The 144,179-nt window shown below is 40.3% G+C and overlaps 1 protein-coding gene across 1 annotated transcript; it reads left to right on the top strand.

The window, feature by feature from the left end:
• Positions 1-76,119: 76,119 nt before the first annotated feature.
• On the top strand, positions 76,120-143,339 carry m1ap (meiosis 1 associated protein). The gene is made up of 12 exons (XM_055156548.1): positions 76,120-76,235; positions 82,319-82,573; positions 84,333-84,539; positions 89,545-89,722; positions 128,358-128,507; positions 129,136-129,292; positions 129,894-130,035; positions 131,295-131,361; positions 132,227-132,369; positions 132,561-132,676; positions 133,912-133,981; positions 143,130-143,339. Exons 2-12 carry the CDS (start codon positions 82,319-82,321, stop codon positions 143,337-143,339), a joined length of 1,695 nt encoding a protein of 564 aa, XP_055012523.1. The 5' UTR covers positions 76,120-76,235.
• The last annotated feature ends 840 nt before the right edge of the window (positions 143,340-144,179 follow it).

The following is a 144,179-nucleotide window of genomic DNA, read 5'->3' as shown; positions in this document are numbered from 1 at the left end:
AGCATTTTGAGCTTTGGAGATGTAGACAGATGAATAATAAAGTGTTACTCAAACATGTGAATGAAACAAAAGGGCCCGGTCAAGCAGAAGTAAACAACAAGACCAAAAATTCAAGTGAATACATCTGATATAAAAATGTATTGAACAGATACATATGTACTCTAGTTTATGAAACTGTTGACCTTTTTTCTGTACCATTTTTGGTTCTAAAGTTCCATATGTTTTAAACAGACCATGTATGAAACATGGAACAAAAATTATTTCCCAAATTTCAAAGATCTGCAAATCATGTAAATAAATGGATGTATTTCATCATATTTTGTGTTATTCCATCTTTGAACTGTTGATGAAGGTACAGGATTTTTCAGAAAAAAGTATTTAAAATTAAAAAAATTTGCTTGGAAGGACTGATATATTTTATAGAAATAGTTTCCTTTCATTTTGAAGTAATATTAAAGTATTGGGAAGAAAAAAGTTGACAAATGATGTAAAATCCTGCACCTTCTACTTGTTTGCACTATTTTCCCTCCGTTACTTTTCCCTCTGTTACCATGACCTTTCTTAATAAAAAATCTCATGACTCAAAAAGTAAGAGGTTTTTCAACCTAATCTTGTACCATATGGTAGAAAACTATATGAAGCAAATATTCAAACCAGTTTGTTAAGGATATGGAAGTGAGAACCAAGAGTTATCACTGTTTGGATTTATTGCCCAAAAAGTGCTGCATATTTCATTCCCTCCGTTACCAACATGAGTTTTTTTTTTTTTTTTTTTTTTTGTCAGCATCTTGAAAGAATATCACAGGTTTAACTTTACCCTGTTGGAGTGTAACTCTTTCCTACATTCTGATACTTTACTTATTTCAATAGTTCCTCTAGTTTCTGAATAAGAGACATTTGAATGTCAAAAATCTGCCCCTGTTTCCCTCCGTTACCACTTGACCGAACCCAAAACACAACTCCAGGTCTATTTTTGAGGAGGTAAAAACATCCTAACACAATTTAAAGCTCACAAGAGTCCGTTTTGTGTAAAACAGGAGCTTTAAGTGTCGGTCGATGTGAGACGGAGGTGATTGAGGTCAGAGTTTGATGAGCGTCTGGTCACGTCTAATCTTCTCTCTTCTCCGCTTAATCCTTCTGATGAGAACACTGCAGAAAAAACAAAAAAGTGGTTTTAGGTGTCATCTGTGCCTGTTTGAGTAATCTAGTGATCTCTCTTGGGCCCTATTTGAACTCTTTGTCATTTAACTTCTCTACGCAATAAAATCTGATATCTCCAATATTTTCAGTCTTGTTTATCTTCTCTCCATTCTCTGCCCTGTTCTCTTTTACCCTCTGTCTCTCTCTTTCACTCTCCCTCCATCTGGGTCACTCTTTTTCTCACTCTCTCTCCCCATCACCCTTTCTCTCCTCCTATCTCTTTCTACCTCTCTCCCTGTCTGTCTTCCTACCCCCCTCTCTCTCTTTCTTTCTTTCTTTTTCTTTCTATATCTCCCTTTATCTCTCCCTGTCTCTTTTTTTCTTTCTCTCTCTCCCTCCCTCTCTCGCTTTGCATCGCTTTCTCCCTGTCTGTCTCCCTGTCTTTCTCTCTCTCTCCCTCTTCATATCTCTTTCCCCTCTCTCCCTGACTCTTTCTTTCTCTTTCCTTGTCTCTTTTTCTTTCTCTTCCTCCTTCTGTCACTTCGTATCCCTTTGTATCTCTTTCTCCCTCTCTCCCTGTCTGTCTCCGTGTCTCTCTCTCTCCCTCTCTCTCTTCATATCTCCTTCTCCCTCTCTCCCTGTCTTCTCTTGATCTTTCCTTGTCTCTCTCCCTCTCTCTCTCATTTTGTATCTCTTTCTCCCTGTTTGTCTCCCTGTCTCTCTCGCTTTCTTCATATTTCTTTCTCCCTCTCTCCCTGACTCTCGCTTTCTCTCTCCCTGTCTCTTTTTTCTTTCTCTTCCTCCCTCTCTCACTTCCTGTCTCTTTCTCCCTCCCTCTCGCTGTCTATCTCACTGTCTCTGTCTCTCTTTCTCTCTCCCTCTCTCTCTATTCCTCTCTCACTCTCTTTCTCACCTCCCTCCACCCTTTCTAGCCCTCTCTATACCTCTCTCCCTCCTTTCTCTCTCTCTTTTCCCCCTCCCCCCATCTCTACACCGCTCTCTCTCTCTCTCTCTCTCTCCTTCCCTCTCGCTTTGTATCTCTTTCTCCCTCTCTCTTGTCTCTTTTTTCTTTCTCTTCCTCACTTCACTCATTCTCCCCCCATCTCTATACTCCTTTCTCTCTCTATACCCCTCTGTCTCCCCTTTCTCTCTCTTTTCTCCTCTTTCCTCTTTACTCTCTATACCCCTTTCTCTCTCTCCCCCCTCTCTATAACCCTCTCTTCTCTTTCTCTCTCCCCCCATACCTCTTTCTCTCTATACCCTCATTTTATTCCCTCTCCTTCCCTTTCTTTCTCTATCTCTCCCTCACCTTGATTGCTCGCTCCTTCCCCCTCTCTCCCCTCACTCTCTTTCTTACCTCCCTCCCCCACTCTCTATACCCCTTTCTCTCTCTCCCCCCTCTCTATACCCCTCTCTCCCCCATACCCCTTTCTCTCTATACCCCCTCCTCACCTCTCTCTCTCTCTCTCTCTCTCTCTCTCCTCTCTCCCTCTCTCTCTCTCTCTCATCTCCCTCTCTCCTCCTCTCTCTGTCTCTCTCTTTACCCGTGCTGTTTGGCGGTGGAGCTCCGAGCTTTATGGACTCTCTCTATATTTGTCCTGGACTTTTTAATATCGGGCGTTTCATATCTGCGTGCCTGCGTGCCCTTGAGCAAACACCACACCGGGGGAGGGATGGGGGTGGGGGTTAAAGCTTCCTGTTATGAAAAGCAAACTGTGCTGTAATCGTGTTACTCAACTCTCTTCATGATCAAAACCACACACGGCTTTGTTGTGCCATTTACCACCTTCATGGAAGTGTACTGTACTTGACAGAGCACATGCTTCACTTCTTCCCTCTAAATGGAAAGGTTATTAGTTTAGAATGTTCCACAGTGCAAAATTAAAGGGCCCATCTCATGCAAAATCATGTTCTACCTTCTAAGAGTGATGTGTGGGCCTTGTATATGTCGCCCAAGTGGTTTTTAGATTGATTTTTTATTTTTTAAACAAATTCCAGTGTATTTCTGCCACCCTCCCATGTGACAATGAACTAAAGCTGCTACAACGATGAGGCGGCAGCTACACCTATGACGCGTTTGACGTAACAGAAAGCTCTTCGCACCCGCCACCTTCTCCGCTCCACCGCCTCCACCCACTCACACACGTAGAGGTCTGCAGTTCTGCGTTATTTTTATTTTTCACTTCAAACACACTTTTTGTAACCATGTCCTCGTGGAGAAAGTGCCTATTTGGCTGCGATGGCAAGTCAAAATTATTTGTCGTGCCGACAGAAGAAGCAAGGCGTGCTAAGTGGCTGGAGTTTATTTCTGGGAACACAGACAAAAAGATCCCCACGAATATTTTTGTTTGCGGGAGACACTTCACCGAAGACTGTTTCGAGAACTACGGGTGTTTTAAAACTGGACTTACAACGAAGCAGAAGCGACACTTTGGAAAAGGATGTTGTTCCCACTATACCAGGGTCCAGTGATGCCGATCCTAGAGCTGTAAGTTTACCGCTCGTAAACCGCTGAAGAGAACTAAAAGCAAACTGCAGCGTTTACTTTTGAAAATTATCCAACATATAATTTCAATCTGCATGTCCCTTGTTCTACCTGTTTTAGTTTGACAAACATCATGTTGTCCTACGATATTACATTGATACTAACTGACTTAGGGCATAATTTTATTTATTATTTATTTATTTATATATTTATTAGTGAGTTGTCTTCAGTGCTTCTGCACAAGAACAAAATGGTGATTACACCTCAGTCATTCAATCAAGTTAATTTACTAATGTTTATTAATACTTTACCAATCAGTAATGTTCAGTTGATGTGGACGCGGTGCTTGTTCTTTGTGCTCCTCAAAGTCCTCGTCTGGTCCAACACATGCGGCTGAACGCGTTGTATTTCCATGATGAATAAAGTTTATTCCTAACACAATCAGGGTCATGTCTGTCTCCCCCTCCCTCCCTGAGATGACGGAGGAAGGGCGGCTCACTCGTCGCCTACGTCACGTTTGGAGGGCGGAGCCTATGCTTTCTCAGGACGGGCGGGGGGAGGAGCAATAGTCGGTCTTTCATAGTTCCTGGTCTGTGACTGTCTCCAAGAAATCAGTAAGATTTCAGAACTATTGTGTAATGGATGTTCCAAAAGCCAAATTGTGCTTGAATATGTGCAGAAGATACAATGTGAAAAGAGTTATTTTGCATGAGATGGGCCCTTTAAACTTATTTATCTCCATGGAGACAAGCAGATGACACAACCAAGACAAGTTACAGGTCAGATCTGTGAAGAAGCACTAAAACAGCAATAACAAACCTGTAATTGAAAAATGCGGAATATTACGCAAAATGGAGCTTAAGTTAGGCTTGTCCACACAATGGCCCATGGGCGAAATGCGGCCCTCAGACACATTTTTCTTGGCTCTCAGGCTTCAAGGTGAATTGGCCCGAATTACCTTGCATCAATTAAAAATTTACTTTTTACTGCAAGTTTTTTAGAAAATCTACCTTGATAAAGCTCATTAATGTGTGGTTTTAAGAATCTTTGCATGAATAAAGTCTGATGGCTCATTCTAACATGTTAAACATGCACATATTTCAATTCTTCACTGTATTGAGCATCAGTCCACGGCCCTCGATCGGCCCTCTGCTTCATCTGTGTTTAGATATGTGGCCCTTGATGAAAAAGGTTTGGACACCCCTGGCTTAAGTCATGTTATAAATATTATTACCTCCTCAAAAACACATCTGGAGTTGTGTTTTGTTTCATTCACACATGTGTGAGTAACTCTTTATTATTCATCTGTCTACATCTCCAATGATCACAATGCTCTGTTCCACCTTGTGATGTCATTTAGAGAAGTTTTCAACTTAACAGCTTCTTTTACCTTATGACCTTGTGTACTTTGGAATACTTTAGTATGGTATGATCTCGTTGGTCTGCATTGGTCTGTTTTGGTCTGTGTTGGTCTGTTTTGATCGTTTTTGATCTGCTTTTCTCTGTTTTAGTCTGCTTTGGTCTGTTTTGATCTGTTTTGCTCTTTTTTATTTGTGTTGGTCTTTTTTCATTGGTCTTTTTTGGTCTGTTTTAGTCTGTTTTGATCTGCTTTGGTCTGTTTTAGTCTGTTTTGATCTGTTTTAGTCTGTTTTGATCTGCTTTGGTCTGTTTTAGTCTGTTTTGATCTGCTTTGGTCTGTTTTAATCTTTTTTGGTCTGCTTTGGTCTGTTTTAGTCTTTTTTGGTTTGCTTTAGGCTGTTTTAGTCTGTTTTGGTCTTTTTTTAGTCAGTTTTTTTTCTGTTTTAGTTTGTTTTGATCTGTTTTGGTCTTTTTTTTTGGTCTGTTTTAGTCTGTTTTTGTTTGTTTTGGTCTACATTGGTCTGTTTTGGTCTGTTTTAGTCCTTTTTTCCCTGTTTTAGTTTGTTTTGGTTTACTTTGGTCTGTTTTGGTCTTTTTTTAGTCTGTTTTGGTCTTTTTTTAGTCTGTTTTGGTCTGTTTTAGTTTGTTTTGGTTTACTTTGGTCTGTTTTGGTCTTTTTTTAGTCTGTTTTGGTCTTTTTTTAGTCTGTTTTGGTCTGTTTTAGTTTGTTTTGGTTTACTTTGGTCTGTTTTGGTCTTTTTTTAGTCTGTTTTGGTCTTTTTTTAGTCTGTTTTGGTCTGTTTTAGTTTGTTTTGGTTTACTTTGGTCTGTTTTGGTCTTTTTTTTGTCTGTTTTGCTCTTTTTTTAGTCTGTTTTGGTCTGTTTTAGTCTGTGTTCCCAGCCGACTCAGCAGTGACGTCGGCGCAGCGCTAAAAGCCGCCTCAGGAGATGCTCTGGTGTGTGGAATATTTCATGTGTGCTGAATAGTGGATGAGACGATCGAGCGCTTACATAAGTGAGGAACCCACTGTCACCCGCAGGACAGGGACACAACTCACAGAACCAGGGTTACGCTCAGGCACTCACCTCACATAAACTGTGCGAGGATGTGTCTCCTCTCTGGGGACAAAACCCTGAGGTGGACTGGTGGTTTTCAGGAGACAGCAGATCGAGAGGACTTTATGGAATGGAAAAATCCTAGTTGTACAGTGGAGCTGCTGGAGGTTCAGATTCCTCATTCAACAATGTCTGGTCACGTTTACATGATGTTTTTGTTTTAATTTGAATGAACTGTTTGGAATTTAATAATTTGGAATTAAAATATTTTCCTTCAAGTTCACATGGAAATAATAATTCCAAATTGAGATTTACATGGAAAACACATTAAATCGTCTTTATTTAATTCTGCTCAGAGTCTGGGATGGGGAAGGGTTCAAGAACGTATTTACATCGACCAGAAGAAAACACACACTTCAGCTGCTACCAGCTTTTTTGTCATCTCGGTTTGTCTTTACGCCACGGACACAAACATGATCCAAACTTTTTTTGCAGTTGTGCCGATGATAACGAAGCAGCAGCTGGAGAATTCTCTCATCATGCTTTACGTCTACTTTTATGCATCACAGGGTATACTGAGAAACAAATATTTCCCTCCCTCCATTTTCCAAAATAACATTGTGCACACAGCATCATTTTCCAAAAAGTTTTTGTTTACATCAACCTGCATAAATACTCCATCGACGGCCGTCATAAACACGCCAAGACTGTGGGCAGCACCTGGATTAGATTCAAACCTGTAGCATTTCTTTTATTAGTTGTAAGTATTACTCACAAATACCTTGAAAAAAGTGCATTACCGAGCGGGCTCGCCTCTCCACAGATCTGTTAAAGACTGGTAAAAAGCTCATTGGTCTCTGGTCATGGATCTGATCCTTCAGCTGTGTGTGCAAATGCAAACACATGAAAAGTGTTTTTACCAGAAGAAATGTGACTGCTGCTCTGATGCATCATCATCATCATCAACATCATCATCATCATCATCATCATCATCATCATCATCATCATCATCATCATCATCATCATCTTAACTAAAGTGAAACATTGGTCACACTTTCGGCGCTTCAGCTCCTATCACTCCATTTATCTCATTTTACATGCAAACACCAAACCGAAGTTTTCCAGAATCTCCACTCTTAGATTCGTTTTCAGAAGTGAATTTTCCATTTGCATGTTAAAGATGGGAACAAAAGAAGGGAAATGTCTCAGTTTTTAAAAATACCTGTGTATGTGTAAACAGGGCCAACGTCTGTCAGCTGAGGAGGAGAAGGGAAGAGTGTCGGAGAAGGGAGGAAGAAGATAAACTGAGTCTAAAGTGAGAACTGGTGAAGCCGGATCATCCAGATCTTGTCAATGAATAAACATTTGAATCAGGGGTCATCAAACTAAGGCCCGCAGGCCGTCTCTGGCCCTCCACGCCCCTTTGACCGGCCCCCAGCCCTTCTGCCCCCCACCACTTGAACTGGCCCTATGAGGCAATCCTCAAAAGTTGTCATGGCCTTTTTTTTCAGTTAGAAGTTGAAATTAAAGTTGACAGAGAGTGCAGAGCTTTCAAAGAACAGTGAACGATCGATTATTTTGTTGTTCAGTGTGAGGAGTGTGCAGTTAGTCTGATAAGTAAAGAAAGTGTGTCGGTTTTCAAAGAAAATATTCTGGATTGTCAGGGTCATACAATTCTGTTATACGACCGACCCCGGCCCCCATCACAGTCAGCAGTGATTTAAAATCAGAATAAACCATCCACTTACTTCGGAATTAAACTTAATTCTGAAGTAAGTGGGTAAACATTTTCACTAGGAATTAAGTGTTCACATTGTCTTTTTATGTCTCATGTAAACGTGGCAACTGAAGGATACAGGGAAAGTATCTCAAAGTATCTCTGAACAAAATAAGGACTTTAAACAGACCTTTCCAAAATAAATGAGTCAAGCAGTTGTTTATCCATTTAACAAACTTACAATAAATATGTGAAAAAAAAAAATATTATCCAGGCTTCAAAATGGACTTCAAACTTCACTTACTTTACTTTTTGTTCTAAATGTATCCTGTCTATTTTGTTACTATATCTATTAAGCTTGTGTCAATATATTCAGTATAAAGCCAGACTGAACCAAAATGTCTTTGCTTCGATTTGAATAATATTTAAAACCAGTGGTATTTAAACACACAGGTGCAAATGTTGCCAGTTCAAAGTATTTTAAAAGTGAAATGAACTCAGTGACCTCATGCACCAAACCTGCCCTTTTGTTCCTCCTATCCTCAGTTCCTCGTGGATTGTTCCGACAGTCACTGAAGACGGGGAGGTGGGGGGCGGGCATGGTGCGATTGGGAGCCCAGACAGGTAGCCGGTGATGGGGCACGCGAGCGGACAGGGCCTGGGCGCGCTGTTCTGTGCTGCGGTGTGGAGCTCTTGGGTTCAGACCACACCAGAGCGGGCAAACTCAAGCCGAGCGAAGGCATTCAGAAATCACCCACACGTCAGCTCCGATCCGTCAAAATGTCCGCTCCGAGACGCCCTAGTCCTCTGCAGACTCCCATATACGGGCAAATCTGGGTCAGGCGCAAATCTAAAGGTTACAGTCTTGCAATATCTTCAACGATTTGTGAAGGATGGGCAAAGCTGGGAGCAAAATTTAAAAGCAAAATTCAGAATTTTATGGTGGAATTTGCATTTTAAACCTTCGTGAGTTGCTATTTTGCTGTAGCATTTTTTTGGGAATGTTAAAGAGATGTGATTTCTGACCTATCCCCATGAAGACAAGCAGATGAAATCATTAGGTGAAGTTACAGGTTAGATCTATGGAGAGGTGAGAGGTGACCCCACTCACAATACACTTTTGAAGGCAAGTTAGATTTGTTTAATGTCATCAGTGTTGGGGAGTAACAGATTACATGTACCAGAGTTACGTAATCAGATTACAAATTATGAGTAACTGTATTCAGTTACAGTTACTGTTTCAGTGAGAGGTAATTGGATTACACTTACTTTGCTAAAATAAATTAATTACACTGGGGTATTTTCCTGTTTTCACATTTTGGGTTATATTCAATTTTTTTATGATTATATGATGATTTCAGTAATTCCACTCATTGCCGGAAACCCAAACAAAAAGCGTGCAATAAAAGCTGTGTAAAAGTCGTGTTAATGTTGGCGGTGTCAGTCACACAACGGATGAGGTCAAGGAGCCAGTAGAAGAGAGCCAGCAGTGCACGGGCAGAAACGCATTTGTGTCGTCGAAATATTTGTACTTTGTATTTAAAGAAGAGACGACCGCACTTCCTCCTGTGCACCTCTAAACCCCAAATAACACCAGGACTAAACTGAGACCAATCCAAGACTAAACTAGGACTAAAACCAGGTCTAAACCAGGACTAAAGCAGTCCAAGACTAAACTAGGACTAAAACCAGGTCTAAACCAGGACTAAAGCAGTCCAGGACTAAACTAGGACTAAACCAGGATTAAAACCAGGACTAAACCAGGACTAAAACCAGGTCTAAACCAGGACTAAACCAGGACTAAACCAGGACTAAAACCAGGTCTAAACCAGGACTAAAGCAGTCCAGGACTAAACTAGGACTAAAACCAGGTCTAAACCAAGACTAAAGCAGTCCAGGACTAAACGAGGACTAAACCAGGATTAAAACCAGGACTAAACCAGGACTAAACCAGGACTAAAACCAGGTCTAAACCAGGACTAAACCAGGACTAAACCAGGACTAAAACCAGGTCTAAACCAGGACTAAACCGGGACTAAACCAGGACTAAAACCAGGTCTAAACCAGGACTAAACCGGGACTAAACCAGGTCTAAACAGCATGACACTTAAAAGTAGGGTGGACATACTTTAAAGCAGCAGTGATCTCATATAAAAATAAATTCTCTATCAATATTTTGTGCTCAAGTAAAGACTGGGCTTTTTTAATTGTCTTTACGCAGAGAAAACATCTTATGTTACGATATTCTAGTCTTTGCTTCTCCACAGCAAACACATGCCTCTTCATGGAGACTTGGGCTCAACAGACAGTTTGAAGAAAACATCTATGTAGTTTTAAAAAGCATGACAATATCAAGTAATCCAAAGTATTCAGATTGCAGTACTCACTGTAAGTAACTTAATGGATTACGTTACAAACTAGATTTTGGGGTATGTAATCTGTAATCTGTAGGGGAAAACATTTTAAAAGTCACCTTCCCAGCACTGGATGTCATATCGTGTCTTTAGTTGAAACTGAGCTGTGGTGGAGTTCGCTGTGGAAGTGTCAGATTGCAGATGTGCTGACCTGGTTTATGGTTCATGTCTCTGTAATTACTGAGCCTAACCACATGAAACAAAAATTGGCACAATGTTCAAAGTTTTCAGTCAGTAGACATAAACAAAACTGAAATTATTTTTTCACTATGTCTTCAGAACTCAGAGTCGTTGTTGCACGTCTCAAGTCAAATACAGGCAAGTCCAAGTCGAGCCTCAGTCACTGGTCCATCAGTCCAAGTCAAGTCCAAGTCGTCTGCTTTGAGCTTCAAGTCATTTCACACTTCTGGGCTGAAGCTCGAGGTAAGCTGCCCTCTTACCTCGTAAACGACCTGCTCGTTGTGTACACTGTTCCTCCACATTATGCTGTAGGCCTGGTGGGAGTCCTTCTTCTATTAACTAACTCTGTTTTATCTCAGAGGTTAATTGAGTCCCTTTTTATATGTTTTTAGATGCTGTCGTTGACCAGCTGATGCCTGTGTGGACACCTTTATAACTCACGCCTTTTACCTTTTTGTTACATAATTTAAATTATTTTTGACTGTATTTTTCATTCTTTGTTTCTGTAAGCCGTTGGCCATTTGCCATTTTTATTTGGGTCTATTGTTTTGGTTATTTTGGGTCTAGGTTGTCCTCATATTGAGTTTACAGTTCTTTGCTTTGTAAATCTTTTGTGTCTTTTTGGTTATTTGGGGGTAATTTGTTTGTAATTTGTGCTAAATTAGTTTTTCTTGCTCCAGGGCCTGCACCAGCTCTGAAACAGGCAGGTATGCGGGCGGGTAGTGATTACACAAGGGCTGATCAGGAGAATCAGATGAATGATGAACGGGAGAAAATTACTTGACGTGTGTCCAGGGTGTCAGTTGTGCTGGAAACAAGTGCCATATCCCATCTTTTCCTGGAACGATGGACCAGGCTGAGAGAATCTTTAGTGCAGACATGTCAAACTCTGCACGGGGGCCAAGTTTGGCCCACGAGATCATATCAAACATGTATTAGAGCTGGCTCACCGGCTACAGTTAGGGTATAGAGACATTATTTATTTAAAATTGTGTTATTATTTTACATTCTGTTTGTTCTGGATTCAGTGTTTAAGCAAAACTATGATTAAATATTTATTTTAATAAGAAGAGGTTTTACATTACATATATGGGGTCCCCCCGGAGGAGCTGGAGGACGTGTCTGGGGTGAAGGAAGTCTGGGAGTCCCTGCTTAGGCTGCTGCCCCGCGACCCGCGACGCCTGTGCTCCTGGTTTAGTCCTGGCAATCGGCTCTGCAGTTGCCGTGTGTATATATTTATTATCCGTTAATGTCACGGCGTAGGTTCAGTCCTGGTTTAGTCCTGGTTTAGTTCTGGTTTAGTCCTGGACTATTGGACTGTATTGGCTGGCCTCGATGTATCACGGGCACAGATGGGTAACGGGTGGAATGTTAACGATTCCGGGCGGGTGCAGATTTAACTTTGATATAATCACGGGTGAACAGGTAGTGCGGGTGTGGTGTTGAACTGCATGGGTACAGGTCTCCAAATCTGGACCCGTGCAGGACTCTATCCAGGACTGGTCCAATGTGGTTGATGCCAAGGCCATGATGTTTAATAATGTGGACATAAAAAAATGATAAATATCCAGCGTGCCTTTTGGAATGTTGAGAGTAGTGTAACATTCTATTGAGGTTCCGGGCCTGCTGACAGCCAACTAGTAATGAAATCACAGATCCATTGATTTTGGTTGAATTTTTATAATTTTGTCCATGGAATGAATGTACAGTTTAGTGAAAAGAATGGCATACTGGCTGATGTCAAAACTTGGGGGAAATAGTTGATTGCCACTGAGGTAAAGATGAAAATATTGGAAAAAAGTGAAAAAAAAAAAAAAAAAAAGCCTTATTTTTTTTGCATTAAATTGAGCCAAAATCATGTAGAAATGTGTCTTAAGAATGATTTTTTTCACTGAATGTTGTCACCACATGTGTTCTTTGCATCTGGAATGCATTTATTGACAGCTTACCCAACCCACTCATTTCATTTTTTCAAAATTCAGAAAATGAAGGTTACATACACTAAAATGGCCACAATTTTTTTTGCGATATTTCTGGAAGAGCAGACCCTCCAATTACTGGTCATTAGGGTCACAGTTAACAAAAAAAAAAAAAAAAAAAAAAAAAAAACACAAATAAAAAGTATGGCAGGCGATGTCACGTTCAACCCATTTTTGAGACTTTGGCTCCCCGACTACCTCGTGTACAGTGATATTTTTGCACGTCCTTCACATATTTGTTTTAGTATTCCTAGTAATTTGAGTGCGTGTGTTGTACGGACAGGGGTGAGTGCTCTGTCCCATAAAAGTTTAGGCCTTTGTCACATGCACCAGAGTATTTTAACACTGTTAGTCCTAGCCCTCTTTTATAGAAAACTTTTGACCATTGCCCATTGCATTTTACCTGTGTAATTAAACCTAAAATTCACACCTCAGTTACAATAAAATTCTAGAATGTGAATGCAGCCTATTGATGCCCCATAGAATTATAACGGCCCCCGCTCTTTATGTAAAATAATAACATTAAATTCTAGCATATCTTTTTTTTTTTTTTCCTTACACTTGCTCTTGTCGCATGATCCCTGCTCCATCCTCCACCCTCCTCTGGCTGATCGTCTCCCCCTGCAGCCTCTCCTCCGCTGGGGGGTGGGGTAAGACGCCGCGCGCCCCTGCCCCCACAGACCTGCCGCGCCAGAGCCGGGGAAGACGTGTGCTGTACGACCACCTCCGCACATCTGCCCCGTAACTGCTCTAATTATATTTGCATAGCACCACCCGGCTGTCGTCAGGTTTTAATGGGGGGGTAATTGAATAACCGGGCACCCCCCCTTCCTGCCCTGGAGCATCTGTCTGGGTTTGTATCCATACGCCGGGAGATGAGGACCAATCAGGGAGGTGATGGTGCAGACGATTATGGCAATATAAATTCAAATTAAACAAGTCTGAAGTGGTGGTTGAAATGGAAGCTGACATTGTTATGGAGTATGCGTTTTTGTGAAGGAGAAATCGTATCATGAAGAGAGGAGTGAGAGCCTTATGGAGTCAGCTATGAATACTACAGGGGAAAGAACTGTGACTGGGGCAAACCTTGACATTGTTTTTAACGTGGTTATGAATCATTTGTTTATGTATTAAGGCAAAATGATCATATGAAGTGACGAGCATGTTAATAATAGACCAGGCATGTCCAAACTATGGCCCGTGAGTCAAATGCGGCCCTTATACACAATTTTCTTGGCCCCTCAGGCTTCCAGGTGAATTGACCCAAATTACCTTGCATCAATTAAAAATTTACTTTTTACACCAAGTTTTTTTTTTTTTTTATCTACCTTGATAAAGCTCATATTTAATATTTTGTGTGTGGTTTTTAAGATCTTAGCATGAATAAAGACTGATGGCTCATTCTAACGCGTTAACCCTTCTGAACCTGCTGTTCATTTCTTAAGCTTTCACAATATGGTCCAGGTCAAATTTGGCCCGGACCAAGAATTCCTTTACAGTAAGTGTCTATACCAAATAAATAAACTGTCCCACATGAATAAATATATGTAATATATAAATGGGTCCGGTCAAGCAGAAATATAAAGCAAGGCCAAAAATTCAAGTGAATACATCTGATATAAAAATGTATTGAACAGATACATATGTACTCTAGTTTATGAAACTGTTGACCTTTTTTCTGTACCATTTTTGGTTCTAAAGTTCCATATGTTTTAAACAGACCATGTATGAAACATGGAACAAAAATGATTTCACAAATTTCAAAGACCTGCAAATCATGTAAATAAATGGATGTATTTCATCATATCTGTGTTATTCCATCTTTGAACTGTTGATGAAGGTACATGATTTTATTTATTTTTTTATTATTATTTAAAATGATAAAAATTTGCTTGGAAGGACTGACATATTTTATAGAAATAGTTTCCTTTCATTTTGAAGTAATATTAAAGTATTCGGAAGAAAAAAGCGACAAATGATGCAAAATCCTGCACCTTCTACTTGTTTGCACAATTTTCCCTCTGTTACTTTTCCCTTTTACCATGACCTTTCTTAATAAAAAAATCTCATGACTCAAAAAGTAAGAGGTTTTTCAACCTAATCTTGTACCATATGGTAGAAAACTATATGAAGCAAATATTCAAACCAGTTTGTTAAGGATATGGAAGTGAGAACCAAGAGTTATCACTGTTTGGATTTATTGCCCAAAAAGTGCTGCATATTTCATTCCCTCCGTTACCGACATGAGTTTTTTACATTTTTTGTCAACAACTTGAAAGAATATCACAGGTTTAACTTGACCCTGTTGGAGTGTAACTCTTTCCTACATTCTGATACTTTACTTATTTCAATAGTTCCTCTAGTTTCTGAATAAGAGACATTTGAATGTCAAAAATCTGCCCCTGTTTCCCTCCGTTACCACTTGACCAGACCCATATATAATGTTTCGGAGAGCAGGAAGAGAATATTTTTGTAAGTTTTACAACACTCGTTTTTTGAGAAAAACATCTGCTATCACACAGTATCAAATAAAAACATAAAAGCCAATATGATGATGATATTTATTGCATTTGAAACTGACATGAATATTCTGGAACTGTTGGAATTTATAATATAACCATTTTTATCCACTGCAGCCATTCTGCTTATTTCAAACTAGTCAATGCATTCAAAGCAGTGGTATATAGAAGTATAATATTTTAAAATATTTTCATTTTTGTGTATTTTAGCAAAATTTAGGAAAAGTCATCAATTTTCAGGATCAAAGAATGATGTTGAGTGTATTTTTTACTACTGTTGAATGTCAAAACAGGTCAAAATTAACCTGAATAGTATGTAAGGGTTAAACATGCAAATATTTCAATTATTCACTGTATTGTGCACCAGTCTATGGCCCTCGATCAGCCCTCTGCTTCATCTGTGTTTAGATATGTGGCCCTCCATGAAAAAAGTTTGGACACTCCTGTAATAGACTATAGCGAAAGATTAAAGGTGCACTATGTAACTTTTCTGTTCTGGCACCTGCTTGTCTCCATGGGAATGTTATTACTTCTTGGAAAAAATCTGTATTATGGTATTAAACGTATCCGTCTTTGCATTTATTGAAGTACAGTTGAATATTAAACTTACATTTCCGCATTGAGGTTTACATGGAAAACATGTTACACTGGGCTGGAGCAAATATCATTGAGAGAGAGGCAAACAAACACCCCCACGGATTAAAGCGCAATTGAAATATGGAAACGTGCCCACGGGACTATAGACTGGGACGAGGGGGCTTTTTTTGAGCAGTCCAAACTGTCAGGTATGAAAATAAACTTTTGGTACGTTAAAAGAACCTAATAACATAAAATATCAGAAGACCAAATGAATCGCTTTGGACTAAACACGTTAAATCACATTTATTTATTTCATCTCAGCGTCTGGGGGTCGGGAAAGGTTCTGATTGGACAGGGATGCAAACTTATTTACGTCGACCGGAAGAAAACACACACTTCAGCTGCTATAGCTTTTTTTTTTTTTTTTTCATCTCGGTTTATTGTTACGCCACGGACACAAACATGATCCAAACTTTTTTCCACAGTTGTTCTGATGATAATGAAGCAGACGTAGGCGATGAGTGAGCCGCCCTTCCTCCGCCCATCTCAGGGAGGGAGGGGGAGACAGGCGTGCACCCTGATAGTGATAGGAATAAACTTTTATTCATCATGGAGATACAGCGACTTTGAGGTGCACGAAGCTCAAGCACCGTGTCGACATCAGCTGAACATTACTGATTGGTAAAGTATTAATAAACTTTTTTGTCTGTATTCCCAGAAATAAACTCCAGTCACTTAGAACGCCTTGCTTCTTCTGTCGGCATGCCAAATCATTTCGACTTGCCATCGCAGCCAAATACGCACTTTCTTCATGAGGATATAGTTACAAAAAGCGTGTTTGAAGTGAAAAATAAAGATAAATAAAGCAGAACAGCAGACCTGCACAATTCAGACGCAGGACGGTGTGTGAGTGGGTGGAGGTGGGGTGGAGTGGGGGAGGGGGACGAGTGTGAAGCGTTTTCTGCTTCGTCAAACGCGTCATAGGTGTAGCTGGCGCGTCATCGTCGCAGGTTTTACTTCGCTGTCACGTGGGAGAGTGGCAGAAATACGTTGCAATTTGTTAAAAAAACACAGAATCAATTTAAAAACCACTTGGGCGACATATACAAGACCACACATCACTCTGAGAAGGTAGAAAGCTCTGAAAAGTTGATTTTGCATGAGATGGGCCCTTTAAGTTTGTAATGTAAGTTTTATTCGAAATTAAATGTGGAAATTGTATCATGTAAAGAGGAGTGAGAGCCATATTGACTCAACTGTGAATGCTGTGTGGGGGTGGATCTGTAACTGGGGCAAGCCTTGACATTTTAATGTGGTTATAATTACGATAATTAGCATGAATTAGTTTACATTTTAAAGAGTGAATTATCATATGAAGTGGCTATAGTGAAGTGTTTATAATGGACAGGGGAAAGGTTAAAGGTACACTACGTAACATTTCTAATTTAGCATCTGCTTGCCCTGGAGCATCTGTCTGAGCTTGTATCCATACGCCGGGAGATCTAGGACCTATCGGGAATGTAACGGGGAAGATTATTATGGCAATATAAATTCTAATTAAATAAGTCTGAAGTGTGTTTTTATAATGTGGTCATAATGAATGTGAATTAATGAGAATTGTATTGTATATGAAGACGCGAACATGTTTATAATGGACTGTGGAAAGGTTAAAGGAGATGTTATTGCTTTCCTGAAATATATGCACATATGACATTATTCAGCTTGTGTTAATATTCTAAGCATATCCACAGATCTGAGTTACAGCTTTTACCAAATACAGATCCCATAACACTTCCAATGCAAATTTTTTCTTGATAACACAAACGTTTAACACTTTCTTTGTTATAATGGGTTCTATAGAAGCTTTACACCATCACGTGATCCCTATAGCAACGGTACCTACGCCGCCATGACGCCGGGCACACTATGTCATTGACTTCAGCAGCATCGGAGAAACATGGGCAGGTTTTATTGTGTATTTGGTTGTTCTAGACGTTCTGAATGGGATAAAATGATTTGTTTCTTCGCTGTTCCTCTGGAAATGACTCATCAGGATCAAACAAGGGAATTATTGAAAAAAAGATGGGAATTATGTCTAGAGAACATAAACCGCAAAGAGATTTCCTATGGTACCATCAAGACACACTCACGTCACTTTCATCAAGGTATTTGCTATTTAAATTGTTTCATAGTTTATTTAATGAGAGAAGCACATTTACTGAACTAAAATGTAAAAAAGAAAACATTTGCAGTGTGAGTGGCAGTAGAAACTGTATCTTCCAGCGCACATATAAACATGTCACTCGTCGTAGGACCATGTTTTCTTTATTGTCTTGCTTATCCACAACTATGTCTTCTAGAATTAATCACTTTTTGTGAGTGGATCTTTCTAACGTTCACGAGGACCTTTTTATGGCCGATTCTTTCAAGGTTCGACTCACAGACTCTTTGACTCGTGCGTCATGTTGATCACAGGAGCCCAGTGTGGGTTCATTGAATCGTAAACTAGTGCGGGTTTTCCTGGATAAATTAATGAAGTTTTAGTTCAGTAAATGTGCTTCTTTCATTAAATAAACTATGAAACCATTTAAATAGCAAATACCTTGATGAAACTTCAGGTGTCTTGATGGTACCATAGGAAATCTTTTCGTGGTTTATGTTCTCTAGCCATAATCCGTGTCTTTTTTTGATAATTCCCTTGTTTGATCCTGATGAGTCATTTCCAGAGGAACAGTGAAGAAACGATTCATTTTATCCCTTTCAGAGCGTCTAGAACAACCAAATACACAACAAAACCTGCCCATGTTTCTCCGATGTTACTGAAGTCAATGACATAGTGTGCCCGGTGTCATGGCGGCGTAGGTACTGTTGCTATAGGGATCACGTGACGGTGCAAAGCTTCTATTTATGCTTATGTCTCAAACCAGGAAGACGTTCGGTAACATGAGATGACTTGTGGCGGGCTCTGTTTGTGGTAGTAAGTCTGACAAAATTTGGTAAAAATGAGAAATTGTTCCACTTTTCTTCATCTCCACTGTAGTGTTCCATTATGTTCGGCTAATCAACAATTCCAGCAATACATCAGTTTTCATCATTTCCCCACTGACACACAACTCCGAGTGCACTGGATACATGTGATTAGAAGAGATGAGACGCCAAATTCCAGATGATTCCAAACACCACATACTTACACATTCTTCATTTTACCACTGATCACATTTACTTCAGTGGGTTTGATCACAGTCGATTGGAGAGCCCAGTGTCGAGAACTACACCGGGATGTTTCCTGGTTTGTGACGTTAGACCTTATTTGGTTTTGGTTCTAAAGACCATTATCCAATCAGAAAACAGGATGACACACTCTATGACTCTCTCATTTGGGTTGCTAGGTTCACTGTTGAAATCCAGCTGATTTAAAGTACCCATATTACACCATTTTCTATTATTTATGTTAAGGGTTCCCATGGTCATGGAAATCCTGGAAAGGTCATGGAAATTGAAAATATAATATTCCAGTCCTGCAAAAGCCATGAAATTGTGTAAATTCAATGAAAGTTTTGGAAAAGTCATGGAATTTTAGTATCTTTCAGGCAACTACAGCGTTCTGTTAAATTCTTTAATGATTATTTCTGAATGTATGTGCCTTTTGTTTAACCTTTTGTTTTGTTTCCACGCTGACAGTTTCATACAAGATACCCAGTGTTGTGAAGTTTACTTTTCAAATGTATTCCCCTACAGATTACAGATTACATACCCCAGAATGTAGTTTGTAACGTAATCCATTAAGTTACTTAAAGTGAGTAATGTAATCTGAATACTTTGGATTACTTGATTTGTTGTAGAGAAACAAAGACGAGGAAATCTTCACATAAGAAGTTTTATCTGCTAAAAGAAAATAAAAAGTCCAGACTTTACTGAACCAAATAAAAAATATTATTGATAGAAGAGGAGGAGACACGTCCATGCAGCAGGATTTAGTCCTGTTAAATCCTGGTTAAATCCTGGTTTAGTCCTGGTTTAGTCCTGGTTTAGATCTAGTTTAGATCTAGTTTAGACCTGGTTTTAGTCCTGGTTTTAGAACTGGTTTAGACCTGGTTTGGACCTGGCTTAATTTCCGGCAATAAGTGGAATTACCAAAAAAAAAAAAAAACAGGGGGGGGGGGGACATGGGGACAGGAAAATACCACTGTGTAATCCATTTATTTCAACAAAGTAACTGTAATCCAATTACCACTCACTGAAACAGTAACTGTAACTGAATACAGTTACTCATAATTTGTACTCTGATTACGTAACTCTGGTACATGTAATCTGTTACTCCCAACACTGAAGATACCTGGGAATATGTTTTATGTATCCGTGCATAACTTTCCAACCATAAAAGAAAGAAACTTACTCTTTTTGTCCTTGAAAAGCTGAGAGTTGCAGATTTCTGAGCACATTTACGACATTATCCTAAGTCACACTCACGCTGTGTGAAAACAAGTGTCCAATAGGAACTTTGTTTTCTGTTAAACTAATGCACTCCATCCATTTTGATTGGGCCAAACTTTACTAAAGAGTGTAATGAGTCCAAAAAATGGTCGATTCTCTGAGCATCTGTGTTTGTAACAATTGGAAAAGCCGCTCTAAGTGCACTTATTTCTCAAATAAATGGAAAATTACACATCTCGGACTGTGTAATTTGACATCCCTTGCTATTTCTATTTGAAAGGTTTATTTCAGTCCAAATGTACAAATCCAAATGTAATAAAACACCATAGAAATGCAGGAAGTGACGTGTCTCTGTGCCCTGGACCTGACACCAGCTGTTTCCATGACTGACACCAGGAAAGTCATGGGTCAATGCACTTTTTTGTTTTGTTTTGACGCAATAAGGATATTTCTTGTTTACTTACAGACTTGATATTTTGCACTTTTGTAGCTAAGGCCCTAAATTAAGCATTTTTTATGTCCAGAAAGTTGTTTATACATGTTTGCTGTGTGTTTTGTATGAAAAAGTGTGAATTTTTCATTTGTATTTCTGGTCCTATAGCTTTTATTACAGCCAGATGACACAATTACAGGAGCAGATTATGAAATAACAGGTTGTCGTGAAAAAAGGATGTATAACACTTTAACATTAACATTAAGGGGTAAAAGGGGGAGTTAACAAAAAAATCTAGGTGAGGACAAATGTACTAAAATTGTTTTTAGGTCTGGAAGGGTTAAAAGAGACGACAATAAATGCACTGACAGTATTTTGAATGTTAAAAAACTATAATCCCAAACTATAAAGTGAGTGGAAAGGGTTAACATTTCATGTTTAGCCCTGGAAGTCTAATCAATTCTACACATGTAGGTGCTGTAAAGTCATAAAAAAATCACTTATCTCATGAAAAAGTCATGGAAAAGTTTTAAAATTTGGCCAGAGAAAAAGAGTGGGAACCTTAGATGTAGTTTCCACATCACAAACAGACCTGGAGTTGGGTTTTGTTTCATTCACACACGTTTAACACACAAACTCTGCTTAGGCTGAGTTCTTTTCTCAAACAGAAAACACTTTGTTCTACTTTAATACAGGAAACTCCATACCATTCATTCATTCATTACAATCATTTGGATGATTTCAGCACTGGAATAGCCCGATCTCTGCTGAACTAAACATAAAAGGAGCTCTTAACTTGAAAACTACAGCTTCATGACATCCTAAGGTGGAACAGAGTGTTTTGAGCTTTGGAGATGTAGACAGACTCATAATAAAGGCTTACTCAAAATGTGTGAATGAAACAAACACAACTCCAGGTCTGTTTTTGATGAGGTAACAACATTATAACATGATTTAAAACTCACATGAGCCAATTTGGTGTAATACGGGATCTTTAAGGATTCCCTCTGATCTAAATCCTCAAAATCCTCCTTAAACCTCAGCACCTGCAGCACGTGTTGATCACAGACACAGTGTGAGCGACACTCCAACAGTCACAGCAGATCTTTGGTTGTGCAACAGTTCTAAGATGTATCATAGCTAGACCAAGATAATACCAATGGCTAGACAAAAGAGCAATAAAAATACCAATAATAATAATAATAATAATAATAATAATAATAATAATACCAATAGATAATATATAAGACCAGTACCAGTAGAAAAAAGTAGGGATGTAACGATACAGACAGGACAGTGGCTCCCTCATAGAGATATAGCCTCCTGTGTCGCTGGTTCATACGAACACTTGAAAACCAAAATGACGAGACTCACAGCAGCAGCCACAAAGAGACAAGACACAATATTCCAACGCAAGTCAGTGACTAAAATCACTTTTAAGGGCAATTTTGTTACAGAGACTTAGTAATCCATTTTATGTATTGCTTTGGTTGTGTTTGGTTCAGCAATGGTTTATTCAAGTGCATTTTTGTTCCTTACTATGAGCCAGACTACATTAGGTTATTCTTATGTTAACAAGTCTGTTTTAGTTCCGCTCATTGTTTTTGGTTGTCTTACACTTCCTGTGTTAAATGTTATTTAGAAAGTAAGGTTTATTGATCTTTGAAAGTATGTGTTTGCATTTTTATTCCATGGTCATTATATTAGTTGAAATTGGTCTCAAAATGTTAATATCATCGTTTATCGCAAGAAATTCTTGGTCAATTAATCGTCCAGCACAATCTGTTATCGTTACAGGCCTAAGTACGATATTTATTGCGATATTTTGAAAAGGCTGATATAATTGTAGTTGGAACATTTTTTTGCTCTTATAGCTTGACAAGATTTTGGTGTGAATTATTTCCATCATGATCCCAACAAATCAAGTCAAAAACATCATTCTTCATGTTGTCTGCACTGAAATGAATCATGGGATATGTAGTAGGAATATGTTTATAAGCTGTTTCTACTAGAGCCCTGCACATTTTGAAAGCTCATTGCGGCGTGGGTGGGATGATGTACTGCAGTCCTGCAAAATAAATATGAGTTTAAAGTAAAGTATACAAATGATGAATGTATGCCTGTCATACATCATTTGTGCTGGATATTTTATTTGGCATCAATGAAAACATTTTAAGCAGCCTAAACTTGCAGATGTTTTCTAATCTCACGTACATTTTAGACAATTCCTTTCCGCTTCTCCGTGTTTGACAGAGTTTAAGAAAGCGAACGTCCCCATCTTGCAGGACAAAAATATTGCAGATGCAGTTGGGAGCGGGACTGAAAATTACAGTACTTTGCAGGAGCGGGATTGTACAATGCTGGTGCAGGCAGGAGCGGGACAGAATTTTTAGTCCCGCTTCTGCCTGCAGACCTCTACTACACATCACAATTCAGAGCTACCACACCAACTGCTCATCTTCAGGTGGAAGAGCAGCAGCTCTACTCCGAGCTCCTCCTGTGTGACTGAGCTAGTCACCGTACCTCTAAGAGAGGGTCCATCTGTCCCTTAGTTTATTACCTCATGACTCAAAGATCATGACCATTGGTGAGAATAGGAAAGCAGAACTAAACCAGAATTAAACCAGGCCTAAACCAGAATTAAACCAGGATTAAACCAGGACTAAACCAGGATTCAACCAGGACTAAACCAGGACTAAACAGGACTAAACCAGGACTAAACCAGGACTAAACAGGACTAAACCAGCATTAAACCAGGACTAAACCAGGACTAAACAGGACTAAACCAGCATTAAACCAGGACTAAACCAGAATTAAACCACGACTAAACCAGGACTAAACCAGGATTAAACCAGGACTAAACCAGGATTAAACCAGGACTAAACCAGGACTAAACCAGGATTAAACCAGGACTAAACCAGGATTCAACTAGGACTAAACCAGGATTAAACCAGGACTAAACAGAACTAAACTAGGGACCAGAGAGTAGCACAGAGTCTGATGTAGATTGGCAAATGAAGAGCTTTGCCTCTGGACTCAGCCCCTTCCTCAGTCTGATGTATTTTGAAATAATCATTTCCGCCCGAAAACACGTCTAATTTATTCCAAATGATTCAAATCCAGATTATTACAGTGATTGAAGTCTCTCTCTCTTCGTTTCTGTGCCGCATCTGTCACCACACTGTGGAACATCTTTGAGAGCCCTCTACGGCACAAATGGACTCAAATTGCATCTTATTTCTTGATGAAACAGCTTTGAAAGATCAAAATGGCAGCCAATCATGTGCAATCTGCTCCCAGCGCAAACCCGGCGCCTGTACACGGATATGAGTATGTGTTTTAGATCTGCAGCCTCCCCTCCCCCTCCTCTCCTCTTCTCTCCATCCCTCTCTCGCTCTCACCTTCTCCACCTCCTCTCCCTCACTCCTACCAGACCCTTCGCCAAAATACAGAAAATCAAATGGGATTTTTCCACGCGTGTGTGTATGAGGGCTTTTGTTCGCGTAGCCTCTCCGCGTCGCCATGGAAACCAGCTGTACACATTCTGCTCCGGGAAGAGGAGGCCAGACAGGAAAAATGAAAAGATGGAATACGAGGAATTTTCAGTGCAGTGGTGTACAATGGGATTCAGAAGGTGTGAAGACGAGCGCTGTGTGGAGCCAGTCTTCACGTTTAGTCAACCAAGAATCATTTTCATTGAACTCATAAACCTGTCTCGCTTCATGGAGCTTCTCCAGCCAGACCTGTTGCACAATGGTTTCTATAGCCTACTATGGGGAGCTTAGATATTTCTTAAAATCATTTGCGTGTCTTTCTAAATTGAATCATGCTCGTTTATTTCCCCTGACAGAGAAGACATTGAACTTTGTGCTAGTTTTTGTTTCATTTGAATAGGCCCAGTAATTACAGAGACATGAACCATAGAATGAACTTGACTTTCTTGTTGCAAATGTGTCAGTGTTGTGTTTTCCTCAGATAGTATATTAGAAAAGCAGCACTCAATGACAAAATGACAAAATGAGACTGCTGCAAGTGCCTGAAGCAGCTGACTGTGTTGTGTTGTGATAGTGCTCTGAAGGGGGAGTGACTTATAAACAGTGTTGGGAAGGTGACTTTTAAAATGTATTCCCCTACAGATTACAGATTACATACCTCAAAATGTAATTTGTAACGTAATCCATTAAATTACTTAATGTGAGTAATGTAATCTGAATACTCTGAATTACTTGATATTGTCATGCTTTTTAAAACTACATGAATGTACCAACCACATCCTGAAAATTCATGTTTGTTCTCTTCAAATTGGCGATAGTTTAGACCTGATTTAGACCTGATTTAGACCTGGTTTAGACCTCGTTTTAGTGCTGGTTTAGTCTTAGTTTAGTCCTGGTTTAGACTTTGTTTTAGTCCTGGTTGTAGTCCTGGTTTAGTCCTGGTTTTAGTCCTGGTTTTAGTCCTGGTTTAGTCCTGGTTTAGTCCTGGTTTTAGTCCTGGTTTAGACTTTGTTTTAGTCCTGGTTTAGTCCTGGTTTTAGTCCTGGTTTTAGTCCTGGTTTTAGTCCTGGTTTAACCCAAAATGTGAAAACTAGAAAATCCCGCCGTGTAATCCATTTATTTCAACAAAGTAACTGTAATCCAATTACCACTCACTGAAACAGTAACTGTAACTGAATACAGTTACTCATAATTTGTACTCTGATTACGTAACTCTGGTACATGTAATCTGTTACTCCCCAACACTGCTTATAAAATATGTTAATACGTTATTTGCAGTGAATGTAGCATTTTCAAAACAATAAAAGGTAAAATGATCATCTAAATCTGTGAAGTTTTAACATGTTACCATAGAAATAATATACCTTCTTAAAAATCCTGGTCACAAAAAGGCCATAAACCTTTTGCTACAGAAGTTTTAGACCAAAAGACAGAAGATCTTTCTGAAGAAGTACACAGAGAGAAGAGCCCAGATTATCTTATTTTATGCATATGGGAAATCCATGCATGTCCGGCTGCAGTTAAGCATAAAATCAATATTCATAAATTCTCCAATGAGTCGTACATAAGATGTGCTGTGTGTTTTTTATCCACCAGAATACAAATTGAAAAGTTACGACATCAAGAATTACAATCATGAAATGAAAATGTACCATTACGCTTTCTTCAGTACAAATACGAATTCACAGACGCGACTCGACTGTCAAAAATACATCATCACCCCACAGGCAGAAGAAACATCCATCGAGATGCCCGACTTTTGCGCCACATATGGACTAAACCAGGACTGAACCAGGACTAAACCAGGACTAAACCAGGACTAAACCAGGACTAAACCAGGACTGAACCAGAACTGAACCAGGAATGAACCAGGATTGAACCAGGACTAAACCAGGACTAAACCAGGACTAAACCAGGACTGAACCAGGACTAAACCAGGACTAAACCAGGACTGGACCAGGACTGAACCAGGACTGGACCAGAACTGAACCAGGACTAAACCAGGACTGAACCAGGAACCAGGACTGAACCAGGAACCAGGACTAAACCAGGACTAAACCAGGACTAAACCAGGGACTAGGACTGAACCAGGACTGAACCAGGACTAAACCAGGACTTGAACCAGGACTGAACCAGAACTGAACCAGGACTAAACCAGGATTGAACCAGGACTAAACCAGGACTAAACCAGGACTGAACCAGGACTAAACCAGGACTAAACCAGGACTGGACCAGAACTGAACCAGGACTAAACCAGGATTAAACCAGGACTGGACCAGAACTGATTATCAGGACAGGCCCAGAGGTGTGTGGTACAGTGTCAGGTGACCACAGGCGAAAGCTCCAGCCATCGCCCAATTAAGCTTTGCGGACACCCTGCTCCGTGGACTCAGGGTTTTTCTCTCTCTCAAGTCCAAGAATAGTCCTGGTTTAGTCCTGGTTTAGTCCTGGTTTAGTCCTGGTTCAGTCCTGGTTCATTCCGTATGCAGCGCAAAAGTCGGGCATCTCGATGGATGTTTCTTCTGCCTGTGGGGTGATGATGTATTTTTGACAGTCGAGTCGCGTCTGTGAATTCGTATTTGTACTGAAGAAAGCATAATGGTACATTTTCATTTTGTGATTGTAATTCTTGAAGTCGTAACATTTCAATTCATATTCTGATGGATAAAATACACATAATACATTTTGTGTACGACTGGACTCATTGGAGAGTTTAAGTCTAAAATGTGATCAACATTTGTTGCTTGTGAAAAAGTATTGGGACACAAATATTCAAAATGAGTATTCTGAATACATATTTTTGAGCTTAGCTAGTTTCTAACTCTTGACTTGATTCAGATCTTTCAAGTCCACAAGTATCTGGCCATAGGAGCAGTAGAGCATCTCCAACTTGTCCCAGTGTCTCCACATTGCCTCATCAATCTTCTGTTTTTCTACTTTTAACTGTTTAAAGTCGGATTTTTACTGCCTTAAAAAAGTGGAAAACAGAACTAGTTCATTTTAAACAGTTTGTAATGGTCCAAAGTTCTTTCTCACAATTTATAATTAAATATAGACAAACTTATTTTGACCTCCAGAGCTGCTTATACAATCATCTGGAACAAGACACATTCTGCTGAGATACATGAGAACAATGAGGAACAGGACCTTTAAAGTGAAGTCTGGAGGACAGCAGCGTCTTGTGTCCTTGAAGCATCAGGTAAACAGTTTAGACATAATTTAATATAATATTTATGCGTCTTTAAGGTCACGACTCACCTTCTGTCAAACGTGCACAGACAAAGAGTGTTCAGGAGATACAAAACAGTCATGTCCAAACCTGGAGCGACAAGGATTAAAGATGCATTATGAAACTTTTCTGGAAGATGGGCCCCCATGTACTTGTCACTAGGGCTGGGGATCATTAAGAAGTTGCTGATACGATTAGGCCTTTAAAGATAATCAATAAATCGATTAATCGTACGATCACTTTTAACAAGCTCGATCACTTTTCCATCCACGATAAATTCTATTTGCAGCTTGTTTGTTTTCCTCTCTCTCTCTCTCTCTTTCCCGCTCTCAAAGAGGGTGAATGTTAGAAGGCTTCTATCGCTCTCTGACTCCTCTCGTTTTACAAGCATAATGATGCTTGAACCAACGTGCGCTGTGTTTATCAACACCGCGGATGCGCGCGGAGCCTGAGCGCAGAAACACAAGCTAGCGCCGCTGTCAGAGTGACAAACAGTTCATCTCCGTGTGCCAAAACAAGTCACGATCCCGAATCAACACGAGTGAGCGGGACACGTATCAGCATCCACGTGCGTCAAATGCAACGAGCGCACAAACGACGACAAGAAATGTCTCAAACCCCAACAGCCGATATAAACCCAAACCCGAGTGACAGAAGTAGCCGAGCGCCTGGGAGAACCCGAAATCCTGAAACCGAACCGACACGACACCAGACAAGACCGAAATGACGAGACTCACAGCAGCAGACAAATATGAGGAGACACAATATTCCAATGTAAGTCAGTGACTAAAATCACTTTTAAGGACAATTTTGTTACAGAGACTTAATAATCCATTTTATTTAATGCTTTGGTTGGATTTGGTTCAGCAGTGGTTTATTCAAGTGCATTTTTGTGAACAAGTCCTTGCTGTCAGTCAGACACATTAGGCTATTCCTATGTTAAGTCTGTTTTATTTCGGCCTGTTGTTTTTGTTTGTCTTACAGTTCCTGTGTTAAATGTTCTTTAGAAAGTAAGGTTTATTGATCATTGAGAGGATGTATTTGCATTTTTATTCCATGGTCATTATATTAGTTGAAATTGGTCTCAAAATGTCAATATTATCGTTTATCGCAATAAATTCTTGGTCAATTAATCGTCCTGCAAAATTTGTTATTGTTACAGGCCTAGATACGATACATACCTCGATACATAGGGCACGATACGATACACATCTCAATACAGTACACAAACTTTTTTCACAAATAAACCGCGTGGGACTTTAAAGGAAACACAACAGTGTGATGGGTGAGTGGTTTTGTTTGTTTGGTGCGTTCACGGTGACTCTGGGCTTTGTTCAGTTGTGGCGTGTAGGGAGGGTGCTGTCTGGGACCAACGGATTGTCGGCGTGTTCACAGTGACTCAGTTGTTCAGTTGTGTCTAGAAGTGGCACATTGCACTTGCTTTTTTGGTTCGTTCCTTCGTTCCGTTCCTCGTCGGTGTGGAGTGATGAGTGAGGCTGCGGGTGTGTTTCGCTGCGTGGTCGCTGTCTGCTCCGTGTGTGTTTGTAGTTTACTGAAGTTGTGCTGGGACACCCGAGTGGATTCGTGTATAGGGTGCCCTGGATTGTGGGGCGCACAGTCGTTTTTTGATGGAGTTGGAGGCTTAAGAGTGCGTCCTATAGTGCAGAAAATACAGTATTTCAAATCGATTCAATACAGTTCAATAAAAATAAAGGCTAAGTCTTGGCTGTGATACTAAAAGTCTTTTGTAAACCACTTCTTGTGCAAAGTTAATATGAAACACAAACATTTTAATCAGCAAACCAGTCAAAATGTCAAATGTGTCACATAAACGAGTTTCTTTCCACTGAATAAGCAACAAAACTGTAATGCTGTATCTAAATAATTTAACAAAATACTCTTTTCGATGTATTGATACAGCAGCCCCCGATATCGATACTGTATCATACGATATTTCAATATTTTTGCACACCCCTGCTTGCCACCATGGAGATGTTTTAGATTCACCTACATTCCACAGTATGACTTTAAAGGGCCCATGTTACAGTATTTTGTGGTCTATTTTCTTTAGTTTCCTCATCACAAACAAACCTAGAGTTTTTTTTTGTTTTTTCATTCACACATTTAACGCACAAACCCTGCGTATTTAGGTATTTAGTTCTTCTTAACTTAAACTCGGGATGATTTAGGCAGTCAAAGGTTTCCTTTTTCGTCGTTCCTGTTGATCAATACTGTCCATCACCTTCACCTTTCACTATTTTTTAATTCCGTTTTGAAGAGAAACAGTTTGAACAGAGGTTTGCAGTCACACACATCTGATTCCCTTTTGCAGTTATGGAGTTCACAAACAAATTTCTCAAGCCGTTTTCTGCTGTTAGGATCCAACAACCACACAATTACAATGTCCAAATCTCAAAACTAAAATATGACAATATCAGAACCAGAAACAAAAGTGATATGGTTCAAAAGACTAGAAATAGACACATCCCACTGGGAAAACAAACATGGCGGTTTGATGTTCACTTTTTCGGAAAATCCTTCCCAGTATGCACAGCGCAATGACCAGAAGTCTGAAATTCTTGATGCATCTATAGGCCCAGTGTTTACAGAGATATTAACGATAAAATGTAACTGTTTTCACCTGGTTCAACAGCTACAGCACATTCTACCATCGAAATCTGACCGATCCTCCTGCTCAAACATTGTGTACTTGACATTATTCTTGTAAATGAATGAATTTTCAGTTTTACCCCAAAACTGTATAATGTAAAAGCAGCTCTCTGTGACAAATGGAGACCAGTACAAGGACAAAAATCAGCGCTCTGATTGGCTCTGGTTAGAGAGATCCACCTCAGTTTCACTTTGCCATCTGAAAAAAGCTGTTCTAAACCCTTGAACAGGTCCACAAATGAATCCATGTGGATATTAATGACGTCCTAGAGTTTTTTTTAGTGGCTCAGTTGGTGTTTGGGTGTCTGAAGGTTGGAGGTTCAAATTCCGCTCTTAACATAAACATGATCGGTTGAGCGGTCACATCCACTGACCCACAGGTGAAAGAAAGTGTGAAACGCCAAAAACCTTTTTTCATCAACCTACAGTCTGTTAAAGGGACAGTCCAGAATTTTGGATATAGGACCTCATTTCCTAGTGAGCCAGAGTGTTGGAGACGTGTGGAGACACTTTTAAAAATATTCCATCCAGTCCTTGTACTTGCAGAGGTCGCTGGTGTTAGACTAGTGCATGTAAATGGTCATAGTTCTCCTGCCACTAAAAACAGTCTTACCTACTCCACAAAACTCCCGAAACAAATCTATTATTACACCAGACTGTCCATGGAAATGTTTTCTTTTACATTTCTTTTTTTCTCAACAGCAGCAGAATTATACTTTGCCGGTATATAGGTGCTAGGTGATACCAGTTCGCCGCTGCCAAGCTTTCTATTAGGAAGTACAACTCACTGCTGCTGCTCACACATAAATCTTTCAAATGCAAGATTGGTTTTACTTTAAATTATTCTATCACCACAGACGTTCACATCGACAGTCTGGTGTAATACAGTCGTCCCTCGATATATCGCGGTTCACCTTTTGCGGTCTCGCTGTTTCGCAGACTTTATGTGTGCAATTTTGCATGCTTTTTTTACAGTGTATGAATGCGTATGGGTACAGGTGGGTAGTAATTACACATTGGTGGGTCAGGATTAAAGCAGGTCTAAACCAGGACTAATCTTGCATGTAAGAGAGAGAACCCTGAGCAGGGTGTCCGCAAAGTGTGGATAGGGCAATTGCCACTCTTACCTTTGCGATGTGCGATGTGTTTCTCTTGCAGTCACCTATGAGCCCGTCCTGACAGTGAGTCCTGCTTCAGTTCTAATTTAGTCCTGGTTTACTCCTGGTTTAGTCCTAATTCAGTCCTGGATGAGTCATCCTCTTCAGTCCTGGAATCAGTTCTAGGTTAGTTCTAGGTTAGTCCTGTGTTAGTCTTGGTTCAGTCCGTGGTGTAGGCAGTGCAAAAGTTTGATATAATCTCGTGTTAACGTGTGGGTGCGGTGCTGTACTGCGCGGGTCAGAGTCTCCAGAAATGGAGTAGTGCAGGACTTTGCGCTGTAGGGCTTCATCATGGAATACATGAATCTTTGGTTCATTACATAAAGAAGGAGGAAAATAACAAAAGGACGACAGCAGCAATAAGTTTTAAGAAGGACGCAAAAAGGATTGTAACTGTCCTGTCTGAGAAAAGTGTATGAAGTGTGTGCTGAGGGGTTTTACAGACTTAAAACAGATCTAATAATTGTAAAATATAAAGTTGACTACTTCGCAGATTTCACCTATCACGGGTTATTTTTAGAACGTAACCCCCGCGATAAACGAGGGACCACTGTAATAAATTTGCTTCGGGTACTTTGTTGAGTGGGTGAGACACTGACATGCACTAGCCTAGCACCAGCGACCTCTGCAAGTACAAGGACTGGATGGAATATTTTAAAAAGTGTCTCCACACGTCTCCAACACTCTGGCACATAAGGAAATGAGGCCCTATGTCCAAAATTCCAAACTGTCCCTTTAAAGATAAAAAAAGGTCCAATAGATCCAATTGAAATTAAGGAGATTTAACATGACAGAAATGCAGTTTGAATTATTAAAGTACATTTTATTCTCTTCAGTTCAGCCGAGATTGTTGGCTTGTCTGGCTCAGTTGGTGTTTCGGTGTTTGTCAACTGATCAGAAGGTTGGCGGTTCAAATCCCACTCTGAACATAAACAGCATCGGTCGACTGGTCAGATCCACTGACCCACAGGTTGGCGATGCAATTCCAGCTCCCACAGATGAATGCTGTTACTGTGTCCTTGAGCAAGACACTTAACCCACTTTACCCTCAGTGTCTGCGTGCAATGATGTGAAGCACTTTGAGCGTGAAAGGTGGAAAATTATATTATAATATTATCTTATATTATATTATAATAAATAATAAAATGTGACCACTTACCTTGTTTTAAACCTTCATTGGATTCAAAATGGTGTAATGCAGGTTGTTTTGTGGGCAGTTTAGAATTGTGTGGTGTGATAGTGTTGATTACTGTAAATTCAGAGGTCAGGTCTTATTGTGAAAGGATGATCCATAATCTGCTCTTGTGACTGTTGTTGTGTTAATCCTGTGATTTAGGAAGGACTCACACACACGAGGAGCCAGGAATTAGAATACACTAGACGGTTCGCAAAAACCCTGGAAGTGCGAGTTCGTGCACCAGCCAACCAGCGAAGAGCCATATATTGTGTTGGCAACAGTTCCCGAGATTGAGGATTTAAAGCTGGAACAAAGAGACTGTTTGGTGAATTTTATCAAGGGGAAAGACGTTATTGCTCTTCTTCTTACGGGATTTGGGAAAAGCTTAATATACCAGTTAGCCCTCTTAGTGGTGCATTACGTACGTCATGACCAAATAACAGCGATTGGTTAAATTTAAAAAAGTACCTGCCTACCGTCGAGCAAACAAAACACAGAACTAAACTAGGACAAGAACATGCAGAAACAACCATCTCTGAGTGCAACAAGGTAAGTTAATAAATGAGGCCTGTTCTGGAAAATCAACTTCTCAGAACTTTTAACAATGTTATACTAATTTCCTTCTCAATGACCTGGAGTGATCTGAGCATGTTTGAGTACCGTATTTTTCGGACTATACACTTAAAGGGCCCATCTCATGCAAACTAACTCTTTTCACATTGTATCTTCTGCACATTTACAAGCACAATTTGGGTTTTGGAACATCCATTACACAATAGTTATGAAATCTTACTGATTTCTTGGAGACAGTCACAGACCAGGAATTATGAAAGGCCGAATATTGCTCATCCCCCCGCCCGTCCTGAGAAAGCACAGGCTCCGCCCTCCCAACGTGGCTCTAAGTGAGCCGCCCTTCCTCCGCCCATCTCAGGGAGGGAGGGGGAGACAGACGTGCACCCTGATAGTGGCAGGAATAAACTTTTATTCATCATGGAGATACAGTGCGTTCAGCCGCATGTGTTGGACCTGGAATCGGACGAGGACTTGGAGATGCACTTGAGGTACTTGGAGATTATATTGTGTACACTGCAGGGTAGAACAATGAGCTTATGCTGTTGCTTTTGTTTAGGTGTTCATGTGGGAATTGTCAGCCAATGCAGGGTGGAGGTGCAGGGGAGGTGGTGGGTGCATAGAGCTTTCTACTAGGTCAAACGCGTCATAGGTGTAGCTGCTGCGTCATCGTTGTAGCAGCTTTAGATCGTTGTCACGTGAGAGGGTGGCAGAAATATGCTTCAGCGACATATACAAGGCCCACACATCACTCTTAGAAGGTAGAAAGCTCTGAGAAGTTGATTGTGTTTTGTATTTTTTATCTTTTTTTTGAACCTCTGTCTGTTCAGTTCTTACCTTTGTACCATTTCATTCAAGCTCTTCATTGAACCTGCGTGACTTCAAATGCAATAAATAACTGGAAAAATTAGGGTGTTCTGAAACTTTTGACCAGTAGTGTATATTTGAGTCATCATTAAAGTCGACTTAAATGATCCACCCAAATTCACATTCATAATCCACTTTCACCAAGACAGGAAGCAACGCCGGGCGAATTACGCCTCGATCTGCCAATGGATCATGAATGCCTGTGCTAGAGGATCAGTCTCAAGTGCCGTTCGTTTGTTTCGCTTAATGCGTCTTATAATCCAGTGCGCCTTATGTATGAAAATAGACGAGAGAATTCAGCATTACTGACATTGCGTTTTATAATCCGGTGCGCCTTATAGTCTGAAAAATACAGTAATCTTTATTCTTTTGCATTCAAGATGCCATTATGTCAGTCAACCCCCTTTTCACCACCAAAATACATGCCCACTGCTCTATACTTACTTCATTCTCCAATTTTGTTTTGTTAAACTGTGATACAAGTAGGATTTGGCAGCGGCTCATATTCATTGGCTCGTGTTCATTTTGGTACTTTTTTTTTTAAAATCCTCTAGTCATTTAAGGCAACATCAGCTCCCATTGGGCACTGCAGTTTTTTTAACGCAGAAGACAATGATTTTTTTAAGTTAATATATAGCAGACATATCACAATAGGCCTTTTTAAAAATAAGTTTAATGAACACCAGAAAAGTTATATAATGCAAATAGAAAAGAAATTGAGTGAAAAACAGTGAAAAAAAAAAGGAATTTGCTACCAATGTTTAATTTCTAATCAATAAAAAGTGCATAAATACACAAATAAAGTGAATGAACGCGAGCTCTGAGCTGAACGCAGACAGCTTTGTGAGTGTGAGTGCTACAGTGTCACATGGAGCAGCCTGCAGCCTGTGCTCCAGAACCCTGCTACAGCCCACAGACCAGTCGCCACCTGCCATTCTGGCTCCTGTCCAGCACCCGCCAGAGCCAAGATGGCCGCCACGTGCACGCTCACACACACACACACACATATACACACACACACACACACACACACACACATATACACACACACAGAAGCTTTACTGCACAGAGGCCTGGTCCACTTGAGAGATTTACAGGGAGCAGAGGACAATAGAAGCAGAAAGTGGGGAGCTGATGAAACCAGACTGAGTTACAGTTCTGTGTCATGAGGAAAGAAGAACAGGTTTCATTTCACCAAAACTATAAATATTCACTCAGAGGTGCTTCTAGCAAGTTATTTTTATTTGTTTTAACTAGTTTTAAGTGGTTTCTTACAGCACAATTAGATCCAGAGAAGGCCCTGTAATTACAGAGATATTAAAGCTGACCCATGGTGCTTGTTTCTGCTCTGTACTTATAATCTATGACCCCCGTGGATCATTGTGTTATAATTTAGACAATCACAAAATGACTTATTAAAAGAAACAAGTTCACTGGCTTCTGTCTGAGAAAACTTCAATGTCCAACAGGAGATGACGTCGCAGTAAATGTCATGACAACAAAGCGCCGTCTGCTTTGGGCCCCTCGTATGGAGAGCTGCACGACACACTAGAGCAGAGTGTTTAAAAGACCGCTTTTTTTCCTACTGATTAGCTGTGTAAATTAGTCTAAAATTTAAATGTATACCTATCCCTGGCCTTATTTTGGCATTTTAGAGCATATTTGTTAAAAATCTGAGGCCCCAGTGTTTACATGTACACAGGTATTTTAAAAAACATTTCCCTTCATTTGTTCCCATCTTTTACATGCATACGGCAAATTCACCTCTGAAACAAATCTTTCTAAAAACTCCAGCTACAGTGGAGATTCTGGAAGACTATGGTTTGGCATTTGCATGTAAAGTGAGATAAACGGAGTTGTAGGAGCTGATGTGCCGAAAGTGCGACCAGTGTTTCCCTTTTGTTATGATGATTATAATGAAGCAAACACTTTTCATGTACTGAAGGATCATATCCATGACCATAGACCAAGGATGTCAAACTCATTTTGGTCTGGGGGCCGTATCCAACCGACTTTGATCCCAAAGGGGCCGGATCAGAAAACACATGTCATATAAACCCCAAAAATAACAATAAGTTCAAATATTTGTGGAGAGAAATACAAATCTATTACAGAAATCTTTTTTAATTGATGAACTCTTTCTTTTACAAAATATTATAATATAATGAACAACCTGAAACTTTAAGAAAAATGCAATTTCAACACAATGTTTTAACATGAACTTGTTTAACATTAACTTGTATAAATAGGAATAAGTAATTTTTTCTTGGAAAATCCTGCACTCGGCTCCACTTTTCTCATGTTGGACATTTTTCTGATGAGGGTGTCACGGTCAACAGTCAAAACGATCGTCCTTTAAGAGCATTTAGAAGGAGACAAGTCTTCATTTGTGCTGCTCTGGTGGGAGGGGCCACGTACAGAGACAGTGGAGACGCTGCTGTGATAAACACCACAGAAAATTAAAAATATTTTAATAAAAAATAGAATTAAAATATTTTAGTAGAAAATCAGCAGAGGGCCAGATTAAAGGTCTTGGAGGGCCGGATCTGGCCCCCGGGCCGCATGTTTGACACCTGCGCCATAGACCAGTGAACTCGGAGATCAGAAATTTTAGCACTTCTTTAACAGATCTGTGGAGAGGCGAGCCCGCTCAGTAATGCATGTTTTTCAAGGTCTTTTTGAGTAAAACTTACAACTGTAATGAAATAAATGCTACAGGTTTGAATCTAATCCAAGTGCTGTCCTTAGGCTTTGGTGTAGTTATGACAGTGATGTAAATGAAAACCTTTTTTAAAAATGATGCCATGTGCACAATGTTATTTTGGAAAATGTAGGGAGGGAAATACTCGTTTATCAACATACCCGGCTCTGTGTAGCCGTAGCCTCACTTTTGGGTCGAAGCCATGCCTGTAATGGCCTTTTTAGGATCAACTGCTGCCAGGAAATTTTTGGGTTGGACTAATGGATGCCAAGGACAACTGCAATGTTCCATCGTGTCTGGACAAAAGGGATCCGAGCACAAAATATCCGCTTTGTTTCAAAGTCCGGAAAGCACCGGTCTGCGTCGTATTGGATTGTTGCGGTTGTTAGTCAGCTATCAACCATCTTTTCAGAGTCTGCCCCACATTTTGCTTAGGGGCGGAGTAAAGCTTCAGGAGGGTATTTAATAAAAAATGTACCAAAATGACTATGTGGCACTGCTGAATCCTACGTGTGTCAAAAATTAAGAAAAAAAAGGCGAACTAGGTGCGTATGTCACAGTGGGCGTGTACCAGTGGAGGTGAAAACAGGTAGATTGGCAAAATGGTGTCTTGAAAATAAGTGAATGAAGATGACTCAAACATGCACGAATCACTCCAAATACAACATCAGAGGGTCAATGAAAAGAAGCTATTATAACATGGTTAAAAATTAGTCTAATTTAACATAAAATATTCCAGGAAAAGTTAAAAGTGCACTATGTAACTTTTTCAGTTGTTTGGGGGGTTGGCTGGATTTATCCACAGCCTGGTCTGGCATCGATTCAATGACAGGCAATTGCTTTGAAAATGATGCATACTTACTGTGAGTGGGGTTGCCTCTCCATAGCTCCGACCTGTAACTTGACCTTGAGGCCTTATTAACTAAATCCTTTTAAGAGTCGATTGTGGCTACATTTTTGTAACCCTGGTCTTGAGTACAAAACCTCACTGCCCATAAAACTTCTCCAAGGACAGAGCCGCCGGAGCACCTTTTCAGACACTCGCCCATAAAATACAAGTTGCTTTCACAGCCTTTGGCCACTTTAACGCTCTTATATTAAACAAAATGGACTCTTGTGAACTTTAAGTCATGTCCTAATGCTGTTACCTCCACAAAAACAGACCTAGAGTTGTGTTTTGTTTCATTCACACACTGAGTAATCCTTTATTATTAGTCTGTCTACATCTGTAAAGCTCAAAATGCTCTGTTCCAACTATCTTTTACCTTTAATTCAGCAGGGTCCAATGATCCAAATGATTCTAGTGAAGGTGTACGGAGTTTAAAACACAGTGGAGCACTTCCTGTATTACCAAATAATGAAATAATGCATGATCTAAATAAAACAATAATAATTTAAATCTACTCTGGTGGAGGGTCCGTCAAATGCTTTTCTCCATGGGTTTGTCTGGAAGCAGGTGACGGACCCAAAAAGTTACACAGTGAACCTTTAACAATATTATTCTGAAGCCAAATATGTATTTTGTGCACAAAGCTGTCTCTTTTGTTGGTTCAGCATTGCCATAAATCAATACCTTAAAATTATTGCACATTCCCTAACCTATGTGCTAATTATTGCACATTCCCTAAGCCTATGTGCATTTGAATTGCAAAGCCTATTGTGCTTTAGTTGCTTATTGCACATTAATTATTGCAGTTTTTTGATTGCACCTTGTTGCCTGTTTTAAGCCAGCTTGTCTTTGAACAGTTTGTTTTGAAAGCATGGAACCAAACTGAAACTGCTGGGTGCCCAGTACGTCGATCACAATCTACCCATCGATCGCCAAGACACTGAGAGTAGATCTTAGAGTCGTAGTACTTGAGACTGGTGTTGGGCTCGAGACGTTCTTTTTACAGTCTTGGTCTCGTCTCGGACTCGACCGTGTTTGGACTCGGTCTTGTCTCGGTCTTGACACTCATCGACTGCGTTCATATTTCATTACGGCTGCTGCTGTTGGGAATAAACTTTTCTGCAGCCTGTGCGCTCGTCTGAAGCCCGTGGACGCTGCATGATACAAAAGATGAAATGCAAAGCAAAAACTAATCTAAATTTAAGTTACAGTGTTGGCACAAAGCAGACCTACAGCACAGAACAGACCTACTGCGACATGTGGTTGAAGTTTGCCATTCTTTATAAAAAGCAGTAAATAGTGTTGTTTTGATGCGCTGGTCAGACTGATAAGACTGTATGTTATGAGTAAGTAATGAAAAAGTGAGGTTGAATCCATTCATCATTTATTCATTCGTTTTTCAAATAAAACCAAAAATAAGAAAAGGAAAAAGCAGCTATTTTCTTCATTATTTGTCTCCAAAACCAAAATGAAAAAAACGGATAATGATTCATTTCTTCAGTTTTCGATTTTGTGTTTAAATGAATAATGGAAAAAACGGATAACGTCCATTTCCTATTTCTATGACTTAAACTGTGCTGCACAAATGCATCTGTATTTGTCACAATGTGTGTTTGATAAATGTGCAGAGGCTTAATCCCACCAGTGACCAGTAAGAGAATGTAACTCCAGTTAGGAACTTCAAAAACAGTTTCCCACTTTCTTTACCTTTTTCAAAGAGAAGTGCCAGTGGAATTGGGAATAAAGAAGGGGTTCTCAAACTGTGGGTGAGTGTTCAAAAAAGGGGTGCAGAGTGTTTCAGTGCAGTTCAGTTTGCCTGGCTTTGTAGTAGGTAGATCATTTAGACTCATGGTTAACTAGTTGCCAACTAGTTAGTTTATTTTCTTCAGTCAATTGACATAATCAAACATCATATTACAATGATTTAACACAGAAAATTATGCAGTTAATGCAAATCACTAAGGTTATTCTAATGACCGAAAGGGGTTTAGGCTGAAGTTTACCACTTGTTTTGCCCAAACCCTATTAACATATAGAACAGGATATAAGATGGCAGAACTATTTACAGAAAACAACATAAAATTCATCTTTTATGAGAGCAGGAAGGAAAATGTCCCTCAGTCTTTTAGTATACACATACACAATACAGACACACAATCCAATATACACACACACACACACACACAGACCATGTACATGTTAACATTTATACCTATTGGTTTATAATATATACTTAAATATATAAACATAATTGGGGGTTACAGTTATTCTGTAGGTTCCAAGGGGTAAAATATGATTTATTGTATTTCTCTATATTTTTCAGCTTGGTAGTTCACATGCTGAGAAAGTGTGGGCACCCCTGACGTTAAGGAACCATTCAGAAGACCCGATTACGACACAGGGGTGAGACAGTGAGAGGTGCAGTGTGTCAGGGTGCTACAGGGTGGTAGGGTGAGCTTTGGGTGAGGTGGGGTCTGGTCCGGGGTGTGGCGGGTGCTGTGCGGGCTTTGGAGGAGAAGCGCTGGAGGGTGCAAAGGGTGAGGCGGGGTCATGCTGTTACAGGAGCAGATGGAGCAGATCAGGTGGAGAACAGAACAGTGTGGGGGTGCAGACTGAGCGTGTGCAGAAGGGTGCTGTCAGAGTGAGGCCTGGGGGACCGCCATCTGCACACGTCACACTCACAACCTGCTACAGCTCTGGTACAAGGTTAAATTACTCTAATCTAATGGAGTGCTTTTTGTTTTTATTATTTTATTTCAGTTTATGTCGAAAAGTGGGGTTGTTAGGCTTTTCACATGTAATGATCACCTCTAGGACAAGACAAATGTCACTTTAATACATAAAAATGTATACAGACCCTTTAATATCCATGCAATAAACTTTTTAAGAGGGGATATTTTACTTCTATAGGGTATTTACTGCTACTATATAATCATGCTAAGTCACTCCCCATTCAGAGCACTATCACAACACAATCAGTTTGCATCCTGCATCGCATCAGGGTTGTGAGGTCATAGTGTATTATTTTAAATCATGTTTTTATTTGGCCCATTTATTTATTTTATTAATCAACAGTTTGAACAGAGGTTTGCAGTCACACACGTCTGATTCCCTTTTGCATTTATGGAGTTCGCAAACAAATTTCTCGAGCTGTTTTCCGCTGTTAGGATCCAACAACCACACAATTACAATGTCCGAATCCTTTATCAATAGACACATCCCACTGGAAAACAAACATGGTGGTTTGATGCTCACTTTTTCGGAAAATCCTTCCCAGTATGCACAGCGCAATGGCTGCAAGTCCGAAATTCATGATGCATGTATAGGAACTTTGTTTTCCATCAGACTCATGCGCTTCATCCATTTTGATTGAGCCAAACTTTGCCAAAGAGTGTAGTGAGTCAAAATAATCGACTGCTCTGAGCATCTGTGTTCGTAACAATTGAAAAAGCTGCTCTAAGTGCAGTTATTTCTCAAATAAATGGAAAATTACACATCTTGGTCTGCGTAATTGTGCACCCCTTGCTGTTTTTATTTGAAAAGTTTATTTTAGTCAAAATATACAAATCCAAATTGAATAAACACCACGGAAATGCAGGAAGTGATGTGGCTTTGACATGAGCTGTTTCCATGACTGGCACCAGGAAAGTCATGGAGCCAATGCACTTTTTTTTTGTTTTTTGTTTTGAGGCAATAAGTATAGTTTTAGTTTACTTACTGACTTAATATTTTACATTTTTGTGGCTAAGGCCCTAAATAAAGCATTTTTTATGTCCAAAATTGTTGTTTATACATGTTTTCTGTGTGTTTTGTATGAGTGTGAATTTTATTTATTTTTTTATTTTATTTTATTACTACAGCATGCAGACTGTGAAATAACATGTCGTACTGAAAAAAAAAAAGGATATAACACTTCATTCAGAGGTAAAAGTTGGAGCTTTGATGGCAAAATTAAGAAGAAAAGAAAAGTACTAAATTGGCGTTAGGTCTGGAAGGGTTAACTCATTTCTGCATAATATGAATTGTAATTTCTTTATAAAAAGCAGTAAATATCATTGTTTTGACACGCTGGTCAGACCGGTAAGAGTTTATGTTATGACTAAGCAATGAAAAAGTGAAGTTGTCTTACAAAAATAGTCATTTAAAAACACACCTCTAAAATAAAAGCAATGCATTTTTAGTCCATGCATGAGGTGAAATTATAAAGTATGTTTATTTTGTAATTCCAAATGAGCTCAAAGGACCGTATGTGCGAGCTGTACAATGTCCAGCTCTGTTAAAGATGGTAAAAAGCTCCAAAAAGTCGATTTTTCGTAATACCCGCTCTTTAAGGATCAAATATATACAGTGTTGGGAAGGTGACTTTTAAAACATATTCCCCTACAGATTACAGATTACATACACCAAAATGTAGTTTGTAACGGAATCCATTAAATTACTTAATGTGAGTAATGTAATCTGAATACTTTGGATTACTTGATATTGTCATGTTTTTTAAAATGACATGAATGTACCAACCACATCCTGAAAATTCATGTTTGTTCTCTTCAAATTGTCTGTTGGGTTTAGTTCTAGTTTAGTCCTGGTTTAATCCTGGTTTAGTCCTGGTTTAGTCCTGGTTTTACTTCTGTTTTAGTCCTGGTTTAGTCCTGGTTTTACTTCTGGTTTAGTCCTGGTTTAGACCTGGTTTTACTTCTGGTTTAGTCCTGGTTTATACCTGGTTTTACTTCTGGTTTAGTCCTGGTTTAGTCCTGGTTTAAACCTGGTTTTACTCCTGATTTAGTTCTGGTTTAGTTCTGGTTTAGTCCTGGTTTTACTTCTGTTTTAGTCCTGGTTTAGTCCTGGTTTTACTTCTGGTTTAGTCCTGGTTTAGACCTGGTTTTACTTCTGGTTTAGTCCTGGTTTAGTCCTGGTTTAGACCTGGTTTTACTCCTGATTTAGTTCTGGTTTAGTTCTGGTTTAGTCCTGGTTTAGTCCTGGTTTTACTCCTGATTTAGTTCTGGTTTAGTTCTGGTTTAGTCCTGGTTTTACTTCTGGTTTAGTCCTGGTTTAGTGCTGGTTTAGTCCTGGTTAAGACCTAGTTTTACTCCTGATTTAGTTCTGGTTTAGTTCTGGTTTAGTCCTGGTTTAGACCTGGTTTTACTCCTGATTTAGTTCTGGTTTAGTTCTGGTTTAGTCCTGGTTTTACTTCTGGTTTAGTCCTGGTTTAGTGCTGGTTTAGTCCTGGTTAAGACCTAGTTTTACTCCTGATTTAGTTCTGGTTTAGTTCTGGTTTAGTCCTGGTTTTACTCCTGATTTAGTTCTGGTTTAGGGTTTAGTCCTGGTTTTACTCCTGATTTAGTTCTGGTTTAGTTCCGGTTTAGTCCTGGTTTTACTTCTGGTTTAGTCCTGGTTTAGTGCTGGTTTAGTCCTGGTTAAGACCTAGTTTTACTCCTGATTTAGTTCTGGTTTAGTCCTGGTTTAGCCCAAAATGTGAAAACAGGAAAATCCCTCTGTGGATTGACTGAAACAGTAACTGTAACTGTATACAGTTACTCATAATTTGTACTCTGATTACATAACTCTGGTACATGTAATCTGTTACTCCCCAACACTGAATATATAACACAGATAGACCTTTTCCGTATACGAGCCCCTACATTGTTGAGCCCCCTAACCTATTTCAGACACATTCTATAGGCACGTGCGAGTGTGTGTTTCTGTGTGTGTCCGTGCGTCTTTGTATATGTATGTGTGTGTAGTTATTATTAGACAGAGAGCAGTTTCAGTTCAGTGCTCTCAGGTCTAACAGTCTGACTCCTCTGACAGCTCAAACATTTGACATTCCATACATCCAATTTTATAACCCCAAAAAAAGTGCTCATGAGAATCCACCGGGAGCGGCTCCAGGAATACCTCATTTGCATAGTATCAGTCACGGGGATGAGCTGTCGGATTACTGTGGGAATTCTGGAGAGCGATGACAGTAATTTATCCGTCTATATTTGTCTATGATTTATGAATATTCACAGTTCTTCTAAAAGTAGCTCCGTGGTGATTGAATTTTAAAGAAATACCTGGAATTGTTGAACTGTGATGAGATTGGACGAGTTTCCATATTTCAGGCTAAAAATAAAATCAAAACCTCCTCATTGTCAGTGCTGTTACGTCAGTGGACAAAAGCAAAAGCTGTTATGTAACTCGTCCATAAGTGTCAGTGCTGTTTTACTATTGGTCCGTTTCTGTCATCGCTGTTACACCATTGGTCCATAAGTGTCATTACTGTTACACCATTGGTCCATAAGTGTCATTACTGTTACGCCATTGTTCCAAAAATGTCACTGCTGTTACACCATTGGTCCACAAGTGTCAGTGCTGTTACACCATTTTTGTTTGACATCTTTGACATGTTTTGAAACCAATGAGTAACCCAATCTTTTTTGTCACCTTTTAGACTGGACGACTGTTCTGAACTTTTCCAGAAAGCACAGATTGTCAGTCCGTCCCTGGAGATCAGGTTTTCACAGCGTGGTATAGCCGCTGGCACAAGTAGCATAAAGCCTATGGCTATATTCAAATGTCACAGTGCAATAACACCATAGTGTGCACCTCATTAGAGAGTTTTTATGGACACATTACACGAAGGTCAGTGGTGTTACACAAATGCTACAACCCTCGATGGGCCTTCAGTGCTTTCATTACACTCCTTTTCCAAAGCATTACAAAACACGATGAAGAGTTATGTTACTGAAGTGGAGCAAAGTGGAGCAAAAGATCATAGGGGTTCTTTGCTTTTAAAGCGTCCTGCTGAAACTAAACATGTATCCGCCGTATATTGTAACTGTAAACTTTGTGAACATCAGGACACCTCCGTAAAATAACTGTATGTAGCCTGTTAGTACATGGACAGGTCATGGGTCATCTGAAAGCTCAGAACCTCCAGAATTCACTCCCAGAGCTGCAGAGGCTGCACTAGCACTGATTCAGGATTGAGGTTGGGGTTTAGGTAGTGACTTTTGTGAAATTTTGCATCCCCAACAGTCTTAGCAGCTCCAGTTCATTTCTCAGTCAGTCTTTATCCATTCAGATTAGACAGAGTTATTTAGGTTTCTGAAAAATTCTTAAAAGCAACAAAACAAATTCAAAATCAACATCTGAGGAGGTTTTCATTTGATCATTTGAACATTTGATTTGGCGAAACAGTGCCCCGCAGCCACAATATTGCCGATTCAGGCCACATTTGTACACCGATGCATTCGTTCATTCATTTATTCAAAGGAAAGTGAGTTAAGTGCCTTGCCTGAGGACACAACAGCAGTATTGTCAGTAGCTGGATGGAACTGTTAGTGAATGAGGTCTCTACCAATGAGCTACTCCCCGCATAAAGGTCAGAGGTTGCTGGTTAGATCCCATTGCTTCTTAGTCACATTCAAAGAGCCCTTGGGCCAAACACTTGTAGAGCCTTTGTGGCGGTGAATGGGGGATTGTGCTCAGGCTCTTTTCTGTTTAACACTGGCCCCTCTCTTGAATGGGTTACACAGGTCTATTCACTCATCCTGCTGGACACATTGGAAACACATGGAGGCTGTTGAGTATCTGCTACCAGTAATGATAATGAGATCATGAATGTTCCACAGTATGGCATTAAACCTAAAGCCTTGGAGCTGTGTTTTTTTCCTTTTCTTTTTCTTTTTAGAAGACTGTGTCTTGCCCTAATGTTGTAGTCTAGACTGCACTAATCCAGACCAAGACCTCTGAGAGTCGAGACCAGATCAAGATCATTTTCTACATTTATTTGTATTTTCATCCTCATGATATTCAGTAGTTAAGTACATTATAGTGTGTAGAATGTACTTCTATCTGTCAGTTCTATGTAGAACTGACAGATTTTGCTCTTGTCTTTGTCCCAAATATGTGGTGTTCTTTTGGACATGGTCGGACTGAGTTCCACTCAAGACTCTGAGTAGTGACAGAGACTTTCACACTGTTTTAAAGTGTCAGGTCAGTTTGTGTTTGAGGTGGACACAGGCTCTGTGCTGCTGCAGGTCTGGAGTTCTCATGTGTGGAATCATTTGAGTGTGATTTTTACGAACACGAAGAAACATTCACTTCACATCACTGATTGTACAAAAGAATCTAATGCTACAACTTTGTAATGTTTGGAAATCAAATTTGTTGAGACGAGGTCATGTTCATAATACATGACCCATGTGCACTGTAAATACAGGTGTGTGCTTTCCGTGCAGCTCATTCAATGCTCTCTTTATTTGAATAGTGACTTATCTCTTAAGCCTTCAACCCCATCAAAAAATGACCGCGCGTCCCACAATCCAGAGCACCCTATACACGAATCCACTCAGATGTCCTAGCACGACTTCAGTAAACTACAAAGCCGCACCATCCGCAGCGCACACAAACACACACAGAGCAGACAGAGACTGCACAGCGACAAACACCCACAGACACACGCATCACTCCACACCGACGAGGAACGGAACAGAGGAACGAACTGAAAAAGCGAGTGCAATGTGCCACTTCTAGACACGACTGAACAACTGAGTCACTGTGAACACACCGACAATCCGTTGGTCCCAGACAGCACCCTCCCTACACGCCACAACTGAACAAAGCCCAGAGTCACTGTGAACTCGCCAAACAAAGTCCCACTGACCCATCCAACTGTTGTGTTTCTTTTAAAGTCCGGTGTGTTTTATTTGTGAAAAAAGGTCAAAAATAGACCATTTAATGACAATGTGTACATTACATATAGTTTATATTTATTTTATATTACCATTAAATGCATACCAAATGTATTATTATTTGATATTTAATGATTCAAAGTTAGATTTGTATGAGGAACTACATCAGGGGCGTCCAAACTTTTGACCAAGGCACATGTACAGAAACTTGCACTACCCCAGGCCCCGACATGTGCCTCTTCACACTGCAGCAGCTGCTTTACACTAGTGTATCACACAGAATCAAACCAAACAGTGGGTTGGGTCACATTTTTTCCCAGTGTATATTTTGTATATTTTCTACTTTGTACTTCTACCTGAGTAATATGATAATGTAACAGTACTCATAGTTTAGTTTAAGTTTTGGCCAACCTTCCCAACTGTGCTGTATCATTAAAACGCAGTGCTCCAGTCCTGATCTTCTGTGCATATTCTTCTGTTTTCTGTTTTCTCCTCTGACCTTTACTTCTTCTGTCGCTTCAGAATATTTGGACGCAGACACAAATAAAAGCCGAAAGCACCCGCGGCTCCCATTCGACATGTCACAATCGATGAATTCTGACATTTACGCAGAGGGAGGGGGGAGGAGGGCAGCGGAGAGGGGAGGGGTTAGGAGGAGCGGGCGATTGCGGAGGCTCAGGTCCACACAGATGTAAGTGTCTTTGCGGGCACGGGTTAGGACAATAGGGGCTGTCAGTATGTGAGAGAGAGCACTTAAGAACGTGATTGCACCAGGAGGAGTGCTGCGGAATAGAGACGTGTACGCCGGTGTGTGTATGCCGGTGTGTGTATGCCGGTGTGTGTATGCCGGTGTGTGTATGCCGGTGTGTGTATGCCGGTGTGTGTACGCCGGTGTGTGTATGCCGGTGTGTGTGCACCGGTGTGTGAGGGGAGACAGGACTGAACTGCAATTACAGGTCAAATGAGATCCTTTGTGTGAGTGGAATACCTCATCGTGCCTCTTGTGGTTTTGACATATTAATATTGACGTAATGGAGTAATACAGGTTCACAATGTCATCCTGCGTAGACCCTTTCAAATACCGAGCCCTGCTTTCTAAAGGACACTACCGAACCATATAAGAGCAGAAGACAAAACAGAAATGGACCAATGGTGTAACAGCATTGCCAGTTTTGGTTATTTTCATGTAACTTCATGGTTGGACATGAGCAGCAGTCAAAACTGGTCCAAATGACGCAATAGTTACAATTAGGCTAATAAAAATAAATGCACCTATATATTTATACAACATATTTAACACACAACATAGGAAGACAACAATGATGTGATGATTGACAGCAGAGTGGAGAGTGGCTTAGGCCAATTTTTTAAGTTTGAGCCCAGCCGACATCTGAAAGAGCAGTGATCAAATCCGACCCGAGTATTAAGATATTATTGGGCCCGGTCAAGCAGAAGGAAACAGCAAGGCCAAAAATTCAAGTTAATGCATCTGATATAAAAATGTATTCAACTCTAGTTTATGAAACTGTTGACCTTTTTTCTGTACCATTTTTGGTTCTAAAGTTCCATATGTTTTAAACAGACCATGTATGAAACATGGAACAAAAATTATTTCCCAAATTTCAAAGACCTGCAAATCATGTAAATAAATGGATGTATTTCATCATATCTTGTGTTATTCCATCTTTGAACTGTTGATGAAGGTACATGATTTAAAAAAAATAAAATAAAATAAAATTTAAATGATAAAAATTTGCTTGGAAGGACTGACATATTTTACAGAAATAGTTTTCTTTCATTTTGAAGTAATATTAAAGTATTCAGAAGGAAAAAACTGACAAATGATGTAAAATCCTGCACCTTCTACTTGTTTGTACAATTTTCCCTCTGTTACTTTTCCCTCCGTTACCATGACCTTTCTTAATAAAAAATCTTATGACTCAAAAAGTAAGAGGTTTTTCAACCTAATCTTGTACCATATGGTAGAAAACTATATGAAGCAAATATTCAAACCAGTTTGTTAAGGATATGGAAGTGAGAACCAAGAGTTATCACTGTTTGGAATTTATTGCCCAAAAAGTGCTGCATATTTCATTCCCTCCGTTACCGACATGAGTTTTTAAAACATTTTTTTGTCAACATCTTGAAAGAATATCACAGGTTTAACTTGACCCTGTTGGAGTGTAACTCTTTCCTACATTCTGATACTTTACTTATTTCAATAGTCCCTCTAGTTTCTGAATAAGAGACATTTGAATGTCAAAAATCTGCCCCTGTTTCCCTCCGTTACCACTTGACCAGACCCTTGTGTTCTAACCCGACACAGTAAAATCATACGACTTTCACAGGCCTAACGACACATGCAGGATATTGTTTGTGTTCCTCTAACGGACACAGAAACGCAAAATACAAACTCGGGATATCATGAAATAATGAGAAGGCTTTATTACTCGCCTCTTGTAAAGATGTAAATTTGAAGTGCAGCATCTCATCCAAATTATCTATAGAAATTGTCCTCTGCAAATAATGACCCCAGTCCACAAATCCAGTTTGAAGAGTTAAAAGTAAAAAGGTTAAAGTAGTTTACGTGTGTCTGTTTACATCCACACATCGCACGGATCGAGGTGAAGCTGCAGATTCATGACAGTGACTCTACTTCATGTGGACTTAAAAAATCATGTATCTGAAGTTTTGTACCACATTTAATAAAAACACAGTTTTGACTTGTATCTAAACTAGAAGTGCAGAGCTCTGATCTTTTAAACACTCAAGAGTCTCAAAGTGAGTGGTTTTACTGTAGCCAGGAGACAGCTTGTTGTTGGAGCTTGTTGGGTTTCAACAGGTCCCGTCGGACTTCAGTCGGGTTTCTATGCTCTAATTCACAGGACATAGGGTTAGAGTTATCCATTACATAAGAGTGAGTTGTTGTATGGTTGTAGGGAGTATTATAGTATTAATGTATAGTAGAAAGCTCCAAAAAGTGAATTTGGCAAAATAACCCCTTTAATTCAGCGTTCATTCTCAGAACACTTGCATTCTGAAGTCTGGTACTGTTCCATAGGTTCCATAAGTACAGAAAACACTCTGTTCCACCTTGTGATGTCATGTGGTAATACGGGAAGTGCTCCATTGTGTTTTTAAACTCCACACACCTTCATTATGACACTTCACACATTTGGATGATTTCAGACCTAGAACTGCCAATCTCTACTCAATTAAAAGGAAGAGGCAGCTGTTGAAAACTTGAAAACTACCACTTTCTTTTTCTTTTTCAACATTCAATTGAACCACAATATTGGAACAAAATAGTCAATAAAATAATTACAAAAAGATTAGAAATGATACAAAACATGTCTTAACATTTCAACATGTGTCAGAACTGTATATTGCAGACCTACATGCAGATTGTGACAAGGCGACTGAAAACAAATCTCTTGAGACCCACCTGAGGGTCGTGACCCAGTCTTTCGGAAACAATGCCATAAACGATACGCTTGAACTTCAGCTGATGTGACTGACAAAAACAAAAACAAACAAACAAAAAAAGACATTTGTGCATGGAACACTGTCAGGAAGATCTCAAAAATCCACAGATAAATGCAGGGGTCATCACAAACAAGGGAGTAGGTTTGCGTGGGGATGGTGGGGACATATCACAACCAGTATTTGGGAAAGACAAAATAGTCCCTACCAATATTTGCCATTTTATTTTAATAAACAAAGATATACGTTTATTTCAATATTTTTCCAAACTCAATAGCATTAATTGAACAGGTTTTAGTTCACATTTTGTTTATTAGATGTTCTGAGATGTATACAGTGACATGACGACAGGGTTACACCTGCCGTTCTTTCATTGGCTGTAACAGAGTGATGTCATTAGTGGAGCCAGGAGCCTAAACTGGGGAAGCGAAAGGACAGGGCCAGTACCTGAAGATGGTGGCTTGACCAGGTGTGAGTGAAGACGCTGCACCAAACTTTGAAAAGGAACTTAATTTTCAATTAAACTTGCATTATAATAAGTCACGGCGGAAAAAGAGCGACTGTCACCACAAGTGCACCTCCCTCTCAGCACTGACAATATTCCATGGAAAAATGTTTGGACATGACCTCACAAATATCTCATTACCAACAAGCAAAGTTAAATCTGCTACAAACTTCTACATCGCTGTTATCTCCTAAACAATCATCTTAAAAGGGCAATGGACACAAACTCCACATTTTGCAAACTGGAAAATTAAACCACCTCTTTGAACCTGCCCAGACTTTGTGAGTTTTTGGAAAGAATTTGTTCGCAAATGTGTACGGTGGTTTGTAAATGCAGGTTCATCGGTTTGCAAATAAATGTAACTGCAGTGACATTTGTGAATCGCGTACCATTTTCTTTTGAGTCGAGAAATGCTTTTGTGAATCTTGTTACATTTGTTTGTAAGTCATGAATTATATTTGTGAATGTTGTTATATTTTTTTCTGGACCTTGAAATGTATTTGTGAATGGTGTGATTTGGTCATGTAGAAACTGAAGGAGGACCCAAAACGCAGGACTGCTTCAAAGTATTTAATGACCAATCCAAAAAAATCCAAAACTTGAACTAAACTGCCATGACACGAGACAAGGAGAAACTTTGACAGAGACACATTAGGGCGGGGCAAACAATCAACAACAACAAACAATCAGGAAGTAAAACTCAGAACTACAAGCAGACAAAACAAATGTCAAAATAAAACACAAACTACAACCACTACAAAACAGGAACCATGACAGATTTGATAATAAACACACAAACCTATCTCCATGTAAATCTCACAAGAGTCTATTTTACGTAATATTGGACATTTGATAAAGAATGTGCTCCTAACATTGAATTAAAACTACGGAAGCCAAGAGGGGTCACAGGAAACGGAAACACCGCAACAAATACAAATGCGACAACACAACAATAAGCCACAACACACCAAAAAAGCCACAACGGAAATGACCGCGGGACTCTATTTTAATGCAAACGCCGCAACAAATACAAACGCCACAACACAAACACAAATGCCACAACACATTAAAAAGCCACAACACATCAAAAAGCCACAACGGAAGTGACTGCGGGACTCTATTTTAAGAAGAAGAACTACAACGTGAAACGAATAATGATAAAACAATAAATTACTTTTACTTACGTTTCCAACTTCTCCGTTCCTTTACTTTTCACATTGTATTTCCGCTTCTTCACTTGCCGCTTGATCGGTCCGTCGGAAAATAAAGTCTTGCAGTCACTTCTGTTGTGGCTTTTTGATCTGTTGTGGCATTTTTATGTGTTGTGGCTTTTTGATGTGCTCTGGCTTTTTGATGTGTTGTGGCTTTTTGATGTGTTGTGGCTTTTTGATGTGTTGTGGCTTTTTAATGTGTTGTGGCTTTTTAATGTGTTACGGCATTTGCATTTGTGTTGTGGCGTTTGTATTTTTTGCGGCGTTTGCATCAAAATCCGCGGCCATTTCCGTTGTGTCTTTTTTTGGTGTGTTGTGGCTTTTTGATGTGTTGTGGCTTTTTGATGTGTTGTGGCTTTTTGATCTGTTGTGGCATTTTGATGTGTTGTGGCTTTTTGATGTGTTGTGGCTTTTTGATGTGTTGTGGCTTTTTGATGTGTTGTGGCTTTTTAATGTGTTACGGCATTTGCATTTGTGTTGTGGCGTTTGTATTTTTTGCGGCGTTTGCATCAAAATAGAGTCCCGCAGCCATTTCCGTTGTGTCTTTTTTTGGTGTGTTGTGGCTTTTTGATGTGTTGTGGCTTTTTAATGTGTTGCTGCTGCGCAAAAACTGCTGCGGCGTACTTCTGTGCTGTGGCGTCTTGAATAAATCTTCACACATGAATCTAGCGCATGCATTCAATCTGCCTCTAATCCTCTAGATTACAGCCTGTCTCAGTGTTAGTTACTGGCAACCTCTTTCTCACCCCTCACCCCTCACCCACGCCCACGCCCACCCGTCCTTCCAGGGCCCACCCACACACCACCACTCTGCACCCGCTAATGACACCCGCTTCATTATTCATACACGCTGAAGCTCTCTGGCCCGGTTAAATATGTTTGCTGTAGATTACGGAGCAGCGCGAGAGTGTTGAAACAATGCTGGGGCGAGTGATAGTGGGTTTACACATGTCAGCGCGCTATAATCTGCCCTAATCTCTCATTATAAACATAATCTGATGCTCCACAACGCCAGAGTGCGGTCAGAGGAGACGGTCAGCAATCAGGAGGAGATGTAGGTCATGTGACGGGTCAGGGCTTTTCAACATGTGGGGCTCAGGACCTTCTTAAAGGAATTGTAGAAGATTTTGATTGTAAATTCCATAAACTTGACCCATATGTGTGTGCCCAGATATGAGGTAAACATGTTCAAGTCAAATTCATCGTTTACTGATGATAAGTCATGTTGATTTGTCCTATATTTCACAAACTGACTCTTGTGAGCTTTTAACCGTATTAGAATGTTGTTATGTCCTCAGAAACATAGTTGGAGTTATGTTTTATTCTATTCCCACATGTTTGAGTCTTCATCTCTAAAGATCAAAATGCTCTGTTCCGTCTTGTGATGTCATGTAGTTGTAGTATAAGTTAACAGCTCTTTTACCTTTAGTTCAGTAGAAATGGGCAATTCCAGGGTTGAAATTATCCAGATGGAGTTTAAAAACACAGTGGAGCACTTCCTGCATTACCATATGGTGACGAAGCTTCAGCCAACACCTTTTCAGTCTGTGCATGTTAAATGTGAGGAATAATGTCAGAATATACCTTTGACTGAAATAAATTAAACAATCAAACAAAACAAGGTGGAACGGAATGTTTTGAGGTTTGAAGATGTAGACAGACTAATAATGCAGGATTACACAAATGTGGGAATGAAAGAAAACACAGCTCTAAGTGTGTTTGTGACGAGGAAACGACATTATAACATAGATCAGAGAATAGCATATATGGGACTCATGATAAAACATGATAGCCCAGTCGGTTCAAACAGAATCCAGAATGAGCCTCATTTGGGTTGCCAGGTTTGATGTTAAAATCCTAAAGTGTCTCTCTTTGATCTGAAAGGTCACTACTTAAACCACTGCACCTGGAGCCAGTCATGAGTCAGTGCTAGTGCAGCCTCTGCAGCTCAGAGAGGGAATTCTGGAGAGTCTGAGCTTTCACATGAGGCCTGGCCTGGCCTCTTGGGACCCAAAGAAAAAAGTGTATGAGTGTGTGTGTTTGTGTGATTTTCTATTTGGAGGTACATTAACACATTAACACTTTTTGTTAATTTTATTTTTATTTATATTTTTTATAACATGTCCTTTGTAATGGACACCAGGGACATTTTGGTGTTAAATCCAGTGGTGTAGTGGGGATTTTTTAAGTGGGGGTATGTGATTTGTGATGTCATCAATGTGATAAATCCCCCCTAAACAAACATTAAGGCAGCAGCCCAGTAAAAATATGTAGTATTTGATGGGGGTTTTTTTTATTCAAAATGATGCGGAATCATGTGGTTAACATTAATGCTGTTCATAATCACCTACAGAACATCATTCCTAGACTACATCACATGAACCAGGACTGAACCAGGACTGAACAAGGAATAAAACAGGTCTAAACCAGGACTGAACCAGGACTAATCTTGGACTTGAGAGTGAGAGAGAGAGAGAACCCTGAGCCTGTGGAGCAGGGTGTCTGCAAATCGGGTGGAGGTTATACTTAGCCCCGCAGGCACAGAGCTCTGCACTGGTCCTTTCACCTGCAGTCACCCGACAGTCTACGTGGGTGCACCTCCGAGCCCATTCTAAAACTCCTGGTCCTTGTTCAGTCCTGGTTTAGTCCTTGTTCAGTCCTGGTTCAGTACTGGTCCCTCATGTCTCAGATCACTATAGGACAGATATCATGAACCTATGCAGGTTGTTTTCATTATTGCCAGTACCTCCAGTTTGACATTAAAGTTGTAGCTATTTTACATGTGTTATTTTTTATATCTCATGTCGGGAGCAGTGGGTGGACGGCTCCCACGTACCACACCCATTACACACCTGGTTAAATCCATGTGAAGTTAACAGCCTAAACAACAAAACAACTTTTTTGATGACCAACATCCCTGCAAGCTTCTATAGTTCATTTTTAGACTCCCTTTTAATTTCTTAATTTGTTTTTTAGCATAGTGCAGCCACAAACTAACTCCTATTGAGTTCATTTTTTATCCTGGACATGATAGGATCTATAATCCTCCAGCCCTATTTAGCAGAGAAACCTAATCTCCCCATTAAGAGTCTATCTCAAAACACTTAAAAGATCGACTGGTTAAGTAAACTCAATGTCCACTTTAAAGGACACAAATGAATGGGGATATACAGGATCTAGTAAGAATGAGACAAACTTGCATGTGTCCTTTTTCTATGGTTTAAACCACTGAGACACAGGCTCAATTGTGATTGTAGTACTTTTTTAAACAGTAAAAGCACAGGCAACAAACAGTTCCTTTAAATAATCAAGCATTTACAGTCTCTCCAAATATCTGGTGCGATTAGTGCAGTAGGTCCAGACTGAAGCATGCGTGTGGTCAGCAGAGCAGAGGCTACAGGACGCTACACTCGTCTGGACTCTTTGTGTTTGGACAATGCCCCTCCTGACCACAGACGCTCCACTGAAGACCAGGAATCATGAGGACTCTAATGCTACACACAGCTGTACCCCCCTCCCCAACCACCCCTCACTCTCCCCCTCTGCCCCCCCTCACCCGTCTCACCACTGAATCTTGGGCCCCCTAGTGGTGTGTGGGGCCCTGAGCATTAATCTCGTCAGCGCGTTAAAGGTGCAGTGCATTGCATAACGCCAGATTAATGTGTGTATTAAGTGTTCACGTTATCATATTAAAGCTCTCTCTGAAAGCTGCTCAGGATAATGTGATACGTAACAGACCAGCACTTGTTTTGATCATGAATATGTTGTGTTTCTTTATTTCATTTACTTTTCACACAGGTTTGTATAGGCCTGTATCGCCGGCATTTTTACCACATTCTTCAGTGAGGGTGTATACATGCACATCAGTATCCCTGTTATGATAGGGTTTCTTCATGGTGCATGTGTACGGTTTCAGTATCCCAGTTATGGCAGTGTCTCGGTTATTAGAAAGCAGGATACTGTAGCTGGTATATTCCGGTAGTAATCGGGATACTGTGGCATGTAAACGCAGTATCTCGGTTACTGCAACATAAATTTAAAAAAGTGTGCATGCATCCAAAAGACAAACACTTTCCAGTCTTTTCACCACAACAGTAGCGACATGAATCAACATAAATAAAGTGATCAACATAAATAAAGTGACCAGCATAAATAAAGTGATCAACATAAATAAAGTGACCAGCATAAATAAATGACCAGAATAAATAAAGTGACCATACATGAGTGAAATGACTGTAAAATAAAGAGCTGCACTAAACCTGCACACCTACAATCTGCACTCGTATGATCGCTCACCATCATTAGCACTTTTTCTGTCACAAAAAGAACACACATAATCCACTGAGTCGTGTCCTTTAGTTCGACAGAACCTGAACATCAGCGGCACAAGGATCGAGCTGTTTTATCAGCGCTAACAATTTATGCTAATTAGCCATGCGGTCTTACGTTTCGTTTCTGTAAAATGTAAACAAGTGTGATGAAAGCTGAATTATCTGATCAAACCTGCTGATGTGTCTCTATAGTGGTTATGGTTTAAATGTTGTAAAGTTGAATTTATTTATGGAGAAGATTTTAATGAAGAATCTGTTTGGTTTGATCTGTGCAGTGGATTGTGGGATATCTCATAGCTCCTTACCGCATTTGCACATTTGTAGGATTATGTCAAGAAACCGGGATACTCCAATTGATCATGTACACAGGAATATGAGTATCCCGGTTTCTCATTGTGAATGTATACACAGTATCCCGAAGATTGACATAACCGGGAGATGACTAATAACCGGGATAGTGATGTGAATGTAAACACACTCAATGTCTCTGAGTTAAACCTGTCAGGAGTTGATCTTGAGCCAGTCTTGGTCAGGACTACACAGCAAAAAGTGGAGTGTTAAAATTGACCCTCACAGAATCAATTTGAACATTCTCTCAGGGTTTATATGTGTTAATTTAACATTTTTGAAAATGTTAATTAAGTTAATTAAGTAACTCTGAACCAAAGTTTCTGTTTAGCTCTGAAATCAAGAGTTATATTAACATTCTGAGAGAAAACAGATGTCTATTGTTTTGTGTGTGTATGCGAATGGTCAGCGAGGATTGGACTCGGATACGCGGGAGCAGAGAGCGCCGGACGGAGGCTGGGCGTCGGATCTCTCTGGGGATTGGTCAAACACCCTTCTGCCCCCACCAGTCTGTGGATGCCACCTGTGGGGCGCAGAGTATAAAAGAACTGTGTTCTGCCTGCTCGGGGCGGCTGGATACCTGTGTGCCAGCTCGCCCTTTTCTTCGATTTTTTTTGGGGGGGGTTGCCTCATTTTTCGTTAAGATGCTGGCTGTTGCCTTTGTTAATTAATTTCATTGAGACACCTTGTTTGTACTACAACTTTAGTTAGTTTTTTTGCATTGTAGTTGTTTAGGGCTCCTCAGTTTAATAGTTTATTTTTAGTTTAAATCCTTTTATTTCACTGCAACCTTTCTTTGTTTTTTTTTTTTTGTTTGTTTTTTCCCCTACACTGTAAAATAACTAATTCCAAATTTTTTGTTAAACCTTTAACATCTTTTTTGTTTTAATTGTTACTTCCCTTCTCTAGCAAGGCTGGCACCACCTAGTGCCTCCGCTCAATTTCATTTCTCTCCAGCAACTAGATCAGGAATCAGAATACACTATAGATGGTTTACAAAAACCCTGGAAGTACAAGTTCAGGCACCAAACAATCAGCGAAGAGTGATATATTCAGTGTTGTAAACTATTCTCGAGATCGAGGATTTAAAGTCAGAACAAAAAGAATGTTTATTGAATTTTATCAAGGGGAAAGACGTTATTGTCCTTCTTCCTACAGGATTTGGGAAAAGCTTAATACACCAGTTAGCCCCGTTAGCAGCGCATTACATACGTTATGACCAAATGGCAGCGATTGGTTAAATGATAAAAAGTACCCACCTACTGTCGAGCGAACGAATTCTAAGTGTTGTACAAAGTGAAACAAAGTAAAACCGGCTGATGAATCAGGCTATCCCTTCTCCCCTAGCGAAGAGAGGGTAACAACAACACACAGAGAGGTTTTATACACTTTATTTTAGTTAATTTAAGTTGAAATTGTGAACAAAACTGGTTCACACTGGTCTTCTCTCACGGGAGATTGAAGTGGTGGGTGGGAGGGGCCAAATTAACACCAAGGGGAAGTTGAATTGGATATTTGTTTATCTTCAGGGAGAGTATATAAGTACATAATATAAATGTCGTACTGTGGAACATTCCAGGCAAAACATAAACATCTCCATAAAGACAAACAACATTATTTTTATGTGTTTTATCATTCCAAAAAATCCTATGCAAACATATACAAAAGCACCATTTGAAAATCTTTAATAACACTCCACACTTGACCTTTATAGAGCAGAATAACTCCAGCAGTGTTAAAATGTGAAACGGCCCCAGTATAGAATCTAGTCACTGACCCGTCCACTCAGGCTAATGGAGACTATTGACCGCTCTGAAGCCCTCTGGTCAATACAGCTGCTCTGCTCTGACCGATCTGAGGGAGGAGGAAGAGGAGGGGGGCAGTGTTTAGCAGAGGTGACCTATCGGAGCGCTCAGTCTGTGGAAGAATGGTACAAGAATAGCAACAAGTGCGTTCTACACTGAGGGGGGTTGCTCCCAGCTTGGGTGGGGCCCGGGGCCAGATCTCTGACAGCGCCCCCTGCCAACCTGCACTAATTAGTTTTATATAGCAAGACCTGTGTAAGCATTAGGTCATTCATTATTGTTCTGAATTGATTTAGCAGCAGGTCTCATTAAAGCATGAACAAATCTATAATCTCTGTAATCTGGGCTCTGTTACCTCAACAGATCCACCATTTCAGTTGTGCACATCATCTTGACACACATTATAATTGTAACATAACCTAACTTCTCTGTACATTTGTGAACATTCTGCACATCACACATGCGCCCCCTGTCTGTGAGCTGCAGCCTCACACTGTGCACAGAGATACGATAGCCTCAAACCTTTATCAGGATAACACCTCATGTTTGTTGGTGTTTCTAAAAGAAACAGTCAGTGAAATGTGTCATGACTCCCAGTGCTCATTTACACAACTGAACCTGCAGGTGTATCGGCTCTACTGTTTGTGACTCTGTGAATAAGAGGCACAACTCAACTCAAATAAAAGCTTAAGGGATTTAGAAGATCTTTTTGGATTCTAAATTGTTTCCAGCTGTTCATGGTCAGCACATCCAGGTGTGTGTGAGTATGTGTGTGTGTGTGTGTGTGTGTGTGTGTGTGTGTGTGTGTGTGTGTGTGTGTGTGTGTGTGTGTGTGTGTGTGTGCGTGTGTGCGAGCGTGTGCACGTGTGTGTGTGTGTGTGAACAGTGCTCAAAGCCCCATCTCCAGAGTTTGGTCTTGACCTGGTCAGGGCCTTAGCTGGAGGATTTGATCTGTAGTACATGTTTTCAGTTGATGAGGGTAAATCCACACAGGAATCAAACCTGCAACCTTCTTGATGTGTCATTGTGCTGCTACATTACCACATCACACACCGCCTATGCCACAGGATGGGCACATATTTGGGTCTGAACAATAAATGAACTGATAAAAACAAATGAAATGTTTTTAATGTTAACGCTAATTGCATCAACACAGACTTTTGAGCAGACACAGGTGAGTACACTGCAGGAGAGTACACTGCAGAGTACACAGAAGGAGAGTACACAGTAGGTGAGTACACAGTAGGTGAGTACACAGTAGGTGAGTACACAGTAGGTGAGTACACAGGTGAGTACACTGCAGGAGAGTACACAGTAGGTGAGTACACAGTAGGTGAGTACACCGCAGGTGAGTACACTGCAGGTGAGTACACTGCAGGTGAGTACACAGGTGAGTACACAGGTGAGTACACAGGTGAGTACACAGGTGAATACAGTGCAGGTGAGTTGACTGTTGTTTTTTGTTGCATAGTTTACATAGAGTTTTATATAGTGACCCTTCAGTACATGGAAGAGCCTGGTGTGTGGGTGTAATCTGTGCAGGATTATCTCTCTGTCTCTAAGGGGCCTCTGGGGCCTCCTGAAGGAACCTGTGTTTGACTGAACAGGAAGTAGTCCACAGGGTTCACCGCGGTGTACAGGCAGGGAGGAGGTAAAGAAGCCAAGAGGGAGGCGACAGGGGCAATATTTTAGGTTCATGTGACAACACAGTATCATGTAGCTCCTATAGTTTAAACTGAGCTGACACTAAATCTTACACATTGCTCCAGATGCCCTCCCTGGAGAGATCACCTGACTGCGTGCGATCACAGAGGAGCAGATTGTCAGGAGGTTTAACTCACTGCCTCCTGCTGTGAACAATAGGTCAGTGCGCTAAGACTGTGTTCCCAAACAAGAGCAAATCCCCCTGATCCCCCTCTGTTCCCCTTCTCTCTCTCTCCTCTCCATCCTGCTCTCCCTCTTTTCCTCCCTCCTCTCCCTCTTCTTTCCCTCTATTCTCCCACTCATCTCTCCCTCTCTCCCTCTACCTTCATCCTCTCTCTCTCTCACCCTCCTCTCCCTCCTTTTTCCCTCTCCTCTTCATCCTCCTCTCCCCTCTTCCCAAAAGTACTTCACACATAATCAGATTACTAAAGAGGCCAAGGCCGCTTGCAGGTCTGTGGGGGCCCCGGGCCTCTGACTCGTAAGAAGGATAAACTTTGCCTGGGACTTGCCACAAATCTTAAATGGAGAAAACCCACACCCACAAATATAACTTAGACTTAGAGCAAACCCTGCCCAGTTTACAGCTCTGTTTAAATGTGGTTGTGGGTTGAGTTTAGGTGTTGAATCCCACTTCAATAAATGGCACCTGCCCTCCAGCTGAAATTAGGACCTCATCAAGTTCTAGAGTGTAAATGCACCCTGTGGGGTTCAGGTTATGTAGTTAGTTGCTATGGCAACGACTCTTTCATTTTCCATTCTAAACCCATGGATTTGTGGCCACATGCACGATGAGCTGTGGCCTTTGAAACCAACACGACGCCATCTTTGTTCATCTTCCACATCTCATTACACTTCCATGGAGCTTTCCAGGTCCAGACTGAATCACTCACCTCTAAGGAATGATCCACCTGTCAATCAGGCAGCCTGGGTGTGTGCGTGTGTGTGTGTGCGTGTGTGTTTGTGTGTGCATGTGTGTTTGTGTGTGCATGTGTGTGTGGGTGTGAAATCGGAGCAGTGCAGTGTTGTCCTGTGGGACAATCTCTGGACCAGACCTGATCGATCCGTGTGATTTAAGCCTGTGTCAGTGTGTGGATATGAAAGAGGCGTGTGTGTGTGTGTGTGTGTGTGTGTGTGTGAACTGTGAAGGTCGTCTGAGGACACACAGTGTTACAGTGTGTTTAAGGGCTCAGTGTGTTTAAAGGAGATATATCATGTTATGAGCCTTTAGCCATGTTCCCTCAACATGATCTCACTCAGAGTTGTATTTTGGTTGATTTCTTCATGTCTGAGTCATGTGTATTGTAATCTCTATCTCTATCTGTATTGTCCTGCAGTTTGAGTGCTCAAAAAAATTCTATTTTCACCCACCCCCTGTCTCCGCCCACTTCTTTGAATTCAGAGACGATGGGTTTCCTCCCAAAACAACCCAAAACATGCACCATAGCTACAGTTCTTCAGCAAGTCCAGACCAAGACTGTAGCTCAAGGGACTCGCCTCTCCACAGGTCTGACCAGTATCTTGGCCCGGTAATGACACCTGCTCATCTCCCATCACATCTCCATGGAGACAAGCAGGTACAGACCCTCAAGGAACAAACGTAAATCATTTTAACCAAGTCAACATGGATATTAGTGTAAAAAAGTCTATTTAAATGATGATAGTGAGAACATATGAACATATTTAAACATGTTTAAAAGTTTATAATTTAAAAGTTTATAATCTGCCCCTCCCCTTTAAGAGGCTGTGTGCGGGGACAGAAACACGTCCTGCTGTGCACACTTAAAGGGATTATCCAACAAGGTCATTCTGGGACAATGGGACTCACCACTCCTCTCCTCCCTCCTTCTGTACCCTTCTCTTTTCCTCCCTCTCGTCGCGCTCTTCTTCCCCGGTGCGTTCACAGACCCCGGTGTGTGTGGGTGAAGACACTTGGCTCTCCACAGGACGCTCCTCTGATCAGGAGGTGTCCAAACCGATGACAGGATTTCAATCTGCTGTGAACGAGGGAGGAGGAGGAGGAAGGGGAAGGAGAAGTGGAGAGGTAGAAGAAAGAACAGAGAGGTGAACAAAGAAACAAGAGAGAGGAGACAGAGAGAAACTTGTCTTAACAGTACAAAAGAGAGAGGGAGGAGAGAGGCAAGAGAAAGAGCAGAGACAGAGAAAGGAGGGAGAGGAGAGAGGAGAGAGAAAAGAGAAAGAGCAGAGATAGAGGAGAGAAGAGAGAGAAAACAAAGGGTAGAGGAGTAGAAAGTACAGAGAGAGAAGAGGGAAGAGAAAGAGGAGAAAAGAGAGAGGGAGAAGAGAGGCAAGAGAAAGAGAAGAGAGAAAGAGAGAGGAAGGAGAAGGGAGAGAAGAGAGAGAGACAAGAGAGAGAAAAAGGGTAGAGGAGTAGAAAGTACGGCAAGAGAAAGAGGAGGGAGAAAGAGGAGAAAAGAGAAGGAGCAGAGAGAGACAGAGAAAGGAGAAGGGAGAGAAGAGAGAGAGTTGAGAGAGAAGAGAAAGAGAAGAAATGGTAGAGGAGTAGAAAGTACAGAGAGAGAAGAGGGGAGAGAAAGAGGAGAAAAGAGAGAGGGAGGAGAGAGGCAAGAGAAAGAGCAGAGGGAGGAAGGAGAAGGGAGAGAAGAGTGGGAGGCGAGAGAGAGAGAGAAATAAGAAGGGAGTGAAGCGAGAGAGAAGAGAGAGAGAAGAAAGGGTAGAGGAGCAGAAAGTACAGAGAGAGAAGAGGGGAGAGAAAGAGGAGTGAGAGGGAGGAGAAAAGAGAGAGGGAGGAGAGAAGCAAGAGAAAGAGGAGAGAGAGAGAGAAAGGAGGGAGAGGAGAGAGGTGAGAGAAAAGAGAAAGAGCAGAGATAGAGGAAGGAGAAGGGAGAGAAGAGAGAGAGGCGAAAGAGAAGAAATGGTAGAGGAGAAGAAAGTACGGAGAGAAAGAGGAGAAAAGAGAGAGGGAGGAGAGAGACAAGAGAAAGAGCAGAGAGAGAGAGAGAGAGGAAGGAAGGAGAAGGGAGAGAAGAGAGCAAGAGAAGCGAGAAGAGAGAGAAAAGAAAGGGTAGAGTAGTAGAAAGTACAGAGAGAGAAGAGGGAAGAGAAAGAGGAGCGAGAGAGGAGAAAAGAGAGGGAGGAGAGAAGCAAGAGAAAGAGCAGAGAGAGAGAGAAGAGAGAGAAAAGAAAAGGGTAGAAGAGAAAGAGAGAAAGGAAAAAGAGAAAAAACAGAGTGAGAGAAGTAGAAGGAGCTGCAGTCCAGAGCCCAGAGACTTATTACAGGATTAATAGTGAGTCGTGCTGATCAGAAGCTCTTAATCATATTTAAAGTGTCCAACATGTTCAGCTGCTACGTCAGATGCTTCTCCAGAACGGAACAAATCTGCAGATCTGTGTGTCTGACATGTGTGAGTGAAACAAAACACAACTCCAGGGCTGTTTGTGATGAGGAAACTACATTAGGACACATAAGAAAACAGAGTAATATGTTTTTTTGTTTGTTTGTTTTTTTTGTTTTGTTTTTTTTTGTAGTAGTACTTTTTCTTATCAACCCTTGTATCATTTGTTCATTCGTTTTTCAACATAAAACCAAAAATTAGAAAATGAAAAAACTACAATTTTCTTCATTATTTGTCTCCAAAACCAAAATGAAAAAAAAAAACAGATAATGATTTGTTTTTTTCAGTTTTTCGATTTTGTGTTTAAATGAAGAGTGGAAAAAAACGGATAATGGCCGTTTTCTGTTTCCGTGACTTAAACTGCGATGCTGAACTTTTACACTGCATACGGACTCAACCAGGCTGGTCCTGGTCTCAGTCCCGGTCTGGTCCTAGTCTCAGTCACAGTCTGTTACGAGCCAGCTCGTTGGGGTGAGGGAAGTAACAAAAATAAAACTAAGATGTAAAATGGAATAAATTAAATAATGTTTAATTAACAGGAATGTAAAGGTAAATTAACAAAAGACTAAAAATATACAGAAAACAACCTAAACTAAGAAACAGAACAACAGAATAAACAGAGTTTTGTGCCACAAAAGGGCTCACACAGGCTTACAACAAACAAGTGGTAAAATTAAGGGACACACACTAAACTAAAACACAAGTTCCCCAAATTAAACCACATAAGCCACAAACAGAATCGAGTGACCAAATCAAAAAAAGGCACAAAACTGAACTAAACGACAGACACAAACAAACACTAAATGACCACCAAGGTCAGCAGCCCCGACCAGGTGCTGGTAATCTCCTTAAATAGGGGGCGGTGTCTGCAGGTGAGGTGGGCGTCGACCTGCCCCACCAATCACAAACGAGGGCACCCACAACCTGGCAAAAATCACACAAATTAGAACCAAGGCCTGGGGCCGTAACACGGTCTGGCCCCGGTCTCAGTCCCGGTCTGGCCCGGATCTCAGTCCCGGTCTCAGTCCCGGTCTCAGTCCCGGTCTGGCCCTGGTCTCAGTCCCGGTCTGGCCCCGGTCTCAGTCCCGGTCTGGCCCGGATCTCAGTCCCGGTCTCAGTCCCGGTCTCAGTCCCGGTCTGGCCCTGGTCTCAGTCCCGGTCTGGCCCCGGTCTCAGTCCCGGTCTCAGTCCCGGTCTCAGTCCCGGTCTCAGTCCCGGTCTCAGTCCCGGTCTGGCCCCGGTCTCAGTCACACTCTGGTCCCCGTCTCAGTCACACTCTGGTCTCAGTCTCAGTCCTGGGATCAGTCCTGGTTCAGTCCTGGTTCAGTCCTGGTTCAGTCCTGGTTCAGTCCGTATGCGGTGCAAAAGTTCGGCATTGCAGTTTAAGTCATGGAAATGGAAAAATGTCATCCGTTTTTTCCATTATTCATTTATACACTAAATTGAAATCTGAAAAAAACAAATCAAACGTTATCAGTTTCATTTTAAGAAATAGATGAATGAATGATACACATATTCTTATCCCTGCAGGTAAATTGTCCTCCATCCTTTCAGGAGCAGTGAGCAGCTCGTGGGCCGCCTGGGGACCCATCTCCAAGATCTCGTTACTAGGCTTGGTCAGAACTGCCTCAACTGGAGGATTTTACCTATGGTCATGTTTTTTTTGGGGGGGGGTTTTTTGGGTTGATTGGGGAAACCGGAGTACCCAGAGGAAACCCACCCAGACACGCGCAAACTCCACACAGAAATGCATGGGCAAGGCCAGACTTACGAATGAAAGAGGAAATCATTCTGAGAGCAAACCATTTCTGTAGTTTACCAGTACACCATCATATTCACCAGTACACCGTGTTATTCACCAGTACACCGTCGTATTTACCAGTACACCGTCGTATTCACCAGTACACCGTCGTATTCACCAGTACACCGTCATGTTCACCAGTACACCGCCGTATTCACCAGTGCAGTGTGAAATAAGCCCGTGTAAATGGGCTCTAGTAAAACTTCTGCCTCTCCGTCCTGCGCGATGTGTGAACTCATGTTTTACTACAGCTCAGGTTCTGAGACCGTGGGCCGTGCTTTCATGTGCAGAGCTGTTACTCCCATCAGCAGAGGGAGGTCCCTGAGGAGACATCATTTCAACAGATTAAACCAAAAGTGAAGAAATGCTCGACTCTGGTGATGAGTTATAGACGTAAAACTTTGCAGGGTTTGTACCTGTGACGCACCAATCCTGGGAAAATTCAAACTGCGTATTCCAATGTTCAGAGGCAAAGGAGTTTTTTTTTTTTTTTCTAACAGAGGATTACTGAAACCTGAGTCAATCAAGCAAAATACAACTGCATGTATGTTTTGGAGAAGGTAACATCTTATAATCTGGATAAAAGTGAGTCATGTTGGCTTTTAAACCTTTAAGAAATGTGCATGAGTTCTTTAAGCGATCAGGCAAACCTTTTTTTCTTTTTTTCCCCTAAAAATAACATCACATGTTTGTTCTGGTCCATGCAGGTGCCTGTGCTGGTCCCATGGGTCTGATCCACCAGTGTGTTCTGGGTCAATCGCTCCAACAGGAGATGATGTAAGATGTAAGAAAACTGCAAAAAAGCTTGGTCAAAATTTAAGATATAAACACTTAAATCTATTTGAAAATGACTTAAAAGTAGTGAAATGATCTGTCCATGCAGCAAGATCTTTTTTATCTTTTAAACTTTTTGAACGAGTTATGCAGGCGTTTATTTCATCACACCTGGACGACTGTAATGCACTTTATTCCAGCATTTGGCAAAACGTACAGTTAGTCCAAAACTGCAGCGCGACTTTTAACAGGAACAAAAAGGAGAGAGCACTTTACCCCAATCCTTGCATCTTTGCACTGGCTTCCTGTTCATTTTAGAATTGATTTTAAGATTTTATTGTTTATTTTTAAAGCTTTGAATGGACTGGCTCCACAGTACGTCTCGGACCTCATCCAAATTTATACCCCTGCGTGCGCTCTGAGGTGTGAGGTCCAGCTCCAGCTCAGGGCGCCTCAGACAAGACTTAAAACCAGGGGGACAGGACCTTCTCTGTGACAGGCCCCAGACTCTGGAACCATCTGCCACTTCACGTTCGAACAGCCCCACAGTGGAAAGTTTTAAGTCTCATCTTAAGATCGACTTTTATTCTCTGGCTTTTAAAACTGCGTGAGTTGTGTGGTCCTCTGTGGTTTTTTTTGGTTTTATTGATTTAATTTATTTATTGGTTTATTTATTTCTATACTATGATTTTTAATTTTTTATTTTAATGGTTTTATTTTATTTTACTGGTTTTATTATTTTAAGACTGGTATTATTTTAGCAGTTTATTTTATCATCTTATTATTGTTGTTATTATTGGGCCTGGTCAAGCAGAAGGAAACAGCAAGGCCAAAAATTCAAGTTAATGCATCTGATATAAAAATGTATTGAACAGATACATATGTACTCTAGTTTATGAAACTGTTGACCTTTTTTCTGTACCATTTTTGGTTCTAAAGTTCCATATGTTTTAAACAGACCATGTATGAAACATGGAACAAAAATTATTTCCCAAATTTCAAAGACCTGCAAATCATGTAAATAAATGGATGTATTTCATCATATCTTGTGTTATTCCATCTTTGAACTGTTGATGAAGGTACATGATTTAAAAAAAAAAAAATGTATTTAAAATGATAAAAATTTGCTTGGAAGGACTGACATATTTTATAGAAATAGTTTCCTTTCATTTTGAAGTAATATTAAAGTATTCAGAAGAAAAAAGCAACAAATGATGTAAAATCCTGCACCTTCTACTTGTTTGCACAATTTTCCCTCCGTTACTTTTCCCTCTGTTACCATGACCTTTCTTAATAAAAAATCTCATGACTCAAAAAGTAAGAGGTTTTTCAACCTAATCTTGTACCATATGGTAGAAAACTATATGAAGCAAATATTCAAACCAGTTTGTTAAGGATATGTAAGTGAGAACCAAGAGTTATCACTGTTTGGATTTATTGCCCAAAAAGTGCTGCATATTTCATTCCCTTCGTTACCGACATGAGTTTTTTAAATTTTTTGTCAACAACTTGAAAGAATATCACAGGTTTAACTTGACCCTGTTGGAGTGTTAACTCTTTCCTACATTCTGATACTTTACTTATTTCAATAGTCCCTCTAGTTTCTGAATAAGAGACATTTGAATGTCAAAAATCTGCCCCTGTTTCCCTCTGTTACTGCTTGACTGGACCCTATTATGTATTTGTGCAGCATTTTGGAAACTACCTGTTTGTGAAATTTGCTATAGAAATAAAGTGGATTGGATTTTACTTGACAAGTTATCTTAAAAAAAAACAACCTCTAGACTAAAATGACACCATCTCAGAACTAGTAAGTAGATAATACATCTGAAAACAAGATGAATAACCTGATATAAGTTTTAACATCTTGGCCAGATCAGATTAGAGAGAAGATGTAAGAAAAGTCTCCGTGCACCTTTGCCATAGTACATCCTGCTGCAGATGTTTCCACAGGAACAGGGCAGTGTTATATGAACCTCTTTGTCTTTCTGATTATGCATCTTTTATAATATCCGGAGAGAGTGTGACTACCTTAGACCTGCTGTGAGCTGGTCTGGGGAGAGTGAGAGGGGAGGAGAAAATTTATCTGCAAAAATTACTAGAAATAGCAGATATTACTATTAAAACATACAAAATCGAGTCACAAAAAATGGATTCAGTGATTAGTTTCACTTTAAAGGCCCCATATTATGCAAAAATCGACTCTTGGGAGCTCTAAGTCATGTTATAAAATAATGTTACCTCCTGGGTTTTGTTTCAGTCACACATTTGAGTTTATTATTAATTTGTCCTAATCACCAAAGCTCAAAAATGTTCCGTTCCATTTTGGCATGTCATGTAGGGGTAGTTTACAGGTTTACAGCTCCTTTTACCTTTTTTCCAGTAGAGATTGAAAAAGACAGGCTCTCTGGAAATGGGCTCTATAGATGCATCATGAATTTCGGACTTCCGGTTATTGTGCAATTCATACTGGGAAGGATTCTACGAAAAAGTGAGCATCAAACCGCCATGTTTGTTTTCCCAGTGCATCTGTTGACAAAGTCAGTCTTTTATAGTCTTTTGAAACATATCGCTTTTGTTTCTGGTTCTGTTATCATCATATTTTAGTTTTGGGTTTCAGACATTGTATTTGTGTGGTTGTTGGATGTCCTAATAGCGGAAAACGGCTCAAGAAATGGACTACGGAAGTTTGCAAACTCCATAAATGCAAAAGGGAATCAGATGTGTGTGACTGCAAACCTCTGTTCAAACTGTTTCTCTTCCCATTGGAATTGAAAAATAGTGAAAGGTGAAGGCGAAGGGCAGGATTGATCCACAGGAAGGACGAAAAAGAAAACCTTTGACTGCCTAAATCATCTCAAGTTTGCAGTGAATATTTTGGATGTGGAGCGCCATCACAGTGGGATCCTGTTTGTTAAGTGAGACATACAGAAGACAAACAGACTGAGCTGCACTTTCTTGTTCTTGTGGCTTTACAGCAACATCACGTCTTGGTCTCTTTGCAGTGGAAGGTGTTTCTTGGTGAACAGTTGGTGCCTTTCGCTTTGGCGTTGACTTTTTAAATGTGTAACCGAGGTTGAGTGAGGGATCGGGGTTTTGCTTTGTTGCTGCTCCACATACAAATTGTTGGCTGCAAACTCAGGATGATTCAGGCAGTCAAAGGTTACATTTTTCGTCCTTCCCGTGGATCAATCCTGCCCATCGCCTTCACCTTTCACTATTTTTCAATTCCGTTGGGAAGAGAAACAGTTTGAACAGAGGTTTGCAGTCACACACATCTGATTCCCTTTTGCAGTTATGAAGTTCGCAAACAAATTTCTCGACCCATTTTCCGCTGTGAGGATCCAACAACCACACAATTACAATGTCTGAATCTCAAAACTAAAATATGACAATATCAGAACCAGAAACAAAAGTGATATGGTTCAAAAGACTAGAAAAGACTGACTTTGTCAATAGACACATCCCACTGGGAAAACAAACATGGCGGTTTGATGTTCACCTTTTCAGAAAATCCTTCCCAGTATTACTGCGCAATGACTGGAAGTCTGAAATTCGGGATGCATGTATTCACGCTTATGTCACAAACCAGGAAGAAGTTTGGAAACATGAGATGACAGCCTCTGGAGAGTTGTGTTTGCGGTAGTAAGTGTTGTAGAAGTTTTCAGCTTGTCCAAGAAAGGGTGAAAGTAAAAGGCTGGAGAACAACTGGACGTCTTAAGCAGGAGAAGTTTATTTGGTCAAGCCCCTTGACTAAGCTTCAAAAGAAGAAGGTTTATAAAGCAAATATGGTGAGAAGCCAGCGTTAGTCAGCATTTAGTGAGACTATGAAGGTCTGGAGACACCGGATAGACAGCAGTATACCACAGTTAAGATAATGGTATGCCAAGAGAAGATCATGGTGTAACTATAGCTCTTGTCAGTCAATGTTAAACTGAGACATGTACATGGAGGATAAATTACTTTCTCTTAAATCCTCTTACAGTAAGTCTGACTAATTCTAGGAATAATGAGAAAATGTCCCCGTTTTCTTCATCTCCATGTCATTGTAGCGTTATGTTATGTTCGGCTAATCACCAATAGATGCATCACGAATTTTGGACTTCCAGTCATTGCGTAATGCATACTGGGAAGGATTTCCTAGTATGCATTGTGAAAAAGTGAGCATCAAACTGTTTTCCCAGTGGAATGCATCTATTGACAAAGCCCGTCTTTTCAAGTCTTTTGAACCACATCACTTTTTTTTCTGGTTCTGATATTGTCATATTTTAGTTTTGGGATTGGGACATCGTAATTGTGTGGTTGTTGGATCCTAAAAACCGAACACAGCTTGAGAAATTTGTTTGCGAACTTCATAACTGCAAAAGGGAATCAGATGTGTGTGACTGCAAACCTGTGTTCAAACCGTTTCCCTTCCCAACGGAATTGAAAAATAGTGAAAGGCGAAGGAAATGGGCAGGATTGATCCACAGGAAAGACAAAAAGGGAAACCTCTGACTGACTAAATCATCCCGAGTTTGCAGCGAACAGTTTATATGTGGAGCGCCATCACACATATTCACCCTATGTATGGAGCGGCGCACTTCCTGAATTACCATATGACATCACAAGATGGAACTGAGTCTGTTTTAGTCTAAATCTGCAGGGTTTGTGTGTAAAACATGACTGAATGAAACAAAACACAACTCCAGATCTGATTGCGATGAGGAAACTACATTAGAACAGATGATCTAAAACAGAAAATAGTGTGATATGGACCCTTTAAACACACATGCAGATGGTGCTGTGTTTCTCTCCTTCTTCCTCATTCCCATCTCTGCCGCAGCAGCAGAACCATCAGCCTCCTCAACCTTCTCCCTTCTCTTTCTTCTCCACACACTGGGTTTATCTGTCCCACTCTCCACTGTACCTCACCATTTGTCTGTTTACTCCAGTCTGTCCTGGTTCCAAAATATGTCTCTGTCCTTCCTCAGCCCTAATGGACACAACACAAGGCTCCTTATCTGTCTCCTCCCCTGTGTCCTACGTCCTCGTCTGTCTTCTGTCTCCTCCCCCGTGTCCTACGCCCTTATCTGAAGACTCTTTCTACATTTGCTCTGCTCGTGCTTTGCAAAACAGGGATTCCAACAAATGAGATTAGAGTGAGAGGCACATTAGAATGATAAAAGAATGTACAAACAAAACAAGCACACACACACACACACACACAGAGGAGAGGCAGATAGCACAAGATGGCCGCACTCAGAGTAATGACTTTGGCAAACACAGGTCTCTTCTGTCAGAGTGGAGTTTGAAGAGGCTGCGGCAGAAGCAGACCGTGCACACACCCAGGCAGAATGTGAGGTCACCGTTCCATTTGTCGATTAAAATATTTTCGTCAGCATTGTGTGTTTTCACCAACGAACGCACAAAGGTACCAAAGCAAAGCCATGTTGATAGGTTTTTGTCTTCTCCTGTCCGTGGTGGTCTGTGGACAGTGTTGAGAAGGTGACTTTTAAAATATATTCCCCTACAGATTACAGATGACAGACCCCAAAATGTTGTTTGTAACGGAATCCATTAAATTACTTAAAGTGAGTAATGTAATCTTAATACTTTGGATTACTTGGTTTGTTGTAGAGAAGCAAAGACGAGGAAATTTAACCGTATTAAAAATATTATTGATAGAAGAGGAGGAGACATGTCCGCGCAGCATGGTTTAGTCCTGTTAAATCCTGTTTTAGTCCTGGTTTAGATCTAGTTTAGATCTGGTTTTAGTCCTGGTTTAGTCCTGGTTTAGACCTGGTTTTAGTCCTGGTTTAGATCTAGTTTAGGCCTGGTTTCAGTCCTGGTTTAGTCCTGGTTTAGTCCTGGTTTAGCTCTAGTTTTGATCTGGTTTTAGTCCTGGTTTAGTCCTGGTTTAGACCTGGTTTTAGTCCTGGCTTAGATCTAGTTTAGACCTGGTTTAATTTCCAGCAATGAGTGGAATTATCAAAAAAAATAAAATAAATAAATAAATAAAAATAAAAAATAATGGGAAAACAGGAAAATACTGCCATGTAATCCACTTATTTTATTTATTTTAACAAAGTAACTGTAATCCAATTACCACTCACTGAAACAGTAACTGTAACAGAATACAGTTACTCGCAATTTGTACTCTGATTATGTAACTCCAGTACATGTAATCTGTTACTCCCCAACATTGTGGATGGATGGTTCTGTAATCACAATTTGAGAGGGAACACAAACAGACCAGGAAGTAATATATGATCCAAGTAAAAAAAAAAAAAAACCCTAGGAGCTACTTTATGGGACTGTTTTCATTTGAGCTCTCAGCCTATTTACAATAAAACCATCTGAAAACTGAAACTTATGAAACATATGACAGGTTGGACTAATTTCTCTAAAACATAGTTAATAGTAGACTTAAGATTTGACAAAGAAATGTCTAGTCTTTTCTAATTTTGTAACATTTAAACCCTTCCAGACCTAACAGCAATTTTAGTACATTTGTCCTCGCCTGGATTTTTTTTTTCTTAATTTTGCTATTAAAACTCCCCCTTTTACCCCCTAATGAAGTGTTATACATTCTTTTTTTCACTACAACCTGTAGTCAACCACAGACTGTACAGTCTGCTGTAGTTGTGTCATATGGCTGTAATAAAAGCTACAGGACCAGAAAAACAAATGAAAAAAAAAATTCACACTCTTTCACAAACACAAAGCAAACATGTATAAACAACTTTTTGGATATAAAAGAAAGTGCAAAATATCAAGTCTGTAAGTAAACTAAAAAATATCCTTATTGCCTCAAAACAAAAACAAAAAAAGTGCATTGGTCCTAAGACTTGACTAGTGCCAGTCATGGAAACAGCTGGTGTCAGGTCCAGGACACAGAGCCACATCACTTCCTGTATTTCCATGGTGTTTATTACAGCTGAGTTTATTTGACTTGTTTAGTGTCATGCACCATTTAGTTGTTGCCCATTCTGCTTGGGCTTATAAGACACATAAAACAATAAGCAGACAGATCACACTTCAAGTATAAAGTGTCCTCTTGACCCAGGCTTTCAACACAAAACTGAGCCAGCTTGAAAACATTATATTTAAACAAATACTCCAGTCTCTCCTCATCAGACTTCTCAAACCTACAGTAAGATACATCAGACATCAACTGACAGAGCAGGTCATGATACACAGGACTGAAAATGCATTTCACTTTCAATGTCCTTTAAGACCCACAGGGGGACTCTGGACTGTGGGACTGAGAGGAACATCCCGTCTCCAGAGCCAGAGGCAGAGTCCCACCCCCCAGCTGGGCATATACTGACCTCTGACCTCTGCTCAACTTCAGAGTGACATAAGGTTCAGGACCAAAACAGTCTTTAATTAAAATATCTGTTTTTAATTTTGGTTTACATAAGATTTCACTGTGACACTTCTGTTTGTTTATACTATTACATTCGGGTTTGTACATTTGCACTGAAATAAACCTTTCAAATAAAAATAGCAAGGGATATGCAATTACGCAAACCAAGATGTGTAAATTTGCCATTTATTTGAGTAATAACTGCACTTAGAGCGGCTTTTTCAATTGTCACAAACATATATATTCAAAGTCGTTGTCCATTTTGACTCTGTACACTCTTTGGCAAAGTTTGGCCCAATCAAAATGGACGGAGCACATGCGTTTGGCGGAAAAAACAAAGTTCCTACTGGAAACTCATCATTCCTCCATCATCACACACGCATGTGATGTAGGAAAATGCCAGGAATATGTTCAGAAAGCTGCACCTCTCAGTTTTTCAAAGAAAAAAAAAGAAAGTTTTTATCTTTCATGGTTGGAAAGTTATGTGTGGTTAAATAAAACATATTCCCAGGTGCCGTATACGCTGCCTTCGGTCTTAAACAGTCAAATCAGACCTATTCTGCAAAATTGACTTTTTTTTTGCAGAATAGGAGCTAGTTTCCCCTCACCATTTGCACTCTGAAGTTGTATTTGGAGTGATCTTGAGTAATCTTTAATTGCTTATTTTCAAGATGAATTTTTGCCGATCTACCGCCGGTTTCAGCTCCGCAGGTACACTGTGACGTACACACTTTATTCTACAATTTTATTTTCTTATTTGGTGATACACATAGGTTTCTGCAGTGTTGCATATCAAGTCAGTGTACTTGGTTCTTTTATTCGGTGGTTTTAAATGAATATTGTGTTTAAAAATGTCCAAATGATGTCCATAATGATCCACAAGTGTCAGAGGTTACAACCATTGGGCACACACAAGCACACTGAGTCTGCTTTAATAGTCTACGGCAAATCGGAAAAACATGTTGCACAGAAGACAGGTCAGAACTGGATTTTAGAAATGGCTGTGTAACTGTCAGACGGCAGATTTGCTGTTGACCTGTTTTTTGGTTATTTATTCATTAAATATTGTTTAAATGAAAGCAGCGTCCTTTAATTATCAGCACCACCGGCTCATTAGTTCTCCGTCATTGCCACTTCCACAATCAAATCAAATCAGGCCCATTATTCACCCTGGGATATTCATATTTGGTCTCCATGGCGACAGACCTCTCAAACCTCTCCTGGTGTGATTAGAGGAGTCTGGGCCAGGATGCACTCAGAGAATACATAATGCAGCCATCATGAGCTCAGTGCTCCACAGTGTGCGAACAAAGGCTTTACATGACAGCCTCTTTGGTCATTCAACACTTTTAATGTGTCTGTCTGAGCAGGATCACAAATACACCTCTTGTGGAAGGACAAAACACTGAACATGAGACAGAGGAGATGTACTTTAGCTTTAGCCTTTAGCTTTCCCCTCCATCAAATCAAACCAATATCATTTGTCCCCGAAGGGCAGTTTAGATTCAAAGAAAAGTCAAACAAAAGCGTAAGTGCAGCTCCACAAGTAATGTCATCGATCCAGTGTCAGGGCACAGTGAGGACTGTAAGAACTTCAGGACAAAAGTGTCCTGCAGCATCACAGCAGCCTCCAGGGGGCACCAGGTTAGCTCTGGAAACATAAGAGAAAGCCTCTCTTAAACCTCTCTCTCTGCTCTGGGGTTTTGATCGATGATGAGATGGGACAGACTCTGGAACATCTTCTGCCATATTTTGGTGTAAAAGTGGTTGCATTGGTGTAGAATTCTGTTCATTGTTATACAGGGCTGGGTGGCCGAGGTAGCAGAGAGGCCCAGACTTCCCCACCCCACTTCCTCCAGCTGCTCTGAGAGGACCCAGAGGTGTTTCCAGACCAGTTGTGAACTTATGCTGGGTTCATTTATCCATCCATCTCCCACTCAGTTCTCGGATATGATATCCATGCTTCAACTGTTTTATTTTATTTTTTTGTGCCCGACTTGGAGAAGAACATAGACACTAACTGAAAAGCTGCAACCTCGAGGAAGAATTCAGTATATTAGTGAAGTGAAAGTGTTGGTGTCGCGTGACAGTACATCATTTTGGCATGTTAGCTAGGAAATGGGCTAAAAGAATTAGCGACATCGACCACCACACTGATAGGCAGTGATACGGGTGCAGTAAGGTACTGCAGTAAGCTACCCTACCCATAGGCAGTGATACAGACGCAGTACAGTGATACGAGTGACTGAAATTGTCATTTAAACCACCGAACACAATGAAAACAGTTCATATTACATATTACTGGGCGCAGCGATCTTGGATTCTATCTTAGAAACCTTGCTCGGTCTCCTCTGAGCTCTTCCGAGTTCCGAGTTGCTCTGTCTGAGGAAAACAGGCTTGTCAGTGAGCTAGGACTTCCGAGTCAGATGGACAAACGAACACAACCTTATCAACCATATCACAACCCTCCAGTGGTCCTGGCCCATCCTGGGCCCAAGTCTGAGGCTGGTGGAGTACCTGGTGACCCGGCCTTTGTCCACAGTGCCCTGGGGAGATCACAAGATTACTCAAACCTGCATGGATGACTTCTATGACTCTTCAGGCATGTTTTGATGAGGGAACAATGTTATAACATGGTAGAAAAGTCTAAAAGGTCTAATTCATTCTTTAGGAGTCTTTCTTTCTTTCTCTTTTTAAAAAAAAATACAACAATTTTATAATTGTTACATGTTATCTGATCTGAACATGTTTGAACCTTGTATCTGGGGACACAGATGCCATGTTTATGGAACTTGAAATCAAAATCTTCAATAGGCCTACCATTCCTTTAAGATGCACTGTGTTTTATGTAACCTAAATACTTTACCAACTAACCAATAATGTCCCAGTAATGTATATATAAATATTTCAACTTTCAGTCTGAGTACAGCTTAGGTCTGCTCTTCCACAAGGCTGGCACAGGGAGGAGCAACCAAGGGTGGCACACACACACACATGCACGCACATAGCTCAGTACATCCATCAAACAGGCTCACCTTATCTCCCCAAAACACCTGTGCACACGGCCCCACCACATGTGCCCGTCCCCAGGCTGCACACGGCACCAATGTGAGGCAGGGACATCAAACACAGAGACTCCAACATGGTGGACTACAGCATGCGTGCAGATGTCAGGATGTGATAGTCAAACAACATATGTATAAGAGAAATATTAACATGTGCATCCTAAACATGTTTACTATGAGGCCCATTATCCTGCTGTGTTTATCCAACCACAACATCTGCACATTAACTGCAGATTTGAACTGACGGGAGGGCATCTGACAAATGGGAGGACATCTGGCACAAAAATCTTCAAGTGTTCTTGTTAAAAATTACTATGGCAAGTAACATTTAAGGAAAAATTCTGTGATAGATGTGCTAAAATATCAATAAAATAAATATAATAAATTGTTTCGAAAATTACGAAAATATAAAATTAAATAAATAAAAAGTAAAATAGCATAATTTCCCACAAATATATTATCTGTCTTCTTAAAAACCCAATATAATAAAATATAATTAGTAATAAATAATAAATATATAAACATTGTAGTAGTTGAGCAACCAATCACAAACAAGCCTGCAGTCTCCACTTCCTGTTAGCATCTGTGCTCGACATGCTACCTGGCTCATTCTCTTATTCTCTACATTTCATTGCTTCTTCTCATGTACACAACAAGTGACATCTTAGGACTGTTTTCAGTTTGTACTAACAGGATCCTTTATTCAGACGCAATTAAATCAAAGTTTGACCAAGAGAAGCAGCTGAGCGCACAAAAGTAAGTGTCTAAAAAATAGTTAGCCTAGCCTAGCCTAGCCTAGCCTAGCCTAGCCTGAACTTGGAACTTATAAAGTTGTAGGGAGAGGAAAACGGCTTAATTCAATCGGGAAAGTATTCATAAGTACTTCTAACATCACTCTTATCAGTGTTTTAATGATATATTTGTGTATTTTGATTATCTATGTACATTTAGAGCAGTTTGATGATGTGATATTACTATGATGTTACATTATCCGCAAGGGAATTATACTGTTTCACTTATGCTGCACTTATGACCCCAGGGTTGCTTTTTCCCAGAGTTTCTGTGCTCCAGTGCTCACGTCAGAAAAAAGGCAGAATGCTAGAGGTCTGCGCGGGATAGAATTTTTAGTTCAGCTCCTGCCCGCTCAGGCTAAGAATTGTAATTTACATTCATCATTTCTATATTTTACGTTCCCATGTTGTGTAGTCTCATCTCGCTCCCGCTCCCGCTAGTACTCGCAATGAATTTTCTAAATGTGTCCCGCGCCACACTGTTTTGCGTGGGGTCCTGCGGGCTGTAGAGCTCCACAGAATGCCGTAACATCATGTTTGGTCTAAAATGAGTTCATGTATTTTTGTTTACATTTGAGACCTCCTGAAAAATATTGAGCTCAAAATTGACCTTTGACCCTTATTTGTCAGTTCCTGTTATCTGCCTTTGTATCATGATCCAAAAATAAGGAGTTGCATAAAGGCAAAAGGCAGTAACTGTGTCAGTTATTGGTGATTTTCAGATTCTAAAATGTCATGATATCATCCCAAAAAGAGACAGATGCCTTTTAATAGCATTGTACTTTGTCATGAAATATCCAGAAAAGTTTATTTACAAATCTTTACTATAATAGACCTTTTACACAATACCCAGTGCCTCGCTGTAGGGTTGTGGTTAATGCTTTTCTGTGACAATGTCTGTGGAAATATCTTGCGTATTTTCTACCAGCTTCATAAATCTGCCTCATCACCAAATCTTCAACTCACAATGTCCACAAAGGATAAACATTCTAACATGAAGAATTTATCCACAACTATCAAGGTTCAAAAGACAAAAGCTTAAAGGCAAACAATGATTAGCATTAGTGAACTACTGAGCAGAACTAACATTGTTTTATTATTGTTTTATTTTAACAGTATTTATTTTAGTTGCCCCCATCTATATTAAATAATATCGGCCTATAGAACGTTGTGATGTCATCTGAAACAGCAATTACTGGGTTTCAGATAACATCACAGCCTCTATAGGTCAGGAGGAGGAGAAGAGAAGAGTGTTTCTACCTCAGCCCACTTCCGCATCCCACTCGCAAATTCAAAGAGCAGTGGATGAAAGTCAGAAGCGAGGGCTGGTGGAGCCGAATTGTCCGGATGGCGTCAGAAGAGCGACCCAACGAGCATGCACTGAATGACTGGAATTATTTTTAAGAAGAATAAACGTTTACATGATCGAGTAATACATTAATTCAGCTTTAAAACTGTAATATACAACCCACTTACTTTGGAATTGAGTTTAATTCTGTATAATCATTTATCATCATTTATAATAATCACAATTTACCTTCTAGATATTTCATGGCAAAGTACATCATCACATTCTAGAATCTGAAAGCCACCAGTAAAGCTCGGTGGCAGAAGAGCAAAGCTCTCGCGGACATATTTGAGCCTATGCAATTTTTTAAGTAAACAAAAGTGTGATGGTGACAGGTTGATGGGTCATTGTTGGTAAATACGTCTGTCACTCTGTAGTGTTATAAAACATTTCAACGAAGGCTAAGATTAGCTTTTATCATCGTTAAATCTCCATTGTTTCACATTATGCTCGGTGAACATTCTATGAGGTGTGGCGTCACAGTCCCGAGCTTTGTTCTTTTCTGTTGGTTCGTACCATCTGCATGACGGTAAAATGCGATATGGGGACATTGTCGTGTGCAGTTCAAACGACTGAAGCGCTGATGTTTAAGATAACAGGCCTTTGGTGTCGAGTGTAGGCATTCCCCATGAGCACGGATCTGAGCCCAGTCACTTGATAACATCTCTGTAAACGCCGAGCTACTACTCTACTGCTACATGTCAAGCACTTATCTGACACCAGTACTTTTCATTTGTCACCACAAAGACTGCAGTTATATAATGTCCTTTAAAGAGGGAGTGTTTGACTTCTATGGGGTATTAACCATTTATACACAACTTATTTAGATTTTACCTTTTACTAAGGCCGGGTATCATTCAGAAGTTGACGATACGATACATACCTTGACACACCGACCACAGTACAATACATACCTCTATACAGTGATCTTACGATTCGATACAGTTCAATATGATATATTTCAAATCAATTTGATATGGTTTAATGAAAAACAAAAGCTAAATCATGTGATACCGTGTCAAAGACTAAACCACTGCTTGTGCAAAGTTCATGTGAAATCCTCAAAACAGTGAAAATGTTAAATGTGTCCCATCACATTAAACGTTATGATATGTTGATATTTCATTTTCCTTTGCTTCCAGCACTAAGTCACCCCCCATTCAGAGCACCATCACAACACAATCAACATGTATCCCACAAATGAAACTATGCATCAGGTTTGTCAGTTTAGTAATGTTTTGTATGTTGCATATTTATGGAAAATTTTGGAATCTTACAGTTTACCATAAGGATGGTTTGAATAGGGCCAAGAAGAGATCACTAAATGACTCAAACATGCATGGATGACATCTAAGACCACTTTAGGCATGTTTTGGATGAGGGACTAGAACTTGATGATGTCATAATCTCAGATGGAGATCTATATAACTCTTTGGGAGATTCACTGTTTTTGAAAGAAATCTCCAAACTTCTAATCTGCAGTTGTTTCTCCTTATCATTATTATTTGTTTGGGATTGACTCCACAAACCTGTCATATTAATCTTCCAACTTGAAGTCCTTTCGACTGACAAGAATCACGTCTTTGGGGATGAATACTGGCACTGCTTTCTGAAGTGATTGTGAAAACATCATTTCACTTTTGCTTATTTCTCCTGACAAAGAAGACGTTGAACTTTGTGCTTGTATTGTCTTCATGTGGATAGGCCTAGTAATTAGAAATATGAACCATAAACCAGGGCCTCCCAGTGTGTCAGACGCCCTCCCTGTGTGTCAGATGCTCTCCCTGTAGTTTAGATCTCTACAAACACATTGTGACATACATGGGCTTCCCTCTCCAGCAGCTCATCTTGTTCTTTTCTGAACGACTCTTTGTTGAATCGTTTATTTTAAAATAAAGCAGAACATTAGATTTCACTTCACATGTGGCGTCGGTTTGATCTCGCTCAGTGCTTTGAATGGCCTGGTTTCCCTCATGAATTAAGTCTTTCTTTTATTCCCAGACTGTTGCATCATACTGCTGTTTTTACACCACTTCTGACACAGCGTGGGACGGCATCTGACACACCGAGGTGGCAGATGGACGTGAGGGCATCTGTCATGGCATCTGACACATAGAGATAGAGAAGAGTGGGAGAAGTGATTTACACAGGGAGATAGGAGCATGGGAGGGCATCTGGCACACAGGGATGCAGGAGAACAAGCATCTGATACACAGAATATGGGAGGGCATCTGACTGAAATGGGGTCTTGCAAGTTGTGACTTGGACTTGAGTCAGTCTTGAATCACTATTTTTAGGGCTTGAGTCTTGACTTGATAAAATGGATTAAGACTCGGGTGTCAAACACAAGGCCCGGGGGCTGGATCCGGCCCTCCAAGACCTTTAATCTGGCCCTTGGATGATTTTCTACTAAAATATTTGAATTATATTTTCTATTAAAATATTGGTAATTTTCTGCAGTGCTGAGCATAGCAGCGTCTCCAGAGCCTCTGTACATGGCCCCTCCCACCAGAGCAGCACAAATGAAGACTTGTCTCTTTCCAAACGCTCTTAAAGGACGATCGTTTTGACTGTTGACCGTGACACCCTCATCAGAAAAATGTCCAACATGAGAAAAGTGGAGCCGAGTGCAGGATTTTCCAAGAAAAAATGGACTTATTCCTATGTGCATACAAGTTCATGTTAAAACATTGTGTTGAAATTGCATTTTTCTTGAAGTTTAAGGTTGTTCATAATATTATAATATTTTGTAAAAGAAAGTTCATCAATTTAAAATGATTTCTGTAATGGATCTGTGTTTCTCTGCACAAATATTTGAACTTGTTGTTATTTTTGGGGTTTATATGCCATGAGTTTTCTGATCCGGCCCCTTTGGAAAAAAGCAGATTGGATACAGCCCCTGGACCAAAATGAGTTTGACACCCCTGGATTAAGACATGACTTGACTTGGACTCGAAGGTCAGGGACTTGACTTGGATTTGAGCCCTGTGACTTAAGAATACTTGATGCTAAAAGTATGTTTTTAGAGAATACTTTTCTCTTTACAGTTGATGCTTCCACTTCTCTACAGTATTTGTTACTTTGGATGTAACTGAAGTACTGTGATGTGGTATCCTCAAATGTACTATAGTAAATGTACAACACAGTAAAACAGAATGAAGTACAGAGAACACGATTCTTTCATTTCAGTGCAGACAAAATAACAGTTATTAAGCACTTTTAAATCTGAATTCTTTCTGTTTTGACCACACTAAGATCTTGTCAAGACATTTAAAAAGGAAACAATTGCATTTCTACATCTATTACATAAATACACATATTTAAATATACTGTGATTTTTTTAAGTACTATTAGGTAAAAATTCGTATAAATTGCAAAAATCTAAGCTATATTTGGTACTTTGGTTTAAAGACTTGAAATGACTTGAGGCTCAAAGCAGATGACTTGGGCTTGACTTGGACTTGTGGGCCAGTGACTCGAGACTCGACTTGAGACTTACTTGAGACTTGTAAAACAACGACTTGGTCCCACCTCTACATGATCTGCCACAAAGGGATATAAGAGAATGGGAGGCAAACATCTAACAAACAGATATTGGAGGGCAACAGGCCTTTGCCAAAAGCTTTGCGTCACACTCTCTTAGTCCACTTGTTTACAGTCTATTGTGACACTTCCATCAATCAGCCTGGAGTACTCATTTGAATGTACCAGCTGCATAAATAATAAAAACAAATGATAATACTTCCTCGAGGTTTTAACTGTAAATCATTGTTCCAAATCTGATGATTCATTTGTTGTCTATTGATGATGTTGATAGCACAGCTCTACAAGGAGTAGAGAGTATATTATTATTCACTCTATTCTTTATTATTAGTCTGTCTGCATCTCCAAATCTCAAAATGCTCTGTTCCACCGTGTGATGTCATGAAGTGGTAGCTTTCAAGTGAACAGCTCCTTTTACCTTTTTTGTTTAATTGGGATTCCAGAGCTGAAATCATCCAAATGATTTCAGTGAAGATGTATGGAGTTTAAAAGCACAGTGATACACTTCCTGTATCACCACATGACATCATCATGAAGTGGAACAGTTTGAACGAAGCACTGAGCCTAAATATGCAAGTTTGTGTATTAAACATGTGTGAATGAAACAAAACTGCCGGTCTGGTTGTGATGAGGAATTGTGGTGTGCAAAAATACTGGAATATTGATGTATCTTGTGGTTTCATTTGATGATAATGTATCGATATAGTGGGCTGCTGTATCAATATATTGCCAAGAGTATTTTTACGTATATTTTACTAAATTATTTTGTGCAAGAGCTACAACTGTGTTGACATTTTCACAGTTTTTATGAGTAAAATGGGTGTTTTTCATTAACTTTGCCCAAATTTCATGGACTTAGTAGACTTGTCAATATCATATCATATGATTTAGCCTTTGTTTTTCACTGAACTGTATCGATTTGGAATATATTGTATGGATTCGCATCGAAAAACATATTGAAAAACATCGTATCATGACCTATGTATCGAGGTATGTATCATATTGGCAACTTCTTAATGATACCCAGCCCTAATGAGGAAACAACATGATAACACAGATCAGAGAAAAGTGTCATAGGAGCCCTTTAATGTTCCACTGTAGCTCTGCAAGAAAAGCATGATCACGTTTCTAATTCATTCTGATGCTTTGTGTTTCAGATGGAGAGGAAGCGAGTTGTGTCAGGTGCGTCCCCGACAGGGAGTCTGGTGAGCGGGTGGTCCTTCCCCTGTCAGCCCGCACAGGTGCTGGTGGTAGAGGCCCTGCCACCCTGGTGGTCCTCCACCAGCAGGGTGCTCTGTGAGGCTCTAGAGAATGTGCTGTCCCTGGCCTCCAGTCTGGACGGGCCCACAAGAATCCCCCTGCTCACTGTGTACGCCATCAGCCATCAGCAGGAGTGTCTGCTGCCCTTTGTGGTACGGATACCTGTTTGTGTGTGTGTGTGTGTGTGTGTGTGCGTGTGTGTGTGTGTGCGTGTGTGTGTGTGTAGAGATGGGACTACCTTTTTAAATGTTACAAGAGTTTCATCTGTCTCTTCTACACAGTACTTTCTGAGCTTGGTATATATTAAAGAGGTGGTATGATACCTTTGCTCTCACTGTTTGTTTTTTTTAAGTGCCAGTATTACACATAATTGACTCTTGTGAGTCATTTATGTGTTTAAGCCATGTTAGAATGTTGTTACCTCCTTAACACATACCTGGAGTTGTGTTTTGGTTCATTTAGACATGTTTGAATAATGCTTTATTATCCACCAGTCTACATCTCCAGAGCTTGTGATGTCATGTAGTGGTAGTTTAATTACCATCTACATTTTACCCTTTTTTGTAGAGATTGGCAATTCTAGGGCTGATATTATCCAAATGATTCCAGTGAAGGTAAATGGAGTTTAAAAAGTGGAACACTTCCTGTATTACCACATGACATCACAAAAAGGAATGAAATGAAAAATGTTTTCAGTTTAATTTGCAGAGTTTGTGTGTTAAACGTGTGAATGAAACAAAACACAACTCCTGGTCTGTTTGTGATGAGGAAACTACTGTACATTAGAACAGATCAGAAAACTGCATAATATAGAGGGAGTATCAGAGTACATCCTGCCCCGTTTATGTGGCTGCAGAAAGAGCCCCTGTCATGTCATGTATCATGTCAGTGTCTTGTAGACTTTTTGGGGGGCGGGGCTAGGCGTGTCCATCAGGGATGAAAGAATGTTTGCTACTGAAGTTTGGGCCATTTCTTCTCATCATTTACCCACTCACCTGAATTTAACGCATGGGTCATTAAGACGTATCCCACTCACTAATGTTCATTTAGCAACAGAACGTCTTTTATCACACAAGTGTTTTAGTGCTCTGACACAGTGCTAGCTAGCGTTGCAACTTAACCACACATGTTAACCACACAGACAGCTGTGCTTTCTACCCTCTGGGTGTGTGCACATCCACTCTGCTGATAAATATACTGCATTAACAACTGAGTACATGGACAGGACAAACTCATGTGAAAGCTCAGAACCTCCAGAATTCCCTCCCTGAGCTGCAGAGGCTGCACTAGCTCTGATAGAGTATTGGTGCAGGTCCTCTCCTATCAGAGAGAAACACTATAGGTTTAAACCAACTGGATTTCAGCACTGAACCTGACAACCCTATGTGCTTACCATCACAAATATATGTATGTTTATGGAATATTACATACTGTCATACTTACATACTTAGATATTTACCACCAGTAAAGGACAGTATTGATATATTGCAGTATTACAAAGTAATCATCCAAAGTATTATTACTTTGACTACTGAAGTGACCATTATAGTAATTCTACTACTGACAAACAGACAATGTTGTATGTTGAGTCTACCAAAGATTCGTATTGGAGATGACAAAAAGCTAGTATTATTGTTACAGCAACAGTATAGAAAGTTAGAATTTGTTATCAAAAAAGTAAATCTACCCACTGCAGAATATTTCACTGAGAATTCTTTAAGTAAGAAGACATTTGAAGGAGGTTCTTTAAAAACTTCCTTGGACAAACAGTCCTGACTGACACTGCACTGCTGACTCTAATCTGAAAAACATAACTCTCCTTATGTGTGTGTGTGTGTGTGTGTGTGCGTGCGTGTGTGCGTGTGTGCGTGTGTGTGTGTGTGTGTGCGCGTGTGTGTGTTTGTATTGCAGCCTGTGCGTGGTAACCTGCTCCGGCTGCACTCGTGTGTGGAGGAGCTCCGGTCTCTCTCGGGGGAGGGCTGTGTACGTGGAGCCCACACAGGAGCACTGCTCATGGGACAGGCTGTGCTGGACAGTCTGCAGCAGTACAAGCAGTACCAGAGACACACCAGCACCACCAGCGGTACCCAGGCAGCCCAGAACAACTGCTCTGTGGAGGTCAGGACACACCCGCCGCTTTCCTCACACACATACATACACACACTAACACACAATATGAGGGAAATATCCAGAAAAGTACTGACGCTGAAATAGACTCAAGTACATTTCAACTTGGCTTTCCACACAAACCTCAATGCTGCGACGTGATTGGTGCACCAATCACCTGGCCATCGTGTCACCAGCAGGGGCATCCCAAGATTCTCGTGAGTCTGTGAACTAGGGATGGGCATGATTAGTCGATTAATTGATAATTGATCATTAAGAATTTCATTGATTACGTTAATTTTAATCGACAAACCGAATGCAGGTTGCTGTGCGTAGCGTGACCAAACAGGGGTCCGTACATGTAGCTCTGTGACTCAGAAGGAGTGAGACACAGTCTGCAACGTACCGAAGCACAAATGCTTATTTAACAATGACTTGTACAAGAAATTCCACACTTTCCGTTGCGTTCGGGACAAGTGTGAGTCCATGTGCACAGTGTATAAAGCAGCACATATGTTTCAGTGTCCAGTGGGAAAAAGTTTTGCCAGGTGAGAGTCGCACAAAGTCGATGACGAGTCCCCACCTCCCACTGCCCGTACGGTGTCCTGGTTTTGACAAATGCAAATATGGTCACACTAACTTGTATTCCACTGAGTCGTGTCCTTTAATCCGACAGAAGTTGAACTGCATCAGCGCAGAAGAGCTGTAGTTTTATCTTCGCTGAGTTTATGCAAATTAGCGATGCGGTTTTAAGTTTTGTTTCTGTGAGAGTTGCGCAAAACTGAATTAAACACATTATAATGTCAAACGGATTGATGTGGCTCTAGAGTGGTTACGGTTTATATGTCGTAAAGTTGAATTTATTTATGCAGATTAGTAGTGCAGATAGTAATAATAATGATGATCATTTTAATATAAAAACATTAATGATTAATCGATAATCAATCGTTAATTCTTCTGACGATTGATTAAGAACATTTCATCGAATGCCCGTCCCTACTGTGAACTCACAAATATCGTGAGAACCCATATTGCTGTGCAAGGGTAGCAGAGGCTGCATTAGCACTGATGAGCGATTGGCTGTAGATGCTGGAGTTTAGGTAGTGACCATTCAGAGAGAGTCTTTATGTTTAAACCAACTGGATTTCAGCATTGTAACTCTCAAATCCGAATGAGAGACTTATGTGAGGCTCATTCTGCTTTCAGAATGGGAATAAAAATACACAATATAAGCAAAATAATTAAAGGCGGATGGTACTCACAAAATATCTTAGTATTTTTTTGCATTATCTTGATCACCATATTCAGGGTGCATCAAGTTTCCTTCAGGCAAATGTGAAGAAATAAGTGTCGGAGTTTTTACCTGCATATAGTTATTATTGTGCTGTTTCTGTACTGATATATTATTTGTGTTTTAGCCACAACGTATAATGTAAGCCTTCGTTCAAAAGCTCCCAAATGCCCTGTCTGTAATAGTCTACTTGCATGTTGTGTTCTATTTTTAACTTCTACAAGGCTAAACCACTGAGCCCTCAACATCTGTGTGTTCATTTTATCGCTGTCCCACATTTCACAAGCAGCATTGTTCATCTCACCATTAACAAAGTAGGAGCCTGTAAAAAGCTCCAGACACCACGCTGCCTTTGTGTGGAGCTGCTGATGGAGAGAGCTAAATTCTGCCTCTGTTTCCCCCCTGAGCACACTGCCACCATTGTCCCCTCAGACACTCAGCTCACACGGGAAGAGGAGAGGGGACAGAGCCGGCCCCTGTGTCTCGCCCAAAGCAGCCCTGCATATGGACCCTATCAGGAAAGACTTCAATAATGGCATCACAGCTTCATCTGCAGGCCGGGATACTGTCAGTCACTGGTGCTTCCTCAGCTGGGTCCCTGCTGCTCATGGAAGTACATTAAGTTCACCGCACATAATTGATGTCATTATTTTATATAGAGAGCAGGTCTATTCAACTCAATAGATGATTTTTTTTTTTTGAAAGAAACAATACTGAAAATCCACATACAAGATTTGTTAGTCTCACTGTATTCATCCCTGAGGGGCAGTTTAAGCACATTGAGCAGAAAAATGCAACAATAATAGAAAACCCAAACAAAAGTCTCATCAGTGCAGCTCATAAGGTAGTGTCATCAGATCCAGTGTCAGGGCAATGAACTCTGAACTCTTTCTGAACTCTGGAGACACAACAGAAAATCTCTCCTGAGACAGGACATTTCCTCAAAGGTATTTGGTATAGAAAGTCCATTGCAGTTGTGTAAAAAGTTGGGGGAAAAAAGGTCCACCTTCAACGAGGACCATGGACAGTAACAAAAGTTCCCCAACCCTGTCTGCCGATGTCTCTACCCCTCTGCGCTGTCACTACATCCACAAATCCACAGAGGAGTGTGCATCGCAGCAGGACACTCACCTGCACAACCACTCAGTAGACACCCCATGCCGCTGGACTTCCTTCTCCGCTTAAGCAATAGCTCTGCTGCGGGACATTCAAACAAACAGCATCACATGACGACGCCATCGGCCCAGCCGTGCAGGTGTGAGTGCGGGCCACAGAAGAGGTCACGTCGACCTAATTACAAATCCTGGACACCAATTATGATTTTTGTCTAAACTTAGTCTGGAGATTCTTTTTTTTCAATTAAATTTAAATTTTATGTTATTCTGTAGGAAAAAACCTTGGACAGATCCATGACTCAAGGGTCCAACCCAACACCAGCCATCATACAGGAAAAGTACACTCATAAATCTTTTATTTTTTTTTGTATAAAATTCATTCTTATAAGTTGGTGTTGGTGTGTGCAAGTTCTGCACTGTAATAAACATTCAAAACCTATACCCCCATTTTTTTCTGTGCTCCTAAAATGTTTAACTTAGGGGCACATGCTGCAGAAAAAAAAATAAAAATGCGTAGAGCCCTGCAAGCTGGATCTCCATGGATACAGGAAAAACAAAAAAGTTAAAAAAGTTTGAAAACTTCTCAGTGTGCCAGCCAGTCAGCCACAAGAGCAGTCAACGATGGCCATGGCAGCCACAGATCCTTGTAAATAAATTTGCCAGATTACACTTGTGTGTTGGGGTAAATAAAATGCACCAATCCAGACTTTTTTCTTTCCAATACGGTTAATACGGTTTGTATCTGGCAATGCCCAATATCAACCAAAACCAGTAAAAAAGCTGAAAATAGTGTTGTATAAATAACATATGGGTATTAAATGTGTTATGTAACAGGCCCACATGAATGATTTGTGTTAGTTTCAAATAATAAGAATCAAAGCATGTCCATTCTTTCCTACAGTAAAATGGAGCGATCCATGTGGGAGAGAGCACTTGGTTAAGTTCAAAGATGGTGGTTAACACAGTATATATATATAGTTGCCCTAATTTAGTTTCATCATTTCGTTTTTTCATGTGGTCTGAGAATATTACGTTTGTTTTTGTAATCATTAACTTCCAATAAACACTGCCTTTGGAGTTACTTATAGTCACACTGACAGCTTTATTAAGACTTGAAAGGACTTGACTCTTGAGTGATTGCAGAGGGTACTGTAGTGTGTTCTTTCAGTGAATTTCTTATTTCAAAACATTCAAAATGGCTGCCGCATCAGATGGACCATTTCAAATGTACTATTGTTTTCAAAAGGCTGGACCACTTCAAAGGAGATCTCTAAAAGCCTTTCTGCAGCTGCACTGTTAATCTTACTTTAAGATTGGAATCTTAAGTGTTGAACGGTAGAGAGTGGTTGATACATGTTTGAGTAATTTTCAAACATTCAGTAAACCATTACTCTGAAAAATCCACTTGATTTTTTTTTTTTTTTGTTTTTAATGTCATGTCCAAATTAAATATTAAGCAGCGTTGTAGATTATCAGTTCGTGTACCATTCATTCTTTCTAATTTCATTTAAGAACGAAAAACAATAAAATGGGAAAACAGTTTGTTATTTCATTATTCCATTTATTGTCAAACAAAAAACAGATTTTTGACCTCTATTTTATTTGAAGTTTATTTCAAATAATACCAATCAGAAAACATTCATTATTTCAATTTTGGTATTTTATTCACACAGTTTATCGCCTCGCTGCTACTTGTTTCTCATCATGGAGTTCAACAATTACTTTCTAAGACATGAAAGTAAACATGTCACGATGAAAGAAGAGGACATGTTTGTTTACAAAATGAGCCCAACTTTGCATCGGTAACCAGTCCTTTGTGTCTTAGGTAGTGTTTTTCACAAAATCTTTGAATATTCATTTCTGAGCACATCTTAATTACATTTCCTTCAGTGTGGCGGAAATTTCCGCATGTGTCAAACCACTCTTTGATGTATTTAGCATGGATCTCGATGGCAGCTATGGTAGCCTAACATCCTGTGATACAGACTGATGCTTCCAAAAACTTTCAAATATGTGCTAGGCAGCATAACAGCAGAACTTCTGAGGTATATAAATCAAAGACAATAAAATATCCATATTTAAATAGGCACAATGTTTTTTGATTGGTGTTATTTGAAACAAACTTTAAAGTAAATGTTGGAAATAGAGGAGATATGTTTTTTGACACTAAAACAGAATAATAAAATAACAAACTGTTTCCACATTTTATTATTTTTCATTCTTAATTGAAATTCAAAAGAACATTTGTGAGTTTAAGGACTATGTGACATCACTCATGACTGCCCTAATTACAGCCTGATTAGACCAATCACCCTGTTCTTCACATGTGCAGAGCCTGATTTTTTCCTCCTCCTCATTCTCTCTTTTAGTCCTCCTTTCCCTTCACTCTCCCTTTACTCAAAAGGTACTGCCCAGTTTAGCAGCTCTATTTGAAATGTAGTTGTGGGAGAAGTTTAGGTGTTTAGTCCCACTTTAAAGATAGATATTTTCTTACTTACATGGGCACTCTTACAATTTTGAATTTTGTGATACTGTCTACATATTAGTAATCTATTAGAACACAGATACAAGTCATTTCTTGTAGTTGTCCTGATGTGGCATGTGTATCCAGGTTACCGTGGTGACCAGTCATCCCGGCCCCTCCACTCTCCGTCAGCTGGAGGTCAGGCTGAGGGAGGCAGACCTGGTGTCCTTGAAGAGACTGCTCCTGGTGCAGATCCTCCACAGCTCTTCAGATTGGAGCCAGAGCAATACCCCCAGTGAGGACACGCCCCAAGAGGCTTCTGAAGGTACCACCACTACCCCCACCCCCTACTCTTTCCTTCCTACACTAGTGTTGTCACTATACTAACATTTCAAACTCGATCCAATGGAGCTCAACATTGATTGCCCATCTGCCACTTCTGGAAATACATTTCTCCTTCATTTTTCCCATAGACCTTCAGCAAAAAAAGATAATAGTTAAAGTTTAAAAACTCAGGGTTAATCAGCCTTAGTGATGCCTAACAGCCATAAGACCTATCACTCTAGTTAAAATCTGTTTCTCAAACTTTACAAACCACAATTTTGGACTTAAAACAACCATGCTAAGGAAAATTCATTCTTTTAATATCAGTAATGTTCTTATGACATTTTCATCAGAGTTTTATTTAATCTATTGTTGCATTTTGGAATGTCTGTGGGTTTGGTGCCCTCTCTGTGTCTAGTACAAATCGTCTGGCTCGGTTGGTCAAAGTGGCAGGTAAAATTATAGGCTTACAGCAGTCCCCGCAGCAGCACATCTATAACAGGGTAAGGCCCAACAAATAATGGAGAACCCTGACCATCTGCTGTTTGAGGAGTTCAATCTCCTTCCTTCTAGGCGCATCTGAGAATGCCACAGATTAGAACTCAGAGGGCTTGGACTTCCTTTATTTCTGAAGCCATAACTCGGATGAATGCTCTCTTATAGCTTGGATCAGTCGTTATGAAATGCGGTTACGTATCTGTTCTTTTCTTTGCCTATTTTTAAGGGAATCTATGGCTGCATTGTTGAGCTAAGCTTAAGCGGTGGGTCTATTCCCATGTGGTCTTATATGTGTATAATCCCTCAGGTAGGTTCCATAGTGGTCCATGGGCGTATACTAGTCTATGTTGCTCTTGTTCTCTCAAAGCACTACACTGTGTCATTATTCTTTTACTACACTTGGTGGTAAGGTACTGTCTGGGTCAGACTAATGGAAACAAGGCTGCAAATCTGTGCCATCTGCCCCTCCAGCCATACAACAACAGAATTTGGTCCAGCTTGATCTGATTTCCGATACTTTTGACAATTCTGCCCTACACATACAGAGCCAGTTTCTATGTTTCTTGGGGACATTGCGTTGATCTACATTGATTTTTTATTTTTATTTATTTTTTTTTTCATTTAGACAGATAGATGTATTTCTTTTTAAAACTCAACTTTACGTCCTGATATTTTTCAACTTTTCTTCACAAACTGATAAAAAGTACCTGGAGGTCTGTTTTTATTGTCTGATAATCAGGAAGTGCATCGCTTGCAAGCAAGTAAGCTTTCCCATCACAGCACAACTTGTATGCTCAGAATGCTTGAGAAAAGGGAGGAATAACTTTGGACCACTGCAAACTGTTTAAACAAACAGAGCCTTTGAGGTTGTGGCTAAAGTGAGTGTGACAGGTTAGACTACTCATTTTACTAACACACAGTAGTTCACATGTTTAAATTTTTTCAAGTTTGGTCAAGTTTATAATTTTACTTTTTGGTTGGACACTGGCAGCAGATGTGACATAGAGGTAATTCCATAACTGTTAGCAACCAATACCAAGGACAAAAAGTAAGAGAAAGACTAATCTATACAAATATGATTACACTCATGAAAATAAATGACAACACTTTTATTTTTTTTTATAAATGAAATGCTTTATTGTGTATTGTGGATGGAGGCGGAAGGGACCCAGATCACCCTCTCCACAGACACTTGTGTGTGCTCTCTCAAGCCAAACATACTGGACTCTGAGACTCCTCTCTCTGAGAGGGTTAAAGCTTTGTCCTTTATGTCATCACAGCTCAACAGTCTGTAATCTGGAACCTCCTCATTGTGTGTGTGCATGTGTGTGTGTGTGTGTGTGTGTGTGTGTTTGTGTTTTCCTGTGTCCAATTGTTTTATTGTATTGTTTGTATCTATGTGTTGTTGTTTTTTTTTACACTGTTTGTGAAAAAGATTTTCCTCTTGGGAACAATAAAGGTTGGTTTATCTACCTGTCTATCTATCCATCTGTCTTTTCCATCTATCTCTTCCATGTTGATGACATAGGTAGAGAGACTCCATTTTAGAATTCACTGCTACTTTTTAATAACTTTTCAACTTTTCTCCACAAACTGCTCCTTGACTGATGTAAAACCATGATTAACATTGACCACAGGTAGTATCCCACCAAACCAAATGGTCTGTCTGTCATACACTTTAAGCTTGTGGTTAGTGCTGCAGTGTAGAGGGTGGGTCTCTCTCTTTAATAGAACACAGTGTTTGTTAAATGAGGTTTTGTCATTAGCTGTCAGACAGCATACGCCCTGCTCATTACCACGGGACTCCTGCTACTGCTTCTATGGTTTTATTAACACCATAAAGAATATCAGTGACACTTGTAAAACGTCTCTCACTGTCTGTATGGAGAGCTGCTTCTTATGACTACTTCTATTTTTGTGTGTGGTTTTATGGAGATTGTGTAATTGTTTTGATGCAGGGTACAAAGCGGTTACCCGTGGCACTGGCTTTGAAATAAGCTCATATGGATCTGTCTTCAGGCTGTGTTCACTCACAATGAGGAACTCCCTGAAAGAGTTCCACTGATCAGATGCACCGTTGAACATGTTTCAAATGAGAGGGCCAGTACCTGATTTTTGGCCATGAATTTCAGGAAATGTGTCTTGCCCCAGTACAGATATAATGTATAAGCAGCTCCTGAGGTTGAAGTAAGTCAGCTGTGTAGTGTTTGCATTTAATTATAAAGTGTTTTACTGTCAGGAAGTGTGCAGTTAGCATTCTAATTGTCCTCTGTGCTTGACCCATTTTACAATGCCGCAGACACAGACACAACACAAACTCCACACAGACACAGGGAGAACATGCAAACTCCACACAGACACAGGGAGAACATGCAAACTCCACACAGACACAGGGAGAACATGCAAACTCCACACAGACACAGGGAGAACATGCAAACTCCACACAGACACAGGGAGAACATGCAAACTCCACACAGACACAGGGAGAACATGCAAACTCCACACAGACACAGGGAGAACATGCAAACTCCACACAGACACAGGGAGAACATGCAAACTCCACACAGACACAGGGAGAACATGCAAGCAATGTACAGAATCTGCAGAGATATTATTAGTGAACAGAGAAGGATCTGCAATCACCTGTCAAATTCTGGATGGGAGAACCAGTCGATGGTTTTGCGTCACCGTATGCACGTAGATTTCCTCCCGAAAACTAAATGCAGAAGACGCGACTCCACTTTTGCATCTTCTGTTCAGACTGTCATCATATAAACAACATGCAAACTCCACACAGAATGGCCTCAGCAGCCTGAGCCTTCTTGTTGTGAGCCACCGCACCAAATCCAGTGTGGCACATAGCCGTTATCTGTGGAGTTGCATGTTCATCCTGTGTCTGCACAGGTTTCCTCTGGGTGCTCTGAACTTATTCATTACAAATGTATTAACATATGATCCTAAACCAAACAAAAAGTGAACCCAAACAATTTGTCACAGTCATTCATCTCAATATGAAACTGTTCAAATTGAAAATGTTCCCTTAAGAGTTCAAAGTTTTTTGTTGCTGTTCCTCTGCTCTTGCACTCGACTGCACTGTTGTGTGTGATTTCAGTGAACACGTGTGCAGGATATAGGTCCCCTGAGGTGGAGATGTTGCTCTGTTGGCCGTGAGCCTCCTCTATAACTGTGATCAGATCAGTGAGAGCAGAGCTGGGTGGGCAGATGATGCCGCTTCAGTGTGTTCTGTGGAGTGACTGGAGACTGTATAGGCTTCACGCAGTGGGCGGGTCTGACTCATGTGCATTAACCTACAGCAGGCTCTCAGCTGTCATGTCCTCCTCACCACTTAAGCGCTCACAATATGGAAATGTCAGTGCAATCAGCTAATGTGCAGTCTGGGCTTCTGTTAATGCTACAGATGCAGAAGGAAGTAGATTGTCTTTGAATGCCCTATATTACACTATGTTCTATTTCTGTCTATTTTATCATGTAGTTTCCTCATCGCAAACTGACCTGGAGTTGTGTTTTGTTTCATTCACACATGTTTAACACAAAAGCCTGAATAATTAAGATGAGCTCTTCTTCTCAAGCAGAAAACACTCTGTTCCACCTTGTGATGTGGTGATACAGGAAGAATTTCACTGTGTTTTTATCTATATGTCTATATGTCTACACCTTCACTAGAATTATTTAGATAATTTCAGGCCTGGAAATGCCAATCTTTACTGAATAAAGGTAAAAGGAGCTGTTCACTTGAAAACTACCACCTCATGATATCACAAGGTGGAACAGAGCATTTTGAGCTTTGGAGACTATAATAATGAAAGGTTACTCAAACATGTGTGAATGAAACAAAACACAACTTGAGGTATGACAACATTCTAAAATGGCTTAAAGCTCACAAGATTCCAGGGCCTTTAAAATGTTTATTTTTATAACAGCCAGAGTGCCGTGATGTAGGGTAAACGTCACTTCCGGTTAATGCTTTTTTATGGTAAAATATCTGTGGAAATGTCTCTGTTATCTTCCACCAGCTTCATAAATCTGCCTATTGACGTCATGAAATCGATTTTTAATTTTAATTCTAGAATCAGTCTGAGTTCAGCAGTTACTTATTAATGAAATACTTATAGCTTGTGTTTTATTCATGACCCTAATGTTAGTTTTGCTCAGTAGTTCTCTAATGTTTGTCGATGTTCACCTTTAAAGGGCCCATCTCATGCAAAATCAACTTTTCAGAGCTTTCTACCTTCTCAGAGTGATGTGTGGGCCTTGTATATGTCGCCCAAGTGGTTTTTAGATTGATTCGGTGTTTTGTAACAAATTGCAGCATATTTGTGCCACCCTCCCATGTGACAACAAACTAAAGCTGCTACAACGATGACGCTACAGCTACACCTATGACGCGTTTGACGTAACAGAAAGCTCTTTACAACCGCCCCCTCCCCCGCTCCACCGCCTTCGCCTGACAGTTCCCACATGAACACCTAAACAAATGTGACAGCATAAGTTCATTGTTCTACACTGCAGTGTACACGATATAATAAGTTTATCTACTAGCGTTTATTAATACTTTACCAATCAGTAATGATGTTAACGCGGTGCTTGCGCTTCGTGCTCCTCAAAGTCCTTGTCCGATTCCGGGTCCAACACATGCGGCTGAACGCGCTGTATCACCATGATGAATAAAAGTTTATTCCTACTGCTATCAGACCGCTAAACGGGTTGTGTGGCTGCAGGGCTGTACATTTATGCCACAGGGTGCACACCTGTCTCCCCCTCCCTCCCTGAAATGGGCGGCTCACTCAAAGCCAACGTCACATTTGGAGGGCGGAGCCTGTGCGGAGGGAGGAGCAATAGTCGGCCTTTCATAGTTCCTGGTCTGTGCCTGCCTCCAAGAAATCAGTAAGATTTCATAACTATTGTGTAATGGATGTTCCAAAATCCAAATTGTGTTTGTTTATGTGCAGAAGATACAATGTGAAAAGAGTTATTTTGCATGAGATGGGCCTTTTAAGTTTTCGTCTTTCTTACCTTGATAGTTGTGGATAAATTATTCATGGACAAAATATGCCCTTTGTCGACCTTGTTGGACTCCACAGATATTTTGCCAAAGAAAAGCATTAACCTGAAGTGACGTTTACCCTACATTGCGGTACTTCTGGACGTTGTGGAAAAGGTCTATTCTATGTCTAGTTTGGAGCTCTTTTTTAGAAACCTGAGAATCCTAAGTTGGGATTCAGTTGTGTAAATTCACTGTATGAAGCAGACACTTATACAGTGAGTGTGTTCTGTCTGTGTTTGGTTTATATGCTGGTATAAAGTCTGTGCTCGTGCCTGTGTTTGGTTTTCTAATCTCAGGAGTCTTGTGTGTGTATAAAGGCCATAAGTTTGAGAGGCTTCCTGTTTTTGTCCTGACCTCCTCACGTCTTCTCCTCATGTCCCTGAGCCTGTGGAGCACACAGCTGAGCCTCTGCACACACACTGCACTCACACACACACACACGCGTGCGTGCACACACACACACACACACACAAACACACACACATGCACAAACACACCCATACACATGTTGGACTTCCATGCTTCTCGAGGACATTACATTGTCTTACATTTCCTGCAGACTGATCCTAACCTTATCCTAACCCTGCAGTCACTACTTGCCTAACCATAAAGAGGGAGTTTTACACTTGTGTGGAGTATGAATTACTAACACATAACATCTTTAGATCACCATGTTACCTTTTATTGTGCTGTTTACTTTTTGACACTCTGAGTCTCCCCTACCTTTGCTCTCCATGCTCACTAAGTCACTAAGGCTGGGTATCATTAAGAAGTTGCCGATATGACATGCCTCAATACATAGGCAACAATACCATACATATCTTGATCTTCGATACGATATAGTTCAATATGATTCAATAAAAAAAATAATGGCAAAATTATTCCTGTGATACTAAAAGTCTTTGTTAAAGGGACAGTTCGGAATTTTGGACATAGGACTACATTTCCTAGTGAGCCAGAGTGTTGGAGACGTGTGAAGACACTTTTTAAAATATTCCATCCAGTCCTTGTATTTGCAGAGGTCGCTGGTGCTAGGCTAATGCATGTCAATAGTCATAGTTATCCTGCCACTAAAAACAGTCTTATCCACTCCACAAAACACCCGCGGCAAAACAGTTACAATGCCAGACTGTTGATGTGAATGTCAGTGCTGACAGAATAATTTTAGAAGTAAAACCAACCTTGCATTTGAAGGATTTATGTCTGACCAGCAGCAGTGAGTTCCTGATAGAAAGCTTGGCAGAGGCAGACTGATATATGAGAAAATAGTCCCTCAACATGCAACGATTCATGTGATGCAAGGTTAGTTTTATTTCAAACATGATTCTATCAACACAGACATTCACATCGACAGTCTGGTGTAATAATAGATTTGTTTTGGGTGTTTTGTGGAGTGGGTAAGACTGTTTTTAGTGGCAGGCTAACTATGGCCATTGACATGCACTAGCCTAGCACCAAAGACCTCTACAAATACAAAGGAGGGAATATTTTTAAAAGTTTCTCCACACGTCTCCAACACTCTGACTCACTAGGAAATGAGGCCCTAGGTCTAAAATTCTGAACTGTCCCTTTAAACCACTTTTATTAACCACCAAGTTAATATGAAACACAAACATTTTAATCCTCACAACAGTGAAAATGTCAAATGTGTCGCATCAACGAGTTTCCTTCCTCTAAAAGAGCAACAAAACTGTAGCTCTGTAACACAATAATTTTGTAAAATATACCAAAAAATACTGTTGGTGATATATCGATGATGATCAATGATACGATATATTGACATTTCGATATTTTTGCACACACCTCTAAGTCACCCACCTTCAGAGCACTATTACAACACAATCAGTGTGCATCTCGCTAATGAAACTATTGCACATCACAGCGGGTTTGTGTGCAGTTTCCTATCATGTTTTTGTATATTTATGGAGAATTGTCGTGTGAGGGCATGGGTGACATGGGCGGAGCATTGTACAGAATCTTACAGCTAGTCATACGGAAGGTTTGCATTAGACCCAGGAGAGATCACTAAATTATACCTCTCTTTAATTTACTGTAACCCATATCTGGACTTTAAACCATGTTGGTGATCTGAATATAAAGCATTTACATCATGAGGACCTGATTTTTGTATACAGATTTTAGTCCCCACAATGTGATAAATACTACCTTATACACACGTGCAGGTTAGAGAGCAGAGAGGAGGACCAGCCGCTCTGCAGTTGTTTCCTCCTTCATCAGGAAGTGCACGGTTTCCTCACTTTGACTGTTGGGAAATTCACCAATATACCACTCAAAGCTGAGGTTTGTAGATTTAGATTACTTTACAAACACATGCAGTTTTTTTTTGTTTTTTTTTTATTTAGAAGGGTATGTTTGACAGGTGAATTAGCCAATCACGGACAGGGGTCTCTACAAACATGTTCTGAAATGTCCCTATGTGTCAGATGCCCTCCCTGCGTTTTCATGGGGTCTTATTCTGTGTAAAAGCTGTTCTGAAATGCATGCAATTCTTGGATCAGTTTTGCAGTTCTGATTTCAGTCTTCTCAAATGTTAGTAAAAACTACATTGTAACCTAACTACATTATTTATTAGGAAAATGCAACTTCAAATGTTTTTTTCCATACTAACTGAGCCCTATCAGACATCCTGTTGTTGTCTGTTAATGATTGATCCAGGAAGTACAAGTAGTGGCTTTGACTGGACTGGAATGTGGCCCGCTGACCTCAGTAGTCAAGGAACTGCCTCCCTATAAAGACATACACTCAGGCTCACATTTATCACTAACTGTGTAGTCTCTGGCTCCTCTGGCAGCAATAATCACTTTAAGGCAGTATGCTTTTATGTTCTAACATTGTTCCCTCATCAAAAACAGACCTGAAGAGGGTTCAGATGTCATCCGTGTCTGTTTGAGTAATCTATTGAACCCTCCTCACAGCTAGCCAGATTCCGTCCAATGCTACACTCACAAGCCTACATCACCCACGCTCCAACGAGACAAATCTCCATAAATACACAAAAACATGAGACAAAACTGCGCACAGTTTTTTATCACAGTGTTGTGATAGTGCTCTGAAGGGATAGTGGCTTATCGCACAGAGCAAAGGGAGGGGGAGATGAGGGGAGAGCATCAGAAGTGAAACTTAACATGTTAATATGTTGTTTATGGTGAATATAGCAATTTCAAAACAATAAAAGGTAACATGGAGATCTATTATCGTAATTTCTGGACTATAAGCAGCTACTTTTTTCTCACACCTTGCGGCTTTTACAACGATGTGGCTAATATATGGATGGATTATTTGATTGGCACATTGTCCATTCATATATATGGTCTATGTTTTGGCAACACAGCCTGAGTGCAGAAAGTGCCACTTTTATTATAATTCTATGGTCTGAGGTTGCAACGTTGGTGAGAGCTGTTATCAGCGCACTCAGTAGAGTTGTCCCGATCCAATTACGTGATCGGAAATCAGCGCCAATCACGTGACTGCTTTAAGGTCCAATCAGGTAACGGATAAATACTATACGTATATATATATATAATATACTAATATACACAGCACACAACATTTTTTATTTATTTTTTTGCTCAGGGACGTCCAGTCAGCGCGACTGTCTGTCCCAGCACCTGCTGTACTAGCGACGCACTCGCTCTTGGACTTTTGGGCTTGGTTGTGCTCGGGCGCTGTTACCTGAGGTTCTGTGGCCTGTGTTGAAGACCTGGGATGCCTCCGATGGCGATCATGTCTATTGAGCGGTGGGACCGATTTTGTGGTGCGCGCTCCACGGTGGGTTTGTGGATGCGGTGGCGGTGTGAGGGAGTGGTGGCAGTGTGGGGGAGAGAGGCTGTGGGGCTTCTGTCATCTCGGTTTTATTTGGAGATCATAGATGAGCCTAAATGTTTCAAATATAATGCACAGGCTTCCATATAATATCAAATATACAAACTGTAGATTGTGCAGAGTCGAGTCTCAGGTCTGATCTGATTCTGGTCTGGTTCCTGTTTTGTCCAGTTCATTAAGTAGACTAAGTTACACATGCTAAGACCAGACACACATCCTGGATCTTAGTCTTTGCGGTATCGGCAGATATTCAAAATCAAAAGACTCGGACTCGGGGGCAAAAAAATGTGATCATGACATCGCTAGCATTTAGTTTATTGCTGTCTGATAAAAGAAGTTATGATGCTAAATGAACATTAGTGAGTGTGATACGTCTCGCAGGTGAGTGTGTAAAAGAAGAAACGTCTCAGACTTCAGTAGTTGGACATCTTCTCATACCTGATCGATAAAACTAGCCCCGCCCCCGAGAGAGTCTGAAATCTACTGAAGTCCTACAAAACACTGACATGATACCAGACAGGACAGAGGCTCTTTCTGGAGGAGACATGCACAGTAGAGCTTGGGAGAGATGGGGTTGATGTGCTGAGGAAGATGCTGGTTGTTTGTGTTTTGAACTCTTTCATACACACACCCTCCTCATGGAAAAAACACACAATGAAATGCAGTTAAAGATGACAAAAGCTTTCAGAGGCAATAAAAGCAGATGGCCTCAACTTGAAAACCTTCTTGAAGACGTGGACACCTGCAGCTTACAGACCTAAATATGTACATTTTTTTTTCTTTTAAAATGTAGTGGATGCGGCTTATATTCAGGTGCACTCAATAGTCCGGAAATTACGGTAAATATGTTATGGGATATCAGTAAATATTCCACTTTTATCAATATTATTTTGAAGTACCAGCACTATTGCTTGAGTGCAATGTTTGGCAGCAGTGGTCCAGTGGCAGAGCGGTTACCCACCAATTACAGGTTACAGCACTGGTTGATACATACTGTTGTTGTGTCCTTGGGCAAGACACTTAACCTGCCTTGCGTCCTTCAAATGTCCACGCTTTTCTATGTACTTGAGCACTGTTCCCAGTACAGATTGTATGAGCAGCTCTTGAGGTCCAAATATGTCAGTCAGTACTGTCTGCATTTCATTATAAAATATTTTATCAGAGTATCCAGAAGTGGGCAGTTAGAATGCTAGTTGTTGCAAGCTTTACTGTGCTGTGCTGAGTACTGAGCTGTGAAGAGCGCTTAAATAAACTCATTGTGGTGAGAAATTAAGGTGAGTGAGGACTAACTTTGGACCACTGACTTTTAGACAGTAAAAATGTGGTACAGAGCACTTTTTTCCACTTGGCTCGGCATTGCTGAATAATTTTGCTACATATTTTGTAATTTGGTTCTTTTTCGTATACCCTACATTGCTACTTTTGTGTTGATCCTTGTGTGATTTAGACTTTTTCCTCCAGATTTAGCTCAATTCTTTGCCTTGCCGCATTGATATTGTCCTCTAAACCCTTTGTGAATCGGCCCTATTATCTGTTGAAGTTTTATCTGCGGCGCGCATGTCTCTTAAGCCTTTCAAAATCCTTTTCTAGCTTCGCCAATTTCATCTCCCTCTCCACATTTTTGACAAATATGAATTCATGTGGGCTGAATACGCTGATCTGTCTCTCTGCGTTTTAATTTTTATATTTAGACATAAGCCCCAGTTCCAATGACAGTTCAGCTCTATTCAAAGGCAGGCTGAAAGGCGCTCTGCTACCACCCACCTCACACACAGCCTTCTCAAACTTATCCAAAGACTTGTAAGTGTGTTCTCTTTGATAGACACTGATCCTCAGGCGGTAATGACAACAGTTAGTGTTACATTAGTCTGCACACTCCATGTGACTGCTGATAGCTCCATTCTCAATCCTTACTCTGATCTTACTCAACTGGTTCCAATATTATGCAAGCATATAGACCAAATCAAATGCATCCTGGCAGGATTTTGCTTTGAATGCACCAGACAGATCATGTTATCTGAGTTTGAAATTGACTGTGACGGCAGCTTAGTGATTAAAGCACTCCACCAACACAAAGTAGAAGGATAGATCCCCATCCGAGCTGTTGTTGTGTCTTTAGGCTAGACAGAAACCGCACCTTGTCTAGTAGTGTGGAATGGTTGATAGTAGGCCTGTCATGATAATTATACCCATTACTATATCAACTTATCTTTAAATACATCATAGATGGATCGAATAGGATTTGAGCTGTAAACCATTATACAGTTACATATTTTCCTCTTTGCAGCCCTGCACAACAGGGGTCCCACGAGGGTCAATTGTAGGACCCCTGTTGTTCAGTATTTATATCAATGATGCTGTCATCACTGCTCACGGAAGAGATGCGCACCATAATGGGCTCAAATTATTAATGGATTATTAATAATGCAGCTTCATCTCCGTTGAAAGATTAAACTTTTTTGATTAACTACCCATTGCATTCGGTCATCTGTGAACTGAAATAGCAGTTTCAAAAAGATCGTACACCTTTGCACAGCACTGGCTCTTTTCTTTTCAAACCATCAGACAGAGGAATCAGCTTCCAGACAGTCTGAAATTGTGTAGACCAGGGGTGTCCAAACTTTTTTCATCAAGGGCCACATATCTAAACACAGATGAAGCAGAGGGCCGATCGAGGGCCGTGGACTGGAGCTCAGTACAGTGAATAAATGAAATATGTGCATTAGAATGAGCCATCAGTCTTTATTCATGCTTAGATCCTTAAAACCACACACTATATATTAAATATTAGCTTTACCAAGGTAGATTTTCAGAAAACTTGCAGTAGAAAAATAATTTTTATTTGATGCAAGATAATTTGGGCCATTTCACCTGGAAGCCTGAGGGCCAAGAAAAATGTGTCTGAGGGCTGCATTTGGCCCCCGGGCCATAGTTTGGACATGCCTGGTGTAGACCTTAATCATTTCACTAGAAATATGAAAAAGCACATTGTAGAAACTCAAGTGTGTCATCATCAGATAAGTTAATTTGTGCTGTATTGTTTTCACTGTAAAAACTTGCACTAATTGATTTAGATGATTGGTCTTGTAATGTCATTGTAGTAAAATGTGTATTTTTAGTGTGTGTTCACCTGCCCAGGGACTGCATATGGAAAGTAGTTGGAGCTAAATCTGGTACAAATGATCTTTTCTTTTGTGAGATGAATTCAGCTGTACATGGTCCCTGGTGAATAAAGAATAAACCAAACTACCCTCCAATGAAATATTTACATACTGGGTTCATTTTATGAGCTCACAGTTTCTATTTTTGCCTTCATTACTAAAATGAGTCATCCAGCTTTAGCTTTTGCAGCTGAGGTCGAGCATGATCCTATTCTGAACATTTGGGACATTTCTTGGATATTCATTTGAAGCAGTGCCTTACCCAGTGGCTCATACTGAGCCATGCCCTCCATTTCAGATTCATTATCAAAGTGAACACAATCTTATCAAGTCTTTCCTGCTTTGCTGTGTGACTGTTAATGTGCATAGTTCCATAGATAAGATATGGCTGTGCTGGCAGCACCCTGGGAAAATCGACCACACTGCAAAGTGTAATACAAGACCGCAAATCTCTACTGTACTCATGTAATGTATGGTATCCAACCACATGAGCTGGGATTACGTCAATGTTCTGTCATGGTGCCGTCTACATTTGAGCTAAAAACAGATTCATGTAACTCTAAACTGAAAAACCTCTTTGGGACAAATGGTGTTCTCTAATCTCTTGTTACTGCTCTCTCCTCTCCAGACCAATATTGAAATCCTGGTCGGCTAACGCTAAGACCTCTATCGCAAAAGGCTTGTGATCGATTTGAGTTCTTTTGTCCATGTTGTTTGTGAAGCTTGGCCGTGGAGACTGAATAATTCATAAACAATAAGGTTGAAAATGAGTGTGTTCCCTGGTGGCAGACCTTAGCGCTCCTCTAATAACTCGTGATGGGTTTGAGCTGTTCTTTCCCTGAGGTCACACCAATATGGCCGCCGTCCAAGAACACCAGACCCACACTGACACTTTGTGAGAGCCGTGTGACAGCCTTTTAAATGACATTCCCCCAGGGACCACAAGGGGGCGTGGGCACTAGACATGCTTCAGCACAGAACAGTCACCTTCAAGTGCGCTACTGGCTTTAGGCTAACATGCAAAACATCATTATCAGACTGCGCATTATGATTCATTTCTAAAATCAAGGTTCAGTTCACAGTGCACTTTAATTTTCTATGTCCAGAAGCATTTACATCTGAGAGAAGACTGAGATCTGAGCTGCTAAACTAATACAAGAATCCCATGTATTTCGGAAGACTGAGTTAAAGAGGATATATTGTGCTTGTGTGTGCTCTATAGTTATAATCTTTGACACTCATTGATCATAATGTTATAATCTGGACATTTTAAATCACAATATTCATATAAAAAAACTTAAAGGGCCCATCTCATGCAAAATCGACTTTTCAGAGCTTTCTACCTTCTAAGAGTGATGTGTGGGCCTTGTATATGTCGCTGAAGTGGTTTTTAGATTGATTTGGCATTTTTTTAAACAAATTGCAGCGTATTTCTGCCACCCTCCCACGTGACAACAAACTAAACCTGCTACAACGATGACGTGGCAAATACACCTATGACGCGTTTGACTTAGCAGAAGGCTCTTCGCACCCACCACCTCCCCCGCTCCATCGCCTCCGCCCCGCCTCCGCCCCGCCTCCGCCCTACATTGGCTGACGATTCCCACATGAACACTTAAACAAAAGCGACAGCATAAGCTCATTGTTCTACACTGCAGTGAACACGACATGATAACTTTATCTACTAGTGTTTATTAATACTTTACCAATCAGTAATGTTCAGCTTCGTGCACCTCAAAGTTCTCGTCCGATTCCGGGTCCAACACATGCGGCTGAACGCGCTGTATCACCATGATGAATAAAAGTTTATTCCTGCCGCTATCAGGGTGCACGCCTGTCTCCCCCTCCCTCCCTGAGATGGGCGGAGGAAGGGCGGCTCACTCATCGCCTACGTCACGTTTGGAGGGCGGAGCCTGTGCTTTCTCAGGGCGGGCAGGGGGATGAGCAATAGTCGGTCTTTCATAGTTCCTGGTCTGTGACTGTCTCCAAGAAATCAGTAAGATTTCATAACGTAATGGTGTAATGGATGTTCCAAAATCCAAATTGTGCTTGTTTATGTGCAGAAGATACAATGTGAAAAGAGTTATTTTGCATGAGATGAAACCTTTAATATAGGACACAAGTCTGCTGACTTCAGTGTTAAAAACAACTTCAAGAGGCTAAATGTCGTAGTAATTTTTTATTCAGCCATTTTGCAGCACTACAAAATGCATCACTACAACCCCATAGATCATGTCTGATAGCGTTTAGGCTGAAGTAAAAAGTACTTATAATGCCAAACTCTATAAAACAATGAGAGAATTCAGAGAAAGAAAAGTCAAGCTTATGAACAGCAAGTTTGTGTTTAAAATTTCACTTATGACTTACTGTATATATAAGAGACAAAATTAAAATAAACAGAATTTAATGCATAATTCATTAATTCCAGATCTCTATATCTTTCAAAACATAACGCTTTATACTCTATTTTTTAAAGGATTTAGCTGTGACTTTTTTCATCAGTCAGATTGTTCCATATACGACCCTGTCTAACAGAAATATAATAACTTTTTTCATATTTCTTATCTTCATTTTTTTAAAGATGCCTTTTTTTTTCGTTTATGGTCGTACAAACTAATAACAATGTTAACGAAGGTGCAAATGTTTATCGTTTATGATCGTACATGAGAAAGTAGTCCCTCAACATTCGATGATTCATGCGATGCAAGGTTAGTTTTATTTCAAACATTATTCTGTCAACACCTGTCACATGGACAGTCTGGTGAAATAACAGATTTGCTTCAGGTGTTTTGTGGAGTGGGTAAGACTGTTTTTAGTGGCAGGATAACTATGGCCATTGACATGCGCTAACCCTAGCATCAGTGACCTCTGCAAGTACAAGAACTGGATGGAATATTTTAAAAAGTGTCTCCACACTTCTCCAACACTTTTGCTCACTAGGAAATGAGGCCCTATGTCCAAAATTCCAACTGTCCCTTTAAGAACAAGGTGAAAGTGAAGAAGAAAGTCCTACACAGTGATTATTGACACTATTATAGATTATCTGTGCTAAACATCTGCAAATGTTCCAATATCTGACTGATACATATATCTGCAGGAAACCCTCCGATATATGACCGATATCCACTGACCGATGAACCATCCCTAGACAAAACATCTCTTTAAACACATTTTTATGCAGACTGGTGCCTAGAAACTATCTACTCTGCACCTCCAGAACTCACCAGACTTCAAAAGATGTTATCAACATGTAAACATATATTTTGCTGCCAGTTTTCAGTACGTATATTTTTTCAGCACCAGCAATACCTTCACTTTCAACATATGGTACCTTTTCTAGTACCCAGCCCTGAGCAGGAGGTATTCAAAGCAGAACTCCATTAGCTCTGCTCAGACTTATATTTTTGAAAAGAAGTGCAATCACTTTCATTTCCCTAAAGTCCTTCAGGCGTGCTGTGTTTTGAGACTTAGACTTGGGGACTGTATATGTCATTTTTCAACAAGTCATTTTTCCTCTTCTTTTAATCATGTTGCGCTCCATCAGACAGAAGCCAGGCCCAAGAGGACACACAAGCGTTCTCTCTCTCCCCCCTTCTCTCTCTCCTCGCTCCTCCTCTCTCCTCTCTGTCTCTCTCTTCACTCTTCTCCTGCCTCTCCCTGCTCCCTCTCTCTCTCATTTCCCTCTCTCTTTCCTCCTCTCTCTCTTGTCTGTCTGCTCTCCTTTCTCTATCTGTCCTTTCTCTCTCTCCCTTCTCGCTCTCCTCTCTTTTAATTACTTTCCTCTCCTCCTTTCCACCCTTCAGCCTAACTCCACTCTTCCCAAACATGTTAAAAAGATCGTCAAACTCTTTTGGATTCAGCACACCTAGTATCCCCCTTGTGCTCGCCTTTTATCTTCCCCTTCTATTAATTAAACAGCTAAAAATAAGTTGAATCAAATTAAACTCTCTGCACATTTGTAGGGATTGTAAAGTTAACCAAGGATGCACCCAAGTGTTGTTCTAACCAACTTAAAATCTGTTCATCTCCTGATAATTATTAATAATTCAATATAATATATAATAATATATTTTCTTAAAACTTTTAACCTGTTTCACACCAGATTGATATGTGTACCCTCTGAATAGAGTTCTCCAAAGCTAGAGTTCAAACAAACATTTCACTCTGGCTGGTGGAAGCAGCATAACAGTGGCACAAGACCAAAAATCAACCTTGAGTAAAACCCATTTGAGAGAACATTTTTCCTGTCCACAAATGCAGAAAGTAGTGCACAAAGCATGTTCTTCCAAAACACAATAGGCTCTATTCACATTTACGTCACAAACCAGGAAGACGTTTGGAAAGATGCGATGACAACTTCCGGTGTACTGTAGTTACCGACAATGGCCTCGCCTAACATGGATCTATTAAAACCAACAGAGATTAAGCCCATTGATATAAATGTAATCAGCAATAAAATTAGGACTGCATATATGTGCTGTTTGGAAGCATCTTGAATTTGGGGCCCCTTCTCTTCTAATCACATGTATCCAGTGCACTCAGAGTTGTGTGTCAGTGTAGACATGATGAAAACTATGGTTGGAATTGTTGATTAGCCGAACATAATGGAACACTATAATGACAGAGATGAAGAAAACTAGGCCAGGGAAGTTGTCATCACATCTTTCCAAACATCTTCCTGGTTTGTGACGTAAGCATAAATAGAGCCTATAGTCTGTATTTCGTTGTACATTTGTTGTGCTGCCCTGTGATTGGTCAGTCTTGGTGCAGGACCTAGACTTATTATTTGGACACAGTAGCTCAGTCATCACAATATAATATAATAACAAAGAGAAAAAATATAAGTAACAAAAATGGTAGCTAAAGGAAGGTGTCAAATAAGACATAATTATATAAATGTATTTGTACACATCCAAATAAAATAGAATAATAACTAATATATACAAGAGGTCATAGGAAGACAGTGCAAAAATTATATAATGATTGACAGGACATAGGGTTATCTGTTACATAAGGATGAGTTGTTGTACAGTTGTAGGGAGTATTATCTGTCCCTCTATAGTCTGGTGCAGTGGGTGAGCAGCGGTGTCCATGATGGAGAGCAGTTTGTTCAGTGTCTTCCTGTCCCTCACTGTCACAAATGTCTCACAGCCGATCGCGTGACCAGCTTTACAGATCCATTTGTCAATCCCCCCAATGTCCCTTTCCCTGGTGCTGCTCCCTCAGCAGACCACAGGCAAGTGCAGGGAGCTGGCCTCCACAGACTGGTAGAAGATCTCTAATAACCTGTTACATGCAATGAAATACCTGAGCTTACTCAGGAAGAAGAGTATACTCATGTTCTTCTTGTACACAGCATTATAGTTGTTCCTCCAGACCAGCCTCTTGTTCACATGGACGCCAAGATACTTGTAACAGTCCACCAATTCCACTTCATGGCCCTGTCACATGTACTGAGGCCTGCCTGAGAGGTAGTCAGTAGTCCAGGAGACAATGGAGGAGATGACACCCATCCTGTGCAGCTTCTCACTCATCAGAAAGGGCTGGATTGTGTAAAGGGCACTGGAGAAATCAATTCACACTATCCTGGTGTGAGTGAGCCGTCTGCAGAAGATAAATGACAACATCATCCACACTAACATGACATGATTGTGATGTACAAAGTTTTGAGGATCCAGGGAAGGAGTCATCAGGGTCTGAGCTGAGTAAGAACAAGTCTCTCACTTTCATGGCATAAGACGTCAAACCAACTGGTCTGAAGTCATTAAGTACAGATGGAATGAGCTTCTTGGGCACTGGCACAATGCAGGAGGTCTTCCATAGCACCAGTATCCTTTTAAGCTTCAGACGTGGTGAAGAGAAAGTGCAGGATTTCAGCTGTACAGCACATGTCTTCAGCACGGGGAGTTGACTTGATCTGGTCCAGGAGACTTGTTTAAGTGAACATTCTCCAGCTGCCTTCTCACCTGCTCAGGTGACGTTGGGGTGGGGGTAGGTGTGGGAGCAGAGGTGATGGGCTGATGAATGGCCTGAGTGGTCTGTGGTGGGGTGTGGATTGGATGTCTGGGAGGTGCAGAGTCGGGGTTACCAGAGGTAGGTAGGTTTGACCTGTCTAGGCTTTTGTCTTGCTGCTTGCTGCTGTTTTGGTGTTGAAACCTGTGATGGCATTCATCCCCTTCCACACTTCCCTGGTGTTGTTCTGTTGGAGGTTTACCTCCTGGCCCTGCCTGAGCTGGACCTTCAGCTGTCATTGCACTCTCTTCACCTCGTCCTTGTCTCCAGTCTTCTGAGTTGAAGACCCGCTTCTTCTTATTGAGCAGATCCTTCAGCTGGCTGGTGATGAAGGGCTTGGGGTAACAGTGTGTGGGGATGTCTTTGTTTTCACAGAAGTTGATGTAATCCGTTTTACAGTCCATCGCACTGTTGTTGTCCCCATGTGGCTGGTAGAGTACATCCCAGTCTGTGGTCTCAAAACAGTCCTAAAGGGCACAGCTGGCTTCCTTACTCTGCTTCTTTACAGTCCTAGTGGTGAACGCTTTAGTCAGAACAGAACAAGAGGGATTCTTAAGAGTTTGTGAAATTTTTAAATATTGTTAAAAAACTACAGCAATTGGGACTTAATTGTATTGTATTACACTTCATTGTATTAGATTTTTAGTCAAAATTCAGGTTTAAACATGTTTGTGGAGGACAGCCAATACAGTGAAGACCTTGATGACACAGAGGTGTTTAGTTCTCAAAGAGGACACATTTCTCCAAAGTAGACTCCACACTATGATTTTTGATATGACTTTCTCAGCTCTTCAGCCTGATCTCAGGTATTGTCAAAAGTGTGGTAGACTGTTATAGTTGGACATTCACTTGTGGCACAGTCTCTCCTGATCAGACTGAACAGATGTGCTCAGTGTTGTGGGGATCACGCCTCAGCGATTTCAACAGATGCATCTAATTGTGTGTTTCTCTTTATTGCATTTGCAGCAATGATTTATGCTTTCACTCTCTGTTAGACAAGTCCAGAGCCATAAACATTTGAGCAGAGCTGGTACTGTGATTGATTTACTCAAGTACATTTTCTTGAGTGCCTCTTTTTAATAAAACTGTACTTTTAACTAAGTAGTTTTCATACACCATGCTTGAATACATTGTAGAGTGCCACAGTGCTCTTATATGAGGAAAGGTTTTGTTTACTTAGTGACAAATCTTTATGTAGACCTTTATGCCTATGATTCACTTAGGGAGAAAAACGTGAGTGGGTGCCAAGTCCTTTTCCAGCTGGTTTGATCAATAAATTGTCTCTCCATAAGAGCAGATGTTGTGTCTGGTCACTGGTAAAGGACTCTTCTCTGACTAAGGAGTTTACTAGTGTGTGGTACTAAGAGCCTTCAAGTGAGTTCAGAGCCTCTGGGGAGACCAGTGCACCCCAAGGTGCTACTGAAATCACCAATAAGGCTGCAAAATGTATTGGAATTCAATCAAAATCACAATTTGAATGGACACAATTGGCACATTCTTTTGATTGTAGGAATAAGTAACTATTCTGAATACTGTCAGAATACAGTTTCTTAAAACATGTATTCTGAACATGCATTTTTAGTACATGTATTCAGTTACTTCCCAACACTGCCTGTAGTTTAGATCTACAAACATGTTCTGAAATGGGGTGCGGGTACTAGTTTGTCAGTTCATATTTCAGACTTTTTGTCCATTCTCTTGCATTCAGTAGAACCTTTATTAAAATATAAAATTGCAAATATAATCGAATAATTAGATATTTTCCCCAAATTATTCATTAGAGAGCAAATAAGATGTAAAGAGGAGAGTCGCAGTTTGTCTGAAAATGGACTGCTCTGCATTAATGAGATGTTGCTTATCTATGCCTGCTAAAAGAGTGGTTATATGTATGATAGCTGTTTAATTAGCAATTATAGCTGCCATGTCTTAGTGCTAATGCTAAATTAAACTTAACTAGACACTCCTGAACGCTTCATAGCCCCTGTTCACACCTGTTGGGTTCTGTGAGCTGCTGTAGACTGCGAAAGATTTTGGGGCAAAGACCATTTGGATTTGGTTGTTTAGCGCACTCGGTGTTCTCTGTGCATGTAAACGTAGTGACTGTCTCCTTGAATAAGTAAAGCTATTCTGTTTTGGGTGCATTCTCTGCTGCCGGAACTCTTAATCCCTCTGTACAGCACACACACTATCACTCACACACACAGTTGTACACAGTCATACAGTGGCACCGGCAAACAGCAAACAACTCCCAAATCCACCGCTACAATAATGACTGGTGAAGTTTAGGCCCCGAGAAGAGGATTACCTTTCTGTGTTTACCCCGGGATTTACTCATCGGATGGGAAACTGCAGTAATCACCAAAAGTGCACTGCAAAAAACACAAGAAAACTAAGTGTAACTACTTGAAATCAGAATTTTGAGTACTTTTGACTGTTTATAAGTATTAATTAGCAGGTAGGGATGGTTCCTGACAGTTACTCTTGCTTTTGTAGTACCCAAATACTTTTTTACTCTTACATTTCTGAGACCACTACTTTGTACTTTGAGTAATATTATTTTGAAGTAATGTATTACTTGAGTACACTTTTAGTTACATACTGTGGAAATCCTACATCTAATCATAAAAGCTTTTCATTGTCTGATAATCAGGAAGTGTGTGGTTAGCATGCTAATTGTCACAGTGACGGCAAATCCCTGCTCTTAAGTGAAAAAACGACATGACCCCAGAGTTGTTGTTTTTTTTTTTAAATTCCAGTCATTCCTCCGCAGTACGTGTTCAGTCGTTTTTGCAGTGTGCTTTGTTGTGGCTAAACTCTCCCTTTCACTCTTTTTTACAGGTATTTGATAATTGTTGTTTGCAGTAAAAGGTAGTCGTCGTCACTCCGGAAAGACAGGCTGTGTGGGATTGGAGCAGCGTTAGTTCATAAACACAGTGGTAATCTGGGCTCCTCTCAGGGGGCGACAGCCACACTCAGCTTTCTCTTTCTGTGTGCTCCGGTTTTCCATAGCCATCAGCAGCCACACCCACAAACACTCAGGCCTGCAAACACTCACACTCACGCACTCACACTGAGCAGCCCGTAATTCTACCGAAGTTTAAAATCTTTAAAAAGCTGAAAAACTTAACTAGTATGCATTCAGAATATCCTAATTATTGACCACAATGAGTTTATAAGCACTTTTCACAACTCTCCAGACCAGAGCGGACTTTTGCTATGACTCTAAAGCTAACAACAACTAGCATGCTAACACGCCCTTCCTGCTTCTTGGACAGTAAATGTTCAATGAATCCTGAAGGCTAGGCCATGAGTGACCTCACTCCCTCAGCCCTTTTACACAACTGATATTCAGTATACCATTATTTTAAATTGAACAAATTACAGTTACACAGTTAAAATTACAGTCAATTACAAATACACATTTACAAATACAAACTACTTGTATCAGTAGTACAGTTGCCAAAATGTACAGTAAGTACAGCCAGTTACAGTAAGTTGGGTATTTGTATTGAGTGCCTTTGCTACAGTGTGCACGTGAGTTGTACGTGAGGTGCACGTGAGGGCCGTGTTTGGAACCCAAGGTCAGGCTGGTGAGAGCAGCAGGTGGGTACACAGGTGGAGACGGGCCCCTCACTCACCAGGACATGGAGCTCATTAGTTCCTCACTGAGAGAAGGCTGCTCTACTATCTGTGGGCCCGGCTCTTACGGCAAGCAAATAGAGATTAATGCACAACATCATAAAGTGACAAAATGTGTGTTGTCAACACATTTTCAGGAGCCTTTCATCAATACAAGTGTTCATAGTTGTGTTCAGAAGTTTGATTTTCAACAAAAAGGAGAGACTGACTAACTGAAAATCTGTTGGCTAATACTAAAGCCTTGTATAGGGCCCGACCGACATGGGAAAAGCCGATATATTTAGTGATGTAAAAAATCACTTTCAATCTTCAGTTGATTATAAAACTTAGGTCTGGCTCTGCTGGATTTTATATTGGGTTTATTTAGGATACATTTATTGCTATTCTGCCTCTTTACAGTCCTTTTTAAAGACAGTAGGTCGGCCAAATAGCATTTTTGCATGACATTGTAGCTTGTAAACAAAGTCAGTAAACTACCACTATCAGCCTTTAGCAGTGAATGTTTGCGCGCTTCTGTAATTAATTATGCGTAAATGCAGATCATTCACACCTCTATTCACAGCTCATTTGCATATCAATGCAGATCCAGCCACTATAGTCACTTTACTCTAGCCCAATGTAAGAGAAAACAAGCTGTTTATGTGTGGGTGCTACAGCAGCTTAGTATTACCCAATGACAAAGAACCAAAAGTAGCTTCAGAAAGTGACACATTTGTAACACTCACTGCTCATACAAGTCATCACAAGTCATCACAAGTCATCACAAATAGGTGTCCTTTCAATCCTGACTCAAAACGATCATCTGTAAAGATAATATAATCCAGCATGTTGACTGCAGATGCATGTGTAAATAAGCACACGTGAGTGACGTGACTCTGGGGGTGTGTTCACGGGCAGTACAGTGTCACAGATGCATATATACTGCGCCACATATTAGGACATTTATCTGTCTGTAAAATGGATTAAATGGTCATAATAAAGTATCAATATCCTACATTTCTTGATTAATACAAATGATCAGGTTCAACCTTAGACCTGTTCCTGTGCTGTCCATGTGATCTGCATTGACAGGGACAGTCATTAACACATATAGAATGTGAAGCACCGTGCTGTGTGTCGACTCGTTACAATAGTGACTTGATGTGTATTGTCAGAGCAGAACCGCAGCAGATGTGTTCTCCTCCTCTTCCTGATAGAGGAGCACACAGAGCGCACTGTGCCCAGGGACAGTGCCTCTGGCCCTGGGAGGAGACAGGCTGTTTTTAGCCTGTCCTCTGCTCAAGATCCATCAACACATCTGTCACTCACTCTGATAGGACACACTCGACCGACAGGCCTGTCAACAACATTAGTACTGTATTTACTCAGGGTTTGATACATGAGAGATTAACTATCAGAATGGATTGTTTACTGATAATAATGAACATGTCCATTATTCATTTTAGATACAAAACTACTTGAGTGCACTATGTCACTTTTTTCCTTTTTTGCATTGTCTGGAATGTCACATTAACTGGGACTTAACCCCAAAACTATGACACAAGCATATTTCTCATAAATCTGATAACTTGGGCAGGACCTGGAGGAGGTGGCGGGGTGGGGGGCAGTCTTGTGTGATGTCAGATAGTACTTGAAATTGCCGTGCCAGTGGAAGCATCTTATAATTGTTTCTTTTCTCATTGACCCTCTGAAGTTGTATTTAGAATGATTCTTGCATGTTTGAGCAAGTGTCACGTCACCATTTCAGCACAAATGGAAAAACAAAAAAAAGTCCACTACTCTACTTAAGTGTCCATAGATGGAGCTGACAGCATACTCTGGCAGAAATGTACTTGCAGATGTGTCCTTTGTAATGAATATTGCAATTTAAATGTCCAAACATAATGATCCAAGTGTGTCATATCTGAACTCTGTAGCAGACAAGAGTGATTATTCAACTGATCGACATACATTCATACAGTGAGCTATTTTATGTAACTGCACAGTCACAGAGTTTGGCTAATCCACCTGTCAATCATGCCCCTCTGAACTTGTGGATTTAAGATCGTTGCCCAGACTGCACATATTTGTGTACCGGAGATGTGCGTGTTCTTGCCAGGCAAACATATCAGATCTAGCCTAGGCTCCAGAACACACACTTCAATTCTTTACAAAGATGTGAGTCTGGTCAGCAGTGAATCCCCCTGAGTTCAGATGAGGCTGTCTATATCAAAACAAATACGACTACTTAAAAAGAAAAAAAAAAAAAAAATGAAGGAAAATTGTGGATAGGCTCCGTAATTATAGAGATATGAATGCAGACCAATTATGAAACAATTACTTTTTACTTTTAACCATGTTATATTTTCCCCTCATCATTTAGTGATTCGTGCATGTTTGAGCAATCTTTAATGGCTTATTTTCAACTCGCTATTTTGTCGATCAACCCCTGTTTACTCCTCTACACGTCCATTGTGACATACATACTGTGTTCAGTTTTATTTTCTTGATTGGTGAGACACCTACGTATCAGCAGCGTCATGTAGTCATTTTGGTCCAAATGAAAAAATGAATAAAATTGCTCTGCTGCTCTGCTCTAGTGTGATGTGCAGTTATCCATATGAGGGGCCCACAGCATGCAGCACTTTGTTGTGATGACATTTACGGCGACATCAGCTCCCATCGGGAACCACAGTTTTCTAACACGGAAGTAAGAGGACTTATTTTATCAGGTGTTTTAGATGAATATTGTGGTTTAAAGTGTTCTAATTATATCAGAATGACCCAGAGTTATCATGGATTTGAAATATAGTGCACACACAAGCACTATAGAGGGATTATCACACTACATCCCTCCTCGCTCTACTGCACATGTGGCCTGCAGAAAGAGCCCCTGTCATGTCATGTATCATGTCAGCGTCTTGTAGATTTCAGGCTTTTTGGCTAGATGTGTCCATCAGGTATGAATGGATGTTTGGCCACTGAAGTTTGGGCCATTTCTTCTCATCATTTATCCACTCACCTGGATTTAAAGCATATGGGTCTTTAAGACATATCCCACTCATTAATGTTCATTTAGCAGCAGAACGTCTTTTATCACACAGTGAAAGTGTTGTAGTGCTCTGACAACATGGATCTATAATCAAAACTGGGTAAGGCATTCCCCCTCTGTCCCAGCTTGAAACCAACTAGTGGCCGCTCCAGGTACTGCAGCTCCCGGGAGTTTGGGCCAAGAAAGAATTCTCCCATAGAAGTACAATGCCTTTTTTGGGAATTCAAACTGCCCGTGTTCGGCTCACAGCTATTGACAACTTTCACAAAGGTCAGATTTTGTTGGGAATCTTTTCTATTTTCACAAGATAAAACTCTTAAAAATTTAAATCCTCAAAAAACCTAAAAGTTCGTTTTGTAAGAGTTAGCCTAGCCCTGCTCTAGCAGCTCTCGCTCTGATTGGTCCAGACGCTCCACACCGTGCACGTTACCTATGTCACACGGGTGGGAGGAGCTCACCCCTATTGAGGAACTAAATGTGGAAATGAAATTTTTATTTGGGTCCATAAACCAATGAGCACAGACCACTGACAACAATACAAAGTCATCTTGGATTCATTGTTCAGATTTGATTATAGTTCTATGACTGACAATAGCGCTTGCTAGTGTTGCAACTTCATGTTAATCGCACAGACAGCAGCACTTTCTGTGCTCTGGGTGTGTGCACATCCACTGTGCTGATAAGCTAATCATCTATCTATAGGTTAAACCAGGTCAGCAAGCATTCATTCAGAAACAAATCTACAATCTGACATTTACACAGCAAACTCCCCCTGAGAATTCTGACCTGTGTCAGCTCCAGTAAAACAATAGTCCTACATAAGCTGTATAAGAGGTGCTTCCCTGAGGTGTATGTTATCACAGTGTGCTTAATGGTCTTTGGAGAAGGTAGTTAGCTCGTACAAAGCCTATTCATTTTCTGCTTGGGCGGTCACCTCTTCTTTCCTCTGTGCTGTACTCTGTACTTTCTTCACCTCTATTTGTCCTTCGTATTACAACTCTTCTCTCTCACACAGCCCCGAGGAAATACAGCTCACAATTTCCCAGAAGTTGCTTTTGTTTTTCATAACTATCCAAACTAGGACAGCTAATGTGATTGGAAATGAAAAACACATTACCCACAATGAATTTAATCACATTACTTTGGAGATACGCTGGATTTCAATCATCCTAAATTTCTGTTGACTTGTAATGGAGATAGAGGACACATTTAAGGACTGTTGTTAATACACACAGGCTTTGTTTTTGCAAATATATACAAATGGGAAATGCTTCTCTTCCCTTTTCGATTTCTATTCCCTTCGTATTTCCTGGTCGAGTCACAGGTGAGTCTTATCAGACCTTGTTGATGTGGCATTGATGTTAAAATACAGCAGGCGGAGGTAATCAGACAACAAATGTGGGCTGTTACATCACATTGTTCTTCTTCATGTTTGCTCTTGTTCAGCATTAAAGAGGCACTATTACACTTGTATGGGGTATTCATTAACACGTAACATATTTAGATCACCATGTTACCTTTCACTGTTATACTGTAATTACTGTATTTTTCAGACTATAAGGCACACCGGATTATAAAGCGGAATATCAATTATGTTCAATTCTCTTGTTTATTTTCATACATAAGGTGCACCAGATTATCTTCTGCACATTTACAAGCACAATTTGGATTTAGGAACATCCATTACACAATAGTTATGAAATCTTACTGATTTCTTGGAGGCAGTCACAGACTAGGGACTATGAAAGTCTGACTATTGCTCATCCCCCCCGCATTTCCTGAGAAAACACAGGCTCCGCCCTCCAAACGTGATGTAGCCCTTCCTCCGCCCATCTCAGGGAGGGAGGGGGAGACAGGCGTGCACCCTGATATTGGTAGGAATAAACTTTTATTCATCATGGAGATACAGCGCGTTCAACAGCATGTGTTGGACCCGGAATCGGATGAGGACTTTGAGGTGCACCAAGCTCAAGCACCGCGTTGACATCAGCTGAACATTACTGATTGGTAAAATATTAATAAACACTAGTAGATCAACTTATTATATCATGTTAACTGCAGTGTAGAACATTGAGCTTATCGCTTTTGTTTAGGTGTTCATGTGGGAATTGTCAGCCGCTGCGGGGTGGAGGCGGGGCGAAGGCGGTGGAGCGGGTGTGAAGCTCTTTCTGCTATGTCACATGCATCATAGGTGTAGCTGCCGCGTCATCGTTGTAGCAGCTTTAGTTCGTTGTCACGTGGGAGGGTGGCAGAAATACGCTGCAATTGTGAAAAAATGACGAATCAATCTAATAACCACTTCGGCAACATATACAAGGCCCACACATCACTCTTAGAAGGTAGAAAGCTCTGAAAAGTTGATTTTGCCTGAGATGGGCCCTTTAACAGAAACAAACGGATGACACTTGAGACTGAGCCATTAGCCCAGGCAATTATGATTCTTTGGCAGATCCTGGCGTAATTCTCCGGCGGTGCCTCCCTGTCTTGATTAATGTATATTATGAATGTGAATGTGGTAGATCATTTACGTTTTTGTTTTTTTGTTTTTTATTTCTTACAAACACGACTCAAATATACATTGAGTAGTAATTTGTTTAATGCAAACATTTGTTTACAGAAACGAAATTTAAAACCACAAGGCTCATTTGCATAAAGTATAAGCTCTGAAAAAAACAGCTTGCTTCTTGTGCGCTGGTGCAGTCAGCTTCTGTCGGAACTAAAGGACATGACGTTACGTATGAAAATTGGTTTGAGGTCAGTAAGCACAACTAGAATTAATACATAAGGCACACCGGATTATAAGGTGCACTGTCGATTTTTGAGAAAATTAAGGTATTTTAAGTGCGCCTTATAGTCTGAAAAATACAGTAGTTTCAGTTTGTTTTTGATGCTCTGAGTCCTTTGCTCTCTATGCTAAATCTACCCCCTTCACAACACAATCAGCATGCATCCTTCTAATAAAACTACAGCACATCTAATCAGGTTTGTGAAGTTGTAGTGAATTGTTTTGTATAATGCTATGGTATATTTAGGAAAAAAGCCTACGTCACTCAGACTAATCTTAGGCAGAGCATTGGGCAGAAACGTACAGCTAACCATAAAGAGGGTTTGAATAGAGATCACTCAAACATGCATGCATCACATCCAAAACATTCTCTGCATTCTATTTTTTTTTGTTTCAGTTTCAGTCAATTTGAGCAGAAATACAGCCTATTTTTGGTGACAGCGGAAAGTGCTTGGGTGCTTTTGTGGATAGTTAAGATGCCTGCGCTTTTCTGTCAACTGGATTTAACACCAGTTTGACTTTTTGGACTAGTTGTGACATTTCAACCAATCACCGTGAAGTCTTTGTGTGAGCTCTTTCTGTTGGCTTTCTGTGAGAGCCGTCCCAGTCTGATGTGATGTGTCCCACTCCTCACAACTCACAAGGATACACGAGTATGAGGTTACATTGCAGTTGGATATATTCCTCAGATGGCTCAGCCCTGCCCAAAAGTGTATGTTTCCTGTAATGTGTTTAGTCAGGGTTATAGAGTAGTTGTTTCCCCTCTTTGTCCCTCCTCCTCTCCCTCTGCATTAGCGTGTCCATTACCTTGTGTCCTGTGCTCGTCTCATCTGTGTAAATAAGTGAGCACAGTCCTGCAGGGCCTGTCCATTAGTCCCACTTATGTCTGTGTGAGCTTCTGTTTCTGTCAATACAGCTCTGCTCTACAGCTCTGTGCTCTGAGCCTGTCCCACAAAGAGTGCTTCACAAGAAACATTTCACAACACTGTACCTGATTTCTACTGTCCTAAAAACTAATTCATTATCAACAGTTCAAAATTCTTCCTCACTTTCCTTATGCATTCTGAGCATTCTAATTATTTACCACATTGAGTTTATTTGAGCTCTTCACAACTTTTAGAGACCAGAGCCGAGTTTTACCATCACAGTAAAGCTAACAACAAACAGCATGCTAAACATGCACTCCCTGATGATCAGACAATGAAACGCTTTATAATTAGATACAGAAAGCACACAGCAGAATTATTTTTAGCTTGATGTGTTTTTATTGTTTCTCGTGACAAACAAACATGTACTGTATTTTTTGGACTATAAGTCGCTCGAGAGTATAAGTCGCACAGGCCAAACACATATATGAAAACACACGTAAAACACATAACACATATAAAAAAAAAAACATATATAAGTCGCTCTGGACTATAAGTTGCACTTTTTGAGGGAAATTTATTTTATAAAATCAAAGATCAAGAACCGACATTTTATGTTGAAAGGCAAGTTATAGTAATAACAACAGAATAGAGAACAACAGGCTGAATAGGCGTCTGGTATGTGAACGTAACATATATTAATAGTTGTTCAGATAATTATAGCATAAACAACATAAGTTTACCAAACTCTCAATCTCACTCCAAATCACTAAATTCATTGAATTCGTCATCCTTGTTGTCACTTCTGAGCAACTCCACGCAACTTGGGTCGTTACTGAAGTCCAGGCACGGCGCACCCTCCCGGTTGCCGTGAAGCTGTGTTTTTCACCAGTCTCTCACAAGTTTCTCGTTCACTCTAAACTTTCTTTCTGCTGCTCAATTACCGTTATCGGCTGAATATTATAAGGACAGCGTCTTATTCTGCACGAGACACACAAGCCTAGAGTGCCCTCTCATGGCTGTCGGTTTGAAAAATGTAATATATAAGTCGCACCGGAGTATAAGTTGCACGACCACCCAAACCATGAAAAAAGTGTTACTTATACTCCAAAAAATACGGTAGTTGTATTGTTGCTTCATTAATCTATTAATCCAAAGTCATCTTCTCTAAGCCTAAGAATGCTCCGTTTGCATGTTGGCAGTTTAGTTGTGTCCCAGATAAAACTCTGGACTTTTCCTATATACTTTTTAAGCCCATAAACACTGGACTTATTCTGCGCTCAAACTGTGTTCACAACAAACATGAGGCTCAATTTGCATTGCATGGCTCTATTAGCTCTATAAGGCTCAGTTGTTTATTTAATGGATGTTCATTCCTGTTGCTGACAGCAGATGGAGCCAGGGACGGACTGGGACCAAAAAAACAGCCCTGGACTTTTCCCCCATAAATAGGCCCACCATGGGGGATAAACGCCTAAAAAACACCTAAATCACTTCATTTCTGAGTGACTTAGCTTTTTTGTCTTTTCCCATCCACCTCCTTACGTTTTCTGTTCAGCATCTGTGACATGTGTTGAAACCAACAAGTAGGGTCAGCTCTATGTCCCTTCATTTCTAAGATTTTTCTTATTTCTAAGTAGTATTTTATTTTTTACCGCATTTAAAGGGATGATTCAGAGTCATTTCAACCTAGGGTCCTTTGCACCATGACCTCTACATTACATCTGTAGTCAACTGCTGCTGGATAATAGGTTGGGTGTAATTGATGACCAAATTCGGAGAAATGGGGATAAAATCTGTTGCAAATTGATGATAAAGGAAATGTGGGAACATAGGGATTAATTTAATTTAAAAAAAAAGGGGGGGAAACATAAGGCTGAGAGAACATAGGCACACTCTCCACTGAATAACCCACTCTTCTTTGTCGCCTTTAGGCCTATGCAATTTACCGTATTTTCCGCACTGGCGCTCTAGATTATAAGGCACATTGAATGGTCTATTTTCAAACTTTTTTCACACATAAACCGCACCGGACTATAAGGCACATTAAACCAAACACAACAGTGTGATGGGTGAGTGGTTTTGTTTGTTTGTCGCGTGCACGGTGACTCTGGGCTTTGTTCAGTTGTGGCGTGTAGGGAGGGTGCTGTCTGGGACCGCTGGATTGTCGGCGTGTTCGCAGTGACTCAGTTGTTCAGTTGTGTCTAGAAGTGGCACATTGCACTTGCTTTTTCGGTTCGTTCGGAGTGATGAGTGTGTCTGTTGGTGTTTTTCCCTCCGCGGTTGCTGTCCGCTCCGTGTGTGTTTGCGTGTTCTGTGGGTGGTGTGGCTTTGTAGTTTACTGAAGTCGTGCTGGGACACTCAAGTGGATTCGTGTATAGGGTGCTCTGGATTGTTGGGCGCGCAATCGTTTTTTGATGGGGTGGAAGGCTTTTGAGTGCTCCCTATAATGCGGAAAATACGGTATGCTTGACAAATGGGCAACTTAAAGTATTAGAGCCCTCTGCTGTTGGTACAGTGTTTTCCAGAATGCACAGATTGCCAGTCCGCCACCTAAAAGCCTCACTGGAAACACTACCTTACAAATTAAGTATATATTATAAAGTACATTATTCAAAAGCAGACATTATTTAAAGTTAGAAAATGTGAAAGACTCATTCCAAGCTGAGGAAAAGCCGGCGTAAAAGAGAATTACAGCCACAAGAATGTATCACACTTGTGCTTTGTGTGATAAAACAAGTTAAATGTGTGCTCGGCTTTTAAGACCAAAAATATAATGCACCATTTCGCCAGTCACCAAGGTCACCAACCAATCATCTCCCTCATGTCTCCGTCCAGATAACACCCGTGATGGACGAGCACATACTGTATCTCCACTGTATAGAGCCTCTCTCTCTCTCTTTATCTTTTCCTCTCTTTCTTTCTCCTCTCTTTGTGTGTCTCTGTCTCTCCTCTTCCCCTGCTTCCCTTTTTGTCTCTCTGGTCTCTGGTCCAGATAAGAGGCTTGATGGACGAGCGTATACTGTATTTGTATGTGTTTTTCTATCTCCCACTCTCTCTATCACTGTCTCTTCGATCTCTGTTTGTTTTTGTCTCTCCTCTTTTTTCTCTCTCTCTTTCTCTGTTTATCTCTCTCTCCTCGGTCTCTCTTTGTCCCTCTACGTCCCTCTGTGTCTCTACTCCCTGCATCTCTCTCTCCTCTCTCTGTTTCTCTGTCTCTCGGTGCCTTGCTCTTTATCTCTGTCTCTCCCTCTGTCTCTCTATCTCTCTGCGTCTCCTCTCTCTTTCTTCTCTCTCTCTCTGTTCTGTTTCTCTCTGTCTCTCTTATCTCTCTGTCCCTCCCTCTGTCTCTCTATATCTCTGCCTCTCTCTACTCTCCCTTTTTTCTCTCTCTGTTTCTCTCTTCTCTTGCTCTCACTCTATCTCTCTCATCTCTCTGTCTCTGTATCTTTCTGCCTCTCTCTGTCTTCTCTCTGTCTCTGTTTTCTCTCTTTGTCTTTGTCTCCTGTCTCTCTGCCTCTCTCCCTCCTCTCTCTTTCTTCTCTCTCTGTATCTCTCTGCCTCTCTCCCTCCTCTCTCTGTCTTCTCTCTCTGTCTCTGTATCTCTCTGCCTCTCTCTCTGTCTTCTCTCTTTGTCTCTATATCTCTCTGCCTGTCTCCCTCCTCTCTCTGTCTTCTCTCTCTCTGTCTCTCTCATCTATCTGTCTCTCCTCTTCTCTGTCTCTCCCCTCTGTCTCTCTCTATCTCTGTATCTCTCTGCCTCTCTCCTCTGCCTCTCACTCCCCTCCTCCTCTCCTCTCCTCCGTCCTTCCTGTATGACGTCATAGGAGCACCCATTACCCCGGCCGGTCTGCGTCCTCTCAGATGACCGCTGTAAATCTGCGCGGGCTTTGGCTGACTCATGTTGTCAGGAAACAAGGGGGCTAATCAGAGCTAATGTGGCCGAGCAGAGTGCCTCGTCTGTGGGGAGGGGTACGCCGAGCTCCCCTGAGTCCTGGAGGTACTCTCGGCACTTTGGGAGGTTCTCTTGGGAGTACTGCACTACTGCATAATTGGTGCAGTGTTTGTCCCCTTCAAAGGCACTAACAAAAGAATAAGGGGATGATTCTGGCACTTTTTTGCCTTTTCAGCTATCAGCCTTAAAGGTGCACTTTAGCTGTTATCAGTCCGGCCAGAACTCTGCCGGTGCCGGTTTCTGCACCAGTTACCCCGGGGACCAAAGTGCTTACCGGTGAACGAGCCGCATTCATACCATGAAGTGATCCCATGATGCTTCATCGGCAGAGGGTGTGGATTTACCACCAAATTAAAAGTAAGGCCATACGAAAATCACAGCAAGGAAAATATCGATCATGGATTGCATCACTGACACCAGTGAGCATTTGTATTCATACAAATCATTATTTTTCTACACTGAGCTCTGCTACAACATCTGCTGTGGAGAAGGAGGCAGCGACACCCAATCCAAAGATTGAACCAAAGATTGAACCTCACCAGGCAAACACAGATATAGCAAATATTTGACCTCCTCTGCTGACCACTGCACAATCTTCTTGTCACTTGAATTCTCCACCATATTCCACACACATGTTTTCTTTGTTTGCTTGTTTTACCACGTGTGACCTGAATTAACCTGCTGACATCTACTGTGTTGTCACGGTTCGCTTGGAAAAAACAAGTTTCCCTTGGTTCCCATCAGAAATCAACTTTTCAGTTCCTGAAAGCTCTGATTTTCAGTTTGAGCATGTCAGTCGGTTTTATTAAATTACAGGTAGTTTTATAGCTCAAAAATACCTTGACAAACAGGCATTGTGACTGTGAGCGGGGTCGCCTCTCCACAGATCTGACCTGTAACTTGGTCTGGTTTGGTCTCCATGAAGATAGAAATGTTTAATGCCATGCAATAACAAGGATGAAATGCATATGATGGATCTTCCACCAGAGAAGTTACCTAATGCACCTTTAAAAGGTTTTTTTTTTTTTGGAGCTTACCAGGTTGTAACGTTGTTACCTCATCAGAAACATGTCTGAACAGATTTTAGATGTCACCTGTGCTTGTTTGAGTAGCGATCTCTCCAAGCCTGTATCACCCATGCTCCTACATGGATATTTTTCAGAAATATACAAAACCACAATAAAACAACAGTAACACAAAAGTGAAGCATGTTTGATATAAAGTTTGAATGTTTGATGGAGGACATATGATTGTATTTAAAGGGTCCATATTATGCTATTTTCTGATTTTATTTATAATGTTGTTTCCTCATCACAAACAAACCTGGGAGCCCTGGAATTACTAATCTCTACTGAACAAAAGATAAAATGGGCTGTTAACTTAAAAACTACCACTTCATGACATCACAAGGTGGAACAGAGCATTTTGAGCTTGGAGATGTAGACAGACTAGTAATAAAGGGTTACTCAAACATGTGTGAATGAAACAAAACACAACTCCAGGTCTGATTTTGAGGAACAATTCTAACATGGCTTAAAGCTCACAAGAGTTTACACATGTCACACCTTAGAAAACCAAGAAAAGACATTTAAGCAAAATCCTACTTTTAATATAAACATTAAAAGTTCTATATTACACACATGGACTTTGTGTAGTGGTATGTTTCAAGTTTCAACTCAGGAATGTTTGTGATGAAGAAACAACATTAGAACAGATCAGAAAATAGCGTCATATGTGCCCTTTCATTTCTTCCCCTCTCATAATTTGAAATGCTCTGAAATTCTGAATGAATGAATATGCATGAAGTGAACAGGAAGAGTTGGGAAGTTCTCTTGTGTTTGGAAATGCATTATTAACAGTTTTAGGTGGATGTTCTGGTCTTCTGCTCCCCTCAGACCCATTAGCACAGTCCTAATGGGGCATTAACAATTCAGCAGCGCAGAGCAGAGAGACGGAGAGATAGAGAGAGAGGGATAGATGGAGAGACAGAGCGAGAGAGAGGTGGAAGAGGTGGGGCCCGAGGAGAGGAAAGAAAAAGATCACCTTCAATAATGCATCACAAATTTTTATTATTAGAGCTGTGGGTCTAAAATGATTACGCTTTTACTGCTAAAACATTTACACAGATTATATTTAAAGCAACAACATGTAACTTTCTGGAACTGCATGTCACCTGCTTGATTCCATGGAAATAGAAAGTTCAAACCACACTTCGGAACATTCTCCATGGATATAGATATATTTTATGCCATACTGTGGAATATTATAACTAAAGGAACAACACAGGGTTCCCACTCTTTATCACTGACAACATTTCTAAACTTTTCCATGACTTTTTCATGACCTAAAGTGAATTTTCCATGACTTTACAGCACCTACATGTTTCCACTCACCTTATGGTTTGGGATTATAGTTTTTTATTGTTCAAAATCCTGTCAGTTCATTTATTGTCGTCTCTTTTAAACAAAAGGCGGAGACGTTCGGAAATAATCATAATAGCCTAATGAGAACTTAACAGAACACTGTCGTTGTGTGAAAGAGATAGGCCTGTAACGATAATCAATAAATCGATTAATCGTATGATAACTTTTAACAACTTTAACTTTTTCCAGCCACGATAAATTCTATTTGCATGCATGTTTGTTTTCCTCGCTCTCTGTCGCTCTCTGTCGCTGAGACTGAATGTTAGAAGGCTTCTATCGCTCTCTGACTCCTCTCGTTTAACAAGTGTAATGACGCTTGAACCAACATGCACTGTGTTTATCAACAGAGAGGATGTGCACATAGTCTGCGCGCTTTCTGCACTCCGCTGTCCATGCGGTGCACTAGCAACACAAGCTAGCGCCACTGTCAAGGGTAACAAAACAGTTCATCGCCAAAACAAGTCACGATGCCGAATCAACACTGGTGAGTGGGACACGTCTACACAGCCACATGCGTCAAATGCAGCGAGCACGAAAACAACCAGAAGAAATGTCTCAAACCTCAACAGCCGATATAAACCCAAACCCGAGCGACACAACTAGCCTAGGCCCCGGGAGAACCCGAAATCCCGAAATCGAACCGACACGACACCAGACAGGACATTTAAATGACCAAAATGCCGAGCAGCAGCCACAGAAAGACGAGTCACAATATTCCAATGTAAGTCAGTGATTAAAATAACTTTTAAGGGCAATTTTGTTACAGAGACTTAATAATCCATTTTATTTAATGCTTTGGTTGGATTTGGTTCAGCAGTGGTTTATTCAAGTGCATTTTTGTGAACAAGTCCTTGCTGTCAGTCAGACACATTAGGCTATTCCTATGTTAAGTCTGTTTTATTTAGGCCTATTGTTTTTGTTTGTCTTACAGTTCCTGTTTTAAATGTTCTTTAGAAAGTAAGGTTTATTGATCATTGAGAGGATGTATTTGCATTTTTATTCCATGGTCATTATATTAGTTGAAATTGGTCTCAAAATGTCAATATTATCGTTTATCACAAGAAATTCTTGGTCAATTAATCGTCCTGCAAAATTTGTTATCGTTACAAGCCTAGAAAGAGATACTAAAATTCCATGACTTTTCAAAAACTTTCATTGAAGTTACAAAATTCCATGACATTTCCAGGCCTGGAAAATTACATTTTCAGTTTGCATGACTTTTCCAGGATTTCCATGGCTGTGGGAATGCCAACATTTTCATGGAGACAGCAGGCCCAGGCCAAGTAAGAGCCATGTTTGTGGAGATGCGAGCTGGCTCTCAAGTTTTCAGTGTAATAAAACATCTAAAAATAAAACAACAACAACAACAACATAGTTTTATTTGAGTCTATTTTTAAAGGTTACAGAGTGTGGCTTTAGCGTGCATAGTTGTTTTTTGTTGTTGTTGTTGTTGTTGTTGTTGTTGTTTTGGCTATAATTTGACTTCCAGGTGAGCAGATGTGATATACGTAGAGATAATTCCAACTGTTTCCTTACAAAAAACAAAACTGTCCAAACCTTGTCTAATTTACACACAAATTATTATTTGATAAAGCACATTTTATGATGTCTTTATTACTATTACTATTTAATGTACATGCTTAAATTGTCCTGAAAATGTGTTCCTATGCTTACATTTTTTTCAGCATTTTACATGGAATTTGTGCATTGATACTTTGCAGTGACATCACACTGGGGGTCTTCTACATGCATGTGGACGGCAGAATATTCATCAGTTACCATGGTGACACAATGCACATGTCAGTAAACCCAGGTCGATACATTTTAAGATAAAAACACATTTTCAAGAGTGTCCATGGTCCTGAATTTTACCAAAAAGGTGAGAGTGACAAACTGAAAAACTGTCGGCTAATGCGAGCTGTAAATTTATATGAGAGGGACTTGTTTAAGAGCACAGATCAGCTCTTTCTGGTCAAACTGTGTTAAAACAAAGTTCAGATAATCTATAATGTACAAAGTTTCAGATGGAGCAGTGCCTCCAGTTATAGCGTCCCACCCCAGGGAATGTTGATGACATCAGTTGCAAAGTTTCAATCAATTAAAAGCACATTAAAATGATTTGTCTGAGTTCTCGAGTGGAGTTCTACATTCACAACATGTCCGCTCTAACGGGACATTCTTTACTATAGGTTACCATGGCGACAGTCTCTCTAGTCCCTTTTTGTAGCTCATTGATTGCTGACATAGATAGAGGGATTCCATTTTTGAACTCAGCTACTTCCTGTGGTGGTTTTCAGAATCTACAATGAGATGATGTCAGACACTCCGATGGGGGCAGAGACAGTTTCCCCTGTGGATTATCCTGTACTGCCATGAAATATAATAAGTACATTCACAAACGCTGAACCTAATTATTTTTATTAGTGACTGGACTCAAGAACTCACATTTTTTCCACACAAATCTGCATTTTAACAAGATTCAGATTTATTTGAGCTGCCCCCATTTATATCAAATATTGGCCTGTAGAATGTTGTGATGTCATCTGAAACTCAGGCTCCACTGTGTTTTTAAAATCTTCACCTACATTGGACCCATTCTCCTCATATGACCCAATACATTTCTTTGACGTTGCTGTATTTTATCATTTCAAGTTGAACTCCACATCATTTTGCACTTTCATGTAGCTACCATCAACAAGCACTTCAAATATTAATAGGCAACTGCAGAACTTGTTACAGTTTAAATGTGGGTGCACTGACTCAAAATGCAAACAAAGCATTAATGTTATGATGTTATCTTATACATCCTCTGAGTAGTGTAGAGCTGTAACCTCTTACCCAATGCTGCCATCTGCTGGTCAAAATAGTAAATACATGAAATCTATTTTACGTCAACGAGAATGCGTTTTTAATAATCAAGGAGAGTCAAAACCTTAAGGCATATTCTGATGTGGAAGCAAAAGCATTGGCTTTATAATTATATATGTCTCTCCCGCTGGTCACTGGTGGGCGTGATTGACAGATGGATTAGCCAATCAGGGACACACATGGTCTGATCTTATAAAACTGCTTGTTACGAGCAAAAAATAAATAAAAAAAATCACTAAATAGAGAAATTTCATTTTGTTCAAAGTGATAGGTGATCAATGAGCTCCTTCATTTCACATGTGCCACTGAAATAAACAAATCTGTTTAGATCGACAGACATGTTGAACCTGACTCGAGATGTGACAGACAGATTTCTCATACTGATATGCCTCTGTATGAATTTGCCTGCCAAGTGTCCAGGACAAACTGAGATGCACTAGTTAAATAAGTGTATCTATGAGTTATATGAGCTGGTGTCATGTGTGTGCAGACTTGTGCGTGCTGGGAGCAGAGATTGACCTGCAGCAGGTGGACAACAGTGTGTTTGCCCTGGAGACTGTGCTCAAGAACTGGCTACATGAGCAGGGAGGAGACCGAGAGCACCTGCACCTGCTGCTGCCCAGCCCCACGGGCACTCCAGGTAATACCCCACACACAGAGAGTACCTGCAGCCCCACAGGAAGTCCAGGTAGTACCCCACAACACAAAGAGTGCCCCCAGACCCACTCTGTGGGTCTTGTGTGTAATAGTGCACTGGTCTTGTGTGTAATAGTGCACTGGTCTTGTGTGTAATAGTGCACTGGTCTTGTGTGTAATAGTGCACTGGTCTTGTGTGTAATAGTGCACTGGTCTTGTGTGTAATAGTGCACTGGTCTTGTGTGTAATAGTGGTAATAGTGCACTGGTCTTGTGTGTTAATAGTGCACTGGTCTTGTGTGTTATAGTGCACTGGTCTTGTGTGTTATAGTGCACTGGTCTTGTGTGTAATAGTGCACTGGTCTTGTGTGTAATAGTGCACTGGTCTTGTGTGTAATAGTGCACTGGTCTTGTGTGTAATAGTGCACTGGTCTTGTGTGTAATAGTGCACTGGTCTTGTGTGTAATAGTGCACTGGTCTTGTGTGTAATAGTGCACTGGTCTTGTGTGTAATAGTGCACTGGTCTTGTGTGTAATAGTGCACTGGTCTTGTGTGTAATAGTGCACTGGTTTTGTGTGTAACAGAGCAAAGGTCTTGTGTTTAATTGTGTACTGGTCTTGTTGGTGGTTGCAGTGTGTGTGAAGTGTGACATGCAGGAGCGCCTCATTAGCCCCGCCCTCCTCCCCCTGAGCACAAACCTCAGGGTGAAGACAGAAACCACCCGTGACTTCCTCCCTGGCAAGAGCTCAGCCAATCAGAGCGCAGCCCCTCAGAAACTCAAGGCCATCAGGTGAGTGACACAGACATGAGTGTGTGAGTGAAGCAAGTGAATGAATGAAAATACTTACACGCTGAGACTGCCACAGATACAAACAAGAAGTATTTACCTCTACTCTGAAGTATTTACCTCTACTCTGGAGCTTATGTGACACGCTGAGTAACTACCCTATTGTCCCTTAGTCTCGAGTGGGTTCTGGCTCTAAACACTTAACTCTTGACTCTGTACTTCTACTTCTACTTTTGGACACATCTGCAGTCCTGGTTTAGCCCTGCTTTGGTCCTGGTTCAGCCCTGCTTTGGTCCTGGTTTAGCCCTGCTTTGGTCCTGGTTCAGCCCTGCTTTGGTCCTTGTTTAGTCCTGGTTTGTTCCTGGTTTGGGCCTACTTTAGTCCTGGTTTAGTTCTGGTTTAGACCTGGTTTAGTTCTCATGCAAAATATATTTAATTGAACTGTCTGCCATGTTATAAACTTGTTCCCTCATCAAAAACAGGCCTGAAGAGGTTTTTCCAGGCATGTTTGAATAATCTAATGATCTCCCCTGGGCCCTATTCAAACCTTCATTGTGGCTGTAAGATTCTGTGTGTGTGTGTGTGTGTGTGTGTGTGTGCCCAGGGCGCTGCGTGCTGATGGCCTGTGTGAGAGTCTGCTGTACGGGCTGCCTCTCCTCCTGCGACCCTCCCTCTCCTGGAGCCTGGACTGGGACTACCTGGAGACCAACCACAACCTGTTTCACGCCCTGGGACACGCTCTCAGGGTCTGGACACACCCTACACCTACCACACTGTTACTTCAGATAATACATGTGTTAGAAGAGTAATAGTAGTACTACTTGTTTCCAATCAAAAACAGGCCTGAAAAGGTTTTAGATCCATGCATGTTTGAGGCCCTATTTGACCCTTCCTTACGGTTAGATGTAAGATTTTGTGCAATGCTCTGCCCACAAGCCTACGTCACCCACACAACAGTTTTCCATAAATATACAAAAACATGATACAAAACTGTACACAGCAACTTGATAACCTGATTCCATGTGGAGTAGTTTCATTATTGGGATGCACTCTTTTTGTGTTGTGATAGTGCTTCGAAGGGAGAGTGAGGGGGAACTCAGAGCATCAGTGAAACTTATTAACATGTTCATATATTTTTTGTGTGCAAATATAGCACTTTCAAAAACAAGAAAAGGTAGCATGGTGATCTAAATACGTGATGTGTTAGCAGTTAATACCCCATAGAAATACCTCCTTTACGATTATTCAGCGAAGTCATAATCGTGTTTATTCAGTTAGATCAGGCATGTCCAAACTAAGGCCCATGGGCCAAATGCGGCCCTCAGACAAATTGGCCCAAATTACCTTGCATCGATGAAAAATAAATTTTTTACTGCAAGTTTTTTGGAAATCTACCTTGATAAAGCTGATATTTAACATTTAGTGTGTGGTTTTAAGGATCTTAGCATGAATAAAGTCTGATGGCTCATTCTAATGTGTTAAACATGCACATATTTCAATTATTCACTGTATTGAGCACCAGTCTACGGCCCTCGATTGGCCCTCTGCTTCGCCTGTGTTTAGATACGTGGCCCTTGATGAAAAAAGTTTGGACACCCCTGAGTTAGATCATTTAAAAATATTTGTTCTGGAGATATGCACAGTTAGAATATTATGTATATAGTTTGTAATTAAAGGTATTAAAAGTCCTGTGTGATCTCAGGATAGAGCTCTGCCCTTGGTCCAGTCACGTTTTGACTTTCCTGACACATTGTTAGTCAAATATCATGTGAATATTGTCATCAAGATGCAAATGCAAAATGTAGGAACTGCCCACCTGTATTCAGTTCACAAAATAATCAGAGAGAACAAAACAATTTTAGCTGTCACTGCTTTTTCAATCAGTCAATATTTCCAAAATTACATTTAAAATAAGCTGCTTTTAACCAGTTTGTTTCTGTTTCATGAGCTTGACTTTCACAAAGCTGCCATGTTAGATCTCATGTTCTTGTGGTTCCTCTGTCAGAGCCGAGGCCTGTTCCTCCTGCTACAGACTGACTCATCCCACAAGTCTGCACCTGGAACAGCTACAGGTTTGATCCTTCACATGCTCCACTTTACAATACACTTATATCAGGAGTGGGCAATTCCTTTTTGCCATGGGGCCACATGAGTAACAGAAAATATTGTGGAGGGACAAAATGCTTAACTCAGTTCTGCATAATATTAATAGTATTTATTTATAAAAAGCCATAAATAGCAGTGTTTTGACAAGCTGGTAAAACTGATAAGAGTATATGTTATGACAAAGCAATGAAAAAGTGAGGTTACCAAAATGCAAAAAAAAAAAAAAATTATAAAAACACCTCTAAAATAAAAGCAAAGCAGCTTTAGCCCCATGTCTGAGGTAAAATTATACAATTTGTTTAATTTGTAATTCCAAATGATTTTAAACAGGCAGAGACACAGACAGAGACACAGACAGAAACACAGACAAATACACAGACAGAGACACAGACAGAGACACAGATACAGAGACACAGATACAGAGACATAGACAGATACACAGAGAGAGACACAGACAGAGACACAGACAGAAACACAGACAGAGACACAGACAGATACACAGAGAGAGACGCAGACAGAGACACAGACAGACACACAGACAGAGATGTTCATCTTCATGTTAATAACATGAGAAAGAAGCTCAATAAAAACATACTACTACATTGCAATTTTCACAAGTCTGTTGGACGTGATGTCAGCATCCTACAAAGCGTTAACCATTCAGATAGCTCATTCGAATAAACAACAGTGACAGTAAAACAAAGTATGTCTGTAAACAAGAAACCCATCTATACACGTATACAATCATCTACAGATTTGATCCTTCACACGATCCACTATACACATATACAGTGACCTTAAGTAAAGTAAACCTGCGTTGTGTGTGTACAGGTGTGTTCTCTCACTACGTGCTCCAGCCCTCCCCCTCCCTGTCTCTGCTGCTGAAGCCTGTGGTCTCCAGAGAGCTGCTCCTGCCCTGCTCCATGGGCCCCAGCAGCAAGGAGCCCTGTCCCGAGGCTCACAGGACAGTGCAGGTACCAGCCAGAGGGGGCGCCACACACTGACAGGCCTGTACATACGGCTGCTGTCCCTGCTGTTGCTCTAGCTACCTGTCTGTCTGTTTATTTATGTAAAGCAGAATTGACACACAAAGTACTCTTAATACTTGACTTGTATATTCTGTCGCCTGCGTTCTCATAGTGACGTACATATTGTGTCTCTCCAGGCGTGTCTCGGTCAGTTGGAGGAGGAGTTTGTGTTCAACCCTCTGCTCCTCAACAGTAACCTGTACCTCCATCTGCAGAGCCGCCGCCTGCACTCCCACTCCAGATACCCATACAAGTACTGCAACCTCTGTACTATAGTATCACAGTGTACCACAGTATACCTTTATGTACCTCACAGTCCAGATACCCACACAAATACTACAGTACCACTATGTATGTTACAATTCAGATACTCATAAGTCCTACTACCTACAGTATATATACTGTAGTACCACAATATACACCAGCCCAGATACACATAATTGTATTATGTATATTTTTCTTTTTTTTTTCCAGGTGACATTTTGTCAAAGCATTATGGTCTTACCTAGCTTTCAGTTGATAAAATAACCTGTGTAAAGTTGGCCCCTCATCAAACACAAACCTACACAAAAACAATGTCAATTGTTTGTGCTTTGTTTGTGCTGCAAAAAGTTTTGTTTGTGCTGCTTTAGTATTTGAGATATTAGCGATTCTTTTATAGATCAAATTTGGGTCAGCCAGTTCCCCAGGAAGTTTCAAAATACTCTATAACGGCCCAAAATGGTGTCAGTTGTTTGTGCAGCTGTAGAAAAGTCTGTATTATTATATAAAATATGAATCAAAAGCAAGTTACTAAAGACTGATACAGACTTTACCACAGCCTGAGATTGTTTATCTTCACTAGTTTTTAGGAGTTTTGTTAAAGCCGCTGCCGTCAGCTGAGCAGAAATATCATATACTGTAATTTCTTCAAAAATAATAAATAATAATTTTAGAAATATACTCGCACAAATGAAAATTGTCAGAGCACAGATGAAATTCAAACATTTCATATAATTTTCTGCCTGTTTTGAGGCTATATAACATTTTGAGGGGCTGGACTGCTGATATCTTAAAAACCGTAATCCCACAAACTAAACTTTTTGCAGCACAAAACATCACAAACACAGCGCAAATGACTGACACCATTTTGGGCCATTTTAGAGCATTTTGAAGTTTCCTGGAGGCTGCTGACCCCAATTTGACCTGTAAAAGAATCACTAATATCTCCAAAAGTAAAGCAGCACAAATGAAACGTCTTGCAGCACAAAACAGTAGAAACAACTGACATAGTTTTTGTGCAAGTTTGCATTTGATGGGGGCCAACTTCACGCAGGTGAGAAACCATACTGATTTAGTCGACTAGATGTATCCCCAATAATGATGTTAAAATATTACATTTGTACTGTTTCACTCAAAGATATTATTAAGAAAAAAAAAATAAACGTAATGTATGTTTAATGTAACTTACAACAGCACTCATAATTACTGCTGTGGCATTCTGTACAGGGCTGCACCTGAAAACCCCAGCCAGCCACTAGAGGGCAGCAAAAGCACAGGCAGCAGACAGCACAGACAGGTGAGAGACAGCCACACTAGATATACCAGTGAAAAGTTTGGAAACACACTCTCATTCAGTGTATATTTTCTTTACATTCCTACTTTCTACATTTTATATACACATAGAACATCAAATATATGGAATTATGGAGAGAAGAATTGTTTGTTTGTTTATATAGTTCACATGTGTCATTCATAGTTGCTTCGGTTAGAATCTACAGTGTGAATAATCATGGAAAAAAAACATAAGTATATTTTACAATGGATACTTTTTACTTTTACTACACTACAATTTAAGAGCAGGTATTTGTACTTTCTATTCCACTACATTTTGAATTGGACTGAGAAGTAAAAAGTACTTTTCTTTAAAGTTTTAGCACATTTTATTTGTAGTAGTTTTTATAGTAGTTAGAAGTAAAAAGTACTTTTCTTTACAGTTTTAGCACATTTTATTTGAATTAACATCCCAACTTTGAGCAAACCAAACACAGAAATGCACAAACACAGTTACAAAAGTAAAAAAAATCAGTCCTTTAATTGTTCAAAAAATCTTGGCAATTTTTTTTTTTTTAATCTTTAATTACATTTTTAAATAGGTACGTTAATACTTTTACTTTATTTGTGTAGCTTTTTGCCCATGTATCTGTACTTTGAGTGTATTAACAGGTTAAAAATAACCCCTAAAATCATATGAAAATTACTTTTTATTTTTCAGTCCAGCTAAAAAAAATACAGTACGGATATCCGCTTTCAAATGCAGTAGCGGCAGTAGTAGAGCATCAGTCCATTGATCCGAAGGTTGGCGTTTCAAATCAGATCCTGCTCTCGACATAAACAACATTGGTTAGCAGCCAGATCCTTAGAGTCTGGAGTAAAAACGTGTGTGTGAATGTGTGTGTGAATGGGTGAGTGGTTCCTTGATGTAAAGAGCTCAGAGTGCCTTGAAAGTGGAAAAGCACTGTAAATATGTGACCATAGAGTAAAAGTAAAAAGCACTCAAGTAAAGTACAGATACCAAAAACTTTTACTTAAGTACAGCACTTTACTACTTTTGAACAAGAAGTCAGTGGAGCAATTCTATGCTATTAATTTAGATCATTTTAGATTAGTAGTGCTGTTTACAATAACACCCTACAGAGGGAGAACACCGTGACATCATGTTTAGTCAAAAATGATTAAATGTGAATAAATATGTGAAAAATATTGAGCTCAAAATTGAACTTTGACCTTATTTGTCAGTTCCTGTTTTCTGCCTTTGTATCATGAGCCAAAAATAAGAAATCGTGCAAAATGCAAAAGGCAGAAATGTATGTGTGTATGTTTTGTTTGTGATAGTTCATAAATATATGTTATTTTAAAATCTAACCTCTCGTCTTCTTCTTTTTGTTGCTGTCTTGGCTCAGGGTATTAACACATTCAATAAATACACTTTTGTATTCAATTATACTTCAGTTATCTTTAATGTGAAAGTATTTGATGTATTCATTCATACTGTACACACTATACTGCAAAGTAACGTGTCTGTCAAACTGTTTAACTGTGTAAGTGTCGCTGCACGATCCTGATCAGCACTAAACAGGAAATTCAAACAAACTCCCTGATGACCGGACCTTGGTGAGGTGTTCTTATAATGGATGGAAGTCTAGAGAAAGTTGCCTTTGCATGACTCCTTATTTTGGCTCATGATACAAGGTCAGAGAACAGGAACTGACAAATAAGGGTCAAGGGTCAATTCTGAGCTCAATATTTTTCGCAAACAAATATTTCTTCATTAGAGCAACTAGAATTTTGAGAGCCCTACCAATTATACTTTTGTCTGGACAAAAGAGAAACTATTTTTTTTCTCAGTTTCACACTCCAGCGAGTTAAAGGGCCCATCTCATGCAAAATAACTCTTTTCACATTGTATCTTCTGCACATAAACAAGCACAATTTGGGTTTTGGAACATCCATTACACAATAGTTATGAAATCTTACTGATTTCTTGGACACAAGATTTCTTGGTCACAGACCAGGAACTATGAAAGGCCGACTATTGCTCAGCCCCCCACCCGTCCTGAGAAAGCACAGGCTCCACCCTCCAAACTTGACGTAGACTCTGAATGAGCCGCCCTTCCTCCGCCCATCTCACGGAGGGAGCTGTTTATTAAGTGCTGTCCCCCCCCCCAAAAAAAAAAAACATGCAAGAAAGGAGTAAACCTGAGGGAGGCTTCAGGAGCAGACATCAGAGAAAAGAACCAAACTCTATTGGTCTCAGTGAGGAGTTTAGATCTTCTCTCCTCTCCGTGTCTCCTCTGTGGGTGAAACTTCCTCAACCATTTTCAGCAGAATCGAGGAGAGGAATGGAGGAGAAGGAAGCGAGGAAAGAGAAATGGGATGTGGCCAATGAAAACAATGTAAAATCATGAGCTACATATGATATTGTTTAAAAGGCTGGACTACTCTTTTCACTAAAACACACTTCAGATCATTACAGTTTAAGAGTTAGTTACAAATACATATATAATCCTTTCCCCTTTGGTCATTTTTAGGGTTTAAAATTTTTTGTTCCACGACTGTTAAGTGTCGAGAGGAGCCAGTTGAGGTGGCTCGGGCATCTGTTCCGGATGCCTCCTGGGCGCCTCCCTCGGGAGGTGTTCCGGGCATGTCCCACCGGGAGGAGGCCCCGGGAAAGACCCAGGACACGCTGGAGGGACTATGTCTCTCGGCTGGCCTGGGAACGCCTCGGGGTCCCCCCGGAGGAGCTGGAGGACGTGTCTGGGGTGAAGGAAGTCTGGAAGTCCCTGCTTAGACTGCTGCCCCCCGCGACCCGGCCCCGGATAAGTGGAAGAAAATGGATGGATGGATGGACTGTTACCTAGCAACCGTGTTATAGAGTGGTCCAAAACTCCTTAAAGGTGCACTGTGTAACTTTTTGAGTGGGGATCCATCACCTGCTTGCTCACATTGCTCTGCCTAGAATGTTCCACACTATGGCATTAAACAGCTATACGTTACATTTATTTAATCACAGATGGTTTTATACATCAAAAATATGAAAAACAGGCATTATGACTGTGAGCTTGGTCTCCTCTCCACAGATCTGACCTGTAGCTTAAACTGGCTTAGTCACACACACACAAAACACAATTCCAGTTATGTTTTTGAGGAAGTAACAACATTGTAACATGGTTTACAGCTCACAAGTCAATTTTGTGTAATATAGGACCTGAAAATCTGAAATGTTTATTAAAAAAAAAAAAAATTAGATAATTGGAATAATTGTCCAGAAGAAGTTAATTTGTATACCACTCTCTTCCACTTTAAAAAGAAGTGTAAATGTTTAACTCTGGGCAGATACATGAATTATGATACTTCATTTTCATTCATTTTCCCCATAGAATTTTAGACTTTTTCATAACTCGTTCATTGATTCATTTGTAACTTTGTGGTTGGGGATCCTTCACCTGCTTGTTTCCATGGAGATATCATTACTCTGCCTGGAATGTTCCACAGTGTGACATTAACAGATCTACTTTACATTTATTCAATTACAGGTGGTTTTATAGCTCAAAAAGTAAACGTAATAAACAGGCATTCTGACCTTGAGCGGGGTCACCTTTCCACAGATCTGACCTGTCACTTGGGCTGACTTAGTCTCCATGGAGATAGAAAGGTTTAATACCATATTGTGAAACATTCCAGACAGAAAAAAAAGCCTCAAAAAAGTGTTTGAAAGACCCTCCACCAGAAAAGTTATACAAAGCACCTTTAATGTACACAAATAATTTTTTTAGCAAATAAAAATAGAAGAAAACATCTTTATTTTGTTGAAATAATGTTTCAATAATTAAACATATAAATAATAGTGTTTCTTTTGTGTAAATTGTGACAAACTTTTAGACTGAATTCTCCCTGGTGTGAGACTCTACTTCCTGTAATTTTCAACATATTTTTCAACTTCTCTTTTTGATTTATGTGAAACTATTATGAATTACATTTTCATATGCACAGCAGGTATTATTAAGTCAAAATTAGATCATTATTAAGCCAAAATTAGACCAAATATGTGGGAAAAACACACAATGCCTTCTTTAACCTACTTCTTTTGCTTGCGTGTTTGAATTATAATGGCATTTTAATGGCAGTATGCTGAGTCACGGTGCTGATAACATTATGCAAATACTGAGTCCAATGGTCCTCTGTGTAACTGCCCTCACGCTGTAGTCTTACTTCTGTCACGCCCGTGTACTTATACTGCAGATGGTGCTTTCAGAGTCTGCTGTGTGGCATTGTCCCTTTTTTAAATATCATCTGATTGTATACCCACGAAACGAGGACGTCCGGAGTTCTCACAAAAAAAAATGTCTGGCTGATTTCACACGCAGTAAAGGAGCTATACCTGATTTTGACTGTCTAAACAACGTGAAAAGCAGAAGTAGGTCATTTGAAACAGTTTGCAGTGGTCCAAAGTTATTCCTCACATACCTTACACATTCAGTGACCTAATCATGTGACTGTTTTTGATAGTCTTTATGATGAGGATGCACTGCGACAATTTAAAGCTGAGATTTCTGCCTTTAATTGTGTAAAAAGTACTGTACATATGTCTTGCCCCAGTACAGATATATTGTATAAGAGTATTGTCTGCATCAGTGGTGGCTGGTCAATAGAGGGCGTAAGTGTGCCGCACTCCCCAACTTGACCTAGATAAAAACATGTATAAAGTCATTAAAGTCATAAAATCATTTTGTATTAAAATGATTTCTATTCATTTAAGATAGTTCAGCCAATGGTGACCACAATGACTGTCTGTTTCTGACACTGGTTCTTATAATACAGTATATAGCCTATATATAATACATACATTTATCATTTTGGCCATAAGCTAAAAAAATTTATTCCACCAGCCACCATTAGTCTGCATCTATAATAGACAGCATTTTAATGTCTGACAATCAGGAAGTGCGCGGTTACTGCCAGCTGTTGTGAGCCAAACTCATCTCTGGCCGACACCGTCCACAGTCGATGGATTTTCATTTATTTATTTATTTATTTTTTGTTTATCATAATTACAAGGCTGCCACATCTCTATAACACCATTTTGAACTTTCATTGACAGTTTGAAACAAAAATCCTCCACACAACCTTTAAGTAAAATTACAGATACAGAGGTAAAAATTTAATCAAGCAAAAATATCACATGCTTAAGTCAGAGTATTTAAGTACCCATTTGTACGTATTTGTCCAAGTGTTGTTAATTTGTTAAAATGTAGTGATTAGGGGTGTGCAAAAATATTGAAATATCAATATTAGGGGTGTCAAATTATCGCGTTAATTGTGATTAATTAATTACAGTCATATTTAGCGCGTTATGTTTTTTAATCGCGTTAATCTCATTTTTAATCTCTAACTTTACTGTTTCTATATGCGAGTTGCTTTATTATAAAATCTGTTTTTATGTGTTGTTGGGACAACAACACACACACACACAAAATACATTTATAATTTTTTTATTTCGATAATTCCACTCATTGCCGGAAACCCACACAAAACGCGTGCAGTAAGAGCGATGTAAACGTCATGTTCACGTTGCCGGCGTCAGTCACGATGGACGAGGTGGAAGAGCCAGTAGAACAGAGGCAGCAGTGCACAGGTAAAAACACATTCGTGTCTTGGAAATTCTTCTCCCGACGTGAAATATAAAAGAAAATAACAAATATAAAATCGCCTACAACTTAAATGTCACTGGTGAAAACAACCTGCATAGACTCATGATGTCTGCACTACTGTCCTATACACAAACACACACACACACACACACACAAACACACACACACACACACACACACAAACATACACACACACAAACCCAAACACACACAAACACACACCTTCATCATCGTCATTAACCTGAGAACGCGCGGACCACGTTTCCTTCCGTAGTTACCGCGCGGACACCGACGTGCTCCCGTGAGCCGCATGTGGATCGTGTTTTCTCGCGTAAACCGCGCTTCCTCCTGTGCGCCTCTAAACCAGAACTAACACCAAGACGAAAACCAGGACTAATCCAGTCCAGGACTAAACCAGGACTAAACCAGAACTAAACCAGGTCTAAACCAGGTCTAAACCAGGACTAAACCAGGTCTAAACCAGGTCTAAACCAGGTCTAAACCAGGACTAAACCAGAACTAAAACCAGGACTAAACCAGGACTAAACCAGAACTAACACCAGGACTAAAACCAGGTCTAAACCAGGTCTAAACCAGGTCTAAACTAGGACTAAACCAGGACTAAACCAGGACTAAACCAAAACGAAAACCAGAACTAAAACCAGAACTAAAACCAGGTCTAAACCAGGACTAAACCAGAACTAAAACCAGGACTAACCCATTCCAGGACTAAACTAGGACTAAAGTAGGACTAAAGCAGGTCTAAACCAGGACTAAAACCAGGACTAACCCATTCCAGGACTAAACTAGGACTAAACTAGGACTAAAGTAGGACTAAAGCAGGTCTAAACCAGAACTAACACCAGGACTAAAACCAGGACTAACCCATTCCAGGACTAAACTAGGACTAAAGTAGGACTAAACCAGGTCTAAACCAGGACTAAACCAGAACTAAAACCAGGACTAAACCAGGACTAAACCAGAACTAACACCAGGACTAAAACCAGGTCTAAACCAGGTCTAAACTAGGACTAAACCAGGACTAAACCAAAACGAAAACCAGAACTAAAACCAGAACTAAAACCAGGTCTAAACCAGGACTAAACCAGAACTAACACCAGGACTAAAACCAGGACTAACCCATTCCAGGACTAAACTAGGACTAAAGTAGGACTAAAGCAGGTCTAAACCAGGACTAACCCATTCCAGGACTAAACTAGGACTAAACTAGGACTAAAGTAGGACTAAAGCAGTCTAAACCAGAACTAACACCAGGACTAAAACCAGGACTAACCCATTCCAGGACTAAACTAGGACTAAAGTAGGACTAAACCAGGTCTAAACCAGGACTAAAACCAGTGATCTCATATATAAAGCATTTCTCTATCAATAATATTTTTAATATGGTTAAGGAAAGACTGGACTTTTTATTGTCTTTAAGTAGACAAAAGTTATTATGTTCAGATTTCCTCGTCTTTGCTACTTTACAGCAAACAGTTTCTTATTCATGGAGACTTGGGCTCAACAGCCAATTTGGAGAGATTTGTTAAACAATAAATGACTTTATAAAGTCACTTTTTTTGTTCTATATCTGCCACAATAATGTAATAATGAATTTAAATGAAAATACCTCAAATTGAAGGCTTTTCTCAGCAATTTTTAGGTGAGATTAAAAAGAGATTAATTAGATTAATTTATTACAGATCATAATGAATTAATCTCTCAATTTTTTTAATCGCATGACAGCACTAATCAATATATTGTATCGTTTAATGTGATGATACAGTATCGATATCGTGGGCTGCTGTTTTCATATATTGCCAACAGTATTTTTTGGTATATTTTACTAAATTATTTTGTTAGAGCTACTTTTGTTGTTTGTTCATTGGAAGGAAAGTCATTTATGCGACACATTTGACATTTTCACAGTTTTGAGGATTAAAATGTTTGTGTTTCATATGAACTTTGCACAAGAAGTGGTTTAACAAAAACAATTAGTATCACAGCCATGATTTAGCCTTTACTTTTTAATTGAACCATATCGAATCGATTTGAAATATATCGTTTTGAATCAAAAGTGCACTGCATCGAGGTATGTATCGTATCAACAACTTTTGAATGATACCCAGCCCTAGTAGTGATATTGATTAAAACATGATACATGTTTTGGTTTGCAGTAGCAATAAAAATCAATTTATACATTTTTCTTATGCATTTTAAGTATTTAACCAGTAATGGAAACAAAGTGTAACAAAGTACAAAAAGTAAAAATACAATGCTCAAGTAAAATTTTTAGGTATCTGTACATAACTCAAGTATGTTTTACAGTGGGTACTTTTTACTTTTACTCAATACATTTGAGAGCAGGTATCTGTACTTTCTACTCCACTACATTTTTAGAAGGACACTTCAGCATTTTAGACATAGGGCCTCATTTCCTAGTGAGCCAGAGTGTTGGAGACATGTGGAGACACTTTTTAAAATATTCCATCCAGTCCTTGTATTTGCAGAGGTCACTGGTGCTAGGCTAGTGCATGTCAATGGTCATAGTTCTCCTGCTACTAAAAACAGTCTTACCCACTCCACAAAACACCCGAAACAAATTTGGTATTACACTAGACTGTTCATGTGAATGTCTGTGTTGATAGAATAATGTTTGAAATAAAACTAACCTTGCATCACATGAATTGTCGCATGAGGGACTATTTTCTCATATATCAGTCCACCGCTGCCAAGCTTTCTATCAGGAAGTATAACTCCATGCTGTTCAGACATAAATCCTTCAAATGCAAGGTTGGTTTTACTTCTACAATTATTCTATCAACACAGACATTCACTTCGACAATCTGGTGTAATAATAGATTTGTTTCGGGTGTTTTGTGGAGTGGATAAGACTGTTTTTAGTGGCAGGCTAACTATGGCCATTGACATGCACTAGCCTAGCACCAGCGACCTCTGCAAATACAAGGACTGGATGGAATATTTTAAAAGTGTCTCCACACGTCTCCAACACTCTGGCTCACGAGGAAATGAGGTCCTATGTCCAAAATTCTGAACTGTCCCTTTAACTGGACTGAAAAGTAAAAAAGTTATTTTCTTTTGCTCATCTCTGGTTTCTGAAAGTTTGTGAAAAGCGCTTATAAACTTTAAGGATACTCGGAATACGTCAGGTAAGTGAGGAATGACTTTGGACCAGGAGTGTAAAGGAGTGGGAAATAGTGAAAGTATAAAGTACACAAGGTAACTAGTACAGGAGTAATTTGTGTTTCTTTTTTTCTTCCCATTTCCTTTCAGAGCTTGATTTGTCATTGTATTATAAATATGTGATTATTTGACCATGTACCATTCTAAGCTCAAAATGTATATAAAAAAAGTCAATCCAAATCAACTAGTTGTGTTTTTCCCATTTTTGGTACAGCGCCATAAGAGATGAGGGAACACATGGTTAAAAACTTATAAAAGTGGATTTTACATATGTCCCTTTAAGTTTGTCCTTGACTCTGCCTCGCTCCTCAGGGCCGACAGTCTGCAGCCAGCAGTAAGGCGAGGGCCAGCGTAGCTCCTCTACACCCCTCCTCCGCCCTGAGAGCATCCTCCCGTCCCGCTCTCACCCTCCTCAGCAGCGGCAGCCGGGGGCCCGACCGCACGACTCTGGCCCCTTGCGTGAGCTTGATGACGGACGTGAATGGAGAGACAGACCTAGACCCAGATGTGGACATCCTGTGAGGAGACAGTGAGGAAGGGCTGGTTCAGAGCATTGCCAAAAACTCACGATATACAAATTACAATGAATTGAGTTAAGAATATTTTTGGTTTAATCCTGTTTGTTGAATTTGTTGCTGTGTGTAGACCTTTTGACTACTTTCAAGGTATTTTGAGTTGAAATAAAAAAGTAGAATCAAGACTTAATGCTCCTATATTACAAATAACTGACTCTTGTGATGTCTTGTAGTGGTACTTTTAAAAGTGAACAGCTCCTTTACTTCAGTAGAGATTAGTAGTTCCAGAGCTGAAATCATCCAAATGATTCTAGTGAAGGTGTATGAAGTTTAAAAACACAGTGGAGCACTTCCGGTATTATCACATGACATCACAAAGTGGAACAGAGTGTTTTCAGTGTGAGAGAAGAACTCAGCCTAAGTATGCATGTTTCTGTATTAAACATGTTTTTGAGGAGGAAACTACATTAGATCAGATCAGAGAATATGTATGTAATATGTAATATGGGCCCTTTAAAGCCAAACTACAGAACAAGCAGAGCACTCACGTCTCCATGGAGACAATCAGGGCCATCAGAAAAGTGACATAATAGGACTTTAACATTGAGAGTAGTTGATGTTTTAGATTTGTCTTGTATTTCAGGGTTTGTGAATTACACACATGATTGCTCTCACCTTTTTTACACTTCTTTTCAAAGTGTATATATTTCTAGATACTAATCAACATTAAACCTAGAACTGAAATGAGACTGCAACGTGCAAAGAACTGTAAAACATGAAATGGTAAAATGTGGATCTTTCAGTAAGTGTTTAAATTGTTTTTATCTCTGAAGTACAGATTAGCTGT

The sequence above is a fragment of the Boleophthalmus pectinirostris genome, unplaced genomic scaffold (assembly GCF_026225935.1).
Source record: "Boleophthalmus pectinirostris isolate CB_2022bp ecotype Guang Dong unplaced genomic scaffold, ASM2622593v1 HiC_scaffold_20, whole genome shotgun sequence".
Taxonomy (NCBI): domain Eukaryota; kingdom Metazoa; phylum Chordata; class Actinopteri; order Gobiiformes; family Gobiidae; genus Boleophthalmus; species Boleophthalmus pectinirostris.
Note: the sequence above shows the minus strand (reverse complement) of the source record. Positions and strands in the feature narration are given on the sequence as shown.

What these genes read in the sequence shown, in the direction of transcription:
- m1ap (XM_055156548.1), top strand. Translation starts at nt 82,319, where the DNA reads ATGGAGAGGAAGCGAGTTGTGTCAGGTGCGTCCCCGACAGGGAGTCTG. An exon ending in GCCCCAAGAGGCTTCTGAAG is followed by an intron (nt 89,723 to 128,357) that starts GTACCACCACTA and finishes ATGTGTGTGCAG; the next exon opens with ACTTGTGCGTGCTGGGAGCA. An exon ending in CACTCCAGATACCCATACAA is followed by an intron (nt 132,677 to 133,911) that starts GTACTGCAACCT and finishes CATTCTGTACAG; the next exon opens with GGCTGCACCTGAAAACCCCA.